The sequence below is a fragment of the Crocodylus siamensis genome, chromosome 2, assembly GCF_052110815.1.
Source record: "Crocodylus siamensis isolate JL-2025a chromosome 2, ASM5211081v1, whole genome shotgun sequence".
NCBI lineage: Eukaryota > Metazoa > Chordata > Crocodylia > Crocodylidae > Crocodylus > Crocodylus siamensis.
In genome coordinates this window covers 240,002,915-240,146,028 of record NC_143396.1, presented here as the reverse complement: position 1 = coordinate 240,146,028, position 143,114 = coordinate 240,002,915, and the positions used below count along the sequence as shown (strand labels likewise).

At 42.1% G+C, this 143,114-nt stretch overlaps 1 protein-coding gene and 1 long non-coding RNA gene across 2 annotated transcripts; both read right to left on the bottom strand.

Moving 5' to 3' along the window:
• Positions 1-5,150: 5,150 nt before the first annotated feature.
• LOC149871949 (uncharacterized) lies at positions 5,151-9,775 on the bottom strand. The gene is made up of 3 exons (XR_016440565.1): positions 9,640-9,775; positions 9,009-9,080; positions 5,151-6,760 (listed from the first exon to the last, which is right to left on the bottom strand). It is a non-coding gene; the product is annotated as an uncharacterized LOC149871949 (long non-coding RNA).
• Positions 9,776-33,783: 24,008 nt separating this feature from the next.
• On the bottom strand, positions 33,784-130,813 carry AQR (aquarius intron-binding spliceosomal factor). Its single transcript, XM_090033522.1, has 35 exons — positions 130,549-130,813; positions 130,380-130,436; positions 126,623-126,663; positions 126,084-126,119; positions 123,346-123,466; positions 121,732-121,872; positions 119,934-120,002; positions 117,177-117,277; positions 112,726-112,802; positions 112,324-112,388; positions 110,762-110,878; positions 107,267-107,380; positions 106,167-106,270; positions 104,603-104,705; positions 102,801-102,921; positions 97,334-97,475; positions 96,283-96,461; positions 91,893-92,060; positions 91,290-91,459; positions 83,505-83,746; positions 81,067-81,213; positions 79,025-79,094; positions 76,005-76,115; positions 67,728-67,837; positions 65,626-65,761; positions 64,811-65,020; positions 63,610-63,747; positions 61,446-61,517; positions 56,727-56,914; positions 51,989-52,160; positions 51,215-51,385; positions 49,434-49,519; positions 48,483-48,657; positions 45,992-46,105; positions 33,784-35,719 (listed from the first exon to the last, which is right to left on the bottom strand). Exons 1-35 carry the CDS (start codon positions 130,636-130,638, stop codon positions 35,477-35,479), a joined length of 4,401 nt encoding a protein of 1,466 aa, XP_089889648.1. The 5' UTR covers positions 130,639-130,813; the 3' UTR covers positions 33,784-35,476.
• Between the last annotated feature and the right edge of the window lie 12,301 nt (positions 130,814-143,114).

The following is a 143,114-nucleotide window of genomic DNA, read 5'->3' as shown; positions in this document are numbered from 1 at the left end:
GGGTTTTTTACTGTGTTTTTTTTTGGGGGGGGGGCAGGCGGGAGAGGTTTTAAGTTCATTTGTCAAAAGTGAATAAAAAGAAAATATTCAGATAATTCTAGTAGTGCATCAACTCAAAGAAAAAAATATTCCTTCACTCTTCCCTTATGAAGAAACCCAAGCAGACAGCCCAGTTACTCCAACCACTGACATTTCCAGGATTTGGTCCACATTTTCCAGAGTGAAATTCCATGCTTGAAAATATGCGACTCTCACATGCCATCTCCTATATCTTTACTGCTTAGATTAATATAATTGTGTTTTATGAATAGTTTTACTCAAAAAGTTAAAAGAACCTTAATGTTGCAAAGTCAAGCTCTTCACAGTTCTTAAATTTAACTCCATGCCTTTGCTTAAGAAGTGGGTACTACAATCCTGTCCAACCCAAATCTTACCTTAAAAGAAGACCCTTAAGTCCCTTCCTTGAAAACTGAACAGAGCTCACTGTTTTCATTTTAAAATAATGAAGATTATCTTTCATACAGTCAATGGGTAGAATACTTACTCTGGATGCAAGAAAGCTATATTAAGTGTCTTTCTCTGTGTGAGAGGATTCAAAACTATATCTCCACCTTCTGAGGAACATGCCCTCATCACCATTCAGAAGACTATTTTGCGGTGTAAGCACTCTCTGTAAGTGTGTGCCTGAATCTGAGGCCTCGGGTAAAATGCAAACATTGTCAACAGATTTGAAGCAGACCCTGGAGACAGGGTCTGCTGTCCCAGAAATGTGCCCTAACCACTAAGCTAGACAAAACAGCATTATTAATGTTTTCATAAACTTTTCTATGACACGAACTATATTTAATAAAAAATGATACATTTTCATGCGACTCCTATGACTCAAAATAATATATTAATACTCCTATTTTATAGATGTGATACCCAAGGTACAGCAAGATTAAGGTCCACTAATTCGCAGTGCCCCATTTGAGATGCTTTAGACATCTTGGCTGCTTACAGATGTGAAAAAACAAATAAACCACCAGCGCTTTACTTTCAGCTCAGCATGTCCCCACGCTTAGTGCAGTGCAATGAGCACATGCCTAAAAGAGCCATTGCATTAGTGTGACCTGGCTCACCCAATTCTATATAGATCATGCACTTCAGCAGGGCTTTTTGGCACTTTTATCTGGTAGCTTGTTGAATCACCTTTAGCTAAAACAACCAAAAACCCCACTGAAGTGCCCAATGTATACAGGCACTGGGGAGACAGGTCAAACTAATGCACTTCTTCCAGTAAAGCGCTGGGTTGTTTGTTTTTTTCCCCCTTACATCTGTCACCAGCCCTTAATTTTTCATAGTGCTTATTGATATATAGCATGCTATATGTTCAAAGCCCAATACCTATAGACTTCACTTCAGCTGTGAGTGCTCAGCATTTCTGCAAATTATACCCCAGGGTCTCAAATGAAACATGCAGAAAGTGAGACATACACATATAGTAGCCACCTGTGAAAAGTTAGGTTTAAGTGATTTGTCTGGCATTGCCTATGACAAGGGAAGGGATAGAATCCAATTCTCTAGAGAAGCATTTAACTGACTAAACTATGAAACCATCCGTTTTCTTGGTACTATGCTATTTTATCCAACCTCATCTTCTGCAATAAAGGAAGCAGAAGTTCTATTCATAACACCCTTCTTTACTGCACAACCCTGAATAGGACCCAAAGCAGGGTCCAATCTGTATGCTGAATGAAGCTAAAGTCCTGCTGAAAAAAAATTATGCAAACTTTTAAACATATAACAGGGCTCAAATAAGATTTCTGAAACAACCTTAATTGTGGCTTTTCCTATTTTTGAGTGCTTAGCTTTGTAAGTTTAATGTATTTTTAATTTTTTTGTGCATAACTTCCTGTGCTTTTAAAAGAAGCAAACCAAAAAAAGAGGTATTCTATCATATTAACAGCCACACAAATCATCTTCAAGGTTGGAATTTTTATGTTCACCGGACAGCTGTCTGCCAGTTCAGTTAAAGGAGTAACTGATAGCAGTAGTTAGCTGTCATATTCCATAAGGACCAGCACTAGAGGGGAACGAGACATTTTGCCAGTAGGTTTCCAAGTTACTTGATGACAGCAGAGGAATAGTGAGACCTAGGAGTTTCAGGTTTCTTTCCAGGCTCTGCAGCGAAATATGCTCTAGTAAGCCTAGAGTTTTCTGCCTCATCTCCTTCCACCTGCCCTTCTCCTAGTCTTCTCTTACCTAACTAGGGTTTCTCTCCCTGGCTATGTTCTTTTTGCCTATCCAAATCCAAGCCCTCCATCTTCAGATCGCAATTCCACTTCTTGCTCTAGCAGTCCTAGTTCCCCCTACAAGCATTGTGTACAACCTACTTCTTCCCCACAACTTTTCTCACCCCCTACCTTTGTTCCTCAGCTCCTGATCCCACAGTTGGCTCTGTTAGGGTAGCTGTCATATTTTATGCTTTGAAGTTGCATCTGTTTACAGAGTGGTGAATTACAGTGTTGATTAAAGTTTTCTTTTATATTCAGCCTTATTTAATCATTGCTTAAATTCTGCATAGCCTCATTATTATCTGAACTTTTCATTTTGCTGGTGTCTGCAATATCAGCCTTAAGTCCTGCAAGAAGTCCTATAGCCTTGAGTTTGTTCACATGGTGTTTCTTTCCTTTTTTAACATTGTGAGAAGTTTTTCTAACACAACATAGTAATAGTTTTGTTACCAGCTCAGATTAACTGAACATGGCACTAACCAGCTGAATCCGAGGGATGAAATGATTGGATATGTTAATGAAAGGTGATAAGGGAGACCAATGGACAATGCTCAAAGTAAGGCACCAGAAAAAGGCCAAATTAAGAATTGTGCTCATGATGAACAAGCACATAGAACAAAGGAATATGCTGACAGGATAAAATATGGACAATATACTGCCTGCAGAGAGACCAATCCCAAAGCAGAGTCATCGAAAAAGTGAAGTTGAAGAAAAGCATAAAAGGGGGCAGCAAGAAAGTTATGTCATCATCATAAATCCAGCCTTCAAGACCTGTCTGGACCCATCCCAGCCAATGCTTCAGGACCTGAGTGGCTGTCTTTTCTGTTGAGCAAAGTAATATCTGAGATTGGGTGAGATTATTGTACTGAACGTTTTTCTCTTTCTGTATATAGAAACTGTTAAGATAACATTTGTTGTATTAATAAAGTTAGACTCTGATTTTAGGACACTGAGTTGTCTGTGTTCATATTTCATGTTCCATTTAAGGGTTAATTGTGCTTTAACAATTCCTAAGCAATGTCTGGTGGATAGTGATGCTAACAGCTCCATCTCCTAGGGTTATTCCCAATGCCCTCAATCTCACTTTCTTTCTTCATCACCACATTTTGTCAGCCTCCAGTATCAGTCTCCTTGTCCTAATCCATTCCTTCCCTTTCCTGGATCTTATCTTTCTCTTCTATATTGCCTGGGCCTCAACATTAGGACAATAATTGAGAACACAATAGACACTCCTAGACTTTCATTTCTGTTGACTGGTACTGGCAGACTGCATCTGTAGGAAAAATCAGGTTAAAACAGGAGTCTGCTCAGTTGATCTATGGATAAGGACAGTGCATTCCTGTGACTGTAGAGGGTGGAAGGATCTGGAGCATTAGTTTAATGAGGACACTAGAAGATTTTAGTTGAAAAGCTCTAACAGCTGTCTAGCATAGTATCTGCAAACACATTTTTCAATACCCTCTAACTTGGCCAAATTTGGGCAGGTGGCTGAAAAGATAGCTGAAAAAAAGATAAATCTGAGGTAACCTCTGATATGGAAAATTTCAGACCGAAAAGTTAAAGTTTGGCAGAGCACTGGAACCAAAGGACTGGAAGTGGCCTGCAGTGTTGTTGAGTCTAGTCTCTTGCTATGACAGATAACCACATCATACAAAAACAGATTCAGGATTTTATAAAGGGAGGTGTGGGAGCAGCAACCAGTGCTGCAAGGGTAGCTGCCCCTCCCCAGTTCCTGCTTCCTCCCCTCTCCCACTGCACCCGGGTGGGCAGGCCACACCATGGGAGCAGCAGACATGGACTTTTAAAGTCCCCAAAGCAGGTAAAAATCTTCACTCCCTTTTATGTTCAGAGGCACATCCTCTCTGATCCCCTTTCCTTGCCTACCGCTGCAGCTGTCCCCACTGTACCAAGGGTGGGGAGAGGCTCCAGAGCTGCTGCTGCCCACTCTGGCAAGGCTATAGAGGCTCTGGGCTTAGACTGGGACAGCAATGGCAGAAGGAAGGGTTCCCCCTCCCTGCGCCTGCTCCCAGACTCACAGGGAGCACAAGGTGGGTCTAGGCAGGGAGGGAGAACTGCCCTGATATCATATAATCCTTTCCACAAGCTGACCAAGCTCCATCTTGAAAAGCAAATGCTCTGCCTTTTGAAAGCTTATTGGTTTGTCAATTAGAAAACTTAAGTTCCAACATAAAATTTATTCATGGCCAGATAATACTCAGTGGGTGCATCAACACAAGATATTTTCAGCAGAATTGCCTAATTAGCTCCACAGTTAAGTCTCCACATCTACATATGTGGCCCTATTAGGCTGAAGTAAACTAATTAACTCCACTGTAGGTTAGTACTTATAAATACAAGTACTATCCTGTGGTGGAGTTCTTTACTGTGCAGCAATGTGCATAAAGTCACTGACTGGGCTGGCTGGGGCATAAGGGTGCTTCAGTGTCTGGGCTGCTTGCCAGCTAAGCCTGCACTGAAGCACCCTCGTGTCCAGCCAGCCCCTCTGTAGCACATTGAGCTGGCTCAGAGAAGCCCCAGGCTGGCAGGCTGACCCCCTGCATCCCCTGTCAGCCAGAGCTGCTCCTACTTGGCAAAACATGCTGTGGTCCCAGAAGCACATGTAAACCTGGTGCCTGGGAGCAATAAACTCTGGTGCAATATGCACCAGAGTTTATTGCTTTGTATTAATGTGCAGTTTTAAGCAACTAAAAACTGGGGCTTATGAAATAAAGCATCATACTATTTTAATTATAGGCCACATGTATCTATAATAAATACAAATAAATTATGCCTTTTTTTTTTTTTTTTTTTTTTTTAAAGGAAATCAATTAAAAAATTCCAATACAACTTCATGGATGAAAATTCAAATATCCAGAAAATTCACACTTATAGCTCTCATAACAACCATAACTTGCCTATGTTTGAACATTTATTAAGCAAGCAAATTATACAGGGATAAATTTTTAAAGAGAAGACCAATCTAAAATATGGTGTAAAATTATATAAGAAGGGTGAAGGCTTCATTTACATGTGCTCTCGTCCAATTTAAACTTCTACAGCCAGATCAATAAATCCCGGTAGACTGTGCTTCAGGGATATTTCCCCCACCCCCCACAAAGCTTGGAAGGCTTTGTACTGTGGTAAGCGGGTAAGTCCTTTTCTTTTCAGTACTTCATCAGAGTATTGGCCCATTTTGCCCTGAACCCTATCTCTGGATCATTTCCTTCAAGCTCTTTTCCAGTTTTAATCATTTCTAAGTAATTTCTGGAAATACACAAATTATGCATATAAAATTACCTTGTCAATAATAGCTATTCACTATTGTTGAATTAACGGCAACTTCCAAAAGAACAATAAAGTTTGTAAAAACCTAGATTATTTTCTATAAAAACATTCACTCTAATAAAAATGTCAGAAGAGGGATTAGCAAAAACAGGTTATAAGACGACCAAATTAAAAAAAACTTTGGAAACACCATAATTTCCAAGAATTTTAGCAGATCTAAGGAGTCCAAGTGCCTGGTTGGATAATGTTTTAACTTAGGGTTTAATGTATTCTAAAAAAAAAAATTAAATTCCAATTAAATGGAAAAGAAAAATATTTACATGTAAGTTTTTGACAATTAATTATTTATGAATGATCCTGAAGTCATATTGCAATGTAGTGAACCCACATAAACAGCTTCCTTAAAAACTACCTTATCATTAGACAAAGTGGTAAAGTAAAATGAAAGTCAATATCTGTTATAAAGAATTAAATTAAGAATACTTTTAAGTGTATACATAAATAAATACATACGTACATGCATGTTACCAGAACCTCAAATCTGAATTTCACATCTCTTATAATGAAATAAGTAAAATCCAGAATCCAGAGTTATCTTTACTTTCCCAAATTTGTAACACTTGAGCTCTGAGCCAATAATGTAAACGTGTACGTGTAGAAAATGGAACTCAGATTTTAAGAATTTGAATATGAATGTGAAGTTCATGTTTGAGCTTCTCTGTACTTTTAATGCATTTACTCAAACAAGTGAAGATAGCATTGTTACTCATTTTGGGATTACCAGGAAGCTACAATGGCATTCTCTAAAGAACAAAACACCTTCCTTACTGTTGTTCCCTTCATAAATTACCAAAGGTCATTAATTCATTGTTAAAGCCAAACAACAGAAGTGTACAGAAGTGAAAACGTTTAACGATAAATGCTACGAAACACACGGTAGAAGGCAGGCCAGCTGTGATGTTGTCTTTGGTGCTCAACAGAGGGCCTTTCCACTTAGTACATTTCTAGCACACTGACGCCCCAGATTTACTCCACGCAGCAGCGCTTCACTGATATCATCTAGTCCTATTAAAGTAGTAATTGGGGACAGGAATCCATAGAGGCCACTCAGGAAAATGCTTATGGGCCAACCAATAAACACCAGCAAAAGGAACCAAAAGAATCCATACATTATACAGCTGCAATTTGCCATCTTGAACCTAGTGACATAGAAAATCAGAGTTAATTCAAAGAATTTCTGCTAAAATACATACAACATATCTTACTTGCTAGGAAAAAGATACTGAGAACAAATGAAATCTTTGTTTTTAGCAAGGAGAATCTAATTCCCCTATTTTACAAATGAATCTAACAAAACAGTTATCTAGTCACATATCTACCCTTGGGCTAAAGAAAAGTTAGTATCGTCATCTTCCAGTCTGAAATGTCTTAGATTCAGACACCTAGCATAGCTCTGGTGCTCACAGATAAGCATCAGATGTGACATTCTGGCCTTGCCTTAATTATGACTCCAGATAAAGAATGCAATTAAAGGATGTAAGGTAGGAAGCCCAAACCTCATTTACAATATCAAGTTATGAGTCATGACTGAAGTTCAGACTGTGGCTAGCCTCACAAAATTGGACACAACTTTTCAGGTTGCCAATATGAAATGATGCATGAGGTCACCTTCTGATACTTGTTCTCCCATTCAGGGAAGCAGTTTGCAAAAAACTAGAACCAGATCCACTCAATGTACTCACCCTTTTTCACTCTCACTTATTCCCTGAGTTAAGCTCCTCAAATACCTAATTATTTAACCAACCCAGTCAAGACAGGGCCAGGAAAACCAAATTGAAATCAACTGCTTTTTTAGATCAATTGTGAGGTGTCAGGGCATTTTATTTTTTTAATTACTTCCAGAAGGATGGGAAAATGCAAAGAGCTACATGCAAAAATGCAATACAAACCAAAATGCATTTTGGCATGACCAGCTTGATTTGTGAGGGCTCCAGCCCTAAATGGTTATGTTCTTGTAGAACAGATATAAAAGATTCCTTTAAGTTTTTCCTCAGAGGATAAAAAAAATTATTCTCTCCACCTTTATGTTGATATATTGGGTGTATCCAATGAGTCAGAGCTTCCAAAGAATCTTAACCGTGCCTTGTAGTAACACTTGGAAAAGGAAAACAAAGATTCTGGTGTCTTTAAAAACAAATGGGCAGTTTTACACATGCTCTGGGAAAGGAAAGGGCTGGCATTTAATTAGAGCGGCTCTGAGTGGCTCTAATTAAAAATGCTGCCACATCTCCTGTACCAGTGTCCCCATGCTTAAAAATGGTGTCGGGGCACTTGACAAAGCTCATTCAAGGAGTTCTAGTTCAAGCACCCGCACTGCCGTTTTTAAGCTCAGGGATGGTGATACATGAGATGCAGGAGGCTGCTGGAGCACGGCAATTGCCATGCTCCAGCAGGCTCGATTAACTGAGTCTGCAGCCCGGCACTCATGTATATGTGTCCAATATGACTTAGTCTGGGACCAAACACTAACATGTCTTTTGTACAGTGCCAATAAAGGGCATAGATAAGGATGTTTGGAAGCCATCACTGTTTCTTTCCAGTCTGAAACACATTTGAAGTTTAAATTTCAATCTTGATTTTGAACGTCCTGTATTTATGGTGCTTGGTTTGAAGAAAGCTACAAAACGCTGAAATGTAATTTGCCCTAAATTTCTGAACTCCATTCCATTAAATTAAAATACTATTTTTAATGTAGCTTTTATCTGGGAATTAATATTCTTGTTTAATATTTGTAATACAATAAAACCTACAAGCATAAAGTGAAATAAGAGTCCATTGCATCCAAGTGTATAAAACCGTAAGAGTCAGTTTTTGTCCTGGACAGACAAAAGGTATCGGGAAAAAAAATATTCCAGTTTTACAGGTTAATAGGGGAAAATGAGGTAGGGAAAAATTAGGGATACATCTACATTGCAGACTGCAGTGTGGAGCAGTTATATCCAAGCTAGATTGAAACAAACTACCATGGGTACTAGAAGCAGTTTAGATAATACAGCACAGACCTCTTGTATGGGCTAATTAATCCTTGCCAAGAAGCTCACATAATACACTAAAGAATGCCAAAACCCACCTGTTTCCCAGGCTACTGTAAGACTACCCTTCCTATCCTTACCCTAGATGAATAATCCTTATTCCCATATAGTAGAGCTGGAGCCAGTGGAGCTACTCACTAAAGGGATTATAAGAATGAAATAAATGGGAATTATGTATCAAAATGTCTTTGAGGTTCTGGTCCTAAATTCTTAAGGGAAGTGTGCTGTATTCATCATTACATAGTGATGCAGACCTGCACTATATAGATGTAACAACTTCCATGTACAAAATCTGCATATGTGTAAAATAGAAAGGTTTATGATACTAGGGGAAATAGTTTTTAAAATTCTGTACCTCTTCCCAGAATTCCCAGCTGTCCCTCTTCTCAAGCACTGATGACTGAACAAAGCTCCACCTATAAGGAAACTATACAAACAGGATCAGGATCAATATGGTCATTTAAAAATGAATTGATCTTCCATGGAATGCTGCTTTCGTATCTGTGCCACTCAGTTCCAGAAGATAGTGCATGAACTGAATGGGACAAAGAATATGAGCAGAAAAATGTTTGGAATGCCAGGGGGCATTAATTTGAGAGAAAAGAGAAAAGAGCTAACCATATGCAGTGCAAAAATCAAGTTACTAGATTTAACTGAGAAAACATGGGATGACTATCAGGAAACATTTCCTGTAGTTAGATCAACCAGATTGAGAAACAGTCTTTAAGGAGAAATTCTGTTCTTCATGAAATTAAAACAAGCCTAGATAGATTTTTCATTTTAAGGTAAAATCCTGACCTGCTAATAGGTCTCTCTCATTGCTTTTTTCCTAGGTTTCTGTTACTTTCTTTTTAAACAGCTGGGGCCAAGGGAAAGATGGCACCATTTCACCAACTTACTGTACACTGTTCTTTGACATGACATAGAAAAGTAAATACTTTGTTTAAATTTGAGTAAAAACATGAAGATATCAGTAAAAGGCTTACCTTTAGAAAATATGTATTTCTGTAGCTGTTTAAAAGACTGGATTTAGTCTTCTAGGCATTCACTGAAGCATAAGAAAACAAGCAAGTTACATAGCACCAAGATCTTACAAATGGCCTTTGTTTCCCGTAAGTCACCAGCATGCCAGCTAACAATAGTGCTTCAGAACCCAGTCTAATAATCATGTACCAAGACACTCCCATGCCCACAGTAACTAATATGACGTCACAAAACAGGCTCATCTGGGGAACGTGGAATAGGAGTAGATGAACTAGAACAAATAACTTGGTACAGTGAATTTCTCTATAGAATAAACATGAGGAAAGACTTGCTACTAGTTCACTAAGAAGTAAGCATATAAGTAGTCTATGCTAAACCTATGATTATTTTCACCCTGTCTTCTCCTTGCATTTTCCATCTCATCCAGCCATTCTCTTTCGGTCTTTCACAACCTCTTTGAGTGAGGATCTGTCACTGCTGTGTATTTTACTGGGTCTACTGCATTTGGAGACCAGTCTATTGCAATAGTATAGACAGTATTACAATAAAAATGTTAATTAAACAACAATATTATTATTAAAAAACGTTACGTGAGAAGGGCCCTTGTGCCATTTTTTGTCACAGACTTTACACAGCTCTCCAGGTGATGCCGTGTTTATTTTTAATGTGCCAATAGCCCACCGGAGACCAAGCCTTGTGCCAGTGATAGAGAAGAAATGGGGTTTAAATTTGGGCCCAGGGCTGGGAAGTGGCATGTGCATTAGGGACTGAGAGAGGAATAGACCTGGGGCAGGGAATCAGCTGAGGAGGAGAGGCAGGAATGGCACAGGGATAAGTTGAAGGGAGCACACCCACAAGGGATGAAGCTGGGGAGAGGTGGGGTGGGGGCACAAGAGTCTGTGCCCCGGCGGCCTAGAGAAGTGCCCGGAGAGCCCTGCCTCACTCCTTGCACACCTTGCAGGCACAGCCCCAGGCCTCAGCAGGATGGACACCATGTTGAGGAGGCTTGGAGGGCACAGCAGGCTCCCCTGGGAGCTGGGACCCCCCTCAGCAGCAGCAGAGACGCTTGCAGTAGCTTGGCATGGGATCCCCTGTGCCCACCTCAGACCGCCAGCTCCTCCTGCCGCACTCCAGGGCCACCACGATCCTCTGAGCAGAGAGCAGGGGCCTGGCTTGCCCTGAGGGTGGCTGCTGCCTCTAGGGGCTGTCCGGGAAGGAAGCCCACAGGCCAAAGCCCAGCCAGCTCTTTTCACCCTGCACAGACGAGGTTACAAATCACGCTGGCCAGGCCAGATGTAACTGGGAGGAAAGTACAGACTCGTTCTGCCGGCTTTTCATACATCGGCTCTTCTTCCACCCCCCCTGGCATCAGCACTGGCAGGGCCCAGGTGCATCTCCCCCGGGCCTCTGCAGCTGCCTTCCTGGGGACGTTCAGATGGGCCCAGCTGAACTGATCAGGGAGGCAAAACCCCAGCCCTGCAAACAGCCCCCTACCAAACTGCTGTTACAATGGAAGGGAAGAAAGGAGAAATGAGGGGAAATACAATGAAATGAAACAAGAAAAGCCCCAAAGAGGGAACATCACACGTTGAACAGATCTTGGAGAAGAGACGGTCATGGAAAGAGATCATTAAATATTCATAATAAAAAGTGAGTGGTAGAAAAACTGATGAGAAAAAGACTGGAAAAGAAAGAAGTGGGACAGAGGAAAAGAAGGAGGAAAGGGAAAAATAGGGGAAAACATCATGCAGACTAAGGGCCTGAGCCTGGAAATGTGTATCTTACAGGATTTGTCCCAGACACAGCACCTGAAAATATATGGGAAACCTGGTTTTTTGTTTTGTTTTCACATGCCAATCCTGGAGCAAACCCCAGCTCTTCATTCGCGTGTGCAAATATTGCACAGCTCCAGGTCACTGGCACCTGAGGAGTCAGGGCGCAGTTGTGTAAAGCTGGCAGTCTCAGCCAGAGATTCCCCTACACAAGAGGATCTCTCTTGCAGCTTTTTGTGTGCATCTTTTTCTCTTTTTGAGTGTGGTTTTTTTTTTTTTTTTTTTAATAGAATGTTTGGCTAATTCAGTTTGGTTTACAAAGGAACATTTTTTCACAGCACAAAAATGTTTTCAGGTGACTTTTCTTGTTCTTAGATAACTCAGTGAAAGAGGTGTCTCCTGTCTCCACTCAAGATGATTTCAGAAGGTAGGCTGGCATCTGAACAGCATGATAGTTCCTGCACTTGAACATGATATATTTCTCTAAATTCCAGATCCCTCATTCAGGATATACACACACAATGATCAGATCATTACAATTTATTTGAAGAAATTATCTTAGTTTAATGTTTCTCACCCATAAAATTTTCAGTGCAAAATGATGTAAATTTAGTGTTATATTTTATAATATAAATGTGTACATTTTTAAATTCATAGTTGCAATTATGACTACATTGCACATGGATTGAACAACATATCAGACAATACAAAGAATAAAACTAATTCCAAATAAAGAATTAAACTGCCCAGGAAATTATGAAACCGTTCACATAATCTCTCCTTCAATCCCACCTTTCATAAACAGCTCTATAACTTCCAATTGCAACGCAATTTTTTTTTATTAGAAGTGTTCTTTCAGTTAACCTTTACTGTGAATAGATAAGCACTCACTGAAACAATCTTTCAAATCACTGCTCCATTTCTGTACTCCTTTTCATAAGTTAATTAAGAAGTTAGCTAAAAATAGCCTTCAAGCACCTCTTGGTTGCCAACCGTCAATCTGGTTTCAAGCAAGGACATGATAGAAATCCAGTCCTTGCTGCTGTCCTGAATGATTTGTGCATGCCCTTACACGAGAAAAATGTACTGGATTTCTTTATGGCATGGGAAATTGTTTGCCATGTAACCCTGCTCTCCTACCTATAAGGCTGAACAAACCCCCTGAAACTTCCTGCTTTTGTACTTTATCCCTGGGAGTGTTCAGGTGTTTTCTCTCCATTCCAAGGCTCGCACATGCAGCTTTTCATTCTCACATTCACGTTATTCAGAATTTGTACAGACAGACACAGATCCATAAAAGTACTTACAGACTTGCAAAATGGTATTTGCATGGAATTTAGGTGCCTCCATTCAAAATGCAAATCCTAAAAACTTCTACTCAGCTACTACTGAATGCTGGAGAAGCTAGCTTATATAGGTACCTTGCTTTTCACTTCAAAGCTTACAAGGCACTTAGGATTTGCCAATATCTCTGCAGCAAACACTCTTTGGGGGGAAAGGCTGAACATGATTCACCAAAGCTTGCAAGCATACTCCAGCATGTGAAAGTTTGCTAGTGATGCTCTGTGGCCTGACAGAGTTTGGTGCAACCTAACAGACAGACTTCTATGTCTGAAGTATTCCTGTCGATTTTCGACTGCAGCATATAACAACTAGGTTATGGGTTCAAATTGGCCTTAGGTAGCTGTTCAGCCCCAGCAGTACTCAAGGCAACTGGGAATTTTGTTACCTATCAGCTCTGTGCTCTTGGGGGAAGCCTGGCACAGGATGCAGCCTGCCTGACTCACAAAGGACTTGCCACCCATGAACAAGAACTGATTAGAGGAAGGACTTACAAAAGACAGTGAAGATGCAGAGGGAGATGCACCCAAGTCCCTCCAGAGAAGGTTGATAGGAGTGAAACAACTCCCCTGACATCAGAGATGGATGACAGCTCATTTACATGGGAGATGTACCTTCGTTAGCATTCAGAACGGAGAAGAGAGATTCCAAGGCAAGGACTGCACTGAATTCTGGAACCAGGGAAGCAGGGGAGCACTGCATGATGGGGGATTTCTGCTCCAAATGCTAATCAAGTCTGTACACACCCAGCTCAGCATTTATCAGACTAATTTTAGTAATGATTCCTTTTTTTAGTACCCAAAACACTGAATCTGCCTGTCTGTATTGTGAGCTCCTTCTCAGTAATGCCACCCATAGCCAGGAGTGATCAGGTTGTACTATCCAGCATGTGGGCCATCGTTTACCCATAAACAAACCTAGTGTTCTCCCTTGAGCCATTTTTAGTTCTCTACAAAAACCCCTCCCCAAGCTCAAGTTTCTATCCTGGTGCTTGGATCCAAAAGCTGCACCAGTTCCACCCCTTTTCTGCCTGGAGTCCCTCCATTGATTGTGCTCACAACTCTGCCTGTCTGCAAGCTCCAACAAACACCTGGGAACCTCGACTGGTTCAAGCTTTGCCGAGTGGTGAGACCCCAACTCTCTGTCCCTCTCCCCACCCCTGTTCTTGGCCCAGCAGGGCACATCTGATAACAATTCTAATATAAAAAGTGATAGGTACCCATGACATTTAGGCAGCAACTGAATGGGGTTTTTAAGATAGTCATTTTGATACAAGTCATTACTACAGCGTACACTACTACTACTTCCTTCTGCCGCCACCATGTTTTAACCATGTTCCCTCTTAAAACTGGCCTCTTCTGGTTTATATGGAACAGGGTATACCTACCTTGAAGAACAGGTTTCTGAATTGAAGATCCCAAGAAGAGAGATGCTCAAAAGCCCCAGAAAGGATTGTTGTGCTTGACTTTCCCATTGACTAGGTTTGACTGCATCTTCAGTGCATCAGCAGTTTTGGATCTCATGCTGAGGCACCAAACTTTCCCCATGAGCTGTACAAGTAGTTTAGACCCTACTTGATTCCATGCTGGGACCTAGAAACCTGAAAGTTTGGTGCAGTCAAAATTAGTCTCTATTCATGTAACTGTCCCTATGACTCACAAGTTTCTTTCCTGAATAGATTTTGTAAATATATCTGACACCATCTGTGGCAATTTGTTCTATTTTATTCAACTTCAGTATCAACTACAGTAGTCCTAACCTTGATGCATTTAAATCCATCAACGGCTCCTGACAGCTTTCTCTGTAGTATTCCTTTGAATTTTCCATACTAAAATGAATGACCTAAGGTCACCAGTCTGATGTCTACATCCTCCTACAAATGGAAAACATATTAAAAAATCCTGATACTAATACAAACACATTGAAGTGTCCCACTGTTAATTTCCTTTCTTTGAGGAGTATCCATTCATTAATCCTGAATTTTGCTCCCAAGTCTATGGTCTGTTGTTCTCTTTAAAATCTTCAAGGGAAATGGACTGAAAACAATTACATTACGTCTGAGAGTTTGATTCAAGTCCCAAACCAGCAAAGCAGTTTATCGTGTGTTAAAGAATGCAAGTTGTACTTTGACTAGAAAGACATATTGAGGAGCCTAAATTTAAGCCCGTGTTTTAATTCATGCTATTTGTGTCAAACAAAGATCTTATTTACATATTCAAATTGTATAATACTTACAACATTTAGCATTTTTATAGCATATTATACTTAAATGTCCCCATATCCTTTAAAGACAGAGAAAGATTAAGCTTTACACTATTCCTGAAAGACACATAAGGTGGGGTCTGGGTTTTCTCTTTTTGTGGAAAAAAATGTGGATTTTCTCCTTTAAAGGAGAAAAACCCAGGAAACCATGGGTTTTCTCTTGCAGGCTGACAGAGCTCCAGCCTGCAAGGGGCTGTTTGGGGTTGGGGGCAGTGGGAGGAGGAGGATGAAAGGCAGGAAGTGCCATGTGCATGTGCCTGCGCACACATGCATGTGGCTGGTAATACAGCTAGGCAGCATGGTGGAGAGCAGCTCCCAGCAGGTAAGTCCGTGGGGGAAGGGAACACAGACATGTGGAAGGCCACAGTGGGGGCCACAACTTGTGGTGAGATTGAGAAGTGGTGGTGGCAGCTTGTGCTGAACCTGCACAGTGAGGGAGGGAGTGGGGCAGGTTGGCGGTTGGCAGCTGGGGGCACTGCCCAGCTCAGGAGGTGACTGGGGACCAGGGCCTGGGCAGGAACAGGAGGGAATGGATGGGGAGCAGGACAGAGCCATGGACAGCTCATTCCAGGGTGGGGAGAGCTCCCCATTGCTAGGTGCACTTGCGGGGAGGGGTCAGGCCCACAGGCAACACATCAGAGAATACTGGGGGGGTGCATGTGCCCCCTGATTTCTGTGCTCACATTGGGGCAAGGGACTACAGCCTGGCCAAATCGGCACTGGGCAGGGGCCCCTTGTGTGGTCCAACAGGTGGGACCTGGCATGGGAGGGCAGAGCGGGGCAGAGAGGCTCTGCTCCTGCTGCCACCACTGCAGTTGCAGCGGCGTGGAGTTGTGCTGCAGGCAGGGGGTGCCTCACCTTGGTGGCCATGGCAGTGCGGTGTTCCTGGCAGCAGCAGCAGTACCGAGCCTCCCTGCCTCACTCTGCCCTCCTACACCTGCTGGGCCAGCCCCATGCCCTGCTGTAGGCATAGAAATCTGTGGGGGAGATGCCCCCCACGTCTTTCTGACATGTTGCCCATGACATTGCCTATGCGCTCATACCCTCTCCCTTACACACCTACCCCCTTCCTCATATACTGTGGGGTTGGAGCCTAGGGGCAGGGCACAGTGGGTCAGGAGTGAAGGGCACCAGCAGGGCTGGGAGGTAGGTAGTTGTGGGTCAGGAGTGAGGGGTAACAGCAGGGGCAGGGCACCACAAAGCAGTTGGGGAGAAGGGTGGGGGACAACCGTAGCTTGTCTTGCATGCTGAGTGGGAAGGGGGATCTCTGATATTCTATGATAAATACATCAAAATCAAATGCCAAAATACATAGATATTTAGAATCTATTTTATTATGAATGAGGCAGTGGTAGACTTTCAAACTGTTTTAAAATTGTAAATCTATCCCTAAAACATTGTGTTCAACTGATACCTGATATATATTGTAGTGTTTCATTTTAATCACAAAAACCCGCAGATTTGGGTGTTTTTAATTGGAGAATTTGGGATTTTTTTTAACAGAGAAAACCAGGATTCTTGTACATAAGTAATGTTTCCTCCATTTTAACAAACTGAGGAAATGAGAACAGGTTTGAGGTGAAATAGCAAGTCAATTTGAGAAGAAAGAATTGATCTCCTGCCTACAGTTGTCCCTTTTATAATCATTATTCTTTGCTGTCTTTGAAATGCTGAGTTTGGCCAAGCTTTGTAAGAAAGAAGTTACAGTCTCCATGTAAATTGATCTTTCCTATTGATTATACTGCTTAGATTCATTTAATGAATTATTTCCTAACATCACAGAGAAGATGCAGATTTTCAATATGGATGTCAGGCATTAGAGTGGCTGTTAGAGGAGAACTGAATTTTCAGTATGGATGTCAGACACTAGAGCATTCAACTAATTGAAATCTTTCCCGCGAACCAATTTAAAGAACAAGTTTGTGCCATTTGCAGAAATATATTCTGTGCCAATGCAAAACTGCCAGAGATGAGAGGACTAAGAAGCCAGAGCCTCGGGAAATTTCATGGGAAAGTAGAGAGCAGACAGGAAAACAGGAATAGGAAAAGAGGAGGTGACTTAGCAGAAAGGAGATTAAAAAAAAAAAGGGGGGTAAGGAAGCTAGAGGGGGATGTAAGCCACTAATTATGAACTGAAGAGGAACCTTCAGGCATCAGAAACTAGTCAGTGCCAAGCTCAACAGAAGCAAAGCAACACCAATTACTTGTGCCTTACCAGAGGCAAATCCACATTCAATCACAGCACACTTATATCAACTCAAAGTTTTATGTCAGCTTAATCTTCCCCACCCACAAGCATATAAAAATATTTCTTAAGGGACTCTTTTCTCTTATTTATTTTAAATCTGCATACTAGACATTTAATCACCTTTCAGAGTTTGAATTAGTAAATTTGGTCTCAGTTACACTGTAACATTATTTATGTTCCATGCTTTTTAAGGGTATTCTGGTATCATGGCAGAAATTGAGAGACTTAGACAAATAGGCTGTGTATAGTTGAAACAAGAGGCACATGTGCTTGACACTTTAAAGCAGGCTAAATGTTTTTGCACCACTTTAATGGTGTTGGTGTTTGCATACCTCAGAGGCGTATTGCACATTAATTCCAGCTGCTGTAGGAAATTCAGCCTCATAATGTGCCTTAAATGACTTGGGGTGCAGCAACCTAAAACTCCTTTGAGGAATTTTAGTTTGTTGCCCCTACAGCTGCGGAGCGAAGGACTGGACTCCGTGCAGCTCCACAGCTCTTCAGGAAGCCCTGCAGGCAGCCTGGCAGCAGCCCGGGAAAGCAGGCTCCACCCAAGAAAAGGAGCGAGCCTGATCTTTTTCTCTCCCCCTGGAGCCTTGCCTGCCTGAGCAGTGCTTTCCTCTACAGCTCTGGTGCCCCCCGGGACCACCCAAGCTGGGTGCCTGCTGTGGGGGAGGGAGCACTGCTGCCATGGAGGGAAGCACCCCCCATTCCCCCACTGCCCAGTGACCGCTCCACCTGCCGACAACTCACCTACCCCTCCCTGCCAGAGAGGCAGGTAAGTCAGTGGGATGTGTGCATGACACAGGGGTTTAATCAGCCCTCAATTGAAGTGTTGTTTTTTAAAACCCACCACTTCAAATGACGGGCCCCCATTTTGTCTACACACGGTAATAAACTCCAAAAATATCCAAACCATTCTTTTTTTTTTTTTTTGCATTGTTGACTATTTTTTGTGGATGACATGTTGAACCTTATAGATTCTGATTGTGCCCTCATTTCTGAGGACACTGATCTAGGAAAAGGGCCAGTTCTTGATATAATTCCATGTAAAAAAATATTTTACCATTTTATTAAAAGTACATTTTGGATATTTTGGCAATCTCTCTATAAACACACAAAAATGCCTTTTAAAAATGAGCTATGTTTTTCTTGAAGAGACATAACCAGGAAAAATACAGTACTAAAACTGCAAATACTAAATGCTTAACTGATATAAACATTTTTGAAATACTAGCCAATTAGGGCCAAATTCTAAAATTATGAAGTCTTAGTGATGGCAGGAACCTTAAGGGTTATTTAATTTAACACCTGCACAAATTTAGGATGCAGTATTCCTAACTATGCCAGACAAATAGTATACTTACCCACTCTTGAATACTTTCAATGAATAATATTCTACAACGTTCTTAAGTAATTTATTCAATTGCCCTTATATTCAAACAGTATGAAAGGTTTTTCCTGATTTAATCTAAATTTGCTTCAGGATCATAGGAAAGTAGGGCTGGAATGGACCTCATGAAGTCATGTATTCTATCCCCCTGCTCAGTGCAGGATCATCCCCGAGTAAACCATCGCAATCAAGTGTCTGTCCAACCTGACTGAACAGACTGGGTAATCTGTTCCAATGCTTTAGTACCCTCCTAGTGAGAAAGTTCTTCCTAATATCTAACCTTAACTTCCTTTGCTGCAACTTTTCATTCAGTGGAAATTCTGAAATTTGAAAGTTACATAGGATTATATGGAAGTAGGGCTGGAACAGACCTCATAAGGTCATCTAGTCCAGCCTTCTGCTCAAACCAGGACCATCCCTGGCTAAACCATTCCAGCCAAGTGTCTGTCCAACCTGCTCTTGAAAGTTTCCAAGCAAAGACTTTTCACCACTTATCTAGGTAGCCTGTTTCAATACCTGACCACCCTCATAGAAAGTAGGGCTCTGCGAAATTTCACTGGCTGTTTTGATTTTACACTGTTTCGACTCATTTCGACCTTGAAACAGCAAAATTGAATCGAAACAAAGGGCTTCAAAACAGCCTTGAAACAAAACGAGGCTAGTCGAAACGATTCAAAACATTTTGAGTTTTGAAGCAGCCAGCAGCCAGGTGGTGGGAGACAGGGGAGAACCAGGGCTGTGCTCTCAGCGGCTCTGCAGCCCCATGTGGCTGAGTCAGGAGTGCAGCCCTGGCTCTCCCCACCTCCTGTGGCTGGGCTGCAGGAAGCCGATTACAGCGCAAGGGAAAGGAACTGAGCCTAGGGCTCAGTTCTCCTCCCCAGCACTGCAATGGGAACTGAGCACAATCACTCAGTTCCCCTCCCCAGTGCTATGATCAGGCTGGGGAAAGGTAAAATCCATGTTTTGTCCTCTAAAAGTGGGAGATCTGTGGTTTTCTCCATTTTTTCCATGGAAAATGGAAAACCCAGATCCCTGGTTATCAGCCTGATCTCTGTAACCTCTTCGCAGAGCTGGTTTACCTTTTTCCACACTCCCTTGGCATATGGACCTAGCTACAGGAGGTGGTTGATGGTCTCTGGTGTGTGTGTGTGGGGGGGGGTGTACACACTCTCAATTTTTTGGTAAAACTGTGCGTCTCTTTTTCTGTATGTGTGTATATATACACACATCTACACTCTGAGCATCGCTCCAGACATAAAACCATAACCCATTACAAAAAAGTTGCACCAGTATAGCCTGCACACCTATACAAAGGCCACCTGGACCTGTTAAAATATCCACACTGCATGCTATACACATGTAAACAAACTCTAGTCTCTCAGACCAGGCACCCCTTCCTTCCATCCCCACTCCATTTGCAGGGTCACAGCCTCAGTTCACCCTTCATCCATGTCACTTATTGTTGTTCTAGCTCCTGCTGGAGAATCTGCTGCTGCTGTCACTCTCTCTGTCCTCAGTTCCATTTGTCTCTTCCTTTTCCTCACTACCACTGCCCCTTTCCCCACTAGGGGGAAATTGGAAGATCCTGTGCCATGCGTCTCAGATGGCTTTGGCTGCATCCTCTCCATTCTCCACTACCAATTTCTGGTAGTAGGTGTGGAGTTTGTTCAGAGTCATCTTCACACAGCCTACATCCATGTGCTTGTACAGCAGGAGATCCCTGGCCTTCCACAGGATGCAAACTGGTCAAAATGGGGTGACAGGTTCTCTTGGTGTTTGGCGAGGTGCCTGTACAGCACCACTTCTCTGGTTAGCCGGTTGACGCCGGTCACCACTTTGTAGAACAGTTTTATCCTTTTCCATACCTCCTTGGTGCAGTCAGAGGAGGTGGTCGATTGTCTCAGTGACTCCATGGCAGTTGGGCCATGGGCAGTTGGGTCTCCCCAGCTGACCCTCTCTATGCTTCTGGGTACTCACTGGGCTCAGTGGGCTATTAGCCAGTTCAGGTCCTTGTGATCCTTGCACAGGTCCTTGTGGTTGATGTGCTCCCACACAGCCTGGTACACGTCAGCCGGGACCAGGTCCACAGGTGACAGTGTCCCTCAGCCTCACCATCTTCTCCTGGATCATCTTTTGGTTGCTCCTGGTCGCAAGGGCTATGTTCTGCAGGCCATATAAGCTGCGACACTGGTTTAGGATCACGTTGAACCACGATAAGCCCATGATCCATGGTCTGTGGTTGGTTGGGGTGAATACACCCTAGTCTCTCAGGTTGTGCCCTGCAAAATATATTTCACCAGGCAAGCAGTTTTAGATTCTGTGCCATCACTAACTTGCAGACCTGGCTCGTATACTTGGCCCACAGGAACAGGAAGATGTCTGGCATGCCCCTACCCCCTACTCTCTTGTCCTTGTACAAGGTCTTCCTGGTGACCTTCTCCCATCTGGAGCCCCAGAAGAAAATGCACACAGCCCTTTGGATCCTGTAGGCAACAGGCCTGGAAGGGGTAAAGACCAAATGTGGTGTGCAGAAGCACCAGTAACAACATCGCCTTCACAAGTGTGATGTGCCCCGCCATGGAAAGGAAGTGCATGTTCCACAGCCCATCTCTGCTTTACCTTTGCCTCCGTCTTCTCCCACACTGTCCTGCCACTCAGGTTGGGGTTGAAATCTATCCCAAGGATTCTGACCCCCTCACAGGGGACAGAGACACCCAGGGACTCCAGGTCCAGGAGCTTGCCTGCAGCCACACAGGTGCTCTTGCTCACATTGAGATTGGCCCCCACCACGACCTCATATACCTACATATGCCACAGGGTTTGTTCTACCAACCACTTGTTCTGGCACAGGATGTTCAAATCGTCCATGCAGGCCAGGACCTTGGTCTCTCGGTTGCTGCTGTATCCCTCCTGTATGACTCTGCAGATCCCTGGGTCTTGCCTCAGGTGCTGGGCCAAGGCCTCGATGGTGCAGACAAACAGGATTGGGGAGAGCAGGCAGCCCTGCCGGACCTCCGAATCAACTGCAATCCAGGTGCTCAGGAAGCCATTGATCTGCACTTTGCTGCTCACTTCTGTGTAGAGTGCTGATCCAACTGGCGAAGGTCAGGGGGCCTCCCATCCTCTCCAGCGTCTGGAACAGGAACTGGTAGAACACTGTGTTATAGGCCTTCTCCAGGTCCAGGTTTAGGATGGTGACACTCTGTCCTCTTTTCCTCTCCAGCTGAAGAACATCTCAGTTGCATCAGGGCTCTGTGGATCTGGCATCCCAGCACCCCACACAACTGGTCCTCGTGGATGACTGTAGCTAGGATAGATTTAAATCGCTTGGCCAAGACTTTGGTCAGCAGCTTATAGACGAAGTTCAGGAGAGAGATCGGCCTCCAGTTTTTCAACTCCTCCCTCAGACCCTTCTTGTACAGGAGGGTCAGGAGGCCCAACTCCATCCCCACTCCCAGTCAGTCCTCCTGCAGGCACTCTCAAAAGAGCTCCAACAGGTCTGGACCCATCAGATCCCAGGTGGTCAGGTAAAAATCCTTGGGCAGGCCATCCAACCCAGGAGTCTTACTGTTCTTGAAACTCTGGAGGGTCCTTTTGAGCTCCTCCAGCATCCAGACCTCATCCAGCTGCCACTGCTCATCCTCCTTGATAGTTCAGGTGAGGCTTCGCAGGCACAGCTTCATGGCCTCCAGGTCTGTCAGCTTCTCGGCATACAGCTCCAGGTAGAAGGTCCTTCAACCAGTGCTTCTCTCCCCCTGTCTCTGAGGCACGTCATGAACTGCTCCTTGCTCTTCTTCAGCCTGGAGAAGTAAGCAGACCATTATTCCTCCTCTACCCAGGGGGCCCTGGCCTGGAAGTTCTTTTTACTGGCCTCCTCCCGGTACCAGGCACTGGAGTTAGGCCTTCACCTTCTGCATGGACTTCCTCATATCCCAGCCTGCCACCGCCTACCTATGCAGGTCCTCTAACTTACAGCTCAGATGCTCATGCTGCTTCCGGTGGAAGAGGGTCTACCACTTGCCTGCTTGCTGGAAAAAGCCCCTGGTCCTCTCTCTCACGCTGACCCACCACTCGGCCTGGTTCTGGTACAGGTTCCGGAGGGTCTTCCAGCCTGCGTAGTGCTCTCTGTAGCTGTGCCTGGTCTGCTCATCTTCCAGGAGGCTGGTGTTCAACTTCCACATTCCTCTGCCTCTTTCCAGCTGTTCTCCCAGATCAGCCTGGAGGGTGAGGAAGCAGTGGTCTGAGAAACACAGGGGCATACAGTGAGCCTTCTCTGCCTTCCACCCAGTGGGGAGGAAGACAAAGTCAATTCTGGACTTGGTCCTGCCCACAGGGTCCACTCAGGTGAAATATCCCCCAGGTTCCTGAGTGCCTTTGGCTGCATCCACCAACATAGACCCATTGACTGTGCCCACTGAGCACAGCCCCCCTCAGCACCTACTCTTTTTCAAGTCATGGTGTGCCACTACACTGCATACATTTTGATTTCCTCCTCACTCCCATAGCTGAGATGCATATTTCTTTTTAATTTGCAAGATTCCTGTTTTTTCACCAGCCTTAAATGTCTGGCAAACATCAGCAAATGGGGACCCAAACAGCTCACCCAGAATCCCTCTTTATCCCCCCCCCCTTGCATATGATTAGTGTGGCCCCACTCTCCATGAGATGCATCTGGACCAGGCTGCCCTGTATCTTGTCTGCATATAAATTTTGAAGGATCCCAGGACTCATGACAAGCAGTCATGAGTGGGGGACTAATTAGTACAAGGATCTCAGATTAGAACTTATTAAAATTTGGATCTATAAATACATTTCATGAAGGGTAAAACCAGTCTTCAACACAGCAAAATAAAACCAATAATATCCATCCATATTTCCAAACAATAGCCAGCTCAGACCTAAAATAATTGCTTGGCAACTAAGCATTCTCCCAAACACTCACTTCAGTATTCTTGGGTACATCCTCAGCCAAAGGGGATGATTTTTCATGACTCATCCCTGTTCCTGACTCAACATCCAAAACATGCAGCAGGCCTCATTTTAGGCTCAACAGGTTGTAAGATTGTTGCTCCTAAAAATCACTCTCATTAAAGATACATGCAGCATACAGTTGGATTAAGGTCATAAACTCTATTTTACCCCCTCCTCTTTCTTATACAGTAGTTAAGATACACTATGTCCTTACCGACTGTCTATCTAAAAATAAAAGTGCTCTTAACACACAAGAGATGTCAGATTTGCACAGCAGGCTATTGAAGCGTCTCTCGATGTATCACAGAACTCCTCTTACGTTGGGTTATGGCAATTTAGGAATTCACACTTGATATATGCAACAGGATCAGCGTCTTATATTTCTTGCAGGCAATGTCAACAATGATTGATGATATTGCTCTGTACCTGAAATGTTTTTAAAGCTATTATGTAAAACTAGAACTATATACTGTTTGTTCGTTAGCTAACTATTCATTTTGGGTTCATAGAATCATAGGAGTAGGGTCGGAAGGGACCTTGTAAATCTTCAAGTCCAACCCCCTGCCTGGGCAGGAGAAAAACTGGGCTCAGATGAGTCCAGCCAGGTAAGCATCAAGCCTCTTCTTAAAGACCCCCAGGGTAGGAACCAGCACCACTTCCCGTGGAAGTTGGTTCCAGATCCTAGCTGCCCTGTGAAGTAGTTCTTGCGGATGTCTAATCTAAACCTACTCTCCAACAACTTGTGGCCATTATTCCTTGTTATGCCAGGGGGTGCTAGGGGAAACAAGGTCTCTCCCAAACCCTTCTGGCCCCCCCTAGTGAGTTTATAGATGGTCACCAGGTGCCCCCCTCAGATTGCATATTCTGGTCCATTGACACATTTCAAGTCTGGACATCTCTGAATTCCACACTACAATGCTTCCTTACTAGTCTGATCCTTGCTTTGCCAGAAGACAGGGCTCTAAGTCAGACCAGTAAGAAATATAAGCTAGCAATTTCTAAAGGGATGATGCTGCCCAAGTATGCTAGAAATCAGCAATGGCTAGGTATTATACTGGTTAATTGCCAGTTTTCTAAACACTTTAATGAGTTGCCTCTAAGTTCCAAGTAGAGTTAAGTATAGCCCAATCATGCCAAGGAAAGGATGCTGAATCAGGAATCTCTTTCCTCAAATTCTGTGATTATTCAATTATTTTGGACATGAAAAGTATATTTTACATATTAATGATTCAAATAAGCATAATGAGGGTATGAGAACAATGTCAATGACCCAGTAAGTTACTTTTGTCCTTGCTTTCACTGATTACATAAATGAACTGCACAAGATCACAGTGCTATGTTTGCAACAACACAGTGCAGCGATCTGGTTAAAAAAAAAATGCCTCTAAATTTGAATTAGACGGAAATGTAACATTTAAGGGGTAATTGTTATACTTAACTGCAGATTTACATTTGTGTTACACAGTAGAATTGGGTACTCAGGGCACTTTTACACATGGAGGGCCCTTTAATTAGAGCAGTTCTGAAAGCCACTCTAATTAAAGCACTGCAGCATCTTGTATATTAGCTTCCCCATGCTTCAAAATGGCAGCAGGGAAGCTTGAAGTAAAGCTCATTTGACAAGCTTTAGTTAAAGCGCACCTGCCACAATTTTGAAGTTCAGGGATGCTAATACATGAGATGCGGAGGCTGGCTGGAGCATAGTAATTACCATGCTCCAGGAGACTTGATTAGCAACTGCTTTATATTTTTAAACCTCTAAAATTCCAGTATTTCAGAAATCATATTTTTAAACAATTGGGACAAAAGGGAATGGCCTCTGGAGGTGACGATGTCACTCCCCACATAACAGGGAATGGGCAGAGAGCAAACACCAAGAGGAAGAAACGTTGGGTCCTGGTCATTGGAGACTCCATCCTACGAGGACTGGAAGGTCCCATCTGCTGGCCTGACCCCTGGACACAACAGGTTTGCTTCATGCCTGGGGCTCGGGTCAGGGACATCACGGAAAGGATCCCGGCCTACATCTAACCTGCAGACCAGTACCCCATGGTTGTTGTCCATGTGGGTACGAACGACACAGCCAGGGGCAACCCTGACCGCATTATGAAGGATTTCAAGGCTCTGGGAGACGAGCTGAAGGAGACGGGGGCGCAGGTGGTATTTTCCTCTCTTCTTCTGGTGAGTAGGCGGGGATGGCGGCACGAGGCCTGTATTGGTGTGGTCAACTGGCGCTTGTGCAGCTGGTGCCACCAGGCAGGCTTTGGGTTCCTTGATAATGACCCACGCTTTCGGGCAGGGGACTTGCTGGGGTGGGATGGGCTTCATCTTTCTCCTAAAGGCAAGCATGTCTTCTCTTCCAGGTTGGCTGATCTTGTACAGCGAGCTTTAAACTGGCCTCGCTGGGGGAGGGGGCCGCAGAAAGATGAGGAGACGCCATCCGAGCAAGACAGGTGACAAAGGCAAGGAGTGCTAAGGTAAGAAACGGGGGTCCAGACAGTCTCCCTAAACGGGGGGTGGCACACAAAGTCTTGCAAGGCCTTAAATGCCTATATACCAATGCTCGCAGTATGGGGAATAAACAGGAGGAACTCGCCCTCAGAATAGCTAGTTCAAACCCAGATGTCATAGGGCTAACAGAAACATGGTGGGATTCGTCCCATGACTGGGCAGTTAGCATTAGGAGCTATAGGCTTTACAGGCGGGATACAGAAGGAAGGAAAGATGGGGGTGTGGCACTACGTCAAGGAGCACTACACATCCTCTGCCAGCAGAATGGGGTCAGAGGAAGGGCAGGCTGAAGTGCTCTGGGTTAAGATTCAAGGGGACCGTGGGGAGAGCGATTTGACGGTGGGGGTCTACTACAGACCCCCCAACCAAGGGGAGGAGCTGGACTGGGAATTTTCGGGCCAGCTTGCAGAGGCACTTAAGACAAGGGATGTAGTTGTCATGGGTGATTTTAATTATACGGACATCTGCTGGGAGGAACAATCAGCCAGGACGGACCATTCCAGGAGGTTCCTAACTGAGATACAGGACCTCCACTTAATATAGGAGGTGCACAGTCGCACCAGAGGAAACACCCTGTTGGACCTGGTCCTGGCCACAGGCGATGACCTGGTAAGAGGCCTCCAGGTTCTTGACCACCTGGGCGATAGCGATCATCGCTTGCTGGAATTCACCATCCAGCGCAGGGTGTCAAAGGCCTGCAGCAAGACAGTAGCCCTAGACTTTAGGAGGGCCAACTTCAACAAGTTGAGGAGAGTAGTGGGTGAGGCGCTGGGGTCCTTGAGGGCAGGGGAACTCAGTGTCCAGGATGAGTGGTCGTTCCTTAAGGAAATGATACTCAGGGCCCAAGGGGAGGCCATCCCAACAAGAAGCAAGGGGGGCAAGAGTGCCTGAAAGCCCCCCTGGCTCACTAAGGGCATCTGGGAATGCCTGCTTGCCAAAAAGGCGGCGTACACCCAGTGGAAGGGTGGTGCTATCTCCAAAGAGAGTATACCTCCTCTGCTCGGGCCTGTAGGGGGCTGTCAGGAAAGCTAAGGCGGACATAGAGCTAGGACTAGCGTCCAAGATCAAGGATAACAAAAAGTCCTTTTTCAAATACATAGGGAGGATGAGGAAGGCACCAGTTAATGTGGGGCCCCTGCAAAGTACGCTGGGCAATCTGGTGGTTGCGCCAAAGGAGAAAGCAGAACTCTTTAACCAATTCTTCACCTCTGTTTTCTTGTGCAGGGACCAGGACTTCCCCGCTATGATGCCAGATGGACTTGAGGGGAACGCCTCCAGACCTCAGGTTGGGGAGGACCGGGTTAGAGAGCTTCTGGAGGGGCTGGACGTGTTCAAGTCAGCGGGTCCAGATGCTCTCCACCCCAGGGTGTTGAGGGAGCTAGCTGGGGTTATTGCAGGGCCCTTGGCATGACTTTACGAGTGCTCATGGTGCTCGGGCCAGGTGCCAGATGACTGGAAGATGGCTAATGTGGTCCCCATCTTCAAAAAAGGGAAGAGAGACCCAGGCAACTATAGGCCTGTCAGTCTTACCTTTATCCTTGGAAAACTCTTTGAGAAGATCCTCAAGAACATCTGTGATGGGCCGGCTTCAGGGATGATGCTCAAGGGCAACAGCATGGTTTCATTAGGGGCAGGTCATGTCAGACCAACCTGATTGCCTTTTGTGATCAGGTCACAAAGGCAATGGATGCAGGTGTTGCCATGGACGTAGTCTTTCTAGACTTCAGCAAGGCCTTTGACACCGTCTCCCACCCCATCCTCATTAAAAAACTAGGCGACCGTGGCATTGATGCCTACAGTCAGATGGATTGCGGATTGGCTCAAGGGTCATACTCAGAAGGTGGTGGTGGACGGGTCATATTCGACCTGGGGGGAAGTGGGCAGTGGAGTCCCTCAGGGCTCGGTCCTGGGGCCTGCGCTGTTCAATTTCTTCAAGAGCGATTTGGACAATGGGGTGAAATGCAACCTGTTTAAATTCACTGATGATACCAAAAATTGGGGTGAGGTGAGCATGCTAGTAGAGAGGGCAAGACTGCAACAAGACCTGGATAGGTTACAGGAGTGGGCTGACATAAACAGGATGCGTTTCAATACTGACAAGTGCAGGGTGCTGCACTGAGGCAGTAGAAACCAGCAGCACACTTATAGAATGGGAAACTCCCTTCTTGAGAGCACAGAGGCAGAAAGGGATCTTGGAGTCATTATTCACTCCAGGATGAACATGGGCCGACAATGTGAGGTCACAGCTGGCAGGGCTAACCTGACCTTGTCATGCATCCACAGGTGCATCTCAAGTACAGCCAGGGAGGTGATCCTCCCCCTCTATGTGACGCTGGTCAGGCCACAGCTGGAGTACTGCATCCAGTTCTGTGCGCCCCATTTCAGGAGGGACGTGGACAACACTGAAAGGGTCCAGAGGAGGGCCACCCGCATGATCCAAGGACTACAGGGCAGACCCTACATTGAAAGACTGCGGGAACTAAACTTGTTCAGCCTTCACAAGAGAAGGCTGAGGGGGGACCTGGTGACTGTCTATAAACTCACTAGGGGGGGACCAGAAGGGTTTAGGGGAGACACTGTTTCCCCTAGTGCCCCCTGGCATGACAAGGAACAATGGACACAAATTATTAGAGAGTAGGTTTAGATCAGACATCCGCAAGAACTACTTCACAGTTAGGGTGTCTAGGAGCTGGAACCAACTTCCTAGGGAAGTGGTGCTGGTTCCTACCCTGGGGATCTTTAAGAAGAGGCTTGATGACTACCTGGCTGGACTCATTTGAGTCCAGTCTTTTCTCCCACCCAGGCGGGGGGTCGGACTTGAAGATCTACAAGGTCCCTTCCGACCCTGCTTCTATGATTCTATGGAACATAACAGAACTGAGACCATTTATTGTGTGGAAATTAACCAAAAAAATCCTGTGTGATCATGATGAGACCCCAAACTAAATGAATCTGATCACATGACAAAAATCAAAAGGAACCATCTGCTAAAACAATCGTACTGAAAGAAGTCTTTTATCATCATCACCTTGGCGTAAAATACCATATGTAATTGAATATAAAATGAGGTTCTCCCAGCCCCCAATCAGCGTGGGGAAACCCCCCTCATCTTTTATTTACATATGAAGCAGAGCGGGGAGAAGGGAGCTGCTGCAGCTGACTCTGGTCCTATACCCTCATTGGGACCTGAGCCAAAGGCATAGTAGCCTCCTGCCCCCCTCCACTTCTCCCATCCACCCCCTTACTTTCAGGCACACCTCAGCTCCAACCTCTCAGGTACACAGCACGTGAAAGCTCCTTCTCCTGTCCAGCCAATCAGCAGTGCCGGCATTGCTGCATGGCCAGGCAAGAGCTAAGCTTCCAAATGCTGTGCTCCTGGACAGAACGGCCAGAGCAGCATCTGACAGCATGGAGGTGGGACAGGAGGAAGGACAGGCAGAAACTGTGGAGTTGGGGTGGAAGGGGCAGAGACTGGTGGGAACAGGGAGGAGAGAGGCAGAGACTCAGGAATAGGGGGAGGGAGAAGGGGCAGAGGCTGTGGAAAGATGGAAGTGCACAGTGGTGGGGAGGGCACCTAATCCTGCCCCCACTTTCTCTCCTGCAGCAGTGGGAGATGTTAGGATTCAAGACAACTCTCCTTAGATTGTAGACCTGGAAAAATATAACACAATTATAGATTTTCCATATAGCGTACCTAATTATTGAGTCGTTTTATATTCAAGGTACTTTTATATTCATGCTAACACAGCATATACAAAATATTCAAAGCAATCTTAAAAGTATTTTGGAGTAGTAAAAATAAATAATTTTACATATCATATTTTCTTGCCTACAGCACACTTTCAAATAAGAGACACACTTTATGTCTCAAAGGCAGAATGAAGAAGCCGGTTGCCTTCTACGATGAGATAATAGGTTCTGAGGATGCGGGAAAAGCAGTAGACATAATATACCTCGACTTAGCAAGACAAGTTCTTTGGGTGAATCTGGTATCTTTTATTAGAACAACTTAAATAGTTGGAAAAAAATTTCTTAGCAAGCTTTCAGGCTTAAAAACCCTTCGTCAGGCTGAGAAAACAGCTGCAGTTGGTGTGTGCTCTTCCTAGGTGGAATGAATAGTAAAGCCAGAGGCTGGTATGCATGCAAGAAAAGCAGTCAGTGAAGATGTAAACTGAAGAGTCAGTGGGTGAGAGAGAGAGGTTGGTGGGCAGGGGGAAGGAGAAGCAGAATGAATGTAGTAGGTAAATAGTGGAGCGGTACCTGGGGAGTCAGATGTTAGGCAGGTTATAATGTCTCAATATCTAGGGAGCCAGTATCAAGTAGAGTGCCCCAAGGGCCAGTCCTGGGGCTGGTGTTGTTCTATATCAGGGGTGGGTAATCATTTCAGGCAGAGGGCTTGCCAAAACTCAAACCTATGAGTTTTGGCAAGCCATCGAGGGCTATATGACAGGCAGCCAGGGCAGATAAATATTAATTTTCTAAATTTTTTAGGGACACTGTGGGCTGGATAGAATGGCCTGGCAGGCCACATGTGGCCTGCAGGCTGCATTTTGCCCACCCTTGTTCTATATCTTCATTAACAATTTGGAAGATGTGATGGATTGTACCCTCAGCAAGTCTGAGGATGACACCAAGCTGGGGGATGTAGTAGATACACTGGAGGATAGGGCTAGGATTCAGTGTGTCCTAAACCTGGGGCACATGACTTCTGAGGAGAGGCTGAGGGAACTGGGTTTATCTAGTTTGGAGGAGAAGACAGAGAAGATTTGATAGCAGACTTTAACTACCTGAAGGGTGGTTCTAAAGAGAATGGAGCTAGACTGTTCTCATGTGGTGACTGATAACAGAACAGGGAGCAATGGTCTCAAGTTGCAGCAAGGGAGGTTTAGGTTGGAGATTACGAAAAACTCACTAGAAGGGTGGTGAAGCACTGGAACAGGTTACCTAGAGAGGTGGTGGAATCTCCATCTTTGAAGGTTTTTAAGGCCCAGCTCGACAAAGCCCTGGCTGGAATGATCTAGTTGGGGATGGCCCTGCTTTGAGCAGAGGGTTGGAGTAGATGACTATCTGAGGTCCCTCTGAACCCTAATTTTCTAAGAATAGAGCTTCCTTTCAAAATCCTACCATGTAACACAAAGTTACTAGAGTAGCAGCTTCCATAGCAGGCATGAACTTTTCCCAGGGCAACACACAGCACTGCAGTGTCACTTCCCAATTCCTGATCAGCAGAAACTATTAATGTATTCCCTCACTTATAATTTACAGCCCCATTTCCAAGAGCTGAATATTGGAAAAAGGTGCATGTTGTATATGAGAAAATACATTAGTTGTTTTCAACATTTAAACCATTGTTTTTAAAGTTCTCACAGAATGGAGAACGAAATGTTTCAGTTTTGCTCCCTAAGTTTTAATGCTTTAGTAGGATGATACTATGTTGTGATGTTTGGGCTGCAAACACTACGTTGGATCATTTATTTAAAGTTCACATACTTTGGAATTAAAATAATAGAAATCTATACGTAAGTTTGGAGTTCTGAAAAAAGTGCTTGTTTATGGTCTTTACTTCAATCGAACATAAACAATGACTTTACAATGTCTTTTTCTCCTCTCATTAATTAACACAAAAGCTGCTAACAGTACCAGGAGATATTATAAAACAAGCATGCATCAAGAAAATACTAAAAATGTTAAATTATGGATTATAAAGTAGTTGGGTGTTCCTAATGCATTCTCTTACATGAAAAGGGCAAACACTAACCCACAAAACTACATGAGTTTTTTTGTATAGAAGACAATTCTCCTTTCATTAAGGAGCATACTTAAAAATAGAAGATTTAAGAAGGCTTTAAAGGCTGCCTCAAAAAAAACAAATAAAGCACACATTTCCAAACACTGGTACATGCAACAAACCAGTTCTCCCCAAATATCTGAAAACTCAGATTCATCCTTACCTTTCTGGAATATGAAATCAGATGCATTCCTCAACCATATGTTGTATAAGTTTAGCTAAGTGGGTCACTAAGGTCTAATGTGCAAAGGAGTGCTTGAGGGACAGTCACTCAAGGTGCCCCACCCTTACTGAAATACTGCAGTAAAGTTTTACTTGAAGTTTTTGCTACTAATAATAAGGCCTAGGGCCAAAAGTTGCATATAAACTGGTTTAAATGATCAGAAACTGGTTAAACCTGTAACAGAACTCAGAAGCTCAGTGCATATAAACCAGATCCAAAACAGTTGAAACTGGTTTAAGATAAACCTGGTTGAATGTAGTATCAGACTTAAATGATTTGGGTCAAACCGGTTTATGAAACTTCTGTCCCAGATCCCTTCTTGGTTCAAATTAAATCATAGTCCTCCAGCATCCCAGCATGTTTTGTAGCCCTGGGCTAGGCTGTGCTGTCTGCTCCAGAGAGCAGGGCTGGCCCCACCCCTCTACTCCCTAGCTGGAGCAGTGAGGGCTGGCTGACAAGAGAAGGGTGGGCAAGCCCAGCTAGGGTTGCAGCCCAGTCTGTGGGGGGCAGCAGGCGTGACTGCCTGGCTTGGGTCTGGGGCTAGGAAGGTGGTGTAAACACCCTTTCCCCTGCTCAATGCTGGCTGCAACTGTGGACTATAAATCCCAGAGGTACCTGGGAGCAGTAAGAGGGGGTGATAAGAAACCCTGCAGTCCTGCCAATGTGATTTTGGACTGTATATTCCAAAGACCTCAGGGGCAGTAGGAAGAGGAAGCAAATACACAGTCCGTGATGACTATGTGCCGGAGAGCCATGCTCTAGCACCCTCCGGCTTCTGACCTGAGCCACTGCAGGCATATTAGCTGCATTTGCTGAATCAAAGGTCTGTCCGCTTCTGTTTCAGTTTAATCTCTGCATTTTAGACTAACCTGAAAAAACTGAATCAATTCAGCCTCAGGGTTTTTCACTGTCTGTACTTAGCAAAGTAAACTGTGTCTTCCTTCCAAATGGTAATTTTTATCATAACTTCTCTCATTTTAGGAACAAATTTTTGCCCATACTTTATGTGTCTAAGAGGGCATTAGACCTACCTGAATCAGTGGAAATTCTTTTCCAAGGGTTTGTGAGGCAGGTTTCCTGGAAACTATGGGAAAAAAAGCCTGTACACAAATAAAGCTCAACTCAGTCTCAGTATGTAAAAGCATGCATTGTTAGAGATGATGCTGTCAGTAGATTTGAAGCTAGACAGTTTCATCAACCACTCAACATTATCTTCCAATTTCTTTTGTTGTTTTAATACTTCTCTAGTTCCTTTATGCTGATGGTTCTCTCTTTTTGGACATCAGGCATCCCTCACTGGATACAAGGCCCTCTTCTATAACTTGTGAATGGAGTAATACCCAGTTTCAAAAACAAATTTTTAGATTACAGTGCTTACTGCCTTGCAGAGGGGCCTGGCAGTAGAGATAATTCAGGTAGGGACAAGCCTGATCCTGTACTTACCTACTTAGTTTTTCATCTGTTTATCACCAAACATTTCACTTATCTCTTCATACCTCAGGACACCCTTCAAAAGATCTGGTGGCACCCTAGCCCCCTGCTTGAGAATCAGGTATGCACTGTATTGCATAAGAGGAATTCCTGATTCCATATTCAACCACTCAGTTTAAAAAAAAAAAACCCTCAAGACTTCCTGGCTTTCTTAATAGCAAACAAATACTTTTATATACTCCTGCTTCGGGCCTTTTTTTTGTTTTTGTTTTTTTTGTTTTTTGTTTTAAGGGAACCAGTATAAATGATTGTTAGACACTCAAATATTTATAGAAAACATTTTGGAAGATGGCATCCCTCAACTTAGCTAGTCACATATTGCCTGATGGCCAATTAAACATATGATGTTTCACAAGCTAGTGTCTATGTATATATTCAGCTCTGTACTGCTTGAGCCTCCGCAGGTGGCAGCCAAGGTTGAAAATAACCTTTGCATTTTCTTTCTTGCATAGCATAGACAGAGCCCCCTTGAGTAAGTAATCTTTGGTACGGTTGAGAGCTCTGCAGTCAAGTGATAAACAACTTACAAAAAGACTGCAATATCAGAATTAAATATTGCAATACATGAGAGAGCTTTCCCAAATTGAGAAGGGGGCTGATTTTTACGAAGAAAAGATAGGGTCTCATCCAACCCCCAATTAAGTGGCATTTCTGTATTGAAGATGGGGGTGAGTTCAAATATTATTTCAACTGTTTCTCTATATTTTGGTTGTTGAGTTAGTATACACATGGAGAAGTGAAGAAATAGATCAAAGAAAATGCTTATATTTTAAGCTTCATTAATATGAATGATTCTCTTCTTTATATTTTTTGAGGAAATCTTGCTGGCAGCTTCACAAGTTTGGCACTTTATTCTTCTTTTGCCAACAAAGAAAAAGAAGGATGGTTTTGTTGCTGTTGTTTTGTTTGAAGATCTTCTGGAAAGAGTGTATATATATATATCACTGAATTTTTTGCCAAGTTAGCGGATGCTGATGATGAATCAGAGGAAAACTTTGTACTCACTGAGAGTTTTTGAAGGATGCGCATTTGGAACATACCCCAGAAAACCTACTCGAACATGATGTTGCTGAAGACCATTTGCACGGAAACTACTTTCACCTTCACACTTGATATTATTTGCCATGAGCAATTATCCTCTTATAAAAATGAAAGCTTTTTTAATTGCAAAATACTATCAGTTTGCAAAGTTCACTATTGCAAAGCTGCATATTTTTTTGCTGAAATATTAAAAACAGCAGATGGCAAAAATGAAAAAGCACAGCCCACACATGAAAGTGTTATACTGCTCTTTAAAGACCTAATTCAATAATGCACTCAAAGAATGCAAAAGTCCCCCTGAAGTCACTCCTGGACCTAAATTTGGTATATGTAGTTATCTTGCTGAATAGTACTTGAAAAGCTTGAAATACCAATTCTAGGAAGCAGCACCGCAACATTTAATAAGAAACTCCTCAATGCAAGTGCGCCATGAGTGCTGAAGCACAAAAGTTTGATTAATGACTCAGTGAATAAGAGACCAATGAGATCATATTTTTAGTTTATGATAGAAAAATTCAAAACCAGCATAAAAACATCTTTTGTAAACAAATCGTGAGGAAACACTTGCCATTTAACATGATTAAATACGCTACAAAATACTGATACTGACACAAATTCAGTACCCATTAGTATTTAAAACTATATACCAATCTTTTTTTTTCACTGAAGTCCTCGTTGAGTAATATGCAGAACAGGTCATATTACACAGCCTACCATTAACAGAAGTCCATGTAAAAAATTGACTTTTATTTTTAGTCTCTTCCAGTTTGTACACCCAAGATGAACTAAGGGTACAGCTCACTTTTCAGTCTCAGACTCAGCTCCACTGTCTTCACTATCACTATCTCTTCCTGGATGTTCTGGCATTTTCCGATGTTCTTCATCTGCCACTTTCAGTCCCTCGTCCTTTGTCATCTCTCCCTCTTCCATAGCTTCCTTTTCAGTCTCCATTTGTGTGCTTTGTGTTTCAATTGCCACTTCAGTATCCTGACTTTGAACTGTTTCACTTTCTTCAACCATGGCTGGTGGGGGCAATAAATGCTGCAAAAAGAGAAAAAAGATTCCTCAGTGTGTACGAAAACCTAACACTCAAATATCAATTTCTATTTTAACTCTAATTGCTCACCTTAGCAACAAACTTCAATGAATCAAGATACATACACAAGTACTTACCATTTTTTAAAACAAAAGCTGTAAGCAATTAATGCAATTGAAAGACATGCAAATAAAGAAAATGAGTTTCCCCACATATACCCATCATGTTTTCTCCACAAACTACATCCCATCAAAAAGGGCTGCAATTTAACACTTTAAAAATTAGTAAGTTAAGGGTAATAAAATTCACTTACACTCTTGCTGGCATATTATTGTGCTGAGAATATAAAATATACATTCCATTTACAAACTCTTGTACAGACATCTCCAATCACTAGACACACTGTATGTCTCCTACAGTGACTCTTATCCAGCATCAAGAAGAGCAGTAGTAACTGCTCTACAGACGCTAGACAGACAGAATACAAAACACTAAAGGGAACTGAAAAGGAATGCCAAGTGCCGGACAATTCAAAACTGAGCAGCAATGCTTACGTTTCTTGTGGTTTGGTATGATTTACCTACGTGTTTGATACTTTAAAAAAAATTTGTACAGTTTTAATGAATAAAAAATTCAGCTAAAGCTCCAAAAAAAGTAATTGTTCAGATTATTTGCCAAAAGGGAATCTCTTTTCACAATGTAAATTAAACAGTTAATTACAGCACAATCCTGTCTTCAGTTAGCCAACATTGCTTTTCACAAGTTTCTGACAATCATGCATACCATGACCTAGTTATTACATTAACTGTAGAGATAGAAAAATGTTTTTAAAAGCTCTGAATTATTGCACGGGTCTCTGCTATATGATCACAGCACTCTTCTGAATGTAAATTGTGGAGACCTGAAAAAGCTGCATTATTCAAAACTAAAGATGCTTTCGCCTTTGCTAAGGACAGACTTCTCAATATGTGATCCATTCCTTCTGCCATACAGCTGGTCCCATTTTGCACTGTATGGTTTCTGTCATTTTGGTAATTATTAAAAATGAAAAATTGTACTAAGTAGGATTCTGGAAAATGTTTTATGAAACCTGCACATTTCAATTTTTCACTTTTTGACTTTATTGTCTCCTGCAGGGAGAACATGACTCACTGTTTCAGCAGGGAACCAGTTGCACTACTAATTTTAGCTAATTAGTTTACCAGTTGCACTACTAATTTTAGCTAATAGTGACTGAATTTTAGATGCTAGAAAGAATACTTGAGTACCAGCAAAACTTTTGGAGCCAGATGCAAATGACAACTTAGCTGCCTGAAGGGACACTTCAATGAGATTAGATGTGTAAAGGAAGTGGCAGCCCTGAACCCCTCCTGATAAACTGCAATGCAGTTTTTAAACTGAAGGCACTGTAAAATATACTGCATATACCTTTGGGCACATGCATACAGCCCACAGGCTGGATCCAGCCAGAGCTGCTTTATCTGGCCCACTGGGCTACGGGCAAGCAACTAGAAGTAGAGGGACAAAGCTAGTAGGCCTGTGTGAATAGGGAGGTATTCAATTCAGATTCGGCCAATTTGGAGGACAACAATTCGATTCGGCCTGCTGTCCTGAATCGATTCGGCCAAATCAGCTGTGGAAGATTTGGCGCTCATTTGGCGATTCAGATCAGCTGGGGAAAGCCAGGCACAGCTGGGTGGCTACAGGTTCTCCCACAGCTCCTCCAACTGTGCCTGCCTCTCCCCAGGTGGCAGCAGCCACAGCAGAAGCCCCCGTGGCTGTTCTGCCTGGCCCCATTCCCCACCCAGCCCAGCCTCATCCTGACACTTAAAAAACACACAGGTGCAGCACAGTTCGGAAGGGTGCTGCATGTTGTCTGGGAGCTGGGGCTGCGTGGTGCTGGCTCTGGCTGACATGTGGAGCCACCCCAGTGCCCAGGTGAATCAAACTGGGGGATGGGGAATCGAACCCGGAGCTGGGTTCCTGGTTCAATTCCCCAGCTCCCCAGTCTTTCCCCTAGCTCTCACATGGCTTCCCCCATCTCTTCCTGGGGAGGGTGAAGGCCCATGGATGATATGGGATGACAGCAGGCAGCTGCTGCCGGCAGCAGCTTTGGGCTACTTCCCCCGCCAGCAGCAGCCTGCTGAAACCCTGCGCACAGATCTGGGGGCTGCACCCCCTCACCCCCCCCCAGGAAGAGCTGGGGGAATGATCAGAGAGCTCTGGCTGACAGGGGGAGCCAGCCCCAGCTCCCAGTGTGCGGTACCCTGCCAAGCTGCACTGCACCTGTGCCATGGGACAGTTGCTGCACGGATGCCAGGTGGTGGGGGGGCAGTGATCTCCACTGCCACCTGCTGTGTGCAAGTGCAGGGCTTTCCTTTTTTTTTTTTTTTTTAAAGTATCAGGAGGCTGGGCTGAGTTGGGCAGGGGATAGGGCCGGGCAGAGCCATGGGGGCTTCTCCTGCAGCTCCTCCGCCTGTGTGTCTCTGCCCCAGCAGGAGGAGCCATGAGGGCTCTGCCCTGCTGCTGCTTGCCAGCAGGTGTGGAATGCGGGTGCAGCAGCGCTGGAGCAGGAGTTCTGCCCTGCTGCCACTTGCCCCCTTCCACCTAAAGTGAGCCGAATCTACATCACGCCCTCCCCTCCCTGGTTGGGCAAGCACCAGCAGGGAAGTGCCCCCACTCCCAGTGCTGCTGCACCTGCATCCTGTGTCCCCACGCCCTGAGTAATGTGCCCCACTGCCCCAGCTGGGCAGCTTGTCTCAGCCCCAGTCCCAATCCCTCCTTCCCCTATGCCCCTTCCTTACCTCCTCCCTCAACCCCAACAGGCTTACCAGCTGGAGGCAGCTGTCATTTGCCTGTTTAGTCTATGGCTGAATCTCTGAATTGGCCAAATCTTTTTCCAAAGCTTTTCCAAATTGATTCGAGTGCTCCAAATTGGTCTGGATCTCCTCTGTATTGAATCAGCTACTGAAGCTTTGCAACGCCCTACTTGCTAGAGAAAGCAGCCTGGTGCAGAATCAGGGACCTTTGGGCCCTGCTGGACATGCCCATTAGTGGCAAGAGGATGAGTGAGGGCTGATGCATCCCAAGTCACCTTCCAGCTGTTTCATTTGTCACCACTGCCAAACTCCTTGGTTGCTGGCTCTGCTGCCGCCCATACTGGAGTCTCTATGCAAGAGCTGGAGATCCCACTGCATGCCTCAGGCTGGAACCACGCCATGCCCCATGCTGAATCCAGCCCACAAGGAGCCTCAAGGTCCACATCTGGTCCAAGGCATGAGCTGAGTTTGATATCCCTGAACTACAGTATCTAGTTCACACCTAAATTTAAATGTGAACCAGAAACCATACATTCCTTCACCCAAGTCTCCTTAGGAGTTCAATCTGGTAACTTCCTTGGAGCACATCTAACAGGTACCAACAGAACCGTATTCCTCACACAATGCAGCAATAGTCATTTTAATGCACAGACAGAAGATGCAGAGATGTTCTTCACCCTTATAATATGGGTCTAGTAATTAGAGACCTTGAGGCCTATGCTCACTTCACTCCCCTGCATGAACCTAAACACCAGGCTATGGACTATACTAGATGGGAGCATTGTCCATTCTTTCTTTTGAAGAATTCAAGATTCACTTATTCTGAGTGATAACAAGAACCTGTGATATGACTCAGAAGTTAGGGCAATGGTTCTTAATTGGGGTGCCTTTTTCTGCAGCCCTTCCTAATCAAACCTTGAAGACTCCTCTCAGAAAGCAGCATGCAGCAAAGATGAAACTGCCTCATGTGCCCCTGTGTCTGGGAGAAGTGTGGAGGGTTGGACCATGAAAGACTGTGGCAAGAGTGGGCGCTCCTGTCTTTTTGAAGTTTATCAGATAACCGTAATACATATAAGAGCGTGCACTTGTGCCTAGTAACATAACCAGGGGTGGAATGGGGGGGCACCAGTCCCAGATGACAGCTTAAAGAAGGTACTAGAATGGCACCCCCACCTCCCTCCATCTTTGCCATGGTAGGAACAGCCCTGCCAGAGGAGCTGGATGCAGACACCTGCAACAGATAAGACAATCCTCTTTCCCCACCCTCCCTTCAGGCAGAGAGGAGTTTTGCCCAGGACAAGAAAATTATTAGGGCTCCTGCCCCAGCCCTTCCCTGTCTGGCTCCTTATGAGGCACATGGGGCAGTTCCACTTGGCCACATTAGTGGCAGCAGCAGCACTATTTGAGACCACTCTATTTGAGCCAGCACAACAGCGGTTCTAAACTGGGGTTCCACCAAATTAAAAAAAGGTTAGACCTTTGCAGGTCTGAACCTACAAAGGCTGAGAACCACTGAGTTACAGCACTCTGCTCAACGAGTGCAGTCCTGAATTTCTGGTTCTTATTCCCAGAATTATTTTATAGCCTTGTTTTATAATCAAGAATAGGTATGGCTTGGTGGTTACAGAGATTTGAGTTTGGTGACAGGAAATTTGAGTTTTACCTCGCTCAGAGAATGGTACTAATTGAACCTGAGTTTTCCACACTGCCAGGAAAGTGCTAACCAACTACACAGGAAGGAGGGGCAACACCACCATCTCCACTGGCCTCATTTTTAAAATAAGGGAGAGAGTCTTGGACAAGTCTTCGAAAGAATGATTGCAGGCACCTTCCCTCAGGAGATTATTATTACTGACTCTATGCTGCTCTCTTTGGGAAAACAAGCATATTTGCAAATATTCATAGCTATCACTGCTGTGGTAGGTGCAAATCAATTGTATCCTTTGACCTAAGGATATTTACCCTTAAACTATTTTCTGTAAATGCTGAACTAGCCAAAATGTAGACCTGCTGAACTACATCAGCAACAAGACTAATGGCCTACAGGGTTAACGTAGTTGAGGCACACCTGTCTTAACTAACAACACACTAAAGAAGGATATGGTTAGCATCACATCTGACTACTACTTTTGACTCCTCAGCCTGAATGACCTGGTACCGATTTACAGCTGGGTCATCTAAAAGCAGGCTTTGGAGCAGGGTTTGAACGCAAGTCTGGAGCTATAGTGAAATACCTTAACTGCTTTGCTAACACATTCTACAGAGTAAAGAGGAGGCTATGTAAACAACCACACAAGTTGTTGCAGCAGTAAGAAACAGCCAGCCAGATAAGTTAGAGCTGATCTGCCCTGAAGTGAGTTATGCTAGTGTCAAAGAAACAGGATGATCCTAATAGCACATAATGCATATATTCCAGTTCCTTTTAAAACATGGCGGCATTCTTTTTAAGAACTCTAGTTATTAGTCTGTATAGTGAGATACTTAATATAATACTTAATTATATACTTCTCCCAGATACTGTATGCAAAACTTTTAAAAATAACTCTTGCACTAAAAGGCATCACCAATCAGAAACTGATCCATTTCTTTAGTCCATCTACAGCAGCAATTCTCAACCAGGTGCTGTGGTACCACAAGTCATCCTTTTAAGGGTGCCACATAATATTAGCACTGTTAGGAACGCAAACACATATACATGATTCACAAGATAAACCTACAGATTTCAAATATAAATCCATAGTGTCAAAAACTTTCTGACTTGCTGTGATCTAAGTTCTTGCTGACAGAAGGATTGCCCTATTTTTCCATAATCAAAAAAGAAAAAAAATTGAGCGAAAGCCAAGAGCTGGCATTTTCTGAAAGGTTCTTTGACCCTAACAAGGGATGTCTTGAGTGTAAAAAAGTTAAGAACCACTAGTCTACAGTAACAAATTTCCAGCTGGGCTACCCTAGAAATTGCTGCATTAGCAATTCATTCTTGTACTTTAAGATATCAGAATAATGTAATCTTTTTTTTTTTTTTTGCAAGTCCTTGCTCCCTTCCAGGTAACTCTTTCAGCAAACAAATGTGAAATATTTATGTTCTTTCTGTTAATGACAGACATTTGTTAACAATGGAAGGCTGAGGCTTTAGTGAAAGGTGGTTTTCCCAATTTAAAGAACACACATTTTTCCCCCCCTCACCTAAAAAGCTATACAGACTTTGGAAACCACTGTAAGCTTAGAGGGTAACAGTCAAATATTAGGTCTACCCACCCCAACAGCAGCCCTTGGATGAGTCATTTTTTTTAAATGAATTGCATCAGTTGGCTGAGGATGCTGGAGGAAGCGCACGGTGCCCCCGGGTATCCCCCGACCCTTGAGGCAGCTAAGAGACAGCTGCGGCAACGAGAAGGTAAGCCAGGGGGAAGGGAGCGAGCAGGGCCAGGTGTTGGCGATTGGGCAGGGGACTCTACCTGCCTGACCCTATTTAGCCAAACCGGGCAGGAGCCACACTCCCGAGCCATACAAGCAGGGAGTGCGAACAGGCATGCTCTTTAGGGGTGTGCCGGAGTTTGCGCCGGGGTTCGCGCAGGGATGCGTGCCAGAAAGGCTGTAGGCAGTGGAAGAGCCAATGACTGCGAGGGATCAGGGCCATGGAGTACGAGATTGACAGGTACTTTCTCTCCCTGCAGGGCCCGTCCCCTCAGGCTGTCACCACCCAGGAGCCTGCAGGAGGCAAATGGAGGAGGGTCACCTCCAGGGCCAGGCGGTGTCGTAGGCGGCGTGCAGCTACATCAACTGTCACCCCAATACAACTGGGGAACAGGTATGTGGCCCTGGCAGCGCTCGAGGAGACTGGGCATGAGGAAGGAGGAAGGCAGGAAGTCACACCCTCATCCAGCAAGCCATCATCCATACCAACTGAGCATCATCCAGTGACCCAGAGGAAGACACGTTGGGTCATCATCATAGGGGACTCCCTCCTCAGAGGAATGGAGGGACCCATCCACCACACAGACCCCAACGTGAGAGAAGTGTATCGTCTCCCAGGAGCCAAGATTGGGGACATCACAGGGAAGATCACTGACCTCATCCGGCCTTCCAACTACTATCCTATGGTCCTCATCCATGTGGGAACCAATGATGCGGCCCGGAGTAGTCTGGACCAGATCATGGATGACTACAGAGCTCTAGGGGCCAAACTTAGAGAGTTGGGGGCCTAGGTGGTCTTTTTGTCCCTCCTCCCGATTAGTGGATGCCATCAGTGGCAGAGTGCCTGCATCCGTGAGGTGAGCCGGCGCCTCTGGAGTTGGTGTCATCACGCTGGATTTGGCTTCCTGGACCACGACCCCCACTTCAGATCAGAGAGCGTCCTGGGGCGTGATGGTCTCCATCTCTCCCCCAAAGGTAAGAGTTTGTTGTCTTACAGGTTAGTTGACCTCCTCTAGCGGGCTTTAAACTAAGTTTGTCAGGGGATGGGGATCCACAGGAGCAAAAAAACAACTCAACCAGGTGTAGGACCTGCCCAGGTAAGAGCTCAGATATATACCAAGGGACCAGTTGTCTCTCAGGTGGTGGGGTGCCCAGGGCTCCCACGGGGGGATTAAGGTGTCTCCTCACTAATGCAAAAAGCATGGGGAACAAGCAGGAGGAGCTTGCTCTCCTGCTTGCAAGTAGTAAAATCTACCTGGTTGGCCTAGTGGAGACATGGTGGGATGAAACATTTGACTAGGCATTAGACATAGAGGGCTATAGGTTGTTTAGAAGAGATAGGAAGGGGAAAGAAGGTGGTGGTGGTGGGGTTGCGCTCAATGTTAGAGAACAGTATACCAGCTCTACCTTCCAAATGGGACCAGAGGAAGGCTTAACTGAGACCCTGTGGGTCAAACTTCAAGGAGGGCAGGGGGAGAGGGCTCTGGTGGTAGGGATTTACTACAGGTCACCACATCAGGAGGAAGAGCTAGATCCAGAATTCTCCAGGCAGCTGGGGGAGGCCGTGCATGCAAAGGATGTTGTTGTCATGGGTGATATGAATTACCCTGACATCAACTGGGAGGAGCAGTAGGCCAGGTCTAGCCACTCATGAAGGTTCCAGACGTGCGTACAGGACCTACACCTCGTGCAGGAGGTACTCGTTCCCACTAGGGAAAACGCCATACTGGATCTGGTGTTAGCCTCTGGGGATGACCCAGTGGGGGATATGCTAGTACAAGGGAGGCTAGGGGACAGTGATCATGAAATGATCCAGTTTGCTATTCAGAGAAAGGTGGGGAGAGTAACTAGCACAGTGCAAATGCTTGACTTTAGGAAAGCCAACTTTGATGTGCTCAGGGCAGTAGTCAGGGAGGCACTTGGAGCCCAGGGCGTAGCTAGTATGGGGGTCCAGGAAAGGTGGTCCTTCCTCAAGGAGGCTATCCTTGGGGTGCAGCAGGACGCAATTCCACTGTGCAGGAAGGTGGGAACAAGGTCCAAGAAACCTTCATGGCTGAGTGCGGATATCCAGGCTGGACTGAGGGCAAAGAAAAAAGCGTACTGGAAGCAGGGGACAGGGACAAAGGAGGAGTACACCTTCCTGACCCGAGCTTGTAGGGATTTGGTAAGGGAGGCTAAAGCAGCACAGGAGCTTAGATTACCTTCTGGGATTAAAGATAACAAAGAGTCCTTCTTCAAGTATATAGATAGCAAGAAGTCTCAGGGTAACATTGGACCCCTATGGGGCGGGGCAGGGCAGGGCAGTTGGTAGAATTCTAACAAGTTCTTTGCCTCCGTGTTCCTGTCTGCTGACAATGGGGTGCTCTCGGGTGATAGCACAGAGGCCCAGGAAGGATGCGAGTCCCCCGACTGTTAGTTCAGACCTAGTTAAGGATTACCTGGAGGGCTTAGATGTATCCAAGTCGGCAGACCCGGATGACCTTCATCCACGGGTGCTGAAGGAATTGTCTGGTGTCATTGTGGAGCCATTGGCACGGCTGTTTGAGGACTCCTGGTGCTCAGGCCAAGTCCCTGAGGACTGGAAAAGGGCCAATGTGGTCCTTATTTTCAAGAAGGGGAGGAAGAAAGAGCCTGGCAACTACAGGCCAGTTAGCCTCACTTCTATCCTGGGGAAGGTCTTTGAAAAAATTATCAAGGGCCACATTTGTGACAGCCTGGCAGGGGAAGTGATGTTGAGGGGTAACCAGCATGGGTTCGTGCCAGGCCGATCCTGCCTGACTAACCTGGTCTCTTTCTATGACCAGGTAACAAAGAGCTTAGATGGGAAGGAGGAAGTCGATGTCATCTTCTTGGACTTCCAGAAGGCCTTCGATACAGTGTCCCACCCAATTCTGGTGGGCAAGCTGAGGGACTGCAGCATTGACGAATGCACAGTCACATGGGTGGCAAACCGACTCCAGGGGTGCACCCAGGGGGTGGTGGTGGATGGGTTGATGTCGACCTGGGAGGGTGTGGGCAGCAGAGTCCCCCGGGGCTCGGTTCTTGGGCCAGTGCTGTTCAACATCTTCATTAGCGACCTGGACAAGGGTGTGGAGAGCACCCTGTTCAAGTTCGCTGATGACACCAAGCTGTGGGGTAAAGTGAATACACCGGCAGGCAGGGACCCCATCCAGGCAGACCTGGATAGGTTAGAGAAGTGGGCGGATCTGAACAGGATATGGTTCAACAAGGACAAGTGCAGAGTGCTGCACCTGGGGAGAGGGGACCAGCATTATGGTTATAGGTTAGGGGCTGACCCTCTCAGCAGCACAGAGGCAAAGAGGGATCTCGGGGTCAGGATTGACTCCAGGATGAATGAGTCGCCAATGTGATGAAGCAATAGGCAGAGCCAACCGCACCCTGTCCTGCATCAACAGGGGCATCACTAACAGGTCGAGAGAGGTCTTGCTCCCCCTCTATGCGGTACTGGTCAGGCTGCAGCTGGAATACTGTGTCCAGGTCTGGGTGCTGCACTTCAAGAGGGACGTGGAGAACCTGGAGAGGGTCCAGAGGAGGGCCACTCGTACGGTTGGGGGCCTCCGTGGTCAGCCCTATGAGGAGAGGCTGAGGGACCTGAATCTCTTCAGTCTCCGCAAGAGGAGACTGAGGGGGGATCTTGTGGCTGCTTACAACCTTATTAGGGGCCAGCAGCAGGGACTTGGGAAAATTCTGTTCACCAGGGCCCCCCTTGGATTCACCAGAAACAATGGCCACAAGCTGAGGGAGGATAGGTTTAGGTTAGATATTAGACAGAACTACTTCACTGTAAGGGTGGCCAGAGCCTGGAATAGGCTTCCCAGAGACGTGGTGCTCTCACCTTCCCTGGAGATCTTCAAGAGGAGACTGGATAGGCACCTGGCTGGGGTCTTACGACCCTTCACACCCCCAGTGCTCATTCCTGCCCATGGCAGGGGGTCAGATTCGATGATCTGTTTAGGTCCCTTCCGACTCATTGATTCTATGATTCTATAAATGCATGCTTTCCAAACGTTACAAGTGTCTTACCTGCCGGTAGTGGCGTGTACTCTGTATCATGTGCATATACATATTGTACACAAAGTTAGCCATCTGAGGCATGTTCTTTATTACATGGATTTGGTGAGGAGGCCTTTCTCCATTCTAGAGGAAAAAAATGCAACAGTTAACATTCAGAATGTAAGTAACACAAGAGATCTTCAAAAAGTATTTTCCAATATAAGGGAAGATGTGAAAAAGCCTAAAAGTTAAGTTAAGTATTTCAAAACACAATAGTGGACAGGGAAGGGGACTGAAAGCTATATCAACAAAATGACTTCAGTGTCCAAAGCTGGACTTTGGCTGGACAATTTCAGCAGGAAGACATGAGACACCACAATGCATTATAGCCGATAACAGTGGTTATATTCAATGGTGCAAGGTGGGAAATACAATTTTCAGCCCTGTTAAGTTGAGGAGAAATATGAAACATGCTTCTCATGCGCAGCTCCACCACTGCTCAAACTCTTCAGGACTACTTGCTCAAGTAGTAGGTCAGCATAGGCTAGTTGGCTTTCCCTGGCCACAGTGAAGAGCTATCACTAAGGCAGCTTCCTATTTAGTATGCTACCTATTAGGAGTTCCATTCTGAGGTCACGAACACTCCTCATCCATTTTATATAGACTTATTTTAAGGCTCCTAAAAGCTAGATTTTGCAAAATTCAATGTCTCAGTGCTTAAAGTCTCTTTTGGATGTAGTCCTGAGTTCATCTGTAGAGCAGCACTATTTAAGATATATAATGGAAGGTTATGTTTATACCTCAAGAAGAAAATATCACAAGTAAATAGGCAAAAAGACACATTAAAACGTTTGCTTTATTAAACACTGTGAAGTGGTCATACTGCTATAAATATGAACAGTCCCCTTGCTAAGCATCATCAACTGCTTCAACTAAACTATGGTAGTATTATTCATTTAATGATTTGGAAGAATCACCTGCATGTGGTCTTGATGAAAAGACACCAAAGAAACTGTCATTTTTAAAAAGCACTATTATTATAATCTGGAGGAAAATTAGAATTCTGATGTTATGTATGAACTAATTCTTTACCTGTAATTCCAAGAAAACATTTCCATTAAATGTGTATCAATGCAATACATATTGATACAATCGCACAAAGAACTGAACGTGTGAGAAACATTTAAGATTAAAATACATCAGACTATCAGTTACACTGTCTAATATTAAAGTTATATTTCTTTTATGAAGGGCCATTTATTTTAGAAAATGTATAGATATTTTTTCCTGTTTATAGCAGGAAAAATGTGCACTATACTATGCTTGCCAAGTTTAATGTCAAAGAGATATTAGACTCAGTGTAACAGAACTTAAGGATAAGGCTGGCACAACTGAACTCAGCTTTGCCAATACCTATAAGTCAGCAAAGAGATTCAGTTGATGTTGATGGGGTAACATGGTAAATGCTGATGCCTTAGGAGGCTGGCAGTTGTTCACTTACTAGCACGATCAGATTCATTCCCCAATCCCAACAATCATGCCTCCTGCCATGCTATACGTGCATGGCAGAAGGTGCAACTGTTGAGACCAAAGAGCAGGTACAAACTGCATCATTGCTAGTAGGGAGTCCAGAGCATAGATTTATAGGTGATAGATGGGGGATCTGAGGGAAGGAGTTGCTTGATGCCCCCCTGCTTGGCTGCTGCAAACCCACTTGGCCACCACCTGGGCTGCACATGCATTTTTAGATATCCCAGCACACAGGGACCCTGGGATTAGGGAGCCTCTTCCTGATCTCAGAATCCCAGCATCCTGGGACCTTTAAAAACCATGTGTGAAGCTGGGCTGCACACATGCTTTAACCCACATCCCAGCACATGTGGACTCCAGGGCTCCTGATCCTGGGGTCCCCATGTACCCACACCTGCAGGGCAAGGTGATCAACCTGCGGGTTCACAGGGTGTCCACAGGACTCCCCACAATCTGAAATTTTGAAGTGCCTTGCCCAGAGGGGTTGCAAGGGAAAGCAGGGAAGAGAGCAGGGTGCTAGGGTTTGCCCCTTGGCTCCCCCTGCTAGGGAACCTTGCAACCTTCTCCCCTCACATCCCATTTTTCACATTGGGACTGGGGTTGTTCCAGTCCTGATGCTAACCTCCATGCCCATGCTGATGCTGTCATTGGCTGATTGTTAGCATTGGCATGGGGGGATGGCATGTTCAATTTATGGTACCATAAAAATGAGCCACAAAGATGTTCCATATAGTTTACAGAATTTCTTTGTAGCCAGTTTGTCACTTTACAGTGCCATAAAATCAGCTGCATGTGTAGCACTATTACTATTTAGGACACCTTAATTGTACACATTAATTGTACTACAAATGTAACATGTGCCAGGACAGTAGATACAATTATCCAAGCAACATTTAACTGTAATAGTAAGAAAGCGTTGCAGTTTTACTGCTTACCATGCACTAATGAGTAAACTGGACAGTATAATAAAGTTTAGGATAGATATTCCTACCTGTCTGGCTGTTGGGAAATATTCTGTAGGAACTATATGTAGATGAAGTGGTCGAGCTGTGAGTTGGCTGAAAGCTGGTGTTAGCTCAAAGCAGTTATGGAACAGAGATACTCTTGCAAAGATATAAAGCCCAAGCCTGGCTCTTGACATGGCAACAACTAGACGTCGGACATCCCTTTAAGAAACAATGATATAAAATAGTCGTGGTCTTCCCACTATCCATGGTGCTTTACTTGACCCAAAAACATATCCATAAAACATTTATTGTGCAACAACACACAATTAAACAACATATATGGCATGAGGAAATCTGTAGATGAAAGGAACTTTTCCCCGGAAGTTTCTTCCAACTACTCAATTCTAACTCAAGCTTTGTTATATTTTTTTCCAATACTTTTGAAATAACACTCCACATTGGAAACTCACATACTGTAGATAGTATTTCTATATCCCTGAGTTTGATGGACAAAACTTTATCAATAGATTAACATTTGAAAACTGAAGACAAACAGCTCCCTTATCCTCAAAAGATGGAGGGCAGAAATTCTAAATTTTAACATATCAAGAAGTTAACTACACATAGGCCAAACTCCTGCTCCCAAAATTCACTTGCACGAACCTTTTCTCACAAGACTATTTCAAGCCTTTGTCTGAACTTGTATTACATTCCTAGCTATTTTAATAGGGTAAAAATAAGTTCACCCCAACTAGGGCAATACAAGCTAATTATAGTGTTTAGATAAGACCCAAATTTGAAGGGCAAAGTGGTTGTGAAGTGGGTACCTGATGGCCATACACGGAATCAGCTTTGAGATTCTTTCAGTGAGTGACACTAAATATTATTAAAATGTATATGTAATTGTAATGTTTACAGTTGTACACTCTCTTCCTTTAAAAACAATCAAAGTAAAATACGTTTTAATGTATTTGCAAGAATATCTTTCTACATACCTCAGATGGCCAACAGCTTTTGTTCGTACCAGCGAAAGAAGGATATAATCATTTTGTTGACCTTGAAATCTGTCTACAGTTGTCACCTAAAAGGTATAAAGTAGTAAATTTAATTTACCTTGTGAACCTTCCAAAAAAACCTTCTAAATAAAATATTTTAAGAATAATTTAGAATTTAGTAACTGAAAACGTGCTGAGAGAAGCCAGTTTATATAAAACTTTACGCTAAAGCTTGAGTAACTGGTAGAGAAGATAGAAGTATGTTGTCTGTTATATGGTCTACTTCTAACCAGTGCCTAAAAATCACCAACCCTTTGGCCTTGGTCTATGACAGGTAAACAATGCCTCACTTCAATGAATACAGTGGTTTTAAAACAGACCATAAAATTCCTCAGTACTTTCTTATGATTTTGTTCTAATGGCTGGCTGACAGGTGCCTTTGATCCAGAGATGAACTGAAAGATTAGCACTTTTCATGGATGTCATTTTAATATGATGGAAACCTCATTCTAAGGGCAGGACAAAAGAAATCAGGATAATGAGGTTCAACTATCCTTGTGCTTATCGTGTCAGCAAAAGTCACCCTCTTTAATATTTCAGGTTAAATCTGTTCATTCACATTTCATACTCTGCCTTTTAGATTGCATTAACCATTCTCCTTGTGGTTCTGAAACCTTGCCTCTTAGTTACTCCTCCCAGGTAAAGTGTCCTGTAGCATATCAAATCTAACTGTGCACAAATAATTGTTAAACAATGACTCTCCAACATCCACATCTAGCTTACTCCTTAAGATTAAGCTAAGGGTCACCACATCCCTTCTAGGCAGAGAACAGACCAATCTTTTGTTTATGGTATCAAAAATCATCTCTGATCTGAATCTGCAACCTCCACTCAACCAGTTAATAATATAACCAGGAAATTCAAAGCCCATCAGTTCAATTCAAATATAATAAAAGCCTTAGTCTGTCTGTCTGTAATGCTTTATTCATACTCTGATTGGTCGCCTCGGCAGCCAATCACAATGCTGACTGAAACAATCAAATAAGAGTGCTCCAAGAGTGTTCTGGACAGGAGGTGGCAGTGGCAGGACAGTGGAGCATCACCATGATGGCAGGGATGGAGCTGGGGGGTGGGGTGGGGGGCAAGGCCAACAGCAACACCCGCTTCCGCCCTGCTCCCTGGAGGCAGCAGCAGCAGCAGCAGCAGCATGGGGCGCTGGCCAAGGGGGACGGAGAGGCAAGCTTCCCCCTCCCCCCTGCTCCTGGGAGGCAGGAGCGCAGGGTGGTGGGTGACCATGCTCTGTCCTTGCCTGTTTCCCCCTCACCTCATTCCTGATGGGCAATTGTCTAGAATATGAAGAAAACTCATGGCTGTTACTCAGCATCCTACAATATATTGCTACAATTATTTTATATGGTTCTTAGCTAGAATTTGTAACCAGATATTACACCCAATGGTCATCTCCACTCTCGAATTATCTTTCACTTGTAAGTATTGTTGATATGTATCCACATCACTTAGTTCATCTTTCCCATTAACCTTGGAACTGAGATATACTTCATCTACTTAAGGATCTAATACGAGCACACACGAAAAATAAAAAAAAGCAGAAGTATGAATGTTTTGTGAATAGTGTTCTGTCTGCAGAATCCAAGTGGATATGTCATCTACTGTCATTAAATAGAAAAGTTTTTGTGCAGATATTGGTGAATTATTGCAACAATATTGTTTTTGTAATTTGATATATTTCTAAAACAGCAGAGAATGATTTTGAAAATTACCTTGTTTGGCCGGCCAATCATTGGGTTATTCCCACAACGCTGATTAATGACATCACGGATCAGATGCTTTTGTCCATTGTAAGTTGTCAGGATACTTATCTTGTCTGCAGGGTAACCAAGCAGGCACATGTACATAAAGAGTGCCACAACATACTCTGCCTCACCAAGATTCTGCAGTTAAGAAAAGGGGCATGTTAATGTGTTTCTGCCTTTGCAGTGAGTCACCCCACAGTCCATCAGTACATATACCACGAGTAAGTGAACAAACCTCACATTAAAAAAAAGAGAACATCCAGAAATTACACGAAGAAAGTAAAGTTCATAATAAGAATGTCTGTTTTAACACTGCAGCTTTCAAAAGCTACTGTGAATAGACAGAGACAAGATGATAATGACTATCAGTTACATGTTCGCTCTTTATCTGCATTCAAGTACACATTCAAAAAGGTGTAAATTTTATCCATCTTTGGGGATGCAAGCAAAAATCAAGGAAAATAATGGATCGGGAGAGAGATGCACCAAAACATTAGTATTATATATAAAATAATATAATTGTAAGTGTGTGCACACGTGTATTATATATATAATTTTTGGTACTGACCAATCATAAGGAGCATTTATTAAAACTGAATTTCTCTGTGAATATAGAATTATATTGTAATGCTCCAAACATTCAAATTATTTATCTTCAGTCACAAACATTTAATATTTTTTACTTTTTTCCATGCTTAAGATGACAATGTGAAGTATCTATTACTGCACTGAATCTCTTACCTGATAGAAATAAGGATTGGGTTCAGACTCTCCCACTCCATTGAAATCTTCTACATTTATCAGCTGGAAATCGTACAGAAATCCTGCATTTGCTGTTCTGAACTCTGGAAGGAGTTGCACATGAGGCAGATTACCCAGATTCTTGTAGCGCCAGTTGTAGAGATTACACAAACTTCCCAGAAAAACAAAATCACAGTTAAAGAGATGCCTGAACATATTCCTGACAAGTCAGATGAAAGAATATTTCTTATAAGTGACATATAAAGCACATAAAGGCATGACTTTTTATCCATAATTTTGCTAATACTCTTCAACACAGTTCAAGGTCTTTGCTAAATTTTTCACAGTAGGAAAACAGGAGGAATTTGGCAAGACATTTGGAGGTTATGAATATCATCACATGTGTCTGTAATTTGAGTTCCAATTCTCTCTTCTCTCAAGAAGAGTACAAGATTATGGACATACCTTGCCAACATCCTCTAGCAGAGGCCAAATACCCAATGTTCCCAACAATTTTGGTAAACACTGAAGTCCCAATTTCAAGAGCTATTTAGGATCAGTTCCAAAAATGGATATATGTAGCTAAAGAGGATCTTAGGTAGAATTTAAGGGCCTATGCCCAAAAATACAGTCCAAACTGCCACCCACCTGCTCAAGACAACAAAGAGTCCATAGGCACCTAACTTTTCACCAGTATAGTTACTTGGGTTTCTCAAGTTCTACTATTCTGCAGGCCAAGAAGTGGAGCATTTCATCACCTCTCTGAGCCAAGATGGGATTCTCAAACTGGGCACCCCTGCACTTAAGTCCTCTGAGGGAACGGATCAAGATGATGTGGTGAAGAGTGCCAAAAACTCACTGGGAACACAGAGTTCCACAAAAACACAGAAACCATGAACACCATTCAAAATCACTGCTTCCAGTGGGGAAACAAGAGATGGTGCCTGCCTTTTATGGACAAAAGTGGCTAAACCACTTGCACAGGAGGACCAGAGTTCAGTGCTCAACTCATTCTGTTAGCAATTAAATTTCCCAATGTGCCCTACTCATTAAGGTAGAGACTGGGCTGTCTCTATCCTGCACTCAACATTCATGCTGTTGAAGCTGGGGCAATATGCAGCCAAGAAAGCAAAAGTCAGAGAGTCAAAGAGGGCTAAACGAGAGGGCGTATAACTACAGACCAATTACAAGTGTATTTCCTTTAGAGGGGAGAAGAAGAGAAAAGTCTGGGGTTTCCCAGAACTTCCTATACATTTTACATTAAACAAGCTATTGAACAAACGGTATAAATAGCATTGAGAACAGTGGCCGGAATGCAGGACTGTCGCCAACCAGGGCTCCCTGAAAACACTATATATTTAATAGATTAAAACTTAAGATAAATATGAAACGTTGTTAGCTAGATATACAAGGGCTGTGCTGATGGCCAGAAATTGAAGACTGAAAAGACTGGGGAAAAGAAGCAAAAATCAAATAGGGAAATCTTGAACTCTCCCTGGAAGATGGACTGGGATGACTACAAGCAATAAGGAAAAGTTACAAGGAAGCAAGACAGAAGTGGAACAGAAAAAGAATGTTGTTCCTTCTTTAAAGTGAATCCATTCCAGGTGCACTGCTTGGGGCCAATTCCTGCCAAAGGGTGTGCTTGCAAATGAGGAAGGGTAAGCAACTTTAAAAAAGGAGCATAGATAAGATACCCTAAGGGTAGTTTTACAGATTTACTTTGGGGTGGCTGATGCCCTTTCTGCTCAGCATGTTGCCAGGGATGCACTGAACAGGCTCTTTTCTCCTTTGGCATATTGCAAATTGAATACTCTGCTACAGAATTTGGTCCACCTGACTAAACAGTATTTAGCTGCTTCAGACCCAGGCATTAAAACATATGAAAAACAAACATGTCTTAAAATTGATAGGCTCCACTAACGCCTATTTTAACTACTAAAATGTGTGTTTCCTTGTAGGCACTGAAGCTCCGAGTAGAAGTCTTACAGGCAACGCACTGGACTGACACTCAAGTGACCTGGGTTATTTTTCCATCTCTACCTGTTGGAAGAACTGAGATGAGTCACTTTTATCACCACATGCCATTCCAGTTTCCTATCTATAAATGGGGATAATGATTCTGATCAACAGTTGAATAGAATAAGGTATTTTTAATAATACGGCAGAATAATTTCCTGTCAGGCATAGAAAAATGAATTGTAGGTCATGAGAGATTAAGGGATGAAGAATGGTCCTTGTGTCGTCTAGCAGAGAATTTAGAGAAATCTCCCTGTCTAAGCACATTTATGAATTAATCAAACACAAACAAAAGTTAGATGTCATTTGTCTGAATGTACAGAACTGCCATATTGGGTCAGACCACAGGTCCATTTAGCCCAGCATTCTGCATCTTTCAGTAGCTACAGTGTTCCTTAACCTTGTTATTTTTCCCTTAACACTTTTGCATAGACCAACCCCGAGGAAGGCCAGGACAAAGCTATCAGAATCTATTACCTTGGAAAAGGAGTCAGAGAAGTTCCTTAGATGACTAAGTAAAACTGAAGAGTTTAGATGCCAAGGTTCACAGAGCAAGTCAAAAGGATCCTGTGCCAGCAACCATGAAAGTCATCTGGTCCTCAAAGAGCCCATAGGTATCTACAGGAGGGACTTTGAGCATGCTCAGAAATAATTAATTGAGAGAGAAGACCTAGGTGCACCACAGTGCCTAACCTCTGCTACCACTTCAACTGATGTTGGGAGGTACCTAAATTTGTGCAAGTCCCTAGAGGGAACCCCTATGGTAAGCAGTAAAAGAATTGTGCCTTAATTCATATAAAAATGCTAGAATTCTTTTTCCTCTCATCTCTCTCAAATTCTCTGAGGAGATGCTTAGGAGCAGATGGCAACATTTAACTTCATTTATTATTTAGTTGTATTATATACTCAAACATTATAACTGTCATTTTAAAATCACCCTGACAATATTTGTTGGCCATATGTTCAGAAGATAAATAATCTGCAAACGTTTCAATTTCTCAACATGTTTCTGAAATGTAAAAATTAAATTTCTATTTTATGTTGTCCATTCTTACTTTTTTTGGAAAAAAATCGTAATTTAAAAAGCTTGTACCATTTATAAATAGCAGTATTTTATAATGTGAAAATGGAATCGATAACTCACTTCACAAGAGGAGTCAAAAGGACATTTTACTTGTCCTATTTTTCCCTTACAAAATACACTGAAAAACAATCAACAAAAGTGTATGAACTTTACACAATGGCATCTATAAGCAAAACAGAACACTTGAATATGGGAGCTAACCCAAAAATGTATGCACTCCAGCTGTAGAGTCATTGTGAAAATCTTTAGAGAAAGATACAGGAAAATAGATCCTCAGCTGGTGTAAAGTGTAAATTTACACCAGTTCATGATCTGACCCAAAATGCTTACTACCCTCAGGGTTTGCTGTGCAGTAAGAGATATCTAGGGATTATCACAGAAAGTCAGGGTTGGAAGGGACCTCAGGAGGTCATCTAGTCCAAACCCCAGTTGAGACAGAAGAGGGGAAAATCAGGGCTGGATGTTTAAATTTGTGTGCATCTTGTGCACACATACACGTATCCATGTCCGTGCGCGTAAAAATACAAAAAATATAAATAAATGAACCAAGTACATTTCTAGTGTAACATAACTGATTCCAGCAGATTTACACTATGTATTAAATTCAGTTATGTCTAGATGCTCAGAGTACTTTCCACTCCTTTCATCCTATGTGTTAGTTGCTTGCTTTTGCTTTATTAGTTCAGCTTCTGTTACTTTGGAGAGAAAGATATATAAAGCAGGATCTTTCCCTGTTTGATTTCTTCTGACCAAGTGCTTCACACATGGAAACCTAGATTCATTCTTTGATGAACACAGTGCACTTGGACAGTTGTGGCTGCAGAAGCAGATCCAAAGCTACTCATGTTCTATTCAATTAAAACCTAGAACCAGCACTTCGAATTGGACCTAAACAGAACAGCAACAAACTGCAGAGTATAGAGCGCCATTGTGATATTATTGTCTGTTGCTAGCTGCACTCAAACTGAATTATGAGTTTATAGCTGACCTTAACACAATCAGCCAAAGAATTACAGTAGTCCAGAGTTGAAATAACATAGATCATAGCAGCTATTGGAAGTAAGAGTATCCATTGCATGATAACAACACTTCTAAAGAACCCTGAATGCTGCTTATACATATGTAAATGTAATTTCCTGATATCTAAAGTATGAATTAGAATTTAACAAAGGAAATAAATGTATACCCATCCTGCAAGAGTATACCTCTAGTAGCTGTTATGTTATCCTTAAAGCAAGCATAAATAATCTGTGTTTTTTCCAGAAAGAAAAGCTGTTGCATTACATAAAATCTTTTTATGAAGAGATTTAAAAAAAAATTTCATGCAAAACATTTTTAAACAAACACCAAATTTCTCCAAAGCATTAGCACCCTGAACACTGGAACCAACACCATGTTATAGCACAAGAAACTCAAAAGTGAAATTGAACAGAAAATGATAAAGGTTAAATTATCTGCCTTCACTGTCTGAATTAAAAGGCATGCAAGAAGAAAGCAGACAGATGCATTAGATTTTTTTGCAAACTCACAAGTGTAATCATATAAGGTGTCATTTTGAAGATCAAGGTTTTCAAAGCTTAGTTTTTAATCCGATATCTTTTCCATGAGATGCCTACTCCCTTTTCTACATCTTACCTTGCTCTTGCTCTCCCTTGAGCATCCAAGTCAACAGTTGGGACTCCCACCCGAACAAATCTTGTAAAAAGAGACTGTTCCATATTGGAGTATTTTTGAAAAGCCATGTTCTTAATGACAGGTGGCAACTGGTGATGGTCACCAATCATAATCCAACGCTTCAACCGGCTGAATCCATCTTGGGGATTCTAACAAACAATTAAAGATTACAGAATTAAACTTGATACAATTTGATCCAGGGCTTCTAAATTATAGTAAAGTAAGGTTCAACTTGATTATTTTAAGCCCTAACTTTATATTTACATTTACACGTAATTGCATGGATTTGCAATCTGTATATAGGGTGTTAGCCTGGAGACAGCTCCTGCCTTTCTTAGGTCTTCACTCCCCCAAAATGAGAGTTTAATATTTTACATTTAATTATTTACTTTTAAAGTTACCTGAGTATGATCCTAATTATTTACTGGAGATTTGACGGTAATGAGAGAATTGGGTCATAGAGAACCAGGGCTAGGCTTATTATCCCTTCTCCTTGAAGGTCATTAGAAGATTCAAGAAGCACTACCCAAGCCCCAGAGGAAAAAGCTACCTAGAGTGCAATCATTTCAAGGAAAACCACCCTTCACAAGTGAGCAAGAAAGAACACACAGGTAGAGGAAAACAAAAATATATGGAAGGTGAGGAAGAGATGCAACTGAAAACGTCTGTCGTTGCAGAAAACATTTATGTTCTTTTCATATTAACAGATGTACCACTGCAGAATATTTTTTTAACAAGGACAATTTAAGCGTTGTGTACTATGCCACGACCAAATGCTCCCATTCCTGCAAGTTACCCCAACCTGTATATTGTACACACCTATGTGCTGACCATGACTGTTCTCAGCTCCACACCATATCCCAGCACTGTGTTCCTATGAAATATAATGCATGCTCATTCCCAGATTCTTACACAATGGTCTCAACACCGATGAGACTTATTTTAGAAAAAGGACAGAAACAGGGGGCATGGTAGTTGGATAATCTGGGGAGCAAAGCTGAAGCCTCCCAAGATCCATGACTGCACCAGTCTGACCCACTTCTTTCCCCCTAGTCCTCTTCTGTACTTCTCTATCTTTTCTTTTCGATCCCTAGAAGAGAGGTTGGCAACCTTTTCAGGTTGTGGGCTGGAATGACATAGCTCAGCTCAGAAGAGAACAGGCTGATGAGTGGTAGGACTCAGGCACCATCACTACTCCCCATGAAGGCACAGACAGCTCCTGTAACCACTGTTTCTGCTCATGGTGACACAGGAAGAGCAACTGCCACCAAAACGTGTCACTGATTCCTGTTACCAACAGCAATGGGGAGCACTGAATTTGGCAACGGCAGTAAGCAATGGCTGTAGCAGCAAGACAAGAGCGCATCCCTTGGCACAAAGCAGGGAGGGCTGGGGTAGCAGAAGACAGCTTGGATGCTGTGGAGCAGATCAGCAGCATGAAGTAGAGAAGGCGCTCCTCTACCACACATGCTAGGCAAGGCATAAGTTGCCCACACCTGACATAAATGACATGTAATTGGCACTACAGAGGCCTTTTATATTCTTAAAAACTACAGGTGAACAGATATATTGGCTAGCTATCAGATCAGCACTGATAAAAGGAGAAATGACATTATCAGCTGTTGGCTTTTTTTTGGATGCTGTAGCTGATAATTACAGCCATGTGCCCAGAGCACCCAGACGAGCACGGTCTGGTCCTTGTGCCCTGTTGCTGGCCTGAGCCCACAGCGGACTACAGGTCCCAGAGAGCAGTGGGAGGAGAAAGGGGCACCAGGAAGTTATGACAGGGCACGGTGCTAAGCAACAAATGGATCGTTATTGGCTACTGTTGCCACTGCCATGGGAATGCCACATGTGCAGCAGGGGCCTGAGCACTGAGTCTGTGCACAGGGAGGTAAAGCACCGCCACGCAGGGGACATTCCACTCCACCAGGCACCGGGGCTGCAAAAGCAGCTCATCCCTGGTGGCCACAGGAGCTCAGCTGTATGGAGCCTGCCAGTGCTGAGGGGGTGGTGTGCTCTGGGGCTACAAGCATGCCCAGCGCCACTGTCCACACGAAGATCTGCCTTGCCAACCTGGGACAGCAGCACGTGCAGTGGAGGGAGACAGGCTGTGGGTAGGAGCTGTGGGTGAGGGGGTGATATGTGTGGGAATAAGGCGGTCACTGCCTTCCTCATCCAGGGCCAGAACAGGCAGGGAGCGCATGCGTGCACATCAAATGCAAAACAAACAGAAAAAGGTTTTAGGTCAGTAGCTTAAAATGCCTTGCACTATTACTAAATATCAGTTATTGGATTGGCACCAGCCAATACAGCTGGTTAACCATCGGCTATCAGTACTAGCCCAAAAAAATCTTTATCAGTGCACCCCTGTTGAAAACCCCCTACTGTTCTCTAACCCTGCCAGTGTGCAAAACTAATATAAATTACACCTGTGTGACTGTCATCCTTTTAGGCCCAGACACTTAAACTTAACCAAGACAAAACTGAGCTTCATTACAATAGTCTCACAGGTTGCAAGAGTGAGAAAGGATGAGGGAGAAAGCATAGGAAGCATCTACATTTACAGGCAGTTCTTGACTTACGACTGTTTGAGTTACGACAAACAGCACTTATGACTTTAAACCTATGACACCGTTTCAAAGTTCCGATTTTACGACGCTGGACACAGCTGCCTGGACACAGCTCCTCCCTCCCCTCCCAACCACCCCCTGGACAGCCCCTGTCCCAGCCCCAGCTCCAATCCCTCCCTCGCTATGGGAGCATTGATCTCTGCCCCATGCCACATCACAACAGACTTACCAGCTGGAGGCAGTTGTGTCGAGCTCAGTAAAGGAATCAACCCCCCACTTATAACATTGTTCCTATGGGAAAATTGGTTCCAAGTTATGTTTCGACTTAAGAAGCAGTCGGAACCAATTGCATTGTAAGTCTGAGGACTGCCTATGTCTGCAGAATACCACAATTGCCATCTTAGTTTTCCTTTGTTCACACGAAAACTTATGAAGTACATGAAAGATGTATTCAGATTTACAAAGTTCAGACAAGTACCAGAAATTAATTGTTGCAAAACTATGTTGAACTATTTCTATGTTCTAATAAGTATACATCAGGGTTAAGTCATGATTTAGTCTATTAATGGAGTTTGAATAATAAAATATAATAGAGCATAACAGATTTTAATACTAAAAATCTATTACTGTATTTACTTGAATAGATGATCCTGATAATAAGACAATCCCCCAAAAATTAGATTCCTTATATGAAAAATGTGTAAATTAGTTATACTTGTGCACATTTAAAATCTAATTATGGGAGGTTTGCCTTTGATCATGTCCCCTTCCCACTGCTACAATAGGGAAAATAAATGGGAGGGGAGGAGAAGGGGGAAATCAGGTGGACCTCTTGCCCTCTGTTCCCACAAGTTCTTCCCTCTACAGCCTCTTCTGTCCCCCTTACTGCCATACCCTGCTCTCAGGGCACGTGGAAGTTGGGGGGAAATTTGAAAACACTGATGGATGAATCGATACATTTGACCTTTTTTTGAAACTGATGCAAACTGATGCACAGGTAGTCCACAAACATATATACAAAAGTGCTGCTTAAAAGTAATTATGAAGAGTACAAACTACGCATAATATTAATCCAGAGGTAAAAAGCTCATGATTTACTGTACAGTTAATTGGGCTGGGCTCCAGCAGAGTCAACAGTGCTTCAAGCCATGGTGAACCCATAGATCAGCACTGCTCAGTATATGTGTGTACTCCATATATTCCCTTCCCTCCTACAAAAAGGATCCATGTGGTAATTAGCTCCCCACTCATGACTGGAACTGGATGTTCTTCCCACGAGTCTTGGGATCCTCCAAAAATGTATATGCAGATGAGGCACAGGGCAACCTGGTTTGGTTCCACCTCTTAGAGGGGGTTGCCACCATCATATGCCACAGGCTGTGGGGAGTGGGATGAAGATGGAAGGATACTTGGTGAACTGCTTGGGGCCCCGTTTGGTGATGTTTGCCACACATTTAAGGTTAGTGAAGAAAGGGGAAAGGAAAAAAGGCACAGCTCAGTTGTGGGAGTGAACTGGATGTTAAAATGTACTCAGTATAGTAGCTTACCATGACTTGGAATAGAGTTGGCACTCATGGTGACTGAGCACAATGGGCACTACCATACATCTTATTTAGACTGGCTGCACTAACTCATCCTTGTGGTAGGTTCCCATTAGTATGTTTGCCCAACATGGGTCACATGTTTTATTGTGATCGTCAGTGCTGGCTGTATTTAAATCAGCTTCATATTTGATTTCCATGACTGAGCACATGCTGCCTTTGGCAGCAGTTTAATAGCAGACAATGTATTTAATGAGGTTTTCTTGTATGTGAATTTAAGATGAGGAGTTTTTTCCCCCCCCATGCTAACTGGGGGGCAAAACCTCTTGCAGTCAAGTAAATATGATATATTTCCTTGAATCTGATAGAAGTATTTATTATATTCACCATGAATGTCACACTGACTACAATGGAAAATGAAGACAGTCTAGACATTTACATTATGAGGCCATATTGAGATTTAAATACTATATACTATTAAGAATACATGGCACTACCATTCATTACCAAACATTTACTGTTGAATTACTCTTACTAAATACTTATTTACTTAATTCAATTCTTACCTGTAAAAGGAGAGGTATAAATGTTTCTATCTCTAGAATTTGGGCAGACTCTTCCATTAAAATGTTATCATACTGAAAGAGAATTAAAAAATGCTTGTCAAAACACGAAACAGCAGCAGGAATATATACATAGGTGGAACTGAGGGATAGTCATTTCAAAACTACATGTACAGACAAACTAAATTAACTCAAAACGACTTGTAGCAAGAGTAATAACCTTTGTCTGATAGGCATCCATGGACACAAAAGTAAATCTCCATTAAAACATAAATAAATATACATGTGGTCTTCTGCCATTGAAATCTCTCATCATTAGTATTAGCCAACAGTGCTACTGAGTAACTCAGTCAACAAGACAATTATATTAATCTGTTTCTGAAGGCCACACATTTTTTTTCTTGCTTTTTAGAGGCAACCTGTGACTGGTGTCAATGACAGAGTAAGCTAAAGGCCATTTTTTTCATTAGTATTTTTCTTTTAGCCTCTATCTTATTTTCTTTCTAGGTCTAGCTAAGAATTCCTTCCACTGTTCTTGTAGACAGTGGTCCAGCAGTTGTGGGGGAGGACCAGCAGCCAGGGATCAGGTTCCAAATGGTCTAAATTTTTTCCATATATATTCAGAGCATCACCCCACTTAATCACAGAGTAGGAGAGAGATTCCAAATGACCCACTTGAGTGCCGTGTATCCCCAGGGATCTGCTGAAGAGACTTCAAAGACTTGGGACAGCGAGCCAGATACATGCATCTATTACATGAATATCCCCATTCCCACCAATTCCTACACCTGATTTGGAAATAGTTCATTAGAATTTTACTTTCACAGATTTACTGAACAGTAAAAAATGTATAACTAAAATAAAGAATGTGACAAGTAAAAACAGAATCTTAAAAAATTTCTGTAATTCCAGAACTGCCCTCTTACAGGCAAATCCTGGTCCCATTGAAGTTAATGACAGAACTGCCATAGACTTCAAAGAAGATTTTAATGTATATAATAACTAACTAAACTAGTATAGTTTAAGTGATGTAAATCCCATAGTGTGGAGTCATACTGGTATAAAGAGATTTATACCAACAACTTACTCATGGCACAGGTGTCAAACATACAGCCCACAAGCCAGCTCTGGCCCATGGAGGTGGAGCATCCAGCTCGTGAGACTTTTTGCTATAGCTGCTAACAACCAAGGAGTTAACACCACTGCCACTGAAGCTCCATCATTATATCTGCCAAAGCCAGTGTCAGCCTGGCCAACACTCCAGCAGTGAACACCACCACTGAATTTAATGGATATGGAGACCAAAAGCTGCAGCATCCCTTCTCCCAGGTGCTGGCCAGGCTGTGCACTGCAGCCATCTGGGGCACAACAGGGCTGGCAGCTGTGGCGAGAAGTCCCATAGGCCAGAATCAGAGGTGGGTCATCTGGCCCAAAAGAAGTCCCGCCTTCTGGACATGGCCTACCAACTCATGTTCGTTTGACACTCCTACCTTAGCGATACTGCACCAGCAGAAGTTGTTCTAGGACAATTATTTCAGTTTCATATTATAAAACTTTTTATAGCAAACATATATATTATATACACACAAATTTTGCTGTGTGGGTGTTTGTTATGTGAAAACTGTGTGCAGATCAAACACCAAAATTCACACACTAGAATAAAATAAATTAATGTTGTAGCAAAACTGTTGATTATTTAGTTAAGCAGCACGCTAAAAGGGTCCTAACGTCTCCCAGTTCTCCTTTTACTTTTGTTTTTGTTAGCCAGTCAGCATCACTGCAAGCCTTCCAAGTCGATCCGTCAAGCAACGTAATCACCTTTTCCAACAGACTTTATGTGCATTTATAAAGCAAATAAGAAACAAGTCATGACCTTATATACACAAACACACTGATGTTTGAATATTACTTGCACATAATCACATTTACATTTTTAGAGTGCAAAATTAGGCCATTTCAATGCTCAGAATAACTCCAGAAAACATCTCTATTTGTATTTCTGTAGATAACAGTGAAATCATTTTTCATTAAGAGGACAAACTGACAATATAATGGTCTTAAAACTCCAGTGATTCAAAGCAAGTTAGTAAGCCCTATATACAAAACAGGAAAAGGTAAGGTGGAAATCTGTTGCTCTAAAACATTTTACCATTACTGAAATCATTACCTTGAAACCTAATTCAACCAGGTCATGTCGTTTCAAAGCAGCATGTGTACAAGTCATTGCAATGATCTTTGCTTCTTTCACCAAGAGGTATTTGGATCTGTCCAGGCCACTGCGGAGAAGTTCAAATGCCCTGAATTCCTACAGAAAAAAAAAAGACTTCATAAGAATGAGAATCAAAACTGATGTTGCTTACAACAGAACTATGTATTCAGAAGCCATCTGACTATGCTCCTCAGATTATTAACCAAAAATATACAGAGGAAGAATATCAGCCAATAAGAATTTCAAATTTCAGTAGTACATATAAAGACAAGTTCAAAAAGGATCATTAAAATTCACCCACATAATTTAATTTATACACTTTTTCATGTCTACAAATAAACTTATACATACAATTGTCTTAACAGTTCTGAAGACATTCATTGAAAAGATGAAGCAAGCAAGTTTTTCCCCATGATTTTTTTTTGTTTTGTTTTACAGCTTCATAGCATCAAATTTTGAAAACAGAAAATCAGGTCAAATACATGTAGTTTAATGTCACCAAATACATGCTTTTAACATTTTGGTGTATGGCACTTTTAGGTACCATATTTACTCAAATACAAAACAAGGTTTTTTACCCCCAGTTGGCATGAGGAAAAGAGCCCCTTGTCTCATAATTGCATACAAGAAAACCTCACTAAATGCACAGTCTATCATTAAACTGCTGCCAAAAGCTCAGCAATGGAAACTAACTATGAAGTTGATTAAATGCAGTCAACACTAAGCATGGCTATAAAACACATGGCCAACACCAACACTGGGTAAATATCCTGATGGGAACGTACACAAGAATTTTTGGAGCATCCCAGTACTCACGACAGGAACAACCAGTTCCAGTCATGAGTGGGAGGCTAATCAGCTCATGAAGGGGCTGCCAGGGGAAACCACTGGGTAGGGAGAAGGTGGGAAAGTGAAAGGGCTACCTGAACCCTCAGATTTATTGTCTATGCTGTAGCAGTAGAAGGGGGACAAATTCAAGATAAATTTCCAATAATTAGATTCTATACCTGGAAAACCATAAATTTATACATTTGCAATACATAGAATCTAATTATTGGGTGGCCATCTTACAATCAGGATCATCTACTATTCAAGTAAATATGGTAATCAAAATAGCTCAGAAAATTCCAATAAATTCCAGTGATCTTTTAAATCTTACCTCAAGCTGAGTGAATATTTTCTTAATATGCCTAAAACACCCTTCAGCAATTTCCATGTCTTCATCGTAAGATTTCCCTTTAAAAATCGGTTGAGGGGCATTTGCAAAATACTGATGAAAAGGGAAAAAACTGGAGACCTCTGCAACATCTGGAAGCTTACCACCCTTAACTTTAACTTTGCTAATATACTCCTCCCAACGAGACATTACCTACAGTTAAAAAAAAAAAAAAGTATCATTATGACATTATGTATGTATTGTCAGGCATTGTAAAGGTTCTTTTTAAAAAACAAAACAAAACCCTTTCAATATATTGCTTTTAGCATACTTTTTGCACAAAAACAATTTATTGTTTGCTACTTTTCAAACACTCGGAGAAGAAGCATATTATTACAGAACTAGGTAAGTGTTCTACTATGTTGGATTCTACAATGAAATCAGACATAAAATATGTGAAACAGTGACTTTCCAGTTATTTTATGCATCCTCAACTACAGTCGCCCAAAAATCTCAACAGTAAAAGTACTTGCTGGGATTTTCATATATGAAGACAAAAATCTACTTAAAAAACTTTGCCAAGTAGTCATAAAAAGCAAGAATGTTCGCCTTTCAATATGTGAGTCATCGGGCAGAGTTAAATACAACAGCAACATAAACAAGTAATGTTTATAATTATAGTGTCAGTTGCTATTTGCATTGTGAGCCACCAAACAATTTTTTTTCCTTTTCTTTTAAAGGCTCAGTTCTGAGAAATTAACCCCAATTTCCACACTGAGGTCAGAGCTTAATCTTTCCACAAATATTTCATCTCTTACTTGGTATAAGAAGAAGTGTCCAGCTGTTTCACAGGTATAAGAAACATCTCCTGGGACCCCCAGACTCTCTTGTAAACGTCCAACCTCACGTAGAAGCTCTAATCTTCGAGCCAAGACATAATTAACTCTTCCATACCTGTGGAACAAAAGTATTGGTGATAAGGATATGTATTTTTTCTTCAACCACGAAAAACATTAAGGAATTGTTCAACACCAATATGTGGATGTCATAAAATTACTCTGTAAAACAAATATTAAACTTTATTAAATGACCATTGAAAAAGAAGAATACTCCATTATCTGCCAACTACTGCCATGTAGATCAGTGGGGGACAACCTTTTTGGCAGGCACATCACAAATTAGCATCATGCCTTCTCTGTATGCCACTGTGTGCCCTGCCCAATCTACTGTTCTGCTCCCTAAACTGTGTTCCTTGCCCCATCTGCTGCTTTGCTTTTTTGCTCCCTGCCCCATCTGCTGTCCTGTTTTCTGCTCTTTCTCCTATCTCCTCACCAGTCTGCTGCATACCACACAAACATGCTGCCTGTGCCACTTGCAGTATGTGCGCCACTCACTGGCCACCCCAATCTAGATGTGCCCGTGGTTCCCATCATTACAGTACAAGTGCTTCACAGCCTAATAATCTTATCATCAATCTTCCTGTGATGTATGGAAGTATTATCCCACTTTTATACTGAGGGAAAAAAAAAAAAGAGAAAGGTGTTCAAGATCACAAAGCCAGCAACTGAAGGTGCAGTTTACAAGTTTTGAGTTATTAACTGTGCTTCCTTTTGCAATATGCAAAATATTCTTTGGCTCCCTTTTCATAATACTGACCAAGCATGCTTACAGTCACCTTTATTCTCATTCACTGGTGGCCACTGAATAGGGCATTGTGCCTACTGGCTGAGTGCCTTCTATTGGTAACCAGTAACATCTGTAGCCCTACTGGTATGTTCATGCCTAAGTTTAGGTCTTCTTTACTTAAGCTCACTTCCCTCAATCTGTGGGAGATGCAAAAGCATAAAGTGACACAGGAAACCAGGGAAAATAACTGTATATAAAACTATTCCAACTCTTTCTCCACTAGATTTTATGCAGGTATTATATGCTTAATGTCACTGGACTTAATGTTATTTTCAATGGACTTATAAAAGACCAACTCTGAATCTATGAAAAGGTCAGGTTCTTAATTCTTAATGTACCTTGCTTTTATAAAATATGCTTTCCTTATAACAAACATAGAATTATCCTAGGAAATCACTATGCAAATTTTCATCTCAAGAAAAAACATATTAAATGAAGTAAAACATAAAAAAAAAGCTCTCTTTTACTGTAGAAACCGAGCTACTTGGTAATGGCTACAGGAAAAGTAAGCTTTTCTCCTAAATTAAACTCAAGCATCACAGCTGTAAAAAAATCAACTGGAATATCTGACATTTTTATACACATGTCATTAATTACGGACATATTCTTCAAAATACATCATTTACCATAACAGGCTGGGGACTTCATTTAAATGAGCTTTAAAAATATTTTAAATAATACAAAGCAATGACTTAAACTTTTATAAGTAATTTCATGAAGAAATTACAAGTGGAGGGATTTGTATCTTGCAATGTCAGCTGTTCTATAATATGCAATATTCAGCACATTTTAAGTCAAAATTAAATTGAGTAAAGATTGAAAATTGAGAGAATTTTTGTATTAAATTTGCATTTCAGTAGACAGACTTGATAATACCTTTGTGTACGCACATGCTGGTATCTAGAATATATTTAATTTCAAACATCGAAAGGAAAACAGGTGAATAAGTAACTGTTTTGATTTTTTTGGAAAATAGAGGAGTTTCCTGCCTAACTACAGAACTTGGTATAATTTGTTTGGTACTGAAAACAAATGCCCTGAACTTAGGACTATATTATAGCTGGACTGATAATGTTAGGACTTAAGCTTCCCTTCCCATAAAACTAACAAGTCCAGACAAATTTCTACTTACTTACTTACAATGAAAGCAGGAGGGATTTAAACAAACATTGCAACTCTAATATTTACACAAATTAGCTTATTGTTAGCACATCCCTCTTGGCCATCAACTCACCTGCTGAAATCTTTCTCTGTCTCCAATTCCTCCTCTCCATGACCCAGACGCAGGAGGTGGCGCTCATCAATGTCTAGAGCCATGATTTTCTCAAACAGCTGGTTCAAGGCCTAAAGATTGACAAGAACAGGGGAAAGGGTAGTTTTTAGAAGTTCAGAGGCTCTTGCAGGGAAAACTGGAGATTTACCGGTAAGCAAGCTGGAAATTAATACCTATTTTGGTAAGAGCTGAAACTAAAGCAGCATGAAGACAATACTTAAATTAGAGCTCTTAACCTCAAGGATGGGGGAGAAGTAGTCCATTGATACCGCTCGTCTTTTCACTAACACGTATCTACAGCTTGTAAAGCAATTCACCCGCATTTCTAGCTTGTGATTTAAGAAGACACTAGCCATTCACCCACATTTCTAGCTTGTGATTTAAGAAGACACTAGCCATTTGTTTACTGAATTATTTCATGGAATGCACTTCTTAGCACTTATTTGATATGACAGCACTGACTTGCATAAAGATTTTGTCTGCTCAATATTTACCATATATGGGTAATATCCAGTAATCTACAAAAGCTTTGTCTATTTCCTAGAAGGTGTTTTAGCTAAAAGTTCCAACTGGGTAATTAAATTTTGTCCACCCATAGCACCCTGGGGTATCATGATCCACACCCCCCCCCCCCAACTCAGGGGTGCTGCAACATGTGCTGCTGTTGCCACAATAGCAGCCAGGTAAAACTGCATTAGGGTAGGGGTTTTCAACCTTTTTAAATAAGTGTACCCCCAGCAACTCCCATTTTAATAAGTGTACCTGTGGGGGCGGGGGTGGCAAGTGGCCGGATGCAGAGCGGGGAGGGACAGGGTGGTAAGCAGCCAGATGTGGAGCAGGAGTGCGGCAAGCAGCGGCAGTGCAGCATCTGTGCGGCCCTGCTCTAGTCTCACCCTGGCCCTGCTCCTGTGAGGCAGCACGCCATCTCTGCCCAACCCCGTGTGCCCCTGGGACCTTTCAAAGTACCCACACATGGGTTCACTTAACCCTGGCTGACAAACCCTGCATTAGGGCACTCCCAGAGACAAGAAAGCACGAGGAAATTTCACCCATGGGCCTCTGTTTCTGGGAGGGGCATAGGGAGGATCTGGGCCAGGACTGGCTGTACAGCACAAAGCAACTTCTGCCTGCTTGAGGCTGATCAGGTAACATTAATGCAGAAATAGCAAAATCACATGTTGCAGACCTACCCAGACTGCTGTGGGCAGCATGTGCAGGGCAGTTTTATCTGGAGGTAGTAACACTCAGCTGAGAAGCAATGACTTATGTTGAGAGAACACCAACAGTGCTTCTTAACTGGGGATGTCACCACCACATTTAAAAGAAATGCTGGAGAGGTGCCATGGCTTTGAAAAGATTTTAAAATGACTGCCTTAGTTTCAACTGCATAGGATATACTTCACTTTTGGGACATCTACATGAGACCCAGACTGCACAGTAGCTGGAAAATACCATGAAGTAGTGCGTCACAGTATAAGCAGTGCTAATATGGTACTGTGTAGCATTATTAGGCTACTGTGCACCAGTAGTGCCATCTAAATGACGTTTGCCAATGCTACTGTGCAGTAGCTGTGGTTCCTGTGCTAATACAAGTACTAAATAAATGCATAGCAACAACTGCGTAGTAGTATCTCTTAAACTGTGTTATAAACACTGGTGGAATAGTGCTGTTTAATAGGTTTTCACCATTTACCTTACTTACATTTGAATGAGAAATAAAATGGAAACATCCACAAACACTTGCAACCATTAGTCCAGTCTCTTTCTCTATAGCCCTTGTACCACTGTAGCCTGGCTCCACAGGTCCACAGCATTACTGTTCACATTTGTTTTAGAAGAAAAGGAGGAAGTGACTTTTGTTCTGTTGTGCTCAGTAGGAACCTTACCAGAAAAGATTAGAGAGGTGAGGTGGCACACAAAAGAAGTTACTAAAAGTTTGGCTGCACACAACAAGATCTAGTCTACTAGAAAAGGTCTACTCTTGTACTTATGCTAAGAAATCCTCCTAGGGTAGACAAAGAAGGAGTTTCTGCTGACAAATATATCAGGGCCCTGAAAAATAAGATAAAATAGAAACAGCATGTTTATGACTTTATGACTGCGCATCAATGCATGCTACTTCATAGAATTTTTGTTAGCAAAAATCAATTCATAACTCTAAATGATGGTACTGTAATAGCAGAAATTTTCTAGCGTAGACCAGACGATATGACAGGTAATTCTGCAAGACCTAATGAATGATGTTGCACTCCTGCTCTTCTTCATAATCTGATGATGTCAATGTTCTAGTCAGGGAAATCACCAGAGAAACAGGAGTAGGAATGGAATGGGACTTCCCTTGCGGGTAAGGACTAGCTTGTCAAGGTCTGTGGAAAAAACTCAAAGTACTCTCAGAACAACTCTGGTAACATCCCATATGTGTACAGATGACTTGCAGGCTACTGACTGGTCTAATTGGTCTTGAAAGTCCACCAGTGATTGGGGTATTAAGTCTTTTGAAGAAATCATGCACATACCTCAAAAAGGGGCCTGCTTTCTGCTAAAAGATGCAAAAACACATTGCAAGGATGAATACACCTCCCCTAGCAGTGGAAATGATGAATAAGCCTCTCTCATTACTATGATAAAGACCACAGTATCATAGTGTGGTACATATCGATCCTAGTGAATATCCTGGCATAGAAAATCCCTGATCAATACAAAAGAAAGATGCTTTAGATTCACTACTGCGGCCAGTTCCAGCTAAGTCAAGGGAACCAGTCTATTCCATCTCCCTATCTCAATGCCATGCAGAGCTTGGAAGCCTTTAATTACTGGGACATCTGCTAGGAGGGAAACACAGCAGTACAGAAGTTCAGCAAATGCTTGGAGAGTGTTGGGGATAACTTTTTGATCTAGATGGTAAAAACACCAACTAGAGGAGAAGGAAGCTCAACTTGACTTGCAGCTCACAAACAGGGAAGAATTGGTTGAGAATGTGAACAAGAAAGGTAACTTGGGTGACAGCAGCCATAAAATGATAGTGTTCAAGATCCTAAGGGAAGGAAGGAAGGGGAACAGCAGAATAAAAACACTGAACTTCAGGAAATCTTACTTTAACAAAACTCAGGAAACTGGTGGACAGGATGCCCTAGGAGGCAAGACTGTGGGGAAAAAGGAGTCCAGGAGAGTTGGTTATATTTTAAGGAGGCCCTTTAATGGGTGCAGGAGAAAGGTATCCCAATGTAACAAAAGAATGGGAAGTGCAATGTAAGGCCTGCCTGCCTAGACACAGCAATCTTGTCAATTGAGCTGAAACTCAAAAAAAGAATCCTATAAAAATTGGAAACCTGGTCATAGTACTATGGAAGAGAATAAGAGTATTGCACAGGCATACAGGGGGAAAATCAGAAAGGCCATGGCACAGTTTGTGATGCAGCTGGTGAGGCAAGGGATATAGAAGGCAATAATAAGGGATTCTACAAGTATATCAAAGGTAAGAGGAAAACCAAAGAAACCACAGGTCCCTTACCAAATGTAAAAAGCAATTTGGTTATTAATGTTGTAGAGAAAGCTGAACTACTTAATGACTTTTTTTTAAATTATTATTTTTCCCTTTATAAGGGCAACTACCAGGTGGTGAGTTCATAGGCAGCAAAGACAGGAAAGGAGACAAACAGCTCAGAGCAGTAGAATGAGTTAGGATTTATTTTAAAAAGACACTAGATGCTTTAAAGTTGGCAGCACTAGATAGGCTGTACCCCAGCAATTGGATGAGGTAATTTAGGAGCCATCAGCTATATTCTTTGAGAACTCATGGAGGTCACAAATGATTGGAAAATGACAGAGTCCCCATCTTTAAGACAGAGAAGGATCCTAGCTAGGAATTATGGACTAATCAACTTGACCTAGATACCTGGGAAGATCACAAAACACATTCTGAAGCACCTATAGGACAAAGGGATGATTTTAAGAACACCTGGCATGGATTCACCCAAAACAAATCAGGCCTGGGCAACCTGATTTTCTTCTATGACAAAGTAACAGGTTATTTGGATGGGGGAGAGAAGTAGGTATGATATATACTTTTACTTCACCAAGGCTTTTGACACTGGACATTCTCATTAATACACTAAGGAAATACCAACTAGATTAAAGTACTGAAAAATGGATACCTAACTGACTGAAACATCACACTCAATGCATAGTTATCAATAGCTCAATGTCTAGTTGGGGGGGAGGGTATCAAGTGGGGCTCCTCAGGGGTCTTTGTGCTTTGATATTTGACTGTGTTTGCTTTGAAACTAAAACTGTGATCTTAGTGATGACATGAAACACCAATGTCAGCAAAAGGTATTTCTTCAGTATCAGCTTTGCCTTTTATGATCTTAAACAGTCTGCCAGGTTGACAGAATGCTAACAGCGCAAAAATATTCTAAAAGATATTCCTAATGGACAAGTAAACTTCTAGGCCCATGCAAATAGGGAAATCTTCATTTCAGATTTGGTCGATTTGGAGGACAGTGATTCAATTTTGTGATTCAAATCACTGTCCCATTCACAGAAAAGAAAATCATAGAAAAATAGGGTTGGAAGGGACCTCAGTAGGTCATGTAGTCCAATCCCCTGCTCAAAGCAGGACCACCTCTAACTCTATGATCCCAGCCAAGGCTTTGTGTACCAGGATCTTGAAAACCTCCATGGATGGAAACTCTACTTCGTGGATACCCTTAAGAGTGTTAGGTATAATTTGTTACATTAGCCTGGGAAAAGGGGAGTGCACAGCGGATCAACAGGCTAAGAGGCCTCTGTAAAAAAAACAAGACAAACAAACAAAAAAACCCCTCAAGTTTTATCATTCTATAAGCTTAATTCCTTGGTCTTTTGAGAACTACATACGAGGGGTGATCAAAAAGTTCTAAAACTTAGCCTTTATTTTTAAAAATAGTGTACAAACAACATTTTTATGAGCTGTCCCCTTCAAAGTAATCTCCCCCAGATGACATGCACTTGTCCCAACCTTCCTGCCACTTTCAGAAGCAATGCTGGAAGTCTTCAACTGTGAGTTTTTTGAGTTCCACTTTAACATTCTTATGGATGGTTGGAATGTCATCAAATCCCCTTCCTTTCAGCTTCATTTTGATTTTTGAGAACAGAAAAAAAATCACATGGGGCAAGGTCAGGTGAATATGGAGGGTGTGGTATCACAGGAACGTTTTTTTTCAGCCAAAAATTCTTGAATGGAGACAGCAGTGTGTGAAGGAGCGTTGTCATGGTGCAGAAACCATTGACCTTTTTCACACAGATCGCAGAGGTTTCTTCTAACTTCATTCCTCAATCGAATCAAAACCTCTCTATAAAAGGCCTGATTGATTGTTTGACCACCCGGTACAAATTCCTGATGAACAATACCCCGAACATCAAATCTTAGAACTTTTTGATCAAGCCATGTATGGTACCAGAAGTAGGGTGCAAAGAAAGACAGAAAAATAGAGATTCCCAGAGTAATTAAAGATGTATAGCAATGCAGAAGAAAACTGGAAAAAAATTTAAGCAGAGCTTCACCATATATATTATGGCCAGTGGAGCTACAGGGAAGGAAATTCACTCAAAATACACACACACACACACACTTTAATATAGCATGCTCAGAAGCTCTGCCTCTTTATAATAGCCTACAACTGTCAGAAGCAGAACAGAAAAACTATGACACATTAATAAATGGTTTGAGGAATATGGTATACCTAAACAAAATGAAACCTTTGAACAGTATAATTTCCACATGAGACAGCAGAAAGAATGAGAGACAATGAAGGACTCTGGCAAAGACCTCAGACTGCTAAGCCAGGTATGCAGCTTTGTAGAATTAAAAGAGCCCATGACCAGAGACCAAATAGTATTAGGTATAAGGGATAACTCAGGAAAAAGACTACTAGGGAGCCTGAATTTAAGTTGGAAAAGGAAGTTAGAATGTGCCAAGTGGCTGAGATAAAAAATGCCAGGCTGTAGACACGGGAGGAAAAAACAGAACAAGCTGAACTAGACAGGATTACAAGACTGCAAAAACGTAAAGTAACATACAAACAATACAGAAAGGAGGACCTCGCTACAAACTAGGCAAGTGGAGGCCAAAGAGTTGCTTGAAGAAACAATGGTCAGCTGCAAATGCTGTGGGGGTTACCACAAATCCATACAATGCCCTGCCTGCACTGGTAAACACTGGGTAAAGATTGGATCATTTTGCAAGAGTTTGCAAAAAGGAGCAGGATACACCACACAAGAAACAGCAGGTGTATGATCTATGCAACTAGAAAGAGGAAGAATTCATCATTGGCACAATGTAAGAAGAATTTCACTCTTCTGAGTATTGGACAACTATCATGGACACCAATGGACTAATGGTAACTTAAATTAGATACGGGGGCACAGGTCAATGTAATACCAGAATACAACTGAATCAGAAACACAGATCCGGTGCCAATTCGGAGATTCGGATTGGCCAGGGACAGGCAGGCACAGCAGGGCGGCTACAGGTTCTCCCATGGCTCCTCTGGCTGTGCCTGCCTCTCCCCAGGTGGGGGGAGCCGCGGGAGAAGCCCCCATGGCTGCCCTGCTTAGCCCCATCCCCTGCCATGGGGCAGCTGCCGCACAGGTGGGGAGGAGATGATCCCCGCTGCCCCCCACTGCATGGGGGAGGGCTCTGCCATGAGCCCTCAGAGACCCCTATCACTGCTGCTACAGCCGGTGAGTGCGGGGCTTTTTAAAGTGCCAGGTGGCTGGGCCAGGCAGGGGATGGGGCTGAGCAGGGCAGCCATGGGGGCTTCCCCCGCCCTGGGAGAGGCAGGCACAGGTGGAAGAGGAATGGGAGAACCTGCAGCCACCTGGCTGCGACTACCTCTTCCCGGCCAACCCGAATCTCTCCAAAACTTTTCTGAATTGATTCTGAGGTTTTGGATACGATTCAGACCTTTTAATGGGTTTCCTGATTGGATTCGGATTCAGAGATTCAGCCGCCAAATCAGGCCAAATCTCTGCCGAATTGAATCAGCAACTAAAGCTTCGCACAGCCCTTTTAGCTTCCTCTAGGTACAAGAGCTCATGCAACATTTCAGGAGGTGAAGCTTCATACTTTATCATTTGCCAGATCCTTACAGAAAAGAGTAAACATTCCAAACACATACTCAGAATATGAAATTCTTCAAGAAAGAATAGATCCCAACTTAACTGTCCTTATTAGCTCATTGTCTGAAACCAGCACATCCTGAACATTCCACCATAGTAACATTATGGAAGGAAGGCCTGACCAAGGTAGTTCAGTCCAACAGTTACTTGAATGAGTACAGTAGTTCAAACATCACAAAAGCAGGTTCCAAATTTTTGTTTGTTTGTTTTTTTAGATTTTGAAAGTCTTTGGGCAGATCTAGGAACTACCTGCCAGATTCTCACTAACAAAAGTAAACATAAGGGGTGTGTCCAGACACGCGCACACATGAGGTCTGCAGCATTGCAAACCCATTTGCAGCACCAGAAACCACACATGCAGGCATTTGCTGTGCTGTTAATTAGCAGTGCAGATGGTTTTTTTGACACCAGAGAGATCCCAGTGTCAAAAACATCAATGACAGAAAAAAAACAAGGCTGCACACATGGCAGCAGCATGCACTGCCCAAAACTGAAGCCTGGCCAGCTAGAGGCACACTCCAGCTGCCGGCCAGGTTCCACATGCCAGATTGCTGCCACTGGAGCCCCAGGAGGTCGCCAGGACCCCAGGTAAGGCTGCTGGGGCCAGCCCAGGTGCTTGCCGCGCAACAGAGTGCGCGTACCCAGCTATGTACCACTGCTATTTATCCCTGGGGAAATGCATGTGCACACTCATCTGGACATACCCAAGGAGGCAGCAATCACATTCACAGAGCCAAAGAGATGTTGTCAGTAAAGAAAAAGTTTGTTTCTTTGGTGTGCATATGCACTTGCAGTGGGATTCATGCTTGGATACAAGCAAATAATGGTATATTTCTATATCTTACCATTAAATGCCCTGTAAAGAAAACCTAACTGATAAAGATACTTTGGAATTAATGTCCAATTTTAGTTTTCATCTCAAATTCATTTCTTCTCAATTCCAAAGCCTGACTCAAACTCGACATAAGCCTACTCAGACCCATCTAATGTACCTGACTGTAACACTGAAGTTATTTACATTAAACTCTGAAACAAAAATAGGTACAGAAAGGTAAAATAGAAAATCTGTTTAGTTACCTGGTTGGAATGTGTAACTATAAGGGTCCTCTGTTCTGGGAAATTATGATAGAGATTGGATATGATCTGCACAGCCACATCAGTTTTGCCTGTACCAGGTGGACCCACTACCTATAAAATGAAAACAGAATGCGTAAAGAACGTCACAATTCACTCCACTAACCAGCTGGGAAAATTAAAGAGTTTTGCATTGGGCAGAAAAAAAACCAGTTTGTCAAGAAACATCTTTCTTTTGAAGGCAACGCATCAACTTTGGAAGCTAAATTACAAGCACTGTCAGTTAACAATGCAAAAGGTATTTCTTACCTGCCAACTGTAAAATGGATCAGTTGTTATATACATGCCCATAGTAAAGAAGGACTTAGCCTCATACTGTCCTTTGCAATAGGACCACACCTCATCATTCCCTAATTCTCCATTTTGAAATCCAAAGGCAACACTCTTTGACAGAAGTTGAAAAAGGATGAAGAGGACAGACCCATACATTAAGAACTAGTTCAATGGGGCCTTGCCCTTTTAAAAACTTGCACTAGGACCCTGAGAACTGTATCACTAGTTCTAGTGATAGTATAGCTGAGATTGATGAGACTGCAGTGACTAACCAAAAGTTTTTATTCCTCAAATTAAGAGCTCTGAATCATAGAAGCATGTCACACCAAACTGCATATTGATTATTATAAATGCAGTACTCTGAATTTGTGCTTTTTATTCATGCACATTTTATGAGTCTATAATAATGTCCTTCAATTATCCATGTATGTAATACAGCTGCAGTATACACAAACATCACCATTCTTGAAGGACATATATTTAAAAGTAATTCAGTGATCCATCTACTCAGATTCTTATACTTATAACCATCCTCAATACCTTAATTTACTTTATTTATCTGAACTCAATGCAGTTGAGAAATACTATCTTTCAAGATAGTATTTGGAGATAGATGGATAGTATTGGAGACAGATGATTTCAGGGATATTCTAGATCAAGTTTCTGACTAAATTCCATCCAGCGTAGGTAGAGACTGAACACTTATTTGTATTGAGGAGCCAATGGAATAACATTTTCCCATACATACAAAAACTAATGCCCTCTCAATTTAATGTATGAAATGCGACCTCGTATTCATGAGGCATTTCAACAAATTCTAAGTATTGTAGCCAAATGCGTAGTTACATCTTTTGAACATAAGCAGCCCAAAATTGAGCAGATCAAGGTATGACAGAAATGTAAAATTAGTAGCCAAGTCATGCTTGTTGTGAATGAAGCAAGTAGTCCTACTGATAGATTGGACCTCTCATGCAAAGACAGTAGGATCTTCTCCGTGGCACGTACATAATGCACTACACTAAAGCTCATGTTAATTTATGGCAGAATTGAGGTGATGTTATAGCCACGATGATCCAGGAAAAATGCAAGGCAAGGTGGGTGATATATTTTACTGGAACGACTGGAATTGGGAGGAATGTAGAAAATCTTTTAGTGTGAACTACCCTTCCTCGCTTCAGCATCTTATCTTATAATATCTGGAATGAAAACATAGGTCCGAGCTGGGAACAGATAGCCCAAACAATTATTAAAAATGCCTCATGGACTGAGTCAAAACAAAACTGAAAGAGAACTGCCTTTAAAAAGAATATGACATTTAAAAATGACTTTTTAAATTAAAGCAGACTGCTCTCCAAAATGAAAGAAAAAGTATTTTCTACTGAAAATAAGTTATTAGAAAAATAATACCAAAGCCTGACTTTTCATATACTTACTATTCCTCCACTAATAGACTCTTGGAACTAAGCTTAAGCACTAGTAATTTATCACTAAAAGCCCTCCAAGAGAAATGCAGATGGTGCTTCAAAATACACTGCATTTATATTGGGAAGTTATTCTTATTGATTCAAAGATCAAATGATATTAATTAACAACACATAGTACTTTATTGAAAACACAAGATTAAAACAAAGACCTACATCACCTAGCATTCCCCTCCCTAGTATTTCATGCGTTGATTATATATTACAAATAGGAATAAAGATTTTAATTCGCAATCGTCTTTCCTGTTGACAAGTTAGGAATACTGGTATGAAAGGAGACTCCTATACATAAGTGTTGGTATTCTTAGCCAAACACTGTAATTATTTAAAACCCAGCAGCAGTTCACATCAGTGGGCTTGTTCCAAAAAAGACATTATTAACCAAGTAATTTTTAATCACTTTCATCACTGGTACATTTTTACTGTGGCCCAAAACCTGCCTGACATGGAAAACGTGCCCTTTCATTTCAAGAGAAATGCTTGGTTATTGAAGATAAAGTCCATCATTCAGAAGGTCCTGATAAATTTTACTGTAAAACAAACAAACTCCCAAAAGCTGGTCAACAAATCCTACAACCTTTATTTATGAGCAGCTTCTTTGATTCCAGTTCATCTATCCGGCTGAAGAACTACTGCAGACAGTCCTAACAAAGCTTACATAAAGGAAGGGAAAAGCCAAAAGTCATTCATCTGCTAAAGACTGAGTGGAAAGTGATACATAAAAAGGAAAGTGAAAGGACTACAAAGAAAACACTGTGGTAAAAGGCCTAATTTCAAAAGCCAGGATGCAAGTACTGATACCCAGAGTCCTTCCTCCTTGTAAAACTATTATGAGTACCAAAAAATATTCTACTGAGTAATTATTTTATAGGATAGACCATACTTAATGAGGACACGTATTTGAAGAGGCAGAAATGTATTTGTAAGCCTTGTAAAATACTGTTCAACAGCTTACACTGAAGCAAATAAATGGTGTTGGCTTTGATTTGCATCTTCTTTAGCTTTAAGGAGTTTTAAACAAAAAACAGAAACAAAAAAACAAATCCACAAACAGACAAAACTGAAATCACCTTGGGCCTAAAACAAGGGCAAACACTAAAGTCAGAAAAAAAGCTGTTACCAATACTTCACAGAATCTGCCCTAAAATTAAGCAGAGCATTAAACAAAAATATACAGTAAACTTCTTAAATCATTATTATAATCCCTACCATAGTCAGCCCAGGTTGCATTCCTGCACGTATAGCCTCAATCTGAGTGTGGGTAAACGGAATAGTATTTCTGTAGCGAAACAAAATATACACCATAAAGACACAGAATAATAATGCAAAATAACTCATATTACAAAAGGTAATAAGTTATATTTAAATGAAAATGCTATATATTCCTCCAAGAATATCTGTCCTCTGATTATTTATGCCGATTGACTCAATCTTCGAACTATGTAAAGACGACACGTTCAAACTTATGACTTAAAATGTTTTTACATACTCCCAGTTGTATAAGCCCAGTCAAAACAGATGTAGTTGTAGTTCAAAAGGACTTACTCATGTTTAATTTTAAAGTCAATGAGACTACTCCCACACTTAATTTTAAGTGTATACCAAGCACTTTACTACATCAGGTCTTTAATCATTAGGTACTCCAAGCATATCAGGAAGTACAATTGATAAACCATTAAGGTAAGGTAAACTGCTGTACTAGAGTACTAGAGTTGTTTATTTCAGCAAATTAATGTTTGAAGGCAAGAAACAACATAAATTAATTATTACAAATCCCCACCCCAGATTACAATTTTTAGAAGTGGGAAACATCCAATTAGTTAGCGACAATTGTTTGTGCTTTTAAACTAGAGGAATAATACACCAAGCTGCAGGTGAAATCATGTTCTAGAACTGCTCGGTTCCAGTGCCTTTGCCTGGGGCTAGCTTTATTAACCAAGGAAAAATGCCTTGGCATTTCACCTCAACTCTTATCTTCAAGATGACCCAACTCTCTCCAAATTAGAGTTTTCTCCCAGGTGGCTTCTGTCTCCTTATGGCATCTCTTTCCTCAGGCCTGCTGTCTGTTAGGTCCCTGGCAGACATCACACTTAAGACATAATTAGTCTGTTAATCCATCTTTAGAAGTAACCAAGCCACCTGTTCAGGGAATTAATGGCACAGCAAAAGGGAAACCAGCCACAAAAATATTACACAAAAAATGTGTAATATTTCTGCAGCTGGTTTTCATTGGGCCTTAAACTGAATGTGCAGCAGGGTTAGGAACACACCAGGATCTTCAATTATCCCTGGTGTGGTCCCAGCCAACAATCAATTGATCATCAGAGCCCTGGTGTGGCCCTGATCCTGCTGAGGATTACCTGACCATTATCCAGCTCCAGGGACCACACAGGGGGCCTGTCTGAGTCCTGGTGTGGTCCCAGAGATAGCTGAAAATGAGGTGATTGTCAGAAACCCAGCTTTCAACTCACCATGCAAGGGGAGCCCAATAAGACATGATCTCCCTGCACCACCAAGCACAATGTGATTGGGATCTGATCCCCAATCTCAAAATCACACATCCTGCCATTTATTTGTGGCATGGCAGCAGGCATGGTTTTTAGGATTGTGGACTTGATCCCACCACACCTTTAAATTAAAGATCTGTCAGTAGCCTTAGAAGTGATGTTTCTTCCTAAGCCTTTACCTAAGCCTAGATCTGTTTTCTCTTCTACCTAGATGCAAGAAACCTTGTATGCATGTCCCTGTAGGAGTTGTGGCTAGGAACAGGTACAATACTACCAACTACATATTCAGCTTCAACCTGAAAAGGCCTAGAGATCATTAGAATTTTCTTATCTTCAGTCTTATTTGTTTATGTAAAAGAAATAAACATTCTACATAATGTTAAAAAAACCTTTGATTATCCTTTTAGTCACAGCTTACTAGTTTACCATTTACACTAAACATTTTAGTTAAAAATCAATATTGCGCAGGAGCATATAACGCTAAACTGACTTTTCTACACTGCATATGCAATGACCAACTATCGAGACTCATATTTCCATCATACTTTGATACGCCTAGTTGTAGTTTTATTCAGTAAATACTGTTACACTAAATCTTTGCTCTAAACATTTAGTTTATATGTGAAATAGAAATATTTCTTCTATATGTAAAAGAGAGAATATAACCGCATAACCAAATGAAAATTATAACTCAGCTACAGATTATTCCACATGTTAGTACAGGCAAAATTACAAGACTATTACCGTTTTGGCTGATTATATGGATATGGTCCCCTGTTAGGAATAATATGAGGTTCAACAACTAAGGTTTTAGCTTCTTCAGTTTTATCTTCATTCCCATCCTCCTCTTTCCTCTTCTTTCCTTTGCCACCTCTTACCGGGAAAGTTATCCTGAAACATATGTTTGTGATATATGCTTCAATTCATTCAGAAGGAAATATAATTGTCTTTGAAAATTTGTATTAAATGTCTCTAGAATGACATAAACTGGTATGTCACTCTAACCCTGAAGACAGAAAAACAATTCAGGAGAGATAAGGTGCAAATTAATGATGAGGAAAAGAACATAAAGGACTGCCTGAAGATGTTGGCTTTAAGGCATAACGTAGACAAGATTAAAGACAAAGCAGTATATTTGGCAAATAAGCGTTCTAGACATCGTGGATGGGATAAGGTAAAGCATGGGTGTCAAACTTATGGCCTGTGGGGAGCCTGCAAAGCAGTGTAGTCTGTCCCATAAGGCACCCAAAGATGCCAGGAATTTGAGAGTGGGAAACACAAGGAGGGGGCACACCACCAAAATCCAGGACACAGAGTCCCGCTGGGGATGTCTGTCAGCTGCTGTGGGAAAACTACAGCCTTGGATATGGCCCATGAGGTAGGGGGTGACACCGCTGACATAAAAAGTTCAAGAAGGAAGACTACGAAACAGGAAGGTAAGTTTGGAACAAGGGCAACAGAAAGGAAAAAAAGAAATTAGGAGGGAGGCAGATGGAAACAGGTTATGACAGAAAGCAACTACCACTATACAGACAGAAGTAGCACTGGCCGTCCTGTTTGAGCTAAAAGCGCGAATGCATCACCAATTTTACATATTCCCTTTTCACATCATCTCCATCATTTTTAATGACCTCTCGATCCAGAGACTCTGTATTTCCAAATCTATTTCATATTGCATTATAAGATCACACAGAGAAGGTTTTATCACGTCACTAAGTATCCTTTAGTAAATTTAATAGGGGAAAATAAAATTAAAATGAAGGGATTTCTTTTTTGTGGCAAGGGCTATTCAAATCAAATGCGACATCTGTGATAAAATAATAAGCCTTTAGCCTCTCTCTGTATGAAGAATACATCTGTAACTAGCTATGAATTTAATCTGTTAAGGACCAGGAATATTTAATAGTTATTTCCTATTAAAGCAAAGGTTTCAAAACATCCTGAAATTTACTGGGAGGAACCTACATATTCATCCTGCACATCACTCTGTAGTTGTATGTACTAGCTTCTCACAAAGAGATCATCCCTGTGTTATACCAGGGCACCTGATCCCCTTCCCACAACTTTGCTTCTTATTTTATACTTCAGTTCTTTGAGACATGGACTACTTATTTGTTGTATTGCATAATCATGTCCATAGGCACTATCAGAGTAGTGATTATGATGTAGCATTTGTGCCTTCTTCCAGGTTACACACTCACTATAAAATGTCTGAGAACAGATCATTTCTCTCACTTGTATCATGACCAGAATGGATTGAAAAATTTGCAGTAACTTTTCACCAGAATTTTGTCCCCCATAGAAATGGTTCTATTTTGATGAACTTTTGAGGGAAAACAGGCAGGATTCCCACAGTTCACCTACCAGCCTCCTCACTGGTCTACCTGGCAAGGTCCAGGGAGCCTGAGGTCCACGGTCTGAGATTCCAGAGGAGACCCTCTGGACCCTATGAGTCAAGTCTCATAAGTTCATCACTGCTATCCAGTGAAGGATGAAGAAGTGAAGAATTGTTATCAGCTTCAGTTAACAGTTGTCAGGTATATCCTTTTCTTTATGTTATTTATTTATTTTATTTTTTACAATACCATTTAGGATTTCAGCTACCCCAGCCTTTTTAGTTTTTGGCTTCTTATCTCATTCACTATGAAAAGTTTCCTCAAACCCAAGTTTCATTAAATTACTCTAGCCATACCATATAAGAAAATTAACTAATTCCTGGTAACCAAGCTGCAAGCCAGCTAGAAGTATATGCTACTTTGTATGTAACAAACATTGATGTGGGTATCGTATAGGCACACCAAAAAACATATATTATATATACCCATTCAACACCCCCACATGCACACACCTGCATGTGCACACATACAAACTGCGCATATACTTGATTAGAGCCCCAACTATTTATGCTCTTATCTTTTGTGGACTAGCATTTACTTCTGTCAGGGACAACATTTTCATATACATTTAAATGGATTCTCCTAACCTTCATTATGGCCTATATTTTCTACTGTAACACACATATTACAATACTGATAGAAACTTCTTGGGCAAAAGAGTATACTTCATTCACAAAACTAAGCTGATTATACTTTAGTTTTATGGGACCGATTTCATTAATTAGTTTTGACAGATTTACTACAGAATGAGCTGTTAAAGTCTGTCTCTGAAACCAAATGCGTCACCTGAAAGGCGGTATCTGCAGAGCTGGATTGTCAACTGTTACTTTAATATTATAGCCAGGAAAACTAGCCTTTAAATGATCAATTGAGAGAAAAGTGTCATTAAAATCCAGAGATGCAATCTGATTTGGCATTTTTGAATAATGAGCACTGCTTGGGTCTCCATATCCTAGGATAATATCATGCAGCCAATGAGGAACCACACAATCTGTGTTCATCAGATTCCTAATAGTCTCCAGAACAGCCTGAAAGTTAGAAAACAGAAAAATCAATCAGTAAAAGTGACGTATTTATTAATGGAATGAATTACTGTGCATTTCAAAGGCACTGTCCTCTAATGACAGGTGTTTGGGCAGACGGAAACAGTTGCTATATTCACTCATTACACTGTTCTGTTTAAGTAGTGATGGTTTGTTAAACAGTTTAACTACTGCACTATCCAATTAGTAAGAGTCAATTTAACCCAAATGAAACAACAGGCTGCATTTCCCAAACACCAAACAACATTATCAATTAAGCTACCAGAAAAATATCTACGCATTGCTTAGTAAATTTACTGATAAAACCACTTTTTCATTTAACAACACAGAGAAATGATACTGTATCAACAGACAGGCAAGTGATGCCTTGTTCTGCCTCAGGCATCATCAGCAGAACTTGCAGTTAAGTCTTAGTTCAGAATACGTGCAGTGGGTGATGATGTTGGGAGCAAAAATACCCACAAGTTATTTTGAGCTACATGCTGTAAGCCAGCAACAAATAGGGAATGTGTATGAGAGTGGCCTGTCCCCTGAAGAGAAGGCAGCTAGCCTGGCTGATGGGCTGCAGTGGGAAGGCTAATGAAGATATGGCTTGCTGGGAATCGAAAACCCCAGCAGGCAGAACCAGAGCGAGAACAGAGACTTCATGACTACAAGGACAGCAAGCCTGTGGGAGGAAGGCTGAAGCCACAACAGACCACTCTTAGTGTTCAGGACAATAAGGTTTTTCATTTACTTGCTTAATTTTGTCAAAAGATTCAGTATTACTGGGCCATGCTGAGAGATACTCTAGGCCACAGGAGTCAGCAGGTTTAAAGACAGCACATTACCGAGGCTTAAGAAATGCTCTGGGAAGGGGCAAAAGCCTGGTTGAAAAGGCTCTGAGGTGGCAGCCTGCTACAGAAAGCAAGAGTGGATTACATTTACAATGAAAATTGAGTTTTAAATGAAACTGTTGTCACAGCCTTAATCAAGCTCTCTTTGCTAGATGCTCACAAGGCTGCTGTGTTTGGGCTCCACATACTAGATTCATGTCCTCTTAAGCTTTTGTGCATCTGAACCACATCCAGACATTACCTTTTGACTTCCTAGATACAACCTTGGGTACAAATTCCTTGTTTAAAACCTCCTTCTGAAAGCAAAACCTTTTGATCGAACTGCCTAAGCCGGGGTAGGCAACCCTTGGCACAGGTGCCAAGGGCATAGCATGCAAAGGCATTCAGTGGGGAAGGGACTGGGGCTACACTGCCACAACAAAAATCAAGCCCCTCATGGCTCCCCTACCATCCACCCCTGATACGCAACGTATTACAAATCAAGTTTGCAGATGCTTTTGGCACCCTGACCAAAAAAACAGTGCCAATCACTGGCCCATGCCCTGAGACTCAGACTCTCTTGCTTAAGCAAAACCTTTCCCAGAGCTTCTGCTTTATAGACACTGTATACCTCAAGGGTTGATAGTCAAAATGACCAGTAAACCAGACACAGACTTTGAAAGAAGCATTTCTAAAACAAGTAATCTTCACTGTACTCTGACCTAGTTAACATCCACTTACATGCCATTCCCTGCTTCAATTCCCTGTCCACACGAATGTATGCATATGCATGTGTGCACACACACACCTTTTTTTTTTACACTGGGTCACAGTCCTCTAGGACAGATGTCAGCAACCAATGGCCTGTGATCTGGATCCAGCCTGTACCACGCTGTATTGTAGTCTGGAGATTTCCTATGCTGCATTATAACCAGGTGTAAGACACAATAGTGGCAGTGGCTTGCCACCATAAAATGTTGCTGATCCTTGCTCTAGGGTCGAGGGTATCCAGCATCCCATGGAGTTTCTCTCTCTTGCAGCTAGTTTTCTTCAGTCTTAGCTGATCTGACACTCAGGAACGCCTGTCTTTCTCCAAAGGCCTGTCCCCTTTTTTGCTCTCCCCTAACCCACACAGACTCAAGGACTGGTGGTCCCCGGCATGATCCAGGGACCCCTCGCATGATCCGGGGACTTCAGGGCAGACCCAAAAATGAGAGACTGCGGGACCTGAACCTGTTCAGCCTTCAGAAGACAAGGCTGAGGGGGGGACCTGGTGACCATCTATAAACTCACTAGGAGGGACCAGAAGGGTTTGGGAGAGACCTTGTTTCCCCTAGCACCCCCTGGCATAACAAGGAATAACGGCCACAAGTTGTTAGAGAGTAGGTTTAGATTAGACATCCGTAACAACTACTTTACAGTCAGGGCGGCTAAGATCTGGAACCAACTTCCAAGGAAAGTGGTGCTGGCTTCTGCCCTGGGGGTCTTTAAGAGGAGGCTTGATGCCTACCTAACTGGGATCATTTGAGCCCAGTTTTTTCTCCTGCCTGGGCAGGGGGTCGAACTTGAAGATCTACAAGGTCCCTTCCGACCCTACTTCTATGATTCTATGACTGTACGACTACCTCATCCCCCTGTTCAGTGTGGATTCAATTTAAATCAAATTGATTGATCATGCTTCAAACCATGACTTAAAATCACTGCTTAGGAAGACCTGATTTAATTGTTTTCTACAAAAAGTGTATTCTTGTTGTCTGATATAACTTTAATGCATAGCATTTACAACTCTGAGACAGATGTAGGTTTCATTTTCAGAAGGTACACACTATTCATTTTAAAGCAGTGATTTATTTTTTTCAGATTAATTTTGCAACTACATCAGAAAACTGAATTATGATTTGGTTATTTTATTTAACAAAGCTAATTGAAACAGATACTTTGAAGTCACTGGTAGGTGAATTAACCTCCAAGTCACTAGATTAATTATGGATACCTGAGGGATATTTTTGCCATGCTGTATTAGGAGGACATCAAATGAGCACTGCAGCAATAAGTTATTAGCTTGGGGGCTTTCTTCACTTTTTTCTAGATTACTTCTCATCTTTGATTTCTTCTCTCTATGGCCTGGCAAGTCTGCTTCCCCTTCTACCATACCATTCCCTCACTAGATTTCAAATCAATGAAGATGTTATACTCAGAACCTTATCCTTCAAGACTTTTAGAGTATTCTGCTCAAAATGTCTCTTTTGTTTCTACTGCTCCTCCCCCTTTATATTTATCTCCAGACTCTTCCCCCTTGCCCAGATCTACTCCACCCCAATAACTCTCTATGAATTTAACTTCTTGAAACTTTGCACTTTCAGAGAGAAGTAAGGGGTCCACTCTGTGTACACAAACTTGCAGAAAAGAGGGCTGATGGGTAGGTAATCAGGTCTGTTACCTCATCTCCATATACTGCTGTTAACAAGGATGGTATCTTTGGAGACACAAATCCAAAGTTTGAGAACTGAAACTAAGCATCACTGAGATGCTTAATGGAATCTTCTAGACTAAGCACTAAGTCCCACTGGGTAGAGAGGTTTTCTTTAATCTTTACTAATCTATAGAGGAATCTCTGCAATTTCTATCAGATTGCACCCCTAATGCAGTCCATGGCCTGCTGTGACCTATTTATAGAACTTTTCTAAAAAGATTACATGAATATATTGTCTCAAATAGTTTTCATTTAAAATGAGTTAACGCTCAAAGATGTCATCATGGACTAGGGATTATAACTTCTAATCACATACTATCTATATATTTTTTTTAAAAAGCATTTTAAAAAATAAAAAAAATACAATGAACTAAAAATTTTTTTTTTTAAATTGTTGATTTTTATCCACCCTTCCCTTGTGCCCTTTCCTGGAGAAATTCTATTTGGAGGTGCACCAATACAACAGTCCGATATCGGACTGGTACTGATATAAAGAAAATCGACTGCATTACAAATCGGCTTTTTTTGCCTGATGTGGCTGATAATGTGGCTGATAAATGCCCCATGCATGGGGCCAGAAGTGCAGCCCAGCAGCTTAGAGAACTGCATCCAGTTGGTAAGTCTGTTGTGATGGAAGGGGAGGGGGAAGGAAAGGGCCATGGCAGGAAGCAGATTGAAGTTGCAACAAAATAAATTTGGATTGGATATCAGGAAAAACTTTGTCACTGTTCTAACAGTGAGGCAGTGGAACAGAATGCCTAGGGAGGTTGTAAAATCTCCATCATTAGGAGGTGTTCAAGAAGAGGCTGGATATGCACTAGTCAGGGATGATTTACCAGTATCTATGCCTATGCTTTATTATGGGTATTTCTCACGCTTCTGCACATGGGGCCAGGAAGAAATTGTTTTCACCTCTCATTGCTACATGTGTCATGGGATTTTCTCTACTTCCCAAGAAGCTCTAGGTGTTGGCTGCAATCAAGGCTAGGGTTTTGGACTGGAGTCTGCCAGTGCTCTGGCTGGGACTAAAACCTAGAGGTTCCTGCCGAGGAGGTCATTGCTGCTCTTCTAACGGTCAAATTTGGTGATTGGTAATGAAGAAATTTTACCCTACGGTCATGTTGATATGTACTATGAGGGATTTTGCCTTCCTCTGTAGTGAGGCACATGGCCTTACTTGAATCTTTCCAGGGTACTTTAACAAACCTTGCAGCAGCAGGACATTGACCACCACTGTTCCTTTGCTCTATCTGTGTCAGTGTAGGGTGCTATGTATTGTAGTTGTGTTACACTGTTGCCTATGTTAGTAATAGATTACACAAGGATTTGTACGGGATGGTTTGGAGAGGGGTGATGCTGCCTCAAATAGGGGGTTGGACTAGATGACCTTTAGGGGTTCCTTCCAGCTATACCTTTTTTATGATTTTTTTTTAAAACTTTTATGCACTTTTACACTTAACATTCCTTAAATGCAATTAATGAATTTTCTAGGATTTTAACAAGAAAAATGGTAAAATAAAAGAGACTGCTGCTATATTCAGTTATTCCCAAATAGCACTAGATTGTCCTGCACTGACCAATGTGCAAAGTCATTACTTCATATCAAACGCACACCTGTGTCCTATGGGGAAAGGCAAAAAGGATCCTGTGTCTTATTCCTTATGTAACTTCACAGAACACATTACAAAGACCCCCTATTAAAATTTAAATTTTACTCAGCTTTGTAATGCTTGAATATAAATACATCTAATAGATTTCTTTGGAAATACCCAACTAACAGAATCAAAAGTCAGTCAGCAATAACCTACTGTTCAACAGGATGGTCTTTAAACAACAACTTCCTGGTTTTATTTTTTGCTTAGTCAGACTTTCGAATATCCAATTTATAATAAAAACTAATCTTCAAACTGTACCAAGGAGCAGCAGTAGCCACTTAGCTGTTATTGAGCTTATACAACATTAATGTCCCCTCCTCTAGATGTTCAGGTAAAGGTGTGATATAATCTGATGCACAATCCACACAATTGCACCTTCTGCCACGCCACCCACAGCAGGAGGCATAATTGTGGGATCCAGCATCAGATGGATCCAGCACCAAACCTCCTTGCCCGTGCAGGACTGTGATCCTGGGCTCTCCCTGCAATGACATACTAGTAGCAAGCTCCAACAGCTGCGAGTCCTGCAGCTGACCAGACTCCCAGCCTCAGCACGCAAGGGATGGTGCTGTGCCTGGGAGTCCTGTCAACAGTGAAAACTTCCAGCTGCAGCAACGTATGGTGACTGTGGGGGCATACCTTGCTATACATGCAAATTAAAGCTGGATAGAAACCAGCCATAAAAGTTATTACATCTTTTCCAGCTCTAACTTGATAGTTGGTTGGACTGTTTTAAGATGTGTTAGTTAATATGCACATATAACTGGTCTAAATTAACTGCACAATTAACTAGGTAACTGCATAACACATGTAACATGTGGCAGAGGCCTACTAAGTGATCTTACGAACTATAGATCCTTAAGAATTCTCTCTCCCTTTTGCTCTACACAAAAATAACCTTAAAAGAAGACAGAAAAAAATGAGATATGACCAAATAGATATGGAGCTTCCAGCACTTTGTACTAATGGCTCAGTTGCTGAAAGTTAGATTTAAAACAGTTTACATTAGCATAAAATTATCATGAAGTATGCCCGAAAGTTAAAGGCTGCTAATCTGAATTTTTTTTTAGACAGAAGATTTATTTTAAGGCCCTTCTAAAAATCTGAAACAGTGTAACAGGAGTAACATGAAATTATCAAGCTCCCTGAAAAACTCTATACTAAAACTGTTATCTCAAATGAAATGCTGATAAAAATGCAGGTATAGCTACTCAGGATAAGCAGCAATACATAACTAATTAATTCATAGCACTCGTTATAATATTATCTAAAGAGAAAAAAAATTGCATCGTCTGTTCTTTTGCCAAGACTGTAGAACATAAAAGAACACTGAACAAAAGCATTTAGAAACAGAACAGGGTAAAATGCTCTTATTCTAATGCAAGATGAAAAATCAATGCTGCGCTTTAAATTTGAAAACCTCTCGATTACTCAAAATTTAGCGGTCCCTGATCCTAGTGACTCTCAAAATACAAACTCTTGTTAGCTACTGAAGACTCTAAATAATATCAAGTGTATGGGGGCTCCTTTAGTAATTCTATAAAGAATACCAACAACAATGAATTAATAATTAAACTATGCATGACAATAACTTATGCTGATGTGGATAGAAAAGAGTATTGTTCTCATCCTCACCTTCCTCCAATCACAAAACTACTTGATTTAGTTACTGCATCTCCCCATGTGGGCCCCATCAGACAAGTAAGAAGTTATTCTACAAGAAGTGCAATTTGTTCCAGGAAGAGATGCATTGCTATACCCATTCAAGAAATGGACATAATGTATGTCTACCTTTTTGAGACTGAAAAAGAATTTAAAACGAGGATGCAGAAAAGATACAAAGAAGAGAAAGGAGAGGAGCCCATAAAAATGTGTACTGTTTTCAGACTATTTTTCTCTAAATGCACTCTCTCTGTGACCACAATATTTATCATCAGAAACCTGTCTGCAACTAGTCTTTAGGTAAATGTAAATATGTGCACGGAAAACTCTGAAGTCTGAGAAAGATTACTTATTAAATTGCGTATCAAACTAATTAAATGAGAAGCAACATACCAATTAAGAAAAACACTAAAACATGACACTACTTAAAGAAGCAAAAACATAACTTAAAAATATCCCGTGTCTACTGAATCTGTTGAATGCTGACATTTGCTCCTATGTTATTCTCTTAGTGGAGGCAATATGCATTACTACGTTTTGGGAATTGTAGCTTTAGATTAAAAAAATCTTTAAAAACGTAACAAGATAAGCAGCAATACATAACTAAACAATTCATAGCACTCATTATAATATTATCTAAAAAGATAATCTTGTTCAAACTTAAACCTGCCAAGATGTCTCAAGTGACAGCTGAAAACAAATCTCTAACTGTCCAAACTGTATATGTTTAAGGACTTTATTTCAAAATAAAGGTCTTCAAAGATTTTGTTTTAATAATAGTAGTTTATTAGGGAAATTAAATCCAACCATTTTTTGTCCACTGAAAAAGGTCACCCTCAGTAAAAATCAAGCCTGTAGGTTTCAAGAACTGTTAACACATTTGGATAGCTATTATCCTAAAGAATAACTGTATGGTGACTTACCTTAAAGTTGTTCTCTTTTGGCTTTCTCCTCATGATTATATTAAATGTCTCATAGACATCTTCTGTTCTATTTTGAATTGTATTTGTCATGTCCTGCTGATACTGATTAGGATCTAGAAACACTCTGTAAGTTCTAGAGTCTCCTTTAAGTCTTGGCTTGGGTTCAGGCCCTGAAAAAGAAATGGGAATCAGATAAAAGAAAGAAATCATGCTGAAAGCAAATTAAGAGTAAATCAGCATTGAACTGGATAAATTCACAGTGTGCAGATGATTTCTGTGAATCTTTAGAAGACATCACAATTAGTTTACTGGCACGCTTTCACATTATGCCTAAAAATGTTTTACAAACACATCCATTTTATTTTAACAGAAAGAAAACACTGTGGACTATGGAACTATAACGATTTATACCATCTGAAAAAAATGCCTCATCATCTTTTCCGAAGACATACACAAAGGATTTTTTGAGCATGGTAATATTTTTTAAAATTATTAATACGGTTAATATTGTAGTATTTTTCAGTTAAAACATGAGAGAAGTCATTAGCTACCTCTCAAAATAAATACTTTGTCTATCAAAAAAACAATAAAGCATCTTCCTACCTTCTTCAATGACACGGCCTTTATCATCCAACATGCCTTGGATTTCACATCCCCTGACATACACTAGGCCAATTTGCTCCACAAAGGGTCGCCTTCGATCAAATTTTGTGCCATAAGGTTGTGTTGGACGAACCGTAATCAAAAAACAAACGTCATGTTTACGGAGACCTGATTGAAAATACAGTACTTGGTTTATTCACTAATATTTGCTGCATTGGTTCATTTACAAGCAACTGGAACATTATAAAACAGGAAACCCCTGCCCCCCGTTTTTGACTTTCAAGTAAGATCAGGAGTGATATCTGTTTAGTATTTAGAGCATGCTGTTTTAAGGCATGTGCTTTACTTACAGAGGGTCCAGAATCAGTTGTCTTTTCTACTTACTGGAATAATCCTTAGCTTATGCAGAATTGTATAAAAATACACTCACAAAATACTATAAAAATAAGGGGAAAAATGGGGTGATGTGATACAGTAAATTCTCCTGCTAGACCCTGATTCAGCAGAATGCTTCAGGGTTTTATTTAATTTAAAGTCCATTAGTATAGTTAGGCTACTGAGACTACTCACATACTTAAAATTTAGGCACATGTGTGCCTTGCTAAATCAGGAGCAAAATAAGAATCCCTGTCCTTCATTCTTATTAGCAGCTGCTGATCTCTGTGATCTTATGACCTTCCCAATATAAATGTTAACAAATATGTATGTTAATCCCAGAGATGAACTATTTTCTTATTTTGCAATTTAAACAGCCGTGCAGCCATGGGGCTACAGACATTAAGAATAATAAATAATGTGGAAGTTTAATGCAGCTCCCTGTAAGACAGATGTATATTTACATTTAAATACACTAACATTTACAATTACTTGTTAATCATCAAATAATTTAATTAATCGAATTAATAAATTACATAAACAAAACACTATAGCTACAAACACCGCTAGGATTATAAACTTCCCATAAATGTACTTTAAAGTTTCTATGGACACATTATATTCATATAATTGTTATTTTTACTTAATCACGAACTGTGGGACAAGTAGGAAAAGATCAAGAATGATGGAAATCTAACTACTACAAAATTACTCCAGACCAGACCAGACCAGACTGTCAGGTAATCAGCAAATAACTGTATTTAAAAGTTCAAATAAAAAATGTAAATCTGACTTTCTGGCAAGATACCACTTAACAAAGAGGACAGGAAAAAAAGAGGAAGCAACTATAGGATCAGTCCACTTTTATATAAGTTAGCATTAGAGAGCTTCCTAAAAAGAGTATGAAAAAATTAAGCCTATGGAAATGGGGGACAGGAGAGAAAGGTTTGAACTATAATAACATTCTCTCAACATTCAATCTGGGCTCATGGTACCCCCCCTGAAAACTTTATCTATTTTTTGCACAACTTTCTGCATATAAGTAATATCAAACATTCTACATATATGTCCAACATCCAGCTTTTTGGACAATACCTTGGCTCATATTCTGATTATTGTGTACATACTTGCTGTTGGCTTTCTATTCCATACAAGAATTCCTACCCTTTTTTCTCCATCTGACATCAATTGCCCTAATATGGAAATATTACTACTACTACAAAAAAACTGTTACATAACCAAACCTGAGTTGAGACTTAAAATCCTATCAATCACAATCTAAAAGTTATTTTTATTGCTATACACAAACAACACTATTGCATGATCCAATTTCAACATACGTGCTTCATGACAGCCTTTACAGATAAACACATTATCCAACTCCAGCACATTCAACAGGTGTCTCCAGAATAGGAATACTTGTATCTGTGCAGCTTGCCAAGAAGGTCAACTCAGGTTTATTTCTCCAAGCAACAAATTGTTGCCTATAAACTGTACTGGGAAATATAGGATCTATGATGCTGCATTCAAGAATTGCCAATATTCAAAAGGCCCGGTCTGAGAAAAACAGATTTTAAGTCAAAACATACCCTTCAAATTTATTATAAAATAAAGCAGATGTGTTCTACAGTTGATAATGGGGCACCAATAGTATGTGCTACATCCTTCCAACTTTTTGTCTGATCTCTTCTTGTTAGCAGGCAGAGCATTGCCTTATTACACAAATTGAGTTCTATCATAACTTAAATGGTATGTGTAACTGAAATATTCAGCACCTTGACTTTGCTTCAGTGACATATCCAACTGAGCAGCTGTCATGTCAACAGTCCCACAAGTCTTATTTATGGAGCGCTTTGGTCATCTCTATTGGTAGGATTTATTAATAAATTATGGACTCGCCATTTTTAACTTGTCAAAGTATCTCAAATACAAAGGCATTCTTTAAAATGAAAATGAAAGGCAGATATTTAAAATTCCCAGGAGTGGCAGACACATGATGGTAATTATCCAAATAACAATACAACATTGAGATAGGCGAGAGGTCAGAAAGCTATGGTATGCAGACCAGATTTGGCTTGCTAAATGATTTATCTGGGCTTCACCAGGCAGACAATGAGTAGCATTTCAGCACTGGATCCATTCAGCTGCATTCTGGTAGTGGGAGGTTCCTGTAGTGTTTGGGTCACATACACAGGTAACAGCTAAGAGGGAAGCACCACCCCACCTCAGATTGAGCTATGTTATTTCAGCCCTGCCACACAAGAACTGTTGCCAACCCCCAATACGGGCAAACTTGCTTTGGAGATAATGGCAAAGAGCCTATCTAAATCAGTAGGCCTGCGCCCTCAAAAATTAAACTGTATTTACCCAAATCCAAGATGACCCTGAATTTAAGATGACCCCCAATAGATTCTACACATGGAAAATTTATAAATTTGCTACAGTTTTCTATGAATCAAATCTAATTATTGAAGGATTGTCTTAAATTCATCCCACAACCACTGAAGCAGGGAAAAATAACAGGGGACAGGCAATGGAAGAAGCAATGAGAGGCAGGCAACCTGCCCCTTGCCTCTTGCAACCTACCTCCCTTTGGGCCTGGCCCTTGCAGCCTGTTAAATAGTCCAAAAAAACAACCTTGTTCTGGAGCCAAGTAAATATAGTATAGTACACCTCTGTAAAAGCCATCATTTTCTTGTTGTGAATTTGCAGTCCCAGAGAAGTACTGCACCACTGGAACGATTTTTATAGCCTGATCTACCTCCTACTCAGCTAGAAAACATGTACAGTCTTAATAGTGGTTCATATGGTAGTTTTGCTAGTTGGATAAACAACACACTAACATGCTAAGGGGAATGGGTAGTTTCTGCATAGGAGGAAATACATTAACTGTGTTCTTTCAAAAGCAACACTTTAAAGTGAGAGACTAATGCAGTGGATGAAAGCATGAAACTGTAGGTGGCACATCTTTGTAGAGTTTAAGAAGGTGCCAAATTGGTTAAGACATATTAATGGTCCAGAATATAAAAGATTAAAAGGCTGATGAGGAAGAGATCCTTTTGCCCTGCCTAGGTAGAGAGCAGCTTTCATATCATATTTTCCATTTTGTTTAATATAACCCATACTTACTCACTATGGCTCTCTTTAGAAGTTCAACTACTTAGACTTTACCTAAACTAGTGCATTATCCAACATGTTGCACCTTTAAATCCTAGGCAAGGCAAAAGTTATAGTGTTGGGTATGCTACTGACTCTGAGTAAACAGAGCAGGTCTTTTAGTTCAGGTACTATAGTTTTACACTTAAATCCTGGATTCAAATCTCAACTGCTGACCCCTCACAAGGCAGTTTTACAGATCAAAAAATTCTTGATGCAAATCTCAACTGTTGACACATCCCAGGGCAGTTTTATTGACATTTTCATGTTTTATGTTATGGATGCCTACTAATTAATGATAGTTTACATACCTGAAAACTTCATAAAGATTTAGATTGATGGAAAGTGCAAACAGAGGACCTCATAATGGCTATCAGCCTGCCATAAAAAAAATGGGATATTTCCAACATGTGGAATGGATCACAGTATAAAAAATAGGTACAAACTGCCCAACTCCATTATCGAGAACATCACTCACCTAATGTAGTCATTTAAACTTTAGTCATCAACCAGAACCTTTCTTCTGAGTATTAGGAGGAAAGTTTGCAGCAGTTATGTCATAACTACTTTCAAGGCTAGGGTTCATGGTTTTAGACTGCATGAGAATTTAAAACAGGACTTAAGACACAAGAGAAAGCTCTCTGAGCTGGGAAAGAGTATAGTAGCAGTTGTGAAGCTCCTGTTAAAACTAAACTCTATAGCCCAGGCCTAACCCTGGTATAGCTACTGCTATAGAAAAAAAAACAGGACAAGGATATTCAACACTGTACAGATATTATGAGTTCACTATATTCATTCCAAATACTGATACTTAAAATCAAATTGAAAAGTGCTTTATTGCTGAACAAAAAACAAGTACCTTCCCATTCATCTTTGATGTTATCTCTGACATTTAAATTGATTGTAACATCTGCTCTCACTCGCATAGGCCAGTTTTCACCAATGTTGGGCTTTGCGACTTCTACAACAGTAAACGAGACAATGGGTTGTGCCATCCTTGCCCATCCACCAAACACAACACCTCCATATTCCGACAGCCTAAAAAGTAACATTACATTAGAGCCATTATTCAGTCAAGCATTCTGATTTTTTAAACAGCTTTATTTTAAATATCAAAATCTGCTCCTGTTATTAAAAAATAAAAAGTAGAATATCAGAATTTGAGGTCGCTAAAGTAATTTTGGTGCATCCTGTAAACAAGAACCAAAACATAATAATGCAAATGTACTTTTTAATTGCATATTCTTCTAGTCTTGTCAGGATATTGGTAAACTCTGAATTGATGTCTTAAAAAACAAAATCGCCCAAGCAGAAAGAAACTACTACAAATGGAAAAGCTACAGGGTATGAAACAGATACCATTCCATACACAGCTGTAATTGATTCATGAAGGAAACAAGAGAATGATGACATCCAAGTAATATTTTCACAAGCACTGAACACTGTCCTAACAAAGTCACTGATGATGTTTTTATAGACATTATGGGAATATGGTTCTATCAAGACCAAGTGTTTTTCCAAATCCAACATATAACTGTTGATAATTTGCATGATATTAAGAACAATTCCAATGTAGTGAAATTTTGTTATTAGCAACTAACAAAAATATTATCACGATGTGTCTAGAAATACCTTTCAAAATACAGCGGTCAAAAACTCTTACAAGTATATCCTCCTACAGGACCAAACCATATTTTCATAACATAATTAAAAGAATCTTACACACAAAACTGGTGCAACAAAATATTTTATATCACATATACTATAATATATAATATTCCTATTGTATATCATATAGCTAGATCAGCTGGTTACTGCTGGGGTGACTTTTTTATTTTTTAAATTTTAACACGACACCAATTACTTATTTTCAAAAATCTGGGGGTTTCATTTGTTTTAACCAAAATTACCAAGGTTTCATCCTGCTGACACTATCCTCAATGTCCTGTCTGATCTCATAAGTAGACTCTAAGCGGAAAAGATTGAAGTTCCGTAGCAGGTAGTCATGAAGAGTCAAAAACTGTAAATTCAGTTTAGGAAGAGCGAGACAACCTATGAGAGAGAGGCATTAGAAGGATTAGAATTTACTTTCTTTTAACCCAACAAACGTACTGGTTTTATTTAGTCACAAATACCATATGCAACTCCATTACTGAGCTAACGTCACAACACAGAAAAAAAAAATTTTAAATAAAAAACACACTGTACAGAACAGGTATAAGCCCTTTTTTTCAGTTTTCTTACCTGATCTAGCTATACTATTTTACTCCTGTTGATGGAATATCAGCACACAACTATAGTGCTTAAAATAAGGTTGGACGTATTTAAGTCAGCTGGTCCAGATGATCTCCACCCTAGACTTCTAAAGGAACTGGCTGAGGTCATTGCAAGTCCCCTGGCACGGCTTTACGAGCACTCGTGGTGCTCTGGTGAAGTACCAGAGGACTGGAAGAGGGTCAACGTGGTTCCCATCTTCAAAAAAGGCAGGAAGGAGGACCCGGGAAACTATAGGCCGGTTAGTCTTACCTCGATCCTAGGCAAGCTATTCGAGAAAATTATGCTGGCACACATCCAGGAGGGGCCAGCAGGGGACTGCATGCTTAGGGGCAACCAACACGGGTTCATCAGTGGCATGTCCTGTCAGACCAACCTGGTCGCCTTTTACGATCAGATCACCAGATCATTAGATGCAGGGGTAGCAGTGGATATAGTCTTCCTGGACTTCTGGAAGGCTTTTGACACTGTCTCTCACCCCATTCTCATTAAGAAACTGGGGGGCTGTGGTGTAGACACCCACACAGTCAAATGGGTCGCCAACTGGCTGGAGGGCCACACCCAGAGGGTGGTAGTGGATGGGTCCTTCTCAACCTGGAAGGACGTGGGCAGTGGGGTTCTGCAGGGCTCGGTCCTCGGGCCCGTGCTGTTCAACATCTTCATCAGAGATTTGGACGAGGGGGTAAAAAGCACCCTGTTCAAATTTGCTGATGACACTAAGATGTGGGGGGACGTGGGCACACTGCAAGGATGCAACAGGCTACAATCAGACCTAGACAGGTTACAAGGGTAGGCGAACGAGAATAGGATGGGTTTCAACACAGACAAGTGCAAGGTGATGCACCTCGGGAGGAACAACCGGCACCATACCTACAGGTTAGGTAACTCCCCTCTTGTCAGCACGGAGGCAGAAAAGGATCTGGGGGTCATCACTGACTCCAAGATGAACATGGGCCGGCAGTGTGGGAAGGCAGTTAGGAAGGCCAACCGCACCTTGTCATGCATCCACTGATGCATCTCGAGCAGGTCCAAAGAGGTGATCCTCCCCCTCTATGCGGTACTGGTCAGGCTGCAGTTGGAGTACTGCGTCCACTTCAAGAGGGATGTCAACAGCATAGTGAGGACCCAGAGGAGGGCCACTCGTATGATCAGGGGATAACAGGGCAGGCCCTATGAGAGGCTACGGGACCCGAACCTGTTCAGCCTCCACAAGAGAAGGCTGAGGGGGGATCTTGTGGCCTGTTATAAACTAGTCAGGGGGGATCAGCAGGCATTGGGGGAGTCACTGTTCCCCCGAGCACTGCCAGGAGTGACCAGGAATAATGGTCACAAGCTGGCAGAGGGTAGGTTTAGGTTAGATATCAGGAGGCGCTACTTCACGGTCGGGGCGGCTAGGGTCTGGAACCAACTTCCAAGAGAAGTGGTGCAGGCTCCTACCCTGGGGATGTTTAAGAGGAGGTTAGATGAACATCTTGCTGGGGTCGTTTGACCCCAGTATTCTCTCCTGCAATGGCAGGAGGTCAGACTAGATGATCTGCTCAGGTCCCTTCTGACCCTAGAAACTATGAAACGGCACTTATCTTTGCACTGTTACAGCAAATTATCCACAATTTAATTTTTTCAACAGAAGCAATCATAATACCAATGATAAATGATACAATGATAATGAAATCACTGAAACCTTGAATCACTACACCCAAGCTACAATTTACCATGAGACAAAAGAACGTGAGACTTTACCATATGCCAAAAGCACTGAGGCAACTGCCTATGTGTGAATGCTTTTATCCCCATAAATTCCATAAGGTAAACCACTATGGCTTAACCTCTTTTGCTGAAGCTAAGCCCCTATCTTTGCTCTGAGCCAGCAGGCTCCATGCACACTGCAGCCTGGGACACTGAGCACAGCCCCAAGCCAGCGACTCATGGCTGTCAGGGGGGCTGGGCTGGGGCCATGCTCAGTGTCCCACGCTAGAACAGGGATGGAGCCTACAGGCACAGAGCAGAAGCTGGGGTGGAAGCAAGGAGAGCCATAGATTGAGAGAAGGGGGGCAGACAGGGGACAGTGGTGGCCGGGAGGCAATCACAAGCACAGGGCAATGACCTCCCCCTACCACCTGCCTCCCTCCTGCAGTAGTGGGAGGGGTGAATTAGATTAGATTCTATATATGGAAAATTAGAACAAATTTATGGTCTTCTGAACTTTTGTTTTTTATGCTAAGCATCTGCCAGAGGACATGGACAAGCATACACAAGGAAAAGCTTCAAAAGAGGAGGTGTAAGTCTGCTGATGCTTGGCCACACCACAGGATCCTGTAGGGACAGAAGTAAGCTAAATCACTACAAATGTGATCCTGGATGAAGCAAGGTTAAAGCTGGAGCAATTCTGGTTAACTTGTATTGCTACTGGCTCATACACTTGTAAGTCAGTGAAACAGTTGCTGTCCACTCCCCAGCAGCAGCCTCCCTCTCCTTATGAAGCCATTCCAAGCATACATTTACCACTCAGAAAAAAAGTGAAGTCAACAAAAGTGACTCATCTGCTGCTAGAAAAAAATAAGTTTGCTTTGTCCATATTTAAACAAAGAAGTTCTGGTAGTCTCTGGAGCAAGAATTTGAAACAGACTCCCCGCGGAAGTGGTGCAAGCACCTACTCTGGACTCATTCAAAAGGGAGGAAGGAGAACCTGGGAAACTATAGGCCAGTTAGTCTTACCTCAATCCTGGGTAAACTTTTTGAGAGAATCATTCTGGCACATGTCCACAACGCAGTTTCATTAGCAGCAGGTCCTGTCAGATCAACCTAGTGGCCTTCTGTGACCAAATCCTTAGATGCAGGGGTAGCAGTGGACATAGTCTTCCTGGATTTTCAGAAGGCCTTCAATACTGTCTCTCACCCCATTCTCATTAGGAAACTGGGGGACTGTGGTGTCGAGACCCACACAGTCAAATGGGTCGCCAACTGGCTGGAGGGCCGCACCCAGAGAGTGGTGGTGGATGGGTCGTTTTTGACCTGGAAGGACGTGGGCAGTGGGCTTACGCAGGGCTCAGTCCTCAGGCCTGCACTGTTCAACATCTTCATCAGTGACTTGGACGAGGGCGTAAAAAGCACCCTGTTCAAATTTTCTGATGACACTAAGATGTGGGGGGTGTGGGCACGCTAGAAGGAAGGAATAGGCTACAATAGGACCTAGACAGGTTACAGGGGTGGGCGGACGAGAATAGGATGAGATTCAACACAGACAAGTGCAAGGTGATGCACCTGGGGAGGAAGAACCAGCAGCAGACCTACAGGTTGGGGAACTCCCTTCTCATCAGTGCAGAGGCAGAAAAGGATCTTGGAGTCATCACTGATGCCAAGATGAACATGGTCTGGCAGTGTGGGGATCCAGTCAGGAAGGCCAACTGCACCTTATCATGCATCCACAGATGCATCTCAAGCAGGTCCAGGGAGGTGATACTCCCCCTCTGTGCGGTACTGGTCAGGCCACAGCTAGAGTACTGCGTCCAGTTCTGGGTGCTGCACTTCAGGAGGGATGTGGACAACATGGAGAAGGTCCAGAGGAGGGCCACTCACAAGGTCAGGGGGCAGCAGGGCAAGCCCTATGAGGTGAGGCTGCAGGACCTGAACCTGTTCAGCTTCCACAAGAGAAGGCTGAGGGGGGATCTAGTGGCCTGTTACAAACTAGTCAGAGGGGACCAGCAGGCATTGGGGGAGTCCCTGTTCCCCCGAGCACTACCAGGAGCGACCAGGAATAACGGTCACAAGCTGGCAGAGGGTAGATTTAGGCTAGATATCAGGAGGCGCTACTTCACTGTCAGGGCGGCTAGGATCCGGAACCAACTTCCAAGCGAAGTGGTGCTGGCTCCTACCCTGGGGGTCTTTAAGAGGAGGCTAGACAATCACCTTGCTGGGGTCATTTGACCCCAGTACTCTTTCCTGCTATGGCAGAGGGTCGTACTTGACGATCTGCTCAGGTCCCTTCCAACCCTACTTCCTATGAAATTTGGTAAGAGGTGCCATTCTGTTAAGGATATGCTGTTGCACTCCTCATAAAAATATGCCAAATTTGTAAAAAAGTACCCAAATTTCATGTAGATTCAGCAGAGGCAACTCAGACTCTCCAAATATCAGACATGCTCCACGCCCGAGACTACAGTGATGACTCTGGGCTGTCGCAGGGTGTGCTAGGTCCAGCCACATGAACTCAGTGCAGGAAAACTCTCACACGCATGCTTTCACTTAGTTTTTTTGTTATGATAGAGATAAATGCCCAATATGAAAGCACCTAATAGAGCTATTCTACAATAAATTAAGACAGTCATATTATACTTACAGCAGTGGTTCTCAACCTTCCTTTGTCTTAAGGTATACCTCAGATATTGCCAACTCTTAACTTCAATTCATTTCTTGATTACAGAAAAAGTAACAGAAATTCTTCTGTCGCAAAGTCAGAAAGACCACAACAGTCCAGGATATTTTTGACATTATGTATTCCTACTGGAAATCTGGATTTATCTCATTAATCACATGTAGATGTCTGCATGCCTACTATTAAGTGGCACCTGAGGGTACCATGGTATACTGGCTAAGAATAAATGACTGAAAGTTATGGAAATATGTTTAAATATTTAATATCTCCATTAATAGCACATGGAAACTGAACTATTTAACACATTTTTCAAATGTTTTTGATAATCTTTTCTGAGCTAATGCAATTTTATAATTATTGTTAGTTCTGAGGATACACACTAGAGTTTAGGGATACCTAAACAGTAGCAGCATGGCAAGTCAGAAAGCCATGGTCAAAACAAAACTCTCTTTTAAAAAAAATGTTTTCTTGCTACTTCCTAATGAACATGCCAATTTCATCTGAAATTTATGGTCAATAAAAATAAAACCTTTTCTTCTAGAAAAGTTAAATGATACTAAAATAGGCAAAAAGCAAATACTGAAATATAAATGAAAATAAATACCCAAAGAGAACCCATAGAGCAGTACTTTAAAGGTACCAAGCTATATTTAATGACCAATAAAATGACACATAAGTTCACTGAACTATACAGCTTTAAGAAAGAGCTAAATGTCTTTCAGCAAGCATACCTTCTCCAGAATAGTACTCAGTTGGGACAATATTTTCATCCCAAATAATCTTCTCTGTGGGATACAGAGGCATCTGGTTGAGCTGCTGAATCTGCGATATTCGACGCTCATGACGGGACACCTAAGAAAGAGAAAAGCCCTATTTATAGCAAATGACTCTTAAACGCTCATTGAAGTTAACAGACCAGGTCCATAAAGAATATGGCAGGGGCCCAGTGATATATTATCAACATTCTGAAACACTTCAACTCCAATTGAACACAAATCAAACCAAAGATATTATCACAGATTAGTTAACATGTAGTCCAGTAGTATCAGCTCACATATGGCTTCAGCATAGAACATGAGAATGTCTCACTGCAATTTGGGTGTCTTGGTTTAAGAATTACCCAGGGTAGGGGTAATGGGGTGTTAAGAAATATATTTTTACTCCACAAAAGACAATGGTAGACGTTTAAACCAACCTACAGATGTCCTATCCCAGCTAATTAATCAAAAGAAACATGATGTTGGAAGCATTTAGCTAAAATTCTCCGGAGCTTAAAGTTAAAACGAAGGTAAAGGACTTTCTACTATCTTTTTCCCCAATGTCAATCTTTGTTTACAACAGTTATGTTTGATATTTTACACTCAACAATATTTATAAAAACCCGCATTTGGAAAAAAAATCCACCTACTAAGATCTTTTAATGGCAGCAGGAGCATTCACAATTAGACTTAGTGCTGCTTGTATACAAATACAGAAAAAATACCTTGAAAATTTAAAATAAAGTCAGATACATAAAAATGAAACTCTGAAAAGCAACCAGAGCAGTGGATACATTAACATGCCACATATCTTAACTGAACATTTCAGAATTCCTTGGTCCCCCCTTCTATCTACTAACGTTGTAAATGTCTCTCATTGGTGTACTTAAGTTGAGCTTTTTTAAAAACCACCTAAGGTATCTGAATGTTCAGTTGTCAACTGGTGTCTAAATCCATCTAGGGCACTGGTTTTCAACCTGTGGTCTGTGGACCCCAACACCAATCAAAAGCATGTGAATCTCCACACCCCAACACCAATCAAAAGTATGTGAATCTCCACACTTACAATTCAAAGGAGTCTGGCCTGCCATTCAAAATTTTTTAGGGGTCTACAAATGAAAAAGGCTGAAAATCACTGATCTAGGCAGCTTTCAAAATTAAAGCCCATCTATATTTTTATGCAAGTCTAGGTAGCCTGATAGGAAAGCATGTACACATGTTTATCAGCTCTCAAACACCTGCTCCCAGCACTCTCCTGACAGCCTCCAACATAATTGTGGCTAAGAAATGAGACTACTTTGTATTTTCCCATTTAAAGAAAGACGAGTGGTTAACTTGATTTAAAATTATAGAATAATTTCCAATTTTCCAAATCACTATATTACTGTCATTTGTAAGTAATTTTCTCAGTTAAAAGCTCCTACATAGCCTACAGTATTATAGTTTCAGTGACCATGTCTACATGAGATGCTGACTGCGCAGCAACATCACATGGCAAAAAGCGTGATGTGATGCTACTGTGCAGTAGTCTTGGGCTACTGTGCAGTCAGCATCACAAAAAGCTGTTCCTTAGTGCGACTAACTGCTCAGTAACTCCAGTTACAGTTCAATCATTTAGTACCTGTTTATATAAACAGGAACCAAATGACTGCACAGCAACGACTGCAGTCAGCATCTTGTGTAGACCTGGCCAGTATTTGTGATCTTACTCCAGTTGAGGGGAAAAAAAAAAATCAAAACAAATACGAAATTCAAGTAGCACTGGTGTGGTTTACCAGCAATTCTAGCAGCAACTCTTTTTCATAGCTTGTATCTTCCCCTTCCTGTAAAGTTGGTAACAAGCAGAGGTATGATGCCACCTGGTGGAGCGTGTTTGAACTGCATAGAATAAAAACAGACAAAAGTTGTTGCTATGTAATTTTTTACTTTTACAAAAGCTGTTAAAACATCCTAAATGGCCTGTGTTACCTAACTATAAAAAACACATACCAAGAAAAAAAGCCTTAGCATGGCTTATAAATTCTTTTTAATCAAGAAGTCTGGTAATTTCCACGAAAGATCAATGTAGCATTTACACAATTATAAAAGTGATTAAAAAAATGACAGCCGGGGAACACCATTCAGAAAGACTTTGGATACAAGAGCAGAAAAACACAGTCAAATTTTCTAGTTAAGGTTTTAATTGTCATCATTATTTCACTGATTCAATAGCAGTGGTTAGGCACCTTAACTTTTGGAACAAGTACATGGCTTGTTTTTTTACATCTCCCCTCCCTTCCCTCACCTCCCAATCAAGAAATGTTGTCATGGTATCAATAATTCCATCGCTGATCTTAATGCTCCATATAACAACAACTTAGGACCAAGATCATTCTTCACGTTCAGGCTAATTATCAACCATTCATCCCCCAAGAAATGTCTTGAGGTACGCCTAGTTTTGCTCTGGGGCCTTATGCTGCAAACACACATGCAGATACTTTTCCTCAAACAATTACAGACAATAAGTATTTATACTGCACACAGCTCCAATGTAGTCAAGAGATTAAAGACCTCCAGATAAATGACAGATAAACTAGGTCTGAGAATCCTTGATTTACACTACAACATTTTGATGAAAGACTTTTGAGTACATGTCCTCTATAACCAAACTCCCCCCACACTCCCATTTTCTGCTTATACCAGCTCTTCCACACTGAAGGAGTTACTGCCACTGCCCCTGAGAAAGTGCATGTAAACACTCCTGCTCCTTCTGCTGGCTGTAGCAGCCAATTCAGCAACTTGTATCTTCCCAAAGGGCCTTTTGTGATCAGTTAAAGCAGCTGCTACAGTGGGACTGCAGCGCAGTCAGAAACACATGGATATGTTAGCTTTTTAGAGACTCTGCAGAGGCAGCCACCATCTGCAGTCAGAACTTCTTTCAGTATAACCCAAGTAAGTGTATACAAGGCCTCAGACTCCCCAGCCAAGTAAAAGCAATACAAACTATTTGCCTAAAGTCACCCAGCCAATTGGAGGCAAGCAGAGGTGCACTGATAGAGGTTCTTGGGGCTGATACTGGTAGTCAATTTTTAAGGAGGCAAATCAGCCGAAAGCGATCAGATTTCCAATACATAGCCTGGCAGCTTGTAGGGTAGTGTCCAGCTGGTTAGTCTGTTTTGGTGGAAGGGAAGGGGCGTGGGGGCAGGCAGGGGAGTAGATCGAGGTCCCTGCAGTGAGAGAGGGACTGGGGCTGGGGTAGGCACTGACCAGCTGGGACGGGGCGGGGAAGGACAGAGGCTGGAAAACCAAAAGATAGGACGGACAAAACTTGAAAAAGAAAAGTTAAATTTGTTGCTTTACCTCAGTGGTCCAAAGAACGTCAACAATGAATCACGTGTGTCAACCGCTGCCACGTTTGAGAGAGCAAAATCATAGAGTTCTGGGAAATGTGCAAAAGCCGCTCTCTAAAAATGCCCACAAAATTCAGTGAGATATTCAACCAACATTGTCTATATATTAAGTCCAAATATAACAGTGCAAAATACATTGACAAGCAGTAAAAAAACAGAATGGAGCAAAATGTGAATATTCTTGAACTGCATCTTCCTGCATATATGAAAGCACTACCAGAGGAGGAATAAAAAAAGCCAACTCTTCACAAAGCAAATGTTCATTTTTTTAACTTCCTCCTTCACTAAGGTGCATCTTTTCCAACTTTTCCAAACGCATTTCAATACTAGACAATACTGCTGGAAAACACCCTCACAAAGGATAGCAATTTAAATCTAAGCAAGATATGACAAGACCATAAAAAACTTAGGGATTTCATCCACCAAGGTTTCTTGATTTTTGAAGTAAAAATGGATATGAAAAAAATCAAAGAACCTTAGAGGTTGCAGTTCTGACCTGCTGTGAACACCTAAAGGGAAACAATTTCATGGTCTAATTAACACCATTCAAAGTATTTGTATTTATAATCGTATGAGAAATGTATCAAGGCATCTTTAAATGAACACAGGTAATGAGGACCTTGGTTTTACATCCCACCTGAAAGACAGCACTTTTAACAGCACACACTTATGCTGAGGAAAGTGCCACCTACTGAATAATCACTGTCTAGTGCCCCTAGCTTTTCAGTCCAAATAGTCGTGACTGATCCTTGTTAGTTAATGAGTTGACAAGATCCAAACTCGAAAGAGTACTGTTTTACAGCAAAAAACAGACCTACTAATCTGTACATACTGACTGGCTATCTGCGCACATAAAATTTGAAATGTGTTCCATGAAAGCTTTCAGGATCTTTGAGTAAAGGTATATAAAATAAATATTAGTTTAAACACTATTCCTTGAATACAACAGGAAAAAAAACCAAGAAGTTTCTTTCTAAGAACACCAGAATCACAACCTTGGTTGCAAATTCAGGTTTAAAAAATAAAACTGAAACTCAGGCTTTTACCTACCTGTAGAGAAGTAATTCTGTCATAGTGAATTGTAGTCATTTCATTTGCAGTCAAAGCATTTCCAGTCTGGTCATTGATTTCAAAGCCAGTATAGAATTTAAGCATATCCAAAAGCTGAAATAAAAGTACATGAAGTTTAGAGATGTGTATGACAATGGGGTGTATAAGTGCAACTTAGATTGTATGACAATGGGGTATACAACTGCAATAAAAGGCCGTTAATAAAAGGGATTAAATCCAGCTTCACAAATGTAAACACCTTGGAAGATGCATTTTTAGCAAGATATAGGTGGACATTAAAGCAAAACAACAAAACACTTGAATGGACTGATTAGCAATGTCAAAAATAACTTGAAAATTATTTAATCTGACAGCTTTACTACATTTTAAGACAATCACAGTATAACCCAGAACATCTACCTGTTCAAACATATGCAGAGTTGTACAATTTAATTATAGATCTCCATATGGAGATGTTATCCTTCTGTCCACAGGCATATTAAACTGAAAGCTATTCAGATGAATAGCTAGACAAAGGATATACTTGTATAAAGAATTAATTATTCAAGTACTATTTGATCAGTAAAAAATCAAAGAACCTTAGAGGTTGCAGTTCTGACTTGCTGTGAACACCTAAAGGGAAATAATTTCATGGTCTAATTAACACCATTCAAAGTATTTGTATTTATAATTGTATGAAAAATGTATCAAGGCATCTTTAAATGAACACGGGTAATGAGGACCTTGGCTTTACATCCCACCTGAAAGATAGCATTTTTAACAGCACACACTTATGCTGAGGATGCTGAGTATCACTTTAAAAAGGACAATTCAGGGTAGATAAAAATCAATGATTTAAAAAATCCAAACAAAAAATTGATTTTTAAATTTAAAATCAGATTTTTTAAATGTAATCATGTTCCGATTCTTTTGTTAAGATACTTTAAAAATCAAACAGACCATGGACTATATTAGGGACCTAATCTTATAGGCTTCCCCAAGGCTCATATATAGATTAGTAAAGATGAAAGAAAACCATTCTACCCAATGGAACTCAGTGCTCAGTCTAAAACAGGGGTGGCCAAATGCGGCCCAGAGGCTGAATGTGTCCGGCCGAGGCATTCTATCCAGCCCGCGGGGCCCCTAAAAAAATTTAGTAAATTAATATTTATCTGCCCTGGACTGCCTGTCATGTGGTCCTCAATGGCTTGTCAAAACTCAGTAAGCGGCCCCCTGCCCAAAATAATTGCCCACCCCGGTCTAGAAGATCCTTCTAAGCATCTCTGTGATGCTTAGTTTCAGTTCTCAAACCGTGGACTTGTCTCCAGAGATAATGCACTTTTTGTAGAAACCAAGGATTAAGTCAAGGCTTCCTGACCAGTGATTTAAATTGACTTGATTTAAACCAAGCCCACCCTGGAAAAATACATCTCAAAAACATTCAAACGTTAACAAGCAGGATAAAATCACACGCCTTAAGGTAGCCATCTCCTTCAAGAGAGACTGAATTAATAACAATTAAAAAGCAATGGTTATCAAAGATGTTCATATAGAAGCTAAAGCAGAGACCAGCTGCACAGATTACATCTGTGCTGTTCAATTATAATAAAGGCAATGCTGTACTAGCAAACCACACCTGCTCCATGCATAGTATTTCATGAACCAGAAAATGTAGTAACATTAGGATGATACTGAGTGCACACCAGTAAGCTTTTCCTCTCACCAGAGCTTATTAGTACACACAGGCAAACTAAGGCAGCTAGTTACAGTACTTGGGATTTGAGAAATAGTACATGCTGACTGGGCAGGGTGTCAGTATAAGACTTCCATACACCATATTTGAGCACCATAAACAAACCTATAGGAAACTTAGCTTAGTTGCAGTGTGATGAAACTGCAAAAATATATCTTAAAGTAACTTCATTTATATAACTAAGCTGTACTCTCTATAAATAGTTGCATAAGAAATGCAATGAAATGACAATGAATTTACCTGCTGGTTATAAGCTGGTGAGGGCAGTTTTAACAGTGCCACTATTCAAATTTTATATTACTGAAGTAGGATTTCAAGAACCCCTCTAATAAAAATTAAATGAAAATATGCAACAACTTCTTGGAATATGTGGAACACTATGGCCACATATAGGTGCTACATCTGTATGGGAGAAAAGCCTATCTATCTCCTAGCACAAGGAGTGTACATCCATTCAAGGGCTTTATGTGAAAGAAAAACGGTTCTTCCTCAATGGAAGTTCCATCTCTTCCAACACTTCTTTCCAATTCAGAAAGCATCCAACAGTTCCTCCTCTCCCTCCAAGGGAGAGGAAAGGAGGGAGATCACTGGCTGCCTGACAGCCATCCAGCTGGATGGTACCAGGGAGCCTTGTGGGGAGCTTGCCCAATTCTACCAGTGACTGGTGGGACAAGTGCAGGGAGCCATTCTCCTGCAACAGGAGAAGAGTCTAAAACCTGAAACACGACACACAAAACCTAGTGATGCATGATTCAGTAACATTCACTCAGGAGGCAGATGTGCCTGGGTTCTAGACCTGGAAGAATGTGCCCCAGCAATTCCCCAGTTCCCAGCCCCTGGATTTTAAATGCCATTCCCATCATCCAGCTGGGCTGAGGCAAGTATTGCAAATCCCACAGGACCTGGAACCATGACAGGGAAGGTGTTGCCACCACTTGGAGGTGGGGAATACAAAGCCACAGGATCTGAGAAAGCTAACCCTGTTCTCAGACTGTAAATGCTACCCTGCCCACTTCCCTGAGGGCTTAAATTCTGTGTGTGCTGCCAGCTGGGGCAATTTAGAAGCCAAAGGGCTAGGACCCAGGGTTGGTAAAGCTATCCCAAGCCCTGCTTTCCTGTGCCTCTGACTTTAAATCACCCTATGCCCAGCCTACCTGGGTTAAACAAAAGGTAATTTAAAACCTAGGGGCTCCTTCTTTACAGCTTGCTCCCTTCCCAGGCAGGAGAAGGCAGGCTGTCAATTAATGGGCTTCCCCTAAAGACACAGCTGGTCCACTGAGCAGATCTAACAACCCCTGGCCAGAAAATTTCCCTGTGTAGCTCTCCAGCCAGGAGACTGGAATGCATATACAACACTCCAGCTCTGAAAAATATCCTGGAATAAATTCTTACCAGCAGAAATGAACACCTGTCAGTAGCTTATGTCTGCACAAATACAGAGGGCTGATAAACTAAAAAACAGCATTATAAAGTAGCAGGATTTTGGTCCCAAAAGGTACCATTCCTTAAAAAAGAATCAAAATCCCATGCAGCACCTCTGGATGGCAAGACCCAAGTTTATCTGAATGTAACCAACTAAGAAATGGACTGTGCTACTTTAGACAGTTCAATGCAACTGAAAATGAACACACACCAGAAGAGAGAGTTTCTCTCTTTTCAAAGGGCACAATTGCATAATACAAAGACAAAAACATTTTCATTCACTTGAGAAACTCTTCATTAATATAAACATTAAAGATTACCTGGCAGAAGAGATGGCCCTCTTTTTCCCTTTTAGCAAGATTGGACAGGTAACAGTGAACAACAAGATGGGAGTCATCTAATACTGTATTAAACCAGCGCCGGGTGGGCAACAAGGCCTAGAACACATAACTCTGTATTAGCAGTTTTATCATACAGTGTTTTAGAAAACTTTGGCTCCCTACCTGTTTATTTTGAAAACAAAGGCAAAGATAAAATGCTGAGTAACTAGCAGGTGATATTATTTATGTTCCTTATGCCGCAGATTGTCCTAATGACTCTAATGTGCCACTTCCAATCCAGACACTAACTCTCCTGTACTGCCCAAAGCACAGACAAGACAAACATAAAATTTACTGTTTATAAGCCTTTGGTTTAATATTCAGCATGCTACCATTTTAGCATATTCTCCTCCTTTGAATTTCACCCTGTATTTGCAAAAGTTTGGTTTTCATAATTAGGTAGGTGTTTCTAGTTACCAAGCTCCTAGCAAAGTTTATTAAAGAAACACTTAACAGCTGTATGCCCTTTATCACTCAGTATGAACTGAAGTACCCATATTTTTTGTTCCTGTAAACATCAGTGTGTTTACTAACATTGAAATGATTTAAAATAATATAAATGAAATAATATTCAGTAGTTAAAATCAACTGAAATTTGTCAATTATAAAACCTCTATTTCATTAGACAATGCAAACATTTCACCATAAGATCTGTCTATCTTTTGTTCTCACGAAGTTTTGGCAAGAGAAGCAGTTTCCTTCAGCGCTACATCCACTATCATTTAATGAATTCAATCACACTATTTAATACATGAAGCCATTACCTATCCCAAAGGCTTATTCACTGTGTGTATAATCAGAAAGTTGAAACTTTTAATTAAGTATGAAATCTTCAGACTAATTTTTGAGTCTCTTGGACAGCGTTGTCAAGTCCACAAGTTCTCACTAACTACACTTAATTTAAGAAATGATGGACAACCACAAATTAGTTGGCTTTAAGAGCTACCTATGCATTTTAAAGCTGCCAGTGAACTGTTTGAAATGGCTTAATGGACAGCTTTTGTTATGGATTCAGAGCTTTGAACATTTTGTTTGACAAAATTACTGCCTCAGTTCTAATACAGTCAGCTTTAAACTGGTCAGCTGAAGTTCCGTCTCTTCTCCACACTGGGAATTTAGTTATATTACAGCTACTGATGGTCACCTGTAAGTCTCACTTGCACAAACTCCTAATTACAAACAGGCAAGCAACTACTTGCACAGGTTCAGTCAATCCAGTTTCTAAATGGAGGTAAACTGCATCAGTGCAAACCAGGACTTATAATGTAGGTAAGATCAAGTTCTGCAGGACTATTCAGTGGATATGGCAACACTTGCTAAGTTACCTGGGCTAGTTTTGGTAACATAACATAAGAAAATCATGTTCACTAGACACAGAAGTTTAACCCATATCTGTCTGAAACAGTCTGGAAGCAAAGAGTTGAAAGTAAACATTGAGTATTTGCTCATTCCTAAAATAATAACCGCTTGAGGTCAAACATTTTGTTCTATGGGTTTCTTACCTCTAAGTCTATCGTGAGTTCAATGAATCTTTCACAGTAATGAACTTGGTCCATGGAAACAGGACCTAAGCACAAGAAAAAAAAGGAAGTCAGAAACTCCTGTATTCTTCGATATTACATATTTTTGCCACAGGTTTTAAAAACTGTGAACATATTTCCAATATTTCAACAAGAACTAAACACCTGGAGCTGACAGGCTTGTTAGCTACTATTGTGTATTAGATTAACACAGTAGATTACAGGCTGAATATTCCAGTGATCTGAAGCATTTGCCCACAACAAGAGTAGATTTTGGGTGAAACACCCATGAATAGGATTTTCAGAAGTCACTAGTAATTTTAAGTACCTTAATTTAAGGGTGGGCAATTTTAGATGCTATAAAGGGATCACACACTTACATACCTGAGACAGGTATTGATTTTAGCACAGAGAGAAATTTCTGGATGAGCTGTGAAAGGAATCTTCTTTCTTGGTATGCCCTAAAATGAGACAAAATTAGTATTACAAAAATTCAAACCAAAGAATATTGCATCTACTACCAGCATAACAGGATCTTAACTCAGTTCTTAAGTTCAGTTTCATAGATTCATAGATGCTAGCTAGGGTCGGAAGGGACCTCAACAGATCATCAAGTCCAACCCCCTGTCTAGGCAGGGGAGTGCTGGGGTCAGACACCTATCCATAAGAATTTATCCCCCTGTCATTTCAATCACTCCTACTCAACCCAGACGAGACTTGAACTCTGATCTCCCACATGGTAGGCAGAAACTCTACCACACAGACACCAGTGCTGGAACTGATATTCTGACTAATTCGTGCAGGGACCAGTGCTGACAAATTTTTTATGGTCAACATTTCTGTGAAAGTTTCCCAAAGCTTTGTGATTTATGTTAGCAATAATATATCCTTTTTTTTCAAACACATGACAAAAAAATCATTTTTCTTTATTGCCAAAGTGACTAACATGGTAGCAAAGGCAACATTTGTATGCTTACTGTATATAAATGACTCACCAATTACTAAACTAGTAATGAGGAGTTACAGAATGTGTTGATACATTGCCTGTACCTCCTTGCCCCACCCCTCCCCTAGCCCAGTGGTGGCCCACATATTAAAGGAAGTTCAAAAAGCCTGCTCCAATGAACAAAGTCCCCCAAAAGGAACAAATGCAAGAAACACTTTAAAAGTTTTAAAAAACTGAATACTGACAACACAAATAATTTAAAACAGGAATCTATCTGTATACATGCATCTATACAGTCCAATAAAATACTTAGCCTAAATACAAGAATCTTAAAACCCAAATTTCTAAGTTCTAAAATATCAAAAGCCACTAATGGGTGGCCAGTGTTAGGGACAGCCTTACCCAAGTTTGAGACTAAGTTCTAAAGAAGCAAGGAGCTTTTTACATCAGCTGAAGGGAACCTCAGCCTAAACATGAGTTTACTTCAGGAGTAACCTTGTCTTAAAGCAGTACCCAATGTTATCCCGTCAACAAAACATGAACCATATGAAGTTCCTAAATAAAAAATTACAACACAAATATGGTAAAAAGGATGCACCTAAGTCACCCTACAGTCAAGATGAAGCCAACTGACCTAATGCTCATCTAGGTGGCCAAGAGCTGATCTAACTAACTTAGGCTTGACCTTTCCCTTTCACTTACAACTTCATTTAATGCTACTTCTATTAATCTTGCTTGTTAGCAGGATGAATAAAAATCAACATTTTTTAAAAATAAAGAACACTGATTTATTTCAATCAGATTTTTTTATTTAATCGTATGTTTTGATTTTTTTAAGATGCTTTTGAAAAAAATAAGCATATAAAGAAGTTTTAATTCAAGATATGTTAAACCTCAAAGGCAACATGGAATATTCAGTTGGTCTAATAAAAGATATCATATCTACTCAAAGAACCTTGAGCCTCATCATGGAACAGGGATTATAACTTCTAATTATATACTATTTCAGAAAAGTTTTATAAATAGGTTACAACAGGCCATGGACTATATTAGGGACCCAATCTTATGGGCTTCCCAGAGGCTCCCCTGTGGATTAGTAAAAGATTAATGAAACCCACTCTACCCAATGGGACTCAGTGCTCAATCTAGATTCTATAAAATCCCATTAAGCATCTCTGTGATACTTAGTTTCAGTTCTCAAACTGTGGTTTGTGTCTCCAGAGATCACAGGCAGACAAAGGTAGATGTGGTATCTTTTATTAGAGCAACTAAATAGTTGGAAGAATTGTTCTTTGCAGCTTTCGGGCACAAACACTCTTCTTCAGGCATAAGGAGAGTTTGTCTTCTCCAGAGATAACATCCTTGTTAACAGTAGTATATGGAGATGAAACACCTGATTATCAGGGATTCAGGTTTTCTGTTTCCAATGGAAAAAACAGTAAACCACAGATTTTGCCTTTTACCAGAGTCAAACATGGATTTCTTGATTTACCAGAGAAACCCACGGACAGAGCTGACCCGAGCAAGGTGTAGGGCCCGGGGTAAATCAGCTTGTCCACTGGCAGTGCAGATTCACCGTGGCCACTCCACCCAACTACGCAGGGCCACCCAAAGAGCGGGGCCCAGGGCAGTTGCCCCAAATGCTGCCCGCCCCCCACCCTGGACGGCCCTGCCCACAGATTTTGCAGTTTTGCAATGAGCTCCCCTGCTGGCTGGCAGAGAGCAGGAGAAAGGCAGTGAGACAGGGGCACCATGTGCATAAACATGCACATGGCCCCAGGCAGCCTGCAGAGCAGCTCAAGCAGGTAAGTGGGGGAGGGAGAGGGGGACTGAGGCCCTTGTAGGGAGAGAGGGAGGGAGCTGGGCAGGGCTGGGGATGCTGCCCAGCCTGGCAGTGCTTTGGGCCCAGGGCCGCAATGCACAGATACAGGGCCTCAGTGAGAAGCAGGATGGGGCTGTGGGTGGCTCATCCAGGAAAGGGGGAGGGCCAGCTCCCCACTGCCATGCGCACTCCCAAGGGCAGGGGGCACAGCCCCACAGATCTGTACACTGCGCAGGAGAGGGCTGCAGGCTTGGGGTCCTGCCCTGCTTCCCTGGGATCTTCACAGTGCAGTGGGCACAACACAGCGCTGCAGGGCACAGCGGGGCTACCAGGGATCTCCTCGCTGCTGAGAACTCCACACTGCCCTGGCGACGAGCCACCTGCGCGTACCACTGCTTTGAGGGGTGCAACCCTGCACTGCTGGTTTTACTGCAGCCCTGCGCTCAGGACGTTCATCGCCAGGGCAGCGCGGAGCTCACAGCAACCAGCAGCTTCTCTGTGCAGCTCTTCTGCTCCTTGCCATGCCAGGTTGTGCCCGATGAGCTGCGGAGGCCCAGGGGGAGGGAAGCAGGGCATCAGGGAACAGTGGGTCTGAACACAGAAGCTGCTTGCCGCTGCAAGCTCCGCACTGCTTCCCTCCCCCAGGGCCTCCACAACCTGGCAGGTGTAACCCCAGTGCAGCAGGGAGCAGCAAAGCCACTCGGAGAAGCTGCTCACTTCTGCAAGCTCCATGCTGCCCTGGCGCAGGGCTGCAGTGAGAGCAGCAGCATGGGTTTGCTCCCCTCAAAGCAGCGGCATGCACAGGAAGCACGTTGCCAGGGCAGAGTACAGCTCTGGGGGAGGGAAGCAGGGCGGGAGCTTCAGCCCACAGCCTGCACCCGCCCTGCATACAGATCTGGGTGGTGCAGGCCTCCCCTACCCCCAGGCATGTGCACAGTGGCAGGAAGCTACCCCGCTCGAGCCTGCAGCAGGGGGGAGTACAGGCAGGGAGCAGGATTTGTGATTTCTTTTCTTTTTTTAAATCAGAAAAAACGAGGATCCCTGCTGATTACCTACCCAATTAGCTCTATTGTCTCTCTGCAATTTTGTGTACACAAAGTCAAACCCTTACCTTTTGTTAAAAGTACAGTTTTAAGAATTTATGAATAAAAGATAACAAAACAACAAGAATGAACTTTTTAAAGAAAACAATGATTAAATTGAAACTTCCTGGCCAGTGATTTAAAATGTTTTGATTTAAATCAAATCCACCCTGCTTGTTAGCTTGACTCATGCTAACTTCCTCTTAGAAGGCAACCTAGGGCCTACTAAAAGGCCTAGACACTGCAGAAGCTGATAGGGAATTTAAACTTTTAGAAGCTCTACAGCAGTGGTGGCTAACACACAGTGTATGTGCCATAAGCAAACCAAGAGTCCTGGATGCTCAGTTAAAGGGGTACCAGTAACATAAGTCAGGGTGCCAGGGATTGGAGAAGCAATTAGTTCTGGCTCAAGGGTTTGGCCTCATGAGAACTGCAGGGGTAGGTGCTACCAAATTCAATGTTGCCATGTCACAGTAGTAACAGGATTCAGCAGCACTGGGCAATGCTGATGGCTGATCATTAGTTGTACATGTATGTCTAAATAAATCATTATTTGTAACCACTATATTTTAAAGCACATGAACAAATATTACAGGTAAATCACATAGGCAGACACAGTTCTTCAGGTAGACGGGATGTCTTTTATTAGACCATCACATCTATCCAAGGAACCTTGTCTGCCCATGTCCTTAGACCAAAATGGCTACAACCAACAGCCTAAGGTAAATCATATGGAACAATAAAAAAGGACTTGTCTTGTATCTTAAGGACTTTTTAAACCAAATAGTTTAACTTCTGGTTGCAACATGATAATTAAGCCAAATACTAGTATCTGCTGGACTGCTATGCCCAGAAACAGCACACTATCAAATGTTGATTTGTTACTTTTATCTCTATCCGATTCAAACAGGTTCACCCTCAAAGCCAGACAAAAATCAACAGACTGTATGGTTTCAAGTTAATATGAAAAGTTTCCAGAACATACTGAATTCGTGTCTTTTCATCCATTTTCTCATCATTCTTCTTGATAAGATTCCAAAATTTTTTAAGTTTTGGTGTCTTTTTCAATTCCTGTTCCAGGCGTGCCTGAAAAGTTGAAATAGTATTCAGCCACAAAGAACTCACTTCTATTGCATGGAATAAAAATCTAACTGTAAGTAAAAATACACAATAAAAGTAAACAAAAACCCCCAGAGCAGCAGCCAACATAACTGGACTCCAAGACTACTCAGAAATATCACTTGCAACAGAAGTTGTAATAGTTCTTGCCTAGGCTTGCAACACCAATTAACAACCTCTAGGTCCCTTTAAGACAAGGGCGGGCAATTATTTTGGGCAGAGGACCCCTTACTGAGTTTGGGCAAGCCATCAAGGGCTGCATGACAGGCAGCCCAGGGCAGATAAATATTAATTTTCTAAATTTTTTAGGGGCCCCGTGGGCCATACAGAATGGCCTGGCGGGCTGTATCCCGGGCCGCATTTTGCCCACCTCTGCTTTAAGACAACTATATTAACATCTTTGTGTAGCATGTAGGACATAGCAGTATTGATAAAAAAATAAAAAACTCATCTGTTAAAAAAAAAACAACTGGAAAATGAAAGGAAAAAAAACCCTTCGTTCATTCCCTCCTTTAAAAACTTGACAGCAGTGAAATCCACAAATTTCTTAGTTTCTTAATTAAATATCAAAAAGCTGCATTTTAAGTTATTTTCCTTCTTTTAGAGTGTTTTTTAATTTCATTAAGAAAAAAGCCTTCCCATTATATCTTCTTAGTCTCTAGCAAAAATGTCTACATTAAAAAATATTCAAAATAAGCAACTGAAGCAAACTAGTTTTTCCTGGAAACCATGAAAAAACAACCAAATGGAAGCCAGGATAGATCACTCGTTACAAGCAAAATTATAACAGTGAAACATTATTAAGGTAAATTGATCAATGCATCGATTCTGGGAAAAGCAGCATACAGAGAATTTATAAAAATGAATTATCGATAACATTAACCTTAAGAATAATAATTGGAAACAACACATACACCAGGTAGACTAGATATGTAATGCCACGTTTTGTGTAAAACAAACATTGGCTTGCAATACACATATAAGCTCAATATGCATGTAAAAGTTACAAAATATTACATATGAATAACTAAAACCAATAAAAAAACCTATTTAAAAAAAGTGATCCCCTAAGCATACTATGAGCTTGCGCACCACCTCCCCAGAGGCTGAATTAAATTGCAGGGGTACCCTTAGTCTTGGTATTGCCTAACTTCAGTAAACTTAATTTTGCAAACTCACATTTTTTCAAGTGATTTCCTACGTTTTTAAAAATCTAACTTTAAAAAAGCTAACTTTTAAAAATCCAAATTCCATCACGTGAAAACATAATGGCTTTGAAATGAGTCAACATCTGGGTATTATGGGTTACAAAAAGACCTCTGGCACTGAGGTACCAATTGATTTACCATGTGTTAACAGCAGGTGGTTGTCTTCTTTGTGAAGACCACAATAGGGAAATAGTATACACTTCACCAGTGGATCTTAGGACTTACTGTCAGTATGAATAGGAGCATGCCACAAATTAAAACTGGGGTGCCATATAAATGAGCTGCAAAGATGTTCCTCATCTTTTATAGAACATCTTTGTAGTGTTTTGCCATTGCATGGCACATAAATCAACATATGTACCACAGGTACTATTTATGATGCAATTCACATGTAAATTGCATCTTAAAATGTATGCTAGAGGCCCAAGACATTCAAGACACCCTCTACATTCAAATTAGCACCAGGAAAGGAGCAATTTGCTCCCAGTTCCTATGCCACAGAAATCCCCTCAACTGCAGGGAAGTCCTGTTCAACACCTATAATGTAAGTCTGGAACATGTATTATAGATAGAGTCTTCACAGAATTTAGCTACCTCCTTAGAAACCATATTGAATATGTCAACTGGGATTTTCATATTTGAACTTTGTCAGATTTGGTGGACTTGTTACAGAAATAGAAAAAAGCATATCACCCATGTAATGGCTCCAACATTGCTAAATTTCAAGTTTCTGTTCTGAAGTATAGAAATACTACAGCTTCTAGTGAAATGCAATTAGAAAGCAAACCTTTTCTGACAAACCATTAAATGTTTTGCCAAATCAAAACAAACAAACAAAAATCAGCATGAGGCATCTGCAAACAACCAGCAAAGAACAACTCATCCCAAATGGTTAGAATTTAAAGGTTATAAACAACTGAAAATTAGATCTAAAAAAATGGAAAGTTCTAAGCAACCCTAAATATATGACACTTCCTACAACAGGGGTGGGCAAAATGGTGGATATGGCCAGCAACCTGACTCCATTTGCCAGCAGCCCTGGCTCCCGGCCAGTCTCCACGGAGACCCCGAAAATGCAGACATGTGACAGCACAGGGCCATGACAATGTGCAGCTGCAGATCTGGGGCTGTGCCCCAGGCCGGCACAACCCCCATGAACCTGGGGTGCCCATGGAGACCAGCCAGGAACAGTGCAGGCCGAACATATCACCAGGTGGGGAGCTGTTTTGGGGCTGATCTCTTGCGGTGGTGACAGCATGGGGTGAAGCCGGGACAAACCCACAATTCACTACCTGTATGCCCCTGCCTGAGGAACCTGTGCTCATCACAGGGGCATGCAGGTTTGAGCAGCTCCCCACCTGACCTGGTATGCTGACAAGAAGGCAATTTTATCATTTTTACGATGATGTACTTACAGGCTGTAATCCCATCCACATTGGCAAGGAGATGAGCTGCTGCACCTGTCCCCTGATCAAATCCACTTCCTGTTATAAAGCATTAAGATAAAAGGCACCTTACAGCATTTATGAACTAGTTAGACATTATCTTGCAAATGTATATTCTTATACAATTGCTTTAGGCTTACTAACTTTAACGTAAAATAAGCAAATGCTATTTTGAGATGTAGCAGGCTACGAAGAAGGCAAGAAAATACTAGTCTTTACACAGTGGCACTACCCAAACACCACTAAACAAAACTAGTGGCTTTAAGTTTAATTAAAGGAAACCAAAGAAAAATATGTCAGTATCCAAAATTGTAGTTTCCCTTTTAATCCATAAGACCTCCTCCATCTAATTGTTCCAAAGTAAACACTGAAAACATTTGACTTGACATCCCTGCCAATTATTCATCTGGCTGACACTGAATTTTCTTCAACTCTATTCTTCTCATATGCCTCATTGTTTTTCTCCTTCTTGTTCATTTGATTTCTTTCAAGCAAGCTGGTTTCCCAAACATGTGAAAGAAACATGTGACAGTAACTCCTCCTCTAACTGAGCTGTCTACTAATACTGCTTCAGGTGCTAAATCTCCAGCAAACCAGAGTCTGCCTTTTTCACTCCACTGAAACAACTCTCCCTATGCTCTCCTGCACAGGTCTGAGAGGCTTAGCTCCATCTTCAACCTGCTTAATAGCTACATAACTTGTTCCCTCTTCCAAAGACTTCAGGTCTCAGTAACTTGCTTACTTTCAAAAGCACCTTCACATTTCCTGCAATACCAGGATATATTAGACCAAAAGCCACTACTATTTCCTTTCTCAAATCCACTTAATTATGGAATATCAATAAATAATGGACTAAATAAAACAAACAGTAAAAGAGTTTATATTTTTAAAAATATATCAAACTATCTGATCATAATTATATGTAAATAAGCCTTTTTTTCTTTTTACCATTTCCTTCAATACTCTCCTGGTTCCTTCTGATTGGTAATTATTCACATCTGTTGTGTATAATAATTTAATGCATGACACACTAAAATATTCTACATGTCACATAATATAAAGAAAGAAAAACAACAAATGTCACAAAAAGCAAAGGAACAATATCTTATATTAAATATATTTATAGGTACACTATGCATCAGGGTAGCTATTCTGGTAGCAGCGCAGATTCAAGATACAGATCATACTTACTGAACCCAACTATAATCAATATCCTTATATAACTTTCACTGCAGGCTAAAACAGCTCTTGTATTTGTTTTATTTAAATAATTAGTGCTGCAGCATTAACTAGAACAGATTAGCAAAAAAATAAAAAAAACAAGTTAAATCTTTTTTAATATACCATATGCAATGAAAGTTTCATTTAGATGGAAGTGTTACAAACACTTTTGAAAAGAATAATTTTATTGTAGAGTGTAATTTGAAATTGAATAGCAATTATACTTTAAGTGTAATTTTAACTTTGGATCCAAACAATCCACTTATTCATATCTAAATCTTTTATCTTTATTTCAGTAATACATTCCCCTTCCTCAGCTTTGTGAACAGTTTCTCCATCCCCTCCATTTCCTTCTCCATAGCAGAAAGACACAATTACAGAGGAGAGAAGTGTACCAGAGTATAGCTCTCCATATGCCTCTCAACTTTATCGATGTGAATTTCAATGAATGTCCCATTTAGCTCATGAATTAAAAATAAAACCCTCCTCTCATTTGAAACAACCTAGCCATAGTGGAAACATTCAAGCCTGCTCAATTTTTACTTACCAAGCTGTTAAAGCAATGATCAAGGAAGAGTAGAAGGACTGTCTGTTCATGAAGGGAGAATTCACTCTCCTTTTCAGCCAATGATGCTTTCAATATACATTTGAAAAAGTAGGGAAAGTGCTCTGGCTTCTTCTTGAATGTCTAGATGTGGAAGGAAAAGTTTGTTAGGTTGGGTCTAAATTACCTGCTGTCTGATACTGTCTAAGGAGTCACACATTCTTAAAGTTTTTAGTAAAATCCACCCACAGAAGATGATAGAGTTGATTCTCTACTCTTATGTTCCCTTCCATGCTGTTAGGGCAGCCAAAACAAAGCAAAACTAGCCACATCCTTCTGGCTAAAGATGGCCATGCTGTGGGCCACTGTGTAGTTCACTATGTTCTAACTGTAAGTTAAAAGAGGATTTTCTGATTTTGCTTTTTGGAGCAGATTAGAACATCCCTCAGAGGCAAAAAAGCCTGGCTGATTTTTGTGAAAGAAGTGACAGCTGTTTAGTAGCCTGCAAGAAGTTGAGTAGAGGTTCCTAGAAGCAGGTGAAAAAGTCACCACTTACCAGCAAACTCAGTAGACAAAACAAAACCTACTCTTGGTCACAGAAGTTGCCCCTTCAGAACAAGACTAAAACGCACTGGTGGGAAGGTGTAGAGAACCTTGCACTTGTCATTTTCCATGCCTATTTGTACCTATTCTGGTACAAAGCTGTACAGATCTTGGTAGAGTCACTCCTCCAGGCTATTAATTTTTATACATTTCACTAGTAGTGACATAATTCTTTCTTCTTTTCTTATAAAACTAATAAAACTAATAGAAGAAGCACTATTCTGCCTCAGTGTCCTAAATGGAGGATGAAAGGTCTGGGCAGCCTCCACTTCTCCAAAAACTTCCTGCCTGAGCATATTCAAAGGTCTGGGTGGCCCTCATACATACACAATGATCCAGGAGGATCAACAGTTGCCACATCTAATAGAGCCCACTATATTTCAACAACAGTAAAGACAGGCTTGTCTTCTGAATTTAATTTTTTTTAATTGGCAAATCAAATAATGGAAAGTATACATAATTTCAACCAGCTTACACTGTTAATACTGGCTCTCAAATGTTCTAAAATAAGAGGTTTTTAACAGAAAAGCTAAGCTTTCTAAACCACATACTAACAAGTATGTTGTCAATAAAACTTCATACAAATTAAAACTATAAAAATGCAAAGATTTCAAACAAGAAACTGACAGACAAAATAGTTTTCTTACTGCCCGTGATACCTTCCTTCATATACAAATATAAATGCCTCACAACAAATTTTATTTTAATACCAAAAAAGCCCCTCTTCAACCAGTGCCAAAGTTGCTCAAGAAAATCTTATTTTTGAAGTGTGAAATCATTACACAATAAGACAAATGAGTTCACACTGAAAAAAAGAAGTCAGGGTGTACAGACCAACTTCATCTGTTCATTGCTTTTCTAAAAAAGGAACATCCTATTGCTTGAAGTAGCAGACAACCCATGACAAGGCAACATTTTACTTTTAAAATAGTAAGTTCAGCTGTTTTCTATCAGTACAAGTGGGCTGCAACTTGTGAATCAAAGTCAACTGTAGACATAACTGTAAACGGTTACCTCCCATGCAGGGACATTTTCTCTGAACTTCTCATTTACCATGCAGCAGATTGACATTAAATATGCTTTACTGGACACCTCTGAGGAATAATTCATCCACAGGTAATTTTCAAGATACTGGCTGTGAAGAGACAAAGAATATGTCATTAGTTCCTACTACCCACATAAACTGCCACTGATCTCAAAAAAACAGCAGTTATCCACAGATTTGGGGGAGGGTTAAAAATCATCTTTATGATTTGCAAGTAGTTCTTGAAGTTACCTCTAGTCAAGGTCACTATCACTAAACTTATTAATATCAAGCTTAGGGAGGCATTACATATGGAGGGAAAAATGAATTACTCATGCACCAGTCTTGCTGTAACAAGCCTGGAGGCTAATTAATGCTGATTTTCCAGGGGGAAGGGAATAAACAAATTTACTGCACATGCCATAAACTTCAAACACTTCCTATATTTCTCAGACGCAAGTGCCAACTTTCTTATGTAAAGTACGATGGCATAACAAATACTTCATCGATTATTATATATATTCTATTACATCAATATTTTCCAACAACGTATCCCTTTAATATGACCAATTGCTTCCCTCTTGACTGTGCAAAATAAAGCCACACCTAGTCATATCCTCCCCACTTTTAAGACCCCATTCAAGCTACTGCTTTATAGGCCTAGACTTAAGGTAATTATGCAGGGAAAGGGAAAGCTTAATTTTCCTGTAACATCCTAAACAGGGAGATACTTTTCTTTCTGTGAACAGTAGGCTTTTCCTTCCCGTGGAAAACAAGTGGTTCCAATTCAGACAAAGAGTAATTCCTGCCCTTACTTTACCCTCCTGGAGCAGTGCAGGGAAGTTATTTTAGTGCTTTTACTAAACTCTGTAAACCCTTGCACGCTAAAGGGTGCATGCAAGGAAATTTTACAGGCTTCCATGATATTCTGACCTTTTCCATAGGCTTTTCTCAAATAGGCTGATCTCAAATTAACTACTTAACCAACTAACACCTACATAACTCAAAACACTGTGAAGTAGAGAAACATAAGACACAGAAAATATTCTGAGTAAATCTTGCTTCTTTAAAAAAATTAAGTTACAAAACAATTAAAAGAGATAATTCAGAGGATCTCTGCACAGCTTTTGCCTTACAGATAATACCTTGCAAGTTACACATACAGGCTTGCAGAACTGGACCCAGATTATGGAGACTGATCTGCCCACAGGGAGAGAAAAAAAGCCTAACAGACATCAGGGACTCTACTGTACACTTTAAGATACCTCTGCATCCAAATAATATGTGGGGGTCCAATTATCCTCTGCATCCAAATAATTGGGAGGTCCAATTATCCTCAACTAGGAAAGCGGTAGCTGTGATGAGACCTCAAAGATAGGAAAGCGGTAAACTGAGTCAAGATAAGGTAACCTGGGGCTCTGGTAGGAGGCAAGATGAAGGATATGGGTCTTATGAAAGTAGACAGCATATCCTGAGAAATTCTATAAATTATTCACGATAAGTTAAAGGGGATCACTAGAAAAATTAAAATGGTGTAACTAGGCAGCATTTCTTTACAGCAAGGGTGTCAAACATACATGGTTCCTAGAGGGGCTGGGAATTCTGGGAAAGGTCAAGCAGGGACAGGACCGACCAGCAAAATCCAGAATACAAGTCCTTGCAGCAACACTAACTCCCACAGCTCTCTGATGCCATTTGCCCTGCCACTAGAATGTCGGGATCCAGACCTACCCCAGGATGCGGAGGTGAGTTTTGATAACCTTGCTTTACAGTGATGTGAATGAATGCCATGGGAAAATAAAGTTAACAGGAACTTAAATTGCAATTTTGACTTGAACAAGTCTCATTCAACTTATCTTTTTAAACAAACAAAAATGAGGAAAAATCCAAGATTTTAGAAATGAATATTTCCCCCTTCATATTATCCTATTTCTCTAATCAGCAGTCCCCCTAGCATATCATAATTCTTCCCAGTCTCTCTCCAGCAGGAGTTTATAGTTGATGCAGAAGTGCATTTCACCAAGAGACCTTTCAATCTCAATCTACCTACCCAAAAAGGTGGACTTAAAAATAATAACCAAAAATTAAATACCAATTAATATTGGTTGGTACTTAACACACATTTTTATATGCACGCCACTATAATCTGACATTTTTTAAAAAATTATTTTTAAAACACAAGTTTTCCAATTCCTGTCAGGCAAAGAAAATTGGAAAGTCATGTTGCTGTTCTTAAAATTACAGCATTGCTACAAATTTCCTCACACTTTGATGCAAAGACTTCCACTGGCTTCAGAAGATTTTGAATCAAGGTCTAAGGAGGCATCCTAATTTTTAGAACCAAATTTATCACTATTCCACGCATATTTGGAACTCCTTTTGTGCTGTAAGTTTATCTGCATTAGAAATTTAGCAGCATGAAAAAAGACCTCCTAGAAAGCACTATTTATGTTTATGGAATTAATCTTATATTATATTACACTCTATGGAATACATTTTCTTATGTGCCTCATCATGGACTTAACTAGGGTAGAAGTAATGGGTTATAATATACCTCTAAAAGTGATTTACTGTCCTGCATTTGTTTCTCACCTTTATTTCCATAGGCTTTTCTCAAATAGGCTGATCTCAAATTAAGTACTTAAACAACTAACACCTACCATAAATCAAAACACTGAGAAAATTAATTATTACTAAAAATAAATGTTATATTTCTTCAAAAACTTACCTAAACTCAAGCAGCATTATCTTTCTAATGGCAAATCTAAGAAGGAAAAAAACATAAATGAAACACAGAAAATAAAACAAACTAGTGAAAAGATAGGAGAACCAACAGATATACCAAGAATTCCCTCCAGGTGGTAGATCCTTTGCTCATCTCAAATAGAACGGAGGTAGAAAGTAAAGGGAAGAAGAACTCCAAACCCATGGACTGGGAAGCAGAGAGGAATCTCTACCTCTCAAAATTAGCAATCAGTAGAAAGACTGGCTCAGACCGAGACAAAGAACAGGAATACAAAACTTGATTTATTCACTGTATCAGACCTTTGTTATGTCATACATCTAATAATATAGCATAAAGAAAACTCATATTTAATCACAGAGATGACATACCACTGACTATAAGGGTTTACTAAACTTTTTGACTTTCTTACATATTTAGCTCAATAACATTTTAAGTAGCCTTCATGTTAATATAAATGTCTATAGTATAGGTAAGTATCTATAACAGAATCCATAAGCAAACATTAGAAATATTGTACTTACTTTGACTTAACGATTTCTTTCACATATACATCTTCAATAACCTATGTCAAAAAATTATCTCAATTAAAAACTGACACTTGTAGTTTGATTCATTTTTAAAACTCTACGGTTTTCAAAATCAAAAATGTTATTAACTGTATGCTCTAAGGTTATTACTATCACTTGATGAGCTCTCATCAGGAATATCTCAGCCCTGAGAGGAAGAGCAAGAGTTCCAAAGCATTTAAACACTCATAATAGGCATGCATTGATAAAGATTTTTCGGCAGATAAAGAAGGGTGGTTACTGACCTGCCACACTGGTTGATACCAATCTGATTGCCCATTTACAGTCTAGCAGCTTGGAGAGCAGCATCCAGCTGGTAAGCCTGTTTGGGGGACGTGGGGGGAGACTGAGGCCCCCCGAGGTGAGGAATGGAGTGGAGCTGGGGAAGGGACAGGCGCTGCCCAGTCAGAGTGGGACACAGAACAGAGGCAGCAGCTTGTCCAGGGGGCAGGCAGCTCCTGCCATTGCGTGCTCCCATAGGGGAGGTCAGGAGGGCATGTGCCCCACCAGATCTATGCACAGGTGGAAGGTGGGCTGCTGCTGCATTGTCGGGGCTGGGGCTGCTCCAGCCTCTTCCTGGCGGATAGGCTCAGGCCGGGGCAGGTGATAGTGGCACTGGGAGGCAGGGTTGGGAGGGCGGGGGAGGCTAGAACCACCCCAAAATTTGCCATGGCCCCCCTTCCCAGCACCACTGACCCTAGCCCACAGTCCCAACCCCTAGCACACAGCCTGCCCTTGCCGCATGCACAGATCTGGGAGGCGAGGAGGGGCACATGCCCCCTATGCCTCCCCAGGGGTGCATGCAGTGGGGGGAGCTGCCCCCATCCCCCTAGACAAGCTGCCAGCTCCATCCTGCACCCCACCCCAGCTGGGCAGTGCTTGCCCCTGCCTCGAGCCACACTCCCTCCCTCAACACAGGGGCCTCAATCTGCCCACCCCCGCCCCTTCCCTCCCCCACACCTGTTCCCCCCAACAGAATTACCAGCCTGATACTGATCTCCAAGCTGCTGGACTGCACTCCTGGCTGCGTGCATGCTGTGACTGTGTACATGCATGTGGCATTTATCAGTGACATTATTGGCCCCATCAGCCAAAAAAAACCGACTGCCGATAATGTCAATTTTCCTTTCATCTGTGCCGATAGGATATGGACCAATGTAGCAGTGCACCTCTAACTCATAAGAAAGTCAGATGATAGGCTGGAGTGAGGCTGACTCTGAAAGAGGTGCTGAACGTCAACAACCCACAGGTGAGTAAGTTAGGTCTACCTAAGCTTTAAGAAACACAGACAGGTATTCAGGTCATTTTTAACTATTAAAAACCTTGCTTGTTGCACTTTGCTCCTACTGTTGACATTAAGCAATACTCTGTGTTTTGGGTTACTTTATTAACCATTAGTTATACCTCCGGAAGTGAAACTTTGCAAGCAACCAAAACTTTTCAAATCTGGGAGACAGTATACAATAGTTTAATAGTTGGTAGGGTCGGAAGGGACCTGACCAGATCATTCGACCCCCTGCCATGGCAGGAAAGAGTACTGGGGTCAAACGACCCCAGCAAGATGTTCATCCAGCCTCCTCTTAAAGACCCCCAGGGTAGAAGCCTGCGCCACTTCTCTTGGAAGTTGGTTCCAGATCCTAGCCGCCCTGACAGTGAAGTAGCACCTCCTGATATCTAGCCTGAATCTACCCTCTGCCAGCTTGTGACCATTATTTCTTGTTACTCCTGGTAGTGCTTGGGGAAACAGGGACTCCCTCATTGCCTGTTGGTCCCCCCTGACTAGTTTGTAAACGGCCACTAGATGCCCCCTCAGCCTTCTCTTGTGGAGGCTGAACAGGTTCAGGTCCCTTAGCCTCTCCTCGTAGGGCCTGCCCTGATGCCTCCTGATCATGCGAGTGGCCCTCCTCTGGACCATCTCCATGTTGTCCACATCCCTCCTGAAGTGTGGTGCTCAGAACTGGACGCAGTAGTCTGACTGCAGCCTGACCAGTGTTGCACAGAGGGGAAGGATCACCTCCTTGGACCTGCCTGGGATGCATCTGTGGATGCATGACAAGGTGTGGTTGGCCTTCCTGACCATGTCCCCATGCTGTTGGCCCATGTTCATTTTGGCATCAATAATGGCTCCAAGATCCTTTTCTGCCTCTGCACTGACAAGAATGAAGTTCCCCAGCCTGTAGGTATGCTGCTGGTTCTTCCTCCCCAGGTGCATCACCTTCACTTGTCAGTGTTGAAACCCACCTGTTCTCATCCACCCACCCCTGTAACCTGTTTAGGGCTGATTGCAGCCTATTCCTCCCTTCTAGCATGCCCACTTCTCCCCACATCTTAGTGTCACCTGCGAATTTGAACAGGGTTCTGTGCCCAAGTTTAAAGTGGAAGGCTGAACCCCAGTGCAGGTAAGACGCCTCTGCACCTTAAAAGACTTCACTTTAGAAGAAAAATGTACATACAAGTGGTTCTGTGAACCCTAAGGTCTCTTTTAACAGTAACTTCAGCTGACATGACAGAACTTATCTGTGCAGACTTCTGCATTTTAAATGTTCATTCATTTGTACAGCTTGTATAGCTAAACCCTCACGCTCTATACTACCTGAAACAGTGCTCTGACACATCCCAAGACCTAAAACGTGACAGGCTCTTCTTCTCTACCATTACAGCAGACAGAGAGAGCTACATAAATATCAGTTCCAATTGACTTACAGTTCAGATGGAGTTCTAACTATTTTCTGTCGACAAGTCCCTTGTATTCAGAACTAGTCCAAAACATAAGGCTTTTGTTTGTTTGTTTTGTTGGGTTTTTTGGGAGGTGGGGAGAGAGAAAGAAAAGGAAGGGTTTGGATGCTCTACTACAGAGGTGTCAGACATCCAGCCCACACAGGTCTGGTCTGTGGGCCAGACCAGACACAGACCAGACGTAAGTGCCAGAGCCAGCACATAGGATTGGTTTTGCAAGAGCAGCTGATGCAGTATGTGCCCTGGACCAAACCTGTGTGTAGTGTGCTCTGGCACCAGTCTGAGGCACATGTGCAGACCTGGCATGAGATGCCTGCCCTGGACTAGCCCTGCAAACTGGCTCCAAAGCAAGAAAATACTGATCCTGACAGGTCCTAAAGACCACCGTGCAGGGTTAGTCTGGCAGGGCGCCACATTCAGTGTGCACACAGACCAGCCCCCTGGGCTGCATGCAATGTGTGCATCAGGTCCCGCCCCATACAACACGTACAGCACATCCTGGTCCGTGGACACAAGACACACGGGGGTGGCACAGCGCACACGTGGGGCCCACACTGGACCAGCCCTCCATGCTGGCTCTGGGCTGCATGGGGATTCTGCAGCCCAATCCAGCCCTGGAGTGAGACCACAGCAGGCCAGCCTGGTGCAGGTGCCACATGCTGTGCCAGGGCTGGGATCAGATCATAGAGCTCCATGGAGTGGGTCCAGCCTGTGGGCTCCCTCCAACACATGCTTTACACTTGTTTCTACAAAGACCAAAAGCTACCGTTAGCTTTGCACTCTGACACCTGGAGACATGGGGCTCCCACAATCGGCCACACGCCTTTATTCTTAAGGAGGGGGGAAAGAAGAGACAGGAACAGAACCAAGCATGGGACAAGGCGCCAGGCCAGCTCCCCGGCGCTCCCAACACAGTGGTTACAACCGTACTGCTGGGGCAATGCAGTGCTGCCCCGGTGCCGTGCGCAGTGCTCACCTTGGCGTCGAAGGACAGCCTCTTCTGCACGTGCGGGGCCCAGTACCGGTGCGCCAGCTGCAAGGGAAGGAGACACCCCGCTGAGGCAGCGCCGCGGGCCCTGTGCCCAACGGTCCAGCCCCAGCCCCAGCCCCAGGCACCGGCCCCGCCGCTCCCCCCTAACCCCAACCTGCGTGACGAACTCGGCGTTGATCTGGGACACGGTGGGAGCCACGATCTTCTTGGGCGGGACCGAGGCGGCCGCCGCCACTGCCGCCATGGTGCGTCACCCGCTCCGCTGCGGCCGCCGGGAGGGTCCCCTCGCCCCGCCGCACTTGGCTGCTCCCGGCCGATGGGCTCGCCCACTCACTCGGATGCAGTACGCTCGCCCGCACTCCGTCACCCGGCCGGGCTACGCGCAGGCCACCGGAAGTCGTCGAGACGGAAAAGCGGAAGTGGAATTAGCAACTGAGGCATTGAGTCTCTAGGGCTGCACTCTGCAACGCTTCCGGGTCATAGAGCTGACAGTCGGAATGCCAGAGCGGTGGTGAGCGGGACGGTGGGCGGCGCCATCTGCTGCCCGTGCAGCTGAACTGCAGTTAGTGGGCGGGTGGCCCGCGGGGGCCGGGACTAGGCGGCAGGGGAGAGGACCGAGCCCGCGACAGGCGGCTCCTCAAGCCCATGCACTGGGGCCCTGCTGCATTTTCCTACTAGTCTAAAAAGCAGCCGGCAACGGGAGCGTGGCTTCGGCCGGGGCAGGCTCCAGTTTTTGGGGGGCGCCTCCGGGATCAACCCCTGCCCTCCCCGCCAGTGCTACGAGGTGGCAGCGCGAGGAAGGCCCCGATGTGCAGCGGTGTGGTGCTGCAGAGCAGTGCTGGATTATGCGATGCTGAGGCCCTAAACTGTGTCCAGTTTAAGAGGCTGCATATGATAAAAGTAATCCACGAAAACATATTTTCATGACATTTTAACATGAATTATTGTTATTTCTATGAATAACAACAGTGGAGCCATATATATGTACATCTTTGTCATATTAGAATGAAAATGTCCAGGGTTTTTGTGTTACTCAGAGGCCCCTCATATTGTGAGTCCCTAAACTGTAGTTTAAGCCTGAATCCAGCATTGCCACAGACAGGTCTGCGGTGCCACATACCGCATGACCGCACTCGTCTGGACACGACCCTTAATGTCAAGGGGAAAATGGTTTATCCTGAGACAAGTTTGAGGCTATTTGTCACCTGAGATTCCTTATTTAACACTTGATCAACTACCTACACTACGCTGCCGTCACTACTGCTGTTGCTGCAGTGTAGATAAGGTTAGGGTGCAGATGCATGAGACATTTGCTGCAGATTGATGTACACAGCGTGCCAGGGTAAAGTTGCCTCACAGAAAGCATGGAGTAACTCAGGCAGGAGTGAGCAAAATATGTCCCACAGCCAGTCTGGTCAGCTGACATTGTCCACCCACAACCAGTCCCTTGGTCCCACCCAGCCCAGGCACAGGGGGCAGCCCTGTGCTGTCACCACCCGAAGATCCTGAACCAGGCCTTGGACACAGCTCCCTGCCCACCTGCAGCCCCAGGCTGTCTGCCTGGCCACAGGCCCTGCCCACATGAGTCCTGGCCAGTATGGACACACCAGGATCACTACTGGGTGGTGACAGCATAGAGTTGGGATCTGGGACAGGGCCACAATCTGTTCCCTGCATGTCCCTGCCTGCAAAACGGACACCCATCATGGGAGCGGGTGGGCAGCAGATCATTGCTTTGCCCTGGGTCCTGCCCCCACACTATCATCACCGTGTAGGGTAATCCCAGTTTTGGTGAGCCACTGCAGGGGGAGAGCGGGGTGCTTACCTGGCCTGCAACTGTTCACCAAAACTCCCTTTGTGTCCCACAGGCCCAAGTAATTGCCCACCCCTGCTGTAGAAGTTGTTCTAGTAATAAAAGGATGTTTTCCCCTGAGATTAAATCCACTTTATTGTAGTTTGAACCTGTTGCTTGTGTCCTGTTCTCTACAGCAAGGCAGAACAGTTGTTCCCCCTCATCACTATGGCTGTCTTTCAAGTCTTCCCCTTAATCTCCTGTTTTTCCTTCCAAACTAAATATAGCTGTTTAGTTTTCTCAACCTTTCCTTGTACATTTGTATTCTAACCTGCTTACCATCTTGGTTGTTCATCTCCAGATCTTTTCCAGTTTCTCTAGGTCCTGCCTAAAATATAGAGCCCAGAACTGCACACTGTACCCCAGCTGAATGCAAGCCAGGTTCCAGGCTGAAGTCAAGTAAATAAACCCTGAGTCACTTGACTAGTGTTGTTCTAGTGCCTGTTCTGGAGAGCCAGGTTGGGAGAGCTGCTTCTTACTCTTTTGAGTGGTATCCATTCTGTAATTAGCTCAGTCATACACCTCTTCTCCCTATGCCATCAGAGTTCAAGAAGCCTATATCTAATTTAAGTTGAGATGTAATGATATGTTTTGTGGCTAGAAGACATAGTGCAAAACTGATGTGTCCGAGTAGTACCTTGCAATAAACCTCACTTACAATCCTCCCTAATGACCAGGAATCCAAGTTTTCCATTTCCTATGGAAAAATATGGATTTTCTTCTTTGACACAGAAAAACAGGCCCTAACCCCTTTGATGCAGGAAACCATAGGTTTCCCCTTGCAGGCTGGCAGTGTTCCAGCTTCAAGGAGTTGTTTGGGGTGGTGGGAGCAGCCCTGGCAGCTGGATACAGGTAAGTCTATAGGGGGTAAGGGTGGAGGACCAGGGACTGTCTGGGGGGCTATGTTGGGGGGTGGGGTTGTGATGGGGGTATGAAGGGTGTGTGTGCATGTGGGAGTCTGTGCCTGCGAGTGTCTGCTGGCACTGGGGGAAGGAGTCTGGCTCCCAAGGCTACAGCATGGTGTGAGCCAGTGCTTGGTGTTGCTGATGAATCCAGCTCAGACTGGAAGTGTGGCTCTGGCCTGGGCCATGCTGTGGGCAGCAGTGGAGCGAGTCCAACCCAGGCGCAGGCGGGTGGGAAGAAGAGGGCAACACCACTGGCAACACTTTGCCCTGGCCTCAGGCTTCCACACTACACCGGGCAGTCTGGCCATGGTCCCCCCACCCAAGCAGCACAAGCACCGACCCCAGCAGCCCAGCCATGAAGCTCCCCACCCCCCCCAAAGGGACCCACCTCTGGCCCTTTCCCCCACTGTAGTCCTGTGAGTCCACATTGGGCCAGCTGGGGGCCTCCTCTGGCTGGAGTGGGTAGAAAGCTACAGGTCAGGAGTTAGGGGCACTGGCAGGGACAGGAGGCTGCATGTCAGGAATGAAAGGCACTGGCAAAGCTGGTGGAGCTGTGGCTTGGGCATGAGGGGCAGGAGAAGGGCACTAGCATATATGGGCTGCTTAATGCCACAAAGCAGCAGGGCAGACAGTCACAGCTAGATCTGCATCCTGGTGAGCAAAGAGGAGTAGGGGGAGCTCTGATTTTCTATGAAAAAAAACCAAAATCAAATACCAAAATATATAGGTATTTAGAATGTATTTTATCATAAAGATTGAGGCACTGGTAGGCTTCCAAATTGCCTTAAAATTGTAAATATATAAAACATTTGTTCATCGAATACATACATACATACATATAGTGGTGTTCCATTGTAATGGTAAAAAATGCAGATATGGGGCTTTTTAGTTATAGAATTTGGTGATTTTTTTTTAAACCAGAGGATTTGTGATTTTAAAACAGAGAAAACCAGGATCCCAGCTAATGACACAACCTACAAAGGAAATAGCTGTGCTCTTATGTCTCCTTCTGTACAGTGGAGCATATATATAAGGTTACAGTTTGGCATCATGGGAACAGACTCATTGAAGCCAATGTGACTTCTGGCAGAGTATTATACATCTCAGTGCAAATACAATATAAGGAAATGGAAGCAGAAAGGCCTTCTCTTCTGACTACCAAACATACCCCATGCATGACCTTGGTACACAGCCACATGTTCTTTTGACAACTGTATCTGAGGCAGAAAAAGAATCAGTGGGATGGGAAAGGCCAAGAGATGAGAGGATGGAAAGGCACTTAAATATCAAAGCCAATAATTTATTAACAATTTATAATTGTTAGAAATTAACTTACTCTCTTTAGTAAACAAAATCATTATGAGGGGAATGAATAAACTCCCTTGAGAATTCATAGTACTTTGTTCCTATGCTCATTATCCAGTTCTTGCCACTTGAATACTTTAAACTTCCAATCAGATATAATTGAATTCTGTTTGACTGTGACCTCCTTTGTTTTGATATCAAGGTGATCTCTAATTCATTTCTTCAAACAAAGGTTAAACTAAATATTCTTTTTGAAGTTACATTAGAATGTAGAGTTGCATGGGAAGATACTGCACCTTGAACAAGATCGAACAATAGCTGCATGCAACAAATACAGCTCTTTTCCCATGAGATATGGAAAGTTCGTCATGCGGAAGCAGTAGCATTTGAAAAGTTCCAGAGTCTATGGATAATAAACACCAGGCACTAGTGCTCTGTAGCTATTAGAGCCCTCCAAGAGGGATCTGACTTCCAACCAAAACTGTCAACAGTTTTCTTTGAACTGAAAAATGAAAGCATATATAATCGTTCTGAAGATCAAAATAATTCCCAAACCATCAAAGTTTAGTGGTTATGTCACATGAGCATATAGGGGACAAGGGCCTGATTCTGCTACTTATTTATGTAAGTAACCCCAGGGATTCCAGTGGAGCTACACAAAAACAAATTAAATGCATCAGTTGGTTCTCTCACCACTACCTTTCAGGAGAGGAGCCCGTAAGGAGAAGTATCCAGTAACGCTATACCAATTTAATTTTATCCAATTATGCTTGTCATATATAGGGTTACAATCGGGCATCATGGGAGCAGTCTCATTGAAGTCAGTGTGACTTCAATGGAGTGGAGCAAGGAAAGCCCTACTCCTTTTTTTTTCTCCCCAGTAAAAATTGCATGGGGAAGTTGAGCCCCCTGAGCAGAAGTCAGGTAAATAAATAAGGGCAAACTTGAGACCACCTGTTCCAGCCAGGGGACACCTACCTCTTGGTAAAGATCACTCACAATAGAAACACAGAATTCAGTTCTGGATAGATGCAAATTTAAGGTTTTAAAAATGTATGCTATAATTTAAATAAATTTATTTTGTATTTTAAAATTTAAAAGAAAATTTTAAAATGTTTTTCAAAAAAATTTAAAATTAAAATTAAATGAGAAATTATGACATTCACATTAAAATTATTAAAGCAATATCTGTGTAGAATGATACAAACTAGACACCAAATTCAGTATCTCTGCAATTTACTAAAAACTTTAACATAAATACAAAGAACAAATAAAAATATGGTTCCAAATTAATCAGCAACCTGTTTTGTAGAGGCAGAGAAAATATAGTATTCATTTCACTTCATGTCAACTAGTTCCATTCAACACATAGCTCATTCAAAATTAGAAAAATACTAAGAGATGACAAAGCAGAAAAAGATTCTTTCCCTGTTATCTACAAATAAAAGCAAACTGTAAGAAGATGAGATCTACAAAGAGTGGTGGCAGGAGTGGCGCAGTGGCAGCACAGCTGTTGCTGCCGGCAGAGGTCCCCCCACCCTGTTGGACTCTATAACCCCTAATTCTACAGTAGACTCCATGCCCTCCTCCTCGACCCACTCCTGAATTCCTGGGCCCACAAAGAGCCTCACAGGCTGGAGGGAACATACCAATATCTTGCCCTCAGGCCATATGTTTAACACCCCTAGTCTAAAATGTTGAAGGACACAATCAGTTCAGCTAGCTAATTATAGAAAGGTCTTAAGTTTAATAAATAAATTCGTTTTTAATGCAAAATGCATTTTGAAAAGAAAGAAAAAGTCAAGTTTATGTATTCTGCACATATTGGGTAGTTTTAGTTAACTACTAAAAATATTAAATGTTATTTTTGTGCACATTATTGGTATTTCCAGCAAAATACAGCTTGATACAAATTGTGAGAAAAATGAATCTTTGTTTTGAAAACCAAAATACATCACTGACCATTTTCTAGTCCATTTTCTAGACCACTTTTATGCTACCATAAAGTGATAGCATAAAAAATAAGCATCGGAACAAATGCTTATTAAACTATATACATGTTTATATATTTTGTATCCATCTAGTGATCAAAAAGTGCCAAACTGAGAGTAAAAGTGACATTGGGCATGTGTACATGTGCTATTAATGCTCAGTAAGGTTACTGCGCATTAAAATAACGCACAGTAAACTGTGTCTGGGAAGGGGTCTACAAGTTCACCTGCTTAGAGCACTTGAGACCGGGGATGTTTCTGCCTCCCTGCCCTGCTCTAGCAGCCAGGGAGAGCTGCAGGCTCCCCCGGGTGCCAGCCTGGGGCTGGCAGGATTGGGACCAATCCCCGTATGACTGGAGAGCTGTCCCCACTTGGTGGGGATGCTGCCTTGCAGCCAAGTGGAGAACATTGATTCCCACGTGGCTGGGAGAGGAGTCCTTGCCCAGTGGGGACACTACTGGGCAGCCATGTGGGGACTGAGAGAGTCCCGATCCCGCATGGCCAGGTGAGGTGCCTGACCTGAGGATGCTGTCTGGCAGCCACGTGCCTCTTATCTATTTGTAGATAACGGGCACAATCCCCATGTGCCTAGGAAAAGTGTCCCTGTTGTCTGGCAGCCATGTGGTGCTTGGGAGGGTCTGATCCCCACATGGCTGGGAGAGGTGTCCCTGCCTGGTGGGGACACTACCTGGCAGCCACATGGGGACTCTCCACATGGCTTGGAGAGACATTCCCACCCAGAGGGACACTACATGGGGATCAGGAGAACAAACTGCTCCCAGTCAGCATCTGCACGTGTACTACTGCACAATAGCTAACGTGCACTGAATCTACTACCTGTATTTACAGGCAGTAGAAAACTGCATTAGTTTAATTTACTGTGCAGTAGCACCTGTGCATGGTTATATGGTAACACTTTACTGCGCAATAGAAGTCTACTCCACAGTAAAACGTCTTATGTAGATGCATCGATTTAGTGACATATCAACATGTTTTCATGCTTGCCAACCAATGAAAATAAACTTTTCCTTAGGAAAATAAAAGATAGAAATGATAAAAAAAAAAAAAAAAAGTTTTTCCTGCTGATTTAAATCATGAATAATATTGGTTATTTAAGTTACTTTAAAATTAGTCTACCCTGGCTCCAGCTACATGAGACATGGACTGTGCAGTCGTTACTGCACAGTCCTTTAGTACTTATATAAATAAATGACTGCACAGTAACTAGAGTTACTGCACAGTTGCGCTAAGGGACAGCTTTTTCATGACGCTGACTGCGCAATAGCTCATGACTACTGTGCAATAGCATCACATCATGCGTCCTGCCATGTAATGCTACTATGCAATAGTCATAAGCTACTGCGCAGTCAGCATCTCGTGTAGATACGGCCCCTGACCTTTAACAGTTGGAAATAGAGGAGGAGGAAGAAAACTACAGTACATGAGTTAATAACACGATGATGACTACAAGCCAGCAGTGTGATATGGCTATAGAAAAAAACAAAAGTATTTCCAGCAGAGAAAACAATGTCTTAATGCCATTATAAGAATATTAACGTCGTTGTACTAAATCCTGATGAAACTGTATTTAGAATACTGTGTACAGTTCTTGTCATACATATTCCATAAAAAGGAATTCAAACTGGGACATGTGTAGAGAAAGACAACTCTAATATGAAGAGAATGGAGAGATCCTATTCTAAGAGAACAGGCTTTAAAGAGTTTGGCTTGCTTAGCCTAGCAAAACTAATGCTGAGGGGTTAAGACTGTTTTCTATAAACAGATCAAGAAGGTATCAAAAGGAAAAAGAACTGTTTAAGCTAAAGGAAAATATTGATTCCAGAACAAATAGGTACACACTGGGCACATCTACACATGCAATTAATGTGTCTAAATAAACTCTGGCACACTTGGTACCAGAGTTTATTTCTCCCAAGCACAGTGTTTACATGTGCACCTGGGACCATAACACACTGAGCCAGGGCGGCACAGCTCCAGATGGCAGGGGACTTAGGGGGGTGTTATGAATTACACTCTTAAAGCCACATGCAGTTTGCTCTAGGCTGGGGCAATAATCACGCAGAGTAAGTATCTAAAATCAAATACAGAATCTTTATTCACCGGAGCGAGGTGCCTCTTTGAGAAAGGACTCCACTAACTAGTTATAGTACTTTTTTATACTTTCTAAGTGTGTAAGCATTAGTTCGTGATTAGCTCGTGCTCGTAAAAATACCCAATCATCTATTAACTAAATCACTATTCTGTCCAATCAAGCGGCACTGTGGGCATGAACACTGAAGTTTAACTCTCGTGAATTACAAGCCCCCTATATTTTGTCTCAAGATGTTTCTTTATCTAACAAAAACAAATCATGCCCGACTTTCAAGGTTCTCCTGTTGACGAGACTCCCCTGTTGACTGGATTCAGGTAGCTTCATATCTTATCAGTAACCCTCACACAGTACCCATTTTCCCTCCCAGCCGTCTCGTAAGTGCTATGTTCGCTTTTATGAAATGGAGGCAAAAGGACAAAGAAATGTCCTCACTTTTAGCATTACAAAGCCTTGCTTTAACCCTACAAGATTCATATACAACAGACCCCCTTTTCTTTTGCTCGTCAGAGAGTTATACAGGAACAGAGGAATACCTATAGCCACAGACTACATTCATAATGGTCTTAGAACACATACAAACACATTGCAGGGAAACAAACAGTACAACAAAAATTACTATCACAAGGATAAAAACACACAAGATTCTCTTCGCTATAAGGCTGAAGTCGGGGAGCCAGGAAGTCACCCAAGTCCATAACGAACTAGAGTCTGAATCCTTAGTCTGTTCAAAGGTTGTCCAGGCTCCCTGAGTGGAGTCAATGTAGGCGTGAAGAGACTCATTCTTGTCCAGGATCCTGGTGCAGCATTCGGTCCCTATTACTGCGCAGATACCTCCCCGGTCTGCCAAAAGATAGTCGTGTGCCATGCAGTTCTGTAAAGCGACCCGGCGGAGTGAGTATAATTTGAGAGAGAAATCCTTCAAGGCCCCAACAGACTCATTAACAAATGCTTGTAAGAAAAGAGTTACGCTATTGATGGCCCGTAAAGCTTTAGCTGCCCCATACCATGGAAAAGCTGAACCAAAAATGTCTGATGCATCATTAATATAGGGCAGACTAGTAGGATCTAATCTAACACTGTGAAAAATTATAAGTACGAGTAAAACTCTGAATGAATCAGTAATAATAATTCTCCTCGGGTTGCAATTTCACGCTGCTGTTTAATGGGGGAGGGTATATTGGTAAAGACATTCCTAGGTGTAAGGCACAGACTAACAGTACCAAGGATGTGGAACTGCTCATGATTTTTCTAATTTGCCCCAGCATCTTGGTTGCTAACACACAATTACCACAGTTAGAACAACTACTATTATAATGAATATAACAAGTCCTTGCGGAGATCCAGGATTTCAATAGTTTCTCACGATGGCCCAAGGGTTCGTAGAGTTATGCATGCAGTAGATAGCTGATCCTCACTCAGGCTTAGATATCGGGTCCGGGCTTGGTGCCTTCCTCACGTGGCTATGGTGTATCCAGCTGCTTTTGCCTGCAAGCTTTAAAGCAGAATAAGTACATAACAAAACTTGATAGGGCCTCTCCCACTGAGGTTCCAAAAGAAAAGTTCATGGTATCTTTTTAACCAGTACCTAGTCAGCTGGTCTGTATTCATGTATCTGTAAACCCAAAGGCGGAGCCTGGAAAAGTTGCACCTGAGTATTACTCTCTTTAAACTCCTTTTGTAATCTAAGAACAAACTTAGACAACATTTCATCTCCATCCAAGGGGCTGGCATGTGCAAGAACATACGTTCCTGGGACTAAAGCAGGTCTACCAAAAAGAATTTTGAACGGGGACAAGCCTAGGGGCATCCTTGGGGTATGCCTAATGTGCCACAGTACTATTGGCAATACCTCTGGCCACTTAAGTCCAGTTTCTGTGCAATACTTAGCTATCATAGTCTTAACAGTTTGATTCATCCATTCCACTTGTTCATCTGATTGTGGATGATACGGGGTGTGAAGTTGCCTAGCAACTCCTAAGCATCGATGCACTTTTTTCAAAATCTTAGCAGTAAAGTGTGACCCTTGATCAGAATTGATTATTTCTGGTACCCCGAAGCGTGGTATAATATCTTTCATGAGAAACTTCACAACCGAGTGAGCATCTGCTTTTCTAGTAGTAATTGCTTCCGGCCAACCTGAGAGTTGATCAACAATAACTAGAAGGTGCTGGTATCCCACACTCTTCAGCATGTCTGCATAGTCAATATGAATGCGTTGAAAAGGAAAAACTGCTCATGGTCTCCCCCTTTTGATTTAGTATCGAGCTTCTGTCGAGTTGAAAAGGCTAAACAGGTAGTGCAGGCGCTCAAAACATGTTTGACAGCTGGATAAACATGGGGTGCTGACTGCCATCAGAGAATCGCACTCGCGGTGTCCTCAATCTCAGTACGGCCTAAAGAATGGAAACAGTGGACAGCTTGCAGAACATAACATTTTGGAAGAACAGGCTTACTTCTAATTTGCTAGATATTGTCAGGACTCAGTTTCTCCTTTCAGCGTTTCCAGTCAGCAAGTTCATCAGCGGGCATGTCATCATAAAGGTGACACCAGTCGAGGGGGGGAAACGTCATATCTGTCGCATTCGTGGCATCGGAGAAAGAGAGTTGTATTGGTTGCAAAGCGGCTGCCTTGGCAGCGGCATCAACTGGATTATTACTACATGAGACATCAGAATCTGATTGAAGGTGTGCGTAGCAATGAACAACTGCCAGTTCTGAGGGCGCTAGGATGTCATCCAATAAAGCAGAGATCAGGTTACTGCTAGTAATTTTGCTGCTTGACGAAGTGAGAAACCCACGTTGTTTCTACAACTGACTCGTAGCATGGCAGACGCCAAATACATACTTGGAATCAGTAAAAATGGTGACCCGCTTACTAGAAGCAAGTAAACATGCCCGAGTGAGGGCATGTAATTCAGTCGCCTGAACGCGTATTGAAGGAGGGAGGGAGGCAGCCTCAGTAACCTCTCATAGGGTGGCAACAGGATATCTGGAAATGCGGTGACCATCTGAATAAAAGGAGGAACCATCTGTGAACAAAATCAGATCAGAATTCGGTAGGGGTTTTTCTTGCAAATCCTGGCGTGGCTTACCACTTTCAGCAACTATGTCCATGCACACGTGGTGCGGTTCTCCATTGTCCGGCAGTGGCAGAAGGGTAGCTGGATTAAGAACATTACATCTCTGAAGAGAAACATTATTTGCTGCTAATAAAATAAGTTCGTACTTATGAGCGCGTTGTGGAGACAAAGCCTGTGTAGTATGTTGCTTCAGCAAAATCTCAACTTCATGGGGAACCCATACCGTCAATGGGTGCCCAAGAAAAATAGGGCAGGACTGCTCAACCATCACAGTCGCCGCCTCAATGGATTCGGAGCCTTCAATGACCGGATCCAGTTGTACAGAGTAGTAAGCTACAGGGCATAGGCGATCTCCAAGATATTGTAATAAGACACCACTAGTAACTTCTTGCTGCTCATGACTGAAAAGAAAAAAAGACTTAGAGTAATCTGGCAAACTTAAAGCAGGAGCTGACATAAGGGATTTCTTCAGAGTTACAAAGGCAGTATCCATTTCACGAGTTTAGATTAGCGGGTCTGTGGCTATGGAGGTAGTTGCCTGCACTAGGGGCTTGGCAGTTTCTCCAAACGCTGCAGTCCAAGGCCGACAGAACCTCATTGCCCCCAGGAAAGCCCGCAGCTGCTTTTTAGTGACAGGGCGAGGGTGATCTTGGATAGCCTGCACCCCGTCAGGGGAGAGCAATCACTCCCCTGGCCGAATTACAAAGCCCAAATAGTTTACCTGAGTTTTGCACAGCTGTAACTTGGATGGAGATGCATGACAACATTTCAGTGCCAAAGCTTTGAGCAAAGCCACAGAATCAAGCGAGCAAGCTTCACAATCAAGAGCTGGCTAGTAACAAATCATTAACATATTGAACCAAAGTAGACTCTGAGGGTAAGACAATATCTTTCAAACCATCAGTCAGAATATGTGAAAAAATCATGGGAGACCCAGCAAGCCCCTGGGGGAATCTAGTCCATGTTAGCTGCTTCTCTTTCTAAGTAAAAGCAAACAAGTATTGTGAGTCAGGATGGAGCGGGATGCTGAAAAAAAAAACTGCACAAAGATCATCCACAGTAAAACAATTAGCAGACCAAAGGGGCCTGGAGAGTGACAGGAGTGGAAACAGGGTGAGACAAGGATGGATATAAAGGAGGTGCAGAAGGAGGAGAAGGAACTGAAGGAGTTAAAGAAGGCAAAAGTGCTGCATGGGGCAAAGCAGATCCCACAAGCTGTGCACAAAGATTACCGGTACATTCCTACCGTTTTAACTCTTGTTTCTCTCTTTTCTGGTGCTGTGTAGTAACCCAATTATCCCATACATACCAATAATGCATGTGGCCAGGAAATTTATCTTCTAATTCATGTCTGAGAAATGTAAGCCTGTCTTGATCAAAGCTTCCACTTGCGGGCCATTCCAGGGGCATCCCCGGTACCAGTTAGCCAATCCACTTTACACAAAATAACTTCCCGCCTTTTTAACAACCCTGT

Excerpts from the sequence above, each read along its gene's own strand:
- AQR (XM_090033522.1), bottom strand. The coding sequence starts at position 130,638 with ATGGCGGCAGTGGCGGCGGCCGCCTCGGTCCCGCCCAAGAAGATCGTG. Across the intron at positions 130,437-130,548 it reads ACGCCGAGTTCGTCACGCAG|CTGGCGCACCGGTACTGGGC; the intron begins GTTGGGGTTAGG and ends CTTCCCTTGCAG. Across the intron at positions 52,161-56,726 it reads CAAGGGAGAGCAAGAGCAAG|TTTGTGTAATCTCTACAACT; the intron begins GTAAGATGTAGA and ends TTTTCTGGGAAG.